Raw genomic sequence first — 121,896 nt, forward strand, 5'->3', positions numbered from 1 at the left:
TGACAACCTCGCTTGAAAGATTAAATGGCCAATGAAAGCTTCTCAGGGAACTCTCCTGAAGCCAACATTCCTTGCTCAGATCAGCCAGTTCAAGCTGGAGACACAGTATGGTACACGTGTGGTACATGTGTATGAACCAGGAACTCCCCTGTGGAATGTCTCTCAGCCCCTTGCTGCTTGCCTGCATTCTCTTTCTCATTCTGTACCTTATCCTTTGCCTCTAAACAGTACCCTCAAATATGTGTGCTCTGTGGAGTCTGGTGAATGCTTTCAAATATCAATAATGATAAAAATCTTTGCAATCTGTTAAATGGCATCTACAAAAAACTAACAGCTTATACTTAATGGTGAAAGACTAAATATTTTCCTCTAAAGTTAGGAACAATGCAAGGTGGTAATAATTTTCATTATTTCTGTTCAACATTACACTGGAGATTCTAGCCTGTGCATTCAGGTAGAAGAAGAACTAAAAGGCAATCGTCTATGTACAAAATCCTACAAAATTTACAAAACAAGCTATCAGAACTAGTAAATGAGTTTAACAAGATTGCAAGGATACAAGATCAATTTACAAAATTAATCACAGTTCTATTATATTATCAGTGAATAATTGGAAACTGAAATTATGAAAATAATGCCACATAATAATATCAAATATATGAAATATTTAGGTATAAATTTGAAAGAACTGGTGCAAGACCTATACACTAAAAATTACAAAACATTCCTGGGATAAAATAAAGACCTAAGTAGATGCAGAAATATCTTGAATCCATAATTTGGATGACTCAATATTGTTAAGACATTAATTCTTTGCAAATTTATCTTCCTTTTTTTTTTTTTTTGGTTGCACCATGCAGCTTGCAGGATCTTAGTTCCCCGACCAAGGGTTAAATCTGGGCCACCATAGTGAAGGTGCCGAGTCCTAAACACTAGACCGCCAGGGAATTTCTCTTTAGATTCAATGCAGTCCCAATCAAAATCCCTGTAGGCTTTATTTTACAAATCAACAATTTGTTTCTCAAATTTATGTGGAAATACTAAACGTTTGCCTTTCAAAGACACTGTTATTAAAACAAAAAGGCAAGAAAAGGACTGGGATAAAATATGCCTAAGACATGTATCTGAGAAAGAACTTATGTCTCGAATATATAAAGAATTCCTCTAAATCAATAATTAGAAAATTACACAACTTAAAAATGGGTAAAATATTTTAAGACACTCCTATTTTGATGTTTATCTTTTTATGTGGGTAAGCCTGGCATAGCCTACATTTCTTTAGGCTACCAACACCAATCACAATTAACAAAGATGTTTTAAATACGTCCAAACCTATAAAGAAGGATTTAAATGAAATCTGCTGCCATAAAATCTGTATTTTTTCCTAGAGTCTTTATGAAAGTTATAAATGGAATAAACTACTGTGAATATTCAAACTACTGAATACAGCAGTTCAGCAATGCTATAACACTCTTCCTGTTCAATTTTGGTGCCTTGTTTTGTTTGGTAGTCTAGACATAGCCTGTTTCTTAGACATGTTTATAAATGGATTGGAAAGGTGGTCTAAATAAAGGCATTACTGAAATACAAAGCATCTTTTTGTTATACATTGTTGTTATTAAGAAAAGATTCCAAAAGAGGGCTTCTGGCAATGAGTCATATATTCTGACAGATGTTTTCTACAGATGAGAGTTCAGCTCCACCCTTCCCAACAATGTAAGTTTTAGAAGGAGAGGTCTGTCTTTTGGAGCCCTTGGGAAATAAGTTGTAGTGTAGACTGTGTTTCTTAAAACCACTCCTATCATTGTTTGAAATCCAACGGCAAAGGTCTTTTCTGGTAAATAAATGATTTTGAAACTTTAAAACTTTTAACGTGCTTTGTTCCTTGATTCAAAACTACAGTCTTGCAAGAGAACTTGAAAAACAAAGGAATGGAGAAACACTAGGAAAGCTAATTTTACTTCATGAATGTGAAATTAAGTGTGAAGACAAAGATTCCTTGCAGCCTAAAATATGGAAGAAGCTTAAGAAATTGCCTGACCCAATTTCCTTCTTTCACAGATAAGGAAACTGAGGCCCAGAGTGAGTAGGAGTAAGGAGGCAGGAGTGGAAACCAACAAGCCAAGATCCTACTTCTAGTTCAGTGTTCTTCCCATTACACCTTCTAGAATGACAGGAGGAAATAATCTCTGACAAAATAATTAAAAACACTTAGAGGGGTCAAATAAATTGCCCAAGGTCATAAAGCTAGTAAGTGGCAATGCTAGGACAATAATCTATATATCTGAGACCCCAAAGACCATGATTTATACTATACCACTATATTCTTTATATAGTATTATAAAACTAATTAAAATATATTTTTGTTAAAATATATTTGAGTTCCATGAATGAAACTTTCTGGTTTGACTCAACATTGTATTCTTTACCATATCACAAATACACAATAAATGTTGGATATTCATTCACCAATTCACAAATATTGAATGATTTTAATGTATATAATGTTTAACCTGACGCATACCAACTACATACTTAGGAGACAATGGACGTTTGTGCTGGTTATAATTTTTTCTCCTCTGAAACTCTCTTAGAGATGTCTTTTCATGACCCAAGATGATCTGGAGCAGTGAAGAAAGTTTCTAGTTGATTTAATTTACTCATAGGGAAAAAAATAATAAAGGAATTATATAGATTTCTATTGATATATAGGCATAGACATATGCAATTCTACCATTAATTTCATTTTCCTAGAGGAATTAAGAGAAATTGGACTGAAAGAAAGGTGAGAAAATACTCCAATATAAAATTAAAAGTTAGGGACTTTCCTGGTGGCGTAGTGGTTAAGACTCCACCTGCCAATGCAGGGGACATGGGTTCAAGCCCTGGTCCTGGAAGATCCCACATGCCGCGGAGCAACTAAGTTGAGCCGATGCACTGCAACTACTGAAGCCCATGTGCCTAGAGCCCATGCTCCGCAACAAGAGAAGCCATTGCAATGAGAAGCCCGCATACCACAACAAAGAGTAGCCCCTGCTCGCTGCAACTAGAGGAAAGCCCACCCACAGCAATGAAGACCCAACGCAGCCAAAAATAAATTTAAATTTAAAATAAAAATTAGAAGTTAAAAAGAAAGGTGAAAAAATGAACAAAGGAAAATTTCCCTAGTATAAATGTATTTATCTTGATTCCCCTAGTAATCTGGGATTTGCTCCTGGCACATCTCTCTCTAGCTATAATTTCTCATTTTCTATTTCTCTTTCAGTGTCTCAATCTTCCATCTTTTAAAACACATTCACTGAAATATGATTACTGCCTGTAAATCTAGCCCTATACTACCACTGTAATCACTGTTATATTGAAAATCAGTATGAAGTTACGAAACAATATTTTGTAGGGAAATAACATCGTAAACTTGTTTATACATGCCTCTCACAAATATGCTAAAAATTGGCTGTGCCTTAAAAATATAGCATATGAAGTACTGTGCAAAACATACTACTTCTGGCAAGCATAATCTCAATTCTTTTATTCTTTGTAAATACTTCAATTATGTCTGCTAAGTAGTTTTAAAATTTCCTTTAACATACTGCCATGATTAAGAGCAGACTGTACAAGGCTGATATATTTTACATGTTTTTAAAGTGCATGTGCATGTGGTGAGTTTTCTGTAGTTATATGTGCATTCAGATAAATGAAGTCTTTTTCTCCATGTATTCCTTGCTTAACGTAAAATCCAAAAAAAAAATGAATTGTGGTTAGTTTAATGTATTTTTAATCATTCTGAGTACAACTGTTTAAAGTATAAAGTTTAAAATACTATATTCAAACAGAAGAATACATTTAATCTTAATAAACTACACCAAAGTAAAGATGTAAATAGCATATTAATAAAGAACAACTCTTACATATAAAGTTTAATAAAATCTGAGAAACAGAACTTAGTAAATAATTTCCAAAACAATTTAGTAAGATGTAGTAAATAAGAAAATGAATAAAAGTAATGAAGATGCAAATTAATACCTCGGCAAACATAAAAAGATCCTCATCTTCATTAATTTAATATAACTAAAATGATATTATACTTTTTACACAGCTACTTAACTAAATCAAAACTGATAGAATACAATGTTGTCAAGGATGTGGTAAAAGGGCACTCAAATATTTGGTGTGAGTAGATATGAGTTTTGAAGCGTAGTCTGGGAATATGTATATAATTTTAAAATTTGTCTACTCTTTGGCTCAATGATTCAGCCTTTAAGAATCTACTTTTCGAGGGACTTCAAGACGGCGGAGGAATTAAGACGTGGAGATCACCTTCCTCCCCACAAATACATCAAAAATACATCTGCATGTGGAACAACTCCTACAGAACACCTACTGAACGCTGGCAGAAGACCTCAGACTTCCCAAAAGGCAAGAAAATCCCCACGAACCTGGGTAGAACAAAAAACAAAGAAAAAATGAGAAAAAAGAATTGGGATGGGACCTGCACCTCGGGAGGGAGCTGTGAAGGAGGAAAAGTTTCCACACACTAGGAAGAAACTGCACTGGCGGAGACGGTGAGTGGGTTGGGGGGAAGCTTCGGAGCCACGGAGGAGAACGCAGCAACAGGGGTGCAGAGGGCAAAGTGGAGAGATTCCTGTACAGAGGATGGGTGCTGACCAGCACTCACCAGCCTGAGAGGCTTGTCTGCTCACCTGCCAGGGCGGGTGGGGGCTGGGAGCTGAGGTTTGGGCTTCAGAGGTCAGACCCCAGGGAGAGGACTGGGGTTGTCTGCGTGAACACAGCCTGAAGGGGGCTAGTGCACGACAGCTAGCCGGGAGGGAGTCCAGGAAAAAGTCTGGACCTGCCTAAGAGGCAAGGGACCATTGTTTCAGGGTTCATGAGGAGAGGGGATTCCTTCCCTGTCTGCCCAAAGAAGGCAGAGCACCGCCTAAACGACCTCCAGAGACAGGTGTGAGCTGCGGCTATCAGCTCGGACCCCAGAGATGGGCATGAAACGTTAATGCTGCTGCTGCAGCCACCAAGAATCCTGTGTGCAAGTACAGGTCACTATTCATACCCCCTGGGAACCTGTGGAGCACAGCACTGCCAGGGTCCCGTGATCCAGTGACAACTTCCGCGGGAGAACACACAGTACACCTCAGGCTGTTGCAATGTCACACCAGCCTCTACTGCGGCAGAATCGCCCTGCATTCCAATTATAACTACCACACACCGCCCTCTCCCCGGCCTGAATGAGCAAGAGTCCCCTAATCAGCTCCTGCTTTAACCCCATCCTGTCTGGGTGAAGAACAGATGCCCTCAGGCAACCTACACAGAGAGGAGGGGCCAAAACAAAACTGAACACCAGGAGCTGTGTGAAAAAAGAAGAGAAAGGGAAATTTCTCCCAGTAGCCTCAGGAGCAGCAGATTAAATACCCACAATCAACTTGATGTACCCTGCATCTGTGGAATACCTGAATAGACAACGAATCATCCCAAAATTGAGGCAGTGGATTTTGGGAGGATTTGTAGATTTGGGGTTTGCTGTCTGCAACTGATTTGTTTCTGATTTTCTATGTTTATCTTAGTTTAGCTTTTAGTGCTTGTTATCATTGGTGGATTTATTTATTGGTTTGGTTGCTCTCTTCTTTTTTTATTCTTATTATTATTATTTACTTTAATAATTTTTAAAAATGTATTTATTTATATATTTTTTCTTTCTTTTTTTCTCCATTTTCTTCTAAGCCACGTGGCTGACAGGGGCTTGGTGTTCCAGCCTGGTGTCAGGTCTGAGCCTCTGAGGTGGGAGGGCCTAGTTCAGGACATTGGACCACCAGAAACCTCCCAGCCCCATGTAATATCAATCAGCGAGAGCTCTCCCAGAGATCTCCGTCTCAATGCTAAGACTCAGCTTCACACAAAGGCCAGCAAGCTCTCTGCTGGACACCCCATGCCAAACAATTAGCAAGACAGGAACACAACCCCACTCATTAGCAGACAGGCTGCATAAAATCATACTAAGTTCACAAACACCCCAAAACACACCACCGGATGTGGACCTGTCACCTAGAAAGACAAGATCCAGGCCCACCCACCAGGAAATAGGCACCAGTCCCCTACACCACGAAGCTACACAAGCCACTGAACCAACCTCACCCACTGGGGGCAGACACCAAAAACAATGGGAACTATGAACCTGCAGCCTGCGAAAAATAGACCCCAAACACAGTAGGTTAAACAAAATGAGAAGACAGAGAAACACGCAGTAGATAAAGGAGCAAGGTAAAAACCCACCAAAACGAACAAATGAGGAGGAAATAGGCAGTCTACCTGAAAAAGAATTCAGAGTAATGGTAGTAAAGGTGATCCAAATGCTTGGAAATAGAATGGAGAAAACACAAGAAACGCTTAACTAGACCTAGAAGAATTAAAGAGCAAACAAACAATGATGAACAGCACAATAAATGAAATAAAAAATGCTAGAAGGAATAATAATAGCTGAGCATAATAGCTGAGGCAGAAGAACGGATAAGGGACCTGGAAGATAAAATAGTGGAAATAACTACCACAGAGCAGAATAGAGAAAAAAAGAATGAAAAGAATTGAGGACAGTCTCAGAGACCTCAGGACAACATTAAACGCACCAACATTCGAATTATAGGGGTCCTAGAAGAAGAAGAGAAAAAGGAAGGGTCTGAGAAACTATTTGAAGAGATTATAGTTGAAAACTTCCCTAACATGAGAAAGGAAATAGTCAAACAACTCCAGGAAGCGCAGAGAGTCCCATACAGGATAAACCCAAGGAGAAACACGCCAAGACACATATTAATCAAACTATCAAAAATTAAATACAAAGAAAAAATATTAAAAACATCAAGGGGGGGCTTCCCTGGTGGCGCAGTGGTTGAGAGTCCACCTGCCAAAGCAGGGGACACAGGTTCGTGCCCTGGTCCAGGAAGATCCCACATGCTGCAGAGCAGCCGGGTCTGTGAGCCATAGCTGCTGAGCCTGTGCATCCGCAATGGAGAGGTCACAACAGTGAGAGGCCCACGTACCACACACAAAAAAATAAAAACAGCAAGGGAAAACAACAAATGAAATACAAGGGAATTCCCATAAGGTCAACAGCTGATCTTTCAGCAGAAACTCTGCAAGACAGAAGGGAGTGGCAGGACATTTTTAAAGTGATGAAAGGTAACAATCTACAAGCAAGATTACTCTACCCAGCAAGGATCTCACTCACATTCAACGGAGAAATTAAGACAAGCAAAAGCTAAGAGAATTCATCATCACCAAACCAGCTTTACAACAAATGCTAAAGGAACTTCTCTAGGCAGGAAATACAAGAGAAGGAAAAGACCTACAAAAACAAACCCAAAACAATTAAGAAAATGGTAATAGGAACACACACACTGACAATATCTCAAATGTAAATGGATTAAATTCTCCAACCAAAAGACACAGACTGGCTGAATGGATACATAAACAAGACCCGTATATATGCTGTCTACAAGAGACCCACTTCTGACCTAGGGACACATACAGACTGAAAGTGAAGGGACGGAAAAAGATATTCCATGCAAATGGAAAACAAAAGAAAGCTAGAGTAGCAATTCTCATATCAGACAAAATAGACTTTAAAATAAAGACTATTATAAGAGACAAACAAGGACACTACATAATGATCAAGGGATCAATCCAAGAAGAAGATATAACAATTTTAAATACTTATGCACCAAACATAGGAGCACCTCAATACATAAGGCAAATGCTAACAGCCATAAAACAGGAAATCGACAGTAAGACAATAGTAAGCGACTTTAACACCCCACTTTCACCAATGGAAAGATCATTCCAAAATGAAAATAAGTAAGGAAACACAAGCTTTAAATGATACATTAAACAAAATGGACTTAATTGATATTTATAGGACATTCCATCCAAAAACAACAGAATACACATTCTTCTCAAGTGCTCATGGAACATTCTCCAGGACAGACCATATCTTGGGTCACAAATCACACCTTGGTAAATTTAAGAAAACTGAAATCATATCAAGTATCTTTTCTGACCATAACACTATGAGACTACACATCAATTACAGGAAAAAAATCTATAAAAGATACAAACACATGGAGGCTAAACAACACACTACTAAATAACAAAGAGATCACTGAAGAAGTCAAAGAGAAAATCAAAAAAAACCTAGAAACAAATGACAATGAAAACATGATGACCCAAAACCTATGGGATGTAGCAAAAGCAGTTCTAAGAGGGAAGTTTATAGCATACAATCCTACCTCAAGAAACAAGAAACATCTCAACTAAACAACCTAACCTTACACCTAAAGCAATTAGAGAAAGAACAAAAAAACCCCAAAGTTATCAGAAGGAAAGAAATCGTAAAGATCACATCAGAAATAAATGAAAAAGAAATGAAGGAAACAATAGCAAAGATCAATAAAACTAAAAGCTGGTTTTCTGAGAAGATAAACAAAATTGGTAAACCATTAGCCAGACTCATCAAGAAAAAAAGGGAGAAGACTCAAATCAATAGAATTAGAAATGAAAAAGGAGAAGTAACAACTGACACTGCAGAAATACAAAAGATCATGAGAGATTATTACAAGCAAGTATATGCCAAAAATATGGACAACCTGGAAGAAATGGACAAATTCTTAAAATCACAACCTTCTGAGACTGAACCAGGAAGAAAAAGAAAACATAAACAGACAAATCAGAAGCACTGAAATTGAAACTGTGGTTAAAAATCTTCCAACAAACAAAAGTCCAGGACAAGATGGCTTCACAGGCGAATTCTATCAAACATTTGGGGAAGAGCTAACATCTATCCTTCTCAAACTCTTCTAAAATATAGCAGAGGGAGTAAAATGCCCAAACTCATTCTACAAGGCCACCATCACCCTGATACCAAAACCAGACAAAGATGTCACAAAGAAAGAATACTACAGGCCAATATCACTGATGAACATGATATAAAAATCCTCAACAAAATACTAGCAAACAGAATCCAATAGTACATTGAAAGGATCATACACCATGATCAAGTGGGGTTTATCCCAGAAATGCAAGGATTCTTCAATATACACAAATCAATCAATGTGATATACCATATTAACAAACTGAAGAATAAAAACCATATGATCATCTCAATAGATGCAGAAAAAGCTTTTGACAAAATTCAACACCCATTTATAATAAAAACTCTCCAGAAAGTAGGCAGAGAGGGAACCTACCTCAACATAATAAAGGCCATATATGACAAGCCCCAACCAACATCGTTCTCAATGGTGAAAAACTGAAATCATTTCCTGTAAGATCAGGAACAAGACAAGGTTGCCTACTCTCACTGCTATTATTCAACATAGTTTTGGAAGTTTTAGCTACAGCAATCAGAGAAGAAAAAGAAATAAAAGGAATCCAAATTGGAAAAGAAGAAGTAGAACTGTCACTGCAGATGACATGACACTATACATAGAGAATCCTAAAGATGCTACCAGAAAACTACTAGAGCTAATCAGTGAATGTGGTAAATTTGCAGGATACAAAATTAGTGCACGGAAATCTCTTGCATTCCTATACACTAATGATGAAAAATCTGAAAGAGAAATTAAGGAAACACTCCCATTTACCACTGCAACAAAAAGAATTAAATACCTAGGAATAAACCTACCTAAGGAAACAAAAGACCTGTATGCAGAAAACTATAAGACACTGATGAAAGAAACTAAAGATGATACAAACAGATGGAGAGACATACCATGTTCTTGGATTGGAAGAATCAACATTGTGAAAATGACCATACTACCCAAAGCAATCCACAGATTCAGTGCAATCCCTATCAAACTACCAACAGCATTTTTCACAGAACTAGAACAAAAATTTCACAATTTGTATGGAAACACAAAAGACCCCGAATAGTCAAAGCAATCATGAAAAAGAAAAACAGAGTTGGAGGAATCAGGCTCCCTGACTTTAGATTATACTACAATGCTACAGTAATCAAGACAGCATGGTACTGGTACAAAAACAGAAATATAGATCAATGGAACAGGACAGAAAGCCCAGCAATAAACCCACACACATATGGTCACCTTATCTTTGCTAAAGGAGGCAAGAATATACAATGGAGAAAAGACAGCCTCTTCAATAAATGGTGCTGGGAAAGCTGGACAGCTACATGTAAAAGAATGAAATTAGAATACTCCCTAGCACCGTATACAAAAATAAACTCAAAATGGATTAAAGACCTAAATGTAAGGCCAAACGCTATAAAACTCTCAGAGGAAAGCAGGCAGAACAGTCTATGACATAAATCATAGCAAGATCCTTTTGGACCCACCTCCTAGAGAAATGGAAATAAAAACAAAAATAAACAAATGAGACCTAATGAAACTTAAAAGCTTTTGCACAGCAAGGGAAACCATAAACAAGATGAAAAGACAGCCCTCAGAATGGGAGAAAATATTTGCAAATGAAGCAACTGACAAAGGATTAATCTCCAAAATATACAAGCAGCTCATGCAGCTGAATACCAAAAAAACAAACAACCCAATCCCAAAATGGGCAGAAGAGCTAAATAGACATTTGTCCAAAGCAGATATACAGATTGCCAACACATGAAAAGGATGCTCAATAACACTAATCATTAGAGAAATGCAAATCAAAACTACAATGAGGTATCACCTCACACTGGTCAGAATGGCCATTATCAAAAGGTCTACAAACAGGGGCTTCCCTGGTGGCGCAGTGGTTGGGAGTCTGCCTGCCGATGCATGGGACGCGGGTTCATGCCCCGGTCTGGGAAGGTCCCACATGCCGCAGAGCGGCTGGGCCCGTGAGCCATGGCCGCTGAGCCTGCGCGTCCGGAGCCTGTGCTCCGCAACGGGAGAGGCCATAACAGTGAGAGGTCTGCGTACCGCAAAAAAACAAACAAACAAACAACAAAAAAGGTCTACAAACAATAAATGCTGGAGAGGTTGTGGAGAAAAGGGAACCCTCTTGCACTGTTGGTGGAATGTAAATTGATACAGCCACTATGGAGAACAGTATGAAGGTTCCTTAAAACACTAAAAATAGAACTACCATATGACCCAGCAATCCCACCACTGGGCACAGATCCTGAGAAAACCATAATTCAAAAAGAGTCATGTACCACAATGTTCACTGCAGAACTGTTTACAATAGCTAGGACATGGAAGCAACCTAAGTGTCCACCAACAGAAGAATGGATAAAGAAGATGTGGCACATATATACAATGGAATATTACTCAGCCATAAAAAGAAACGAAATTGTTATTTATAGTGAGGTGGATGGACCTAGAGTCTGTCATATAGAGTGAAGTTAGAAAGAGAAAAACAAATACCTATGCTAACACATACATATGGAATCTAAAAAAGAAAAAAAAAAGGTTCTGAAGAATCTTAGGGACAGGACAGGAATAAAGATGCAGACGTAGAGAATGGACTTGAGGACACGGGGCGGGGGAATGGTAAGGTGGGATGAAGTCAGAGAGTAGCACTGACATATATACACTACCAAATGTAAAACAGATAGCTAGTAGGAAGCAGCTGCATCGCACAGGGAGATCAGCTCGGTGCTTTGTGACCACCTAGAGGGGTGGAATAGGGAGGGTAGGAGGGAGACACAAGAGGGTGGGGATATATGTATATGTATAGCTGATTCACTTTGTTATAAAGCAGAAACTAACACAATATTTTAAAGCAATTATACTCCAATAAAGATGTTAAAAAAAAAAGTGAGATCCTCAGTATAATTTGAGCTCCAGTATGGATTAAGGCCACAAAGATTTGCCAACCTGTGTATTTCAGCAGACATTAAAGTTAATTCGGAACCTATGCGGTAGAGGTGCAAAACCAATCCACATCCCTTTATATCTTTTTTTTTTTTTTATTTTTTAAACATTTTTTTTTAAATTTATTTATTTATTTTTAGCTGTGTTGGGTCTTCGTTTCTGTGCGAGGGCTTTCTCTAGTTGTGGCAAGTGGGGACCACTCTTCATCGCGGTGCACAGGCCTCTCACTGTCGCGGCCTCTCTTGTTGCGGAGCACAGGCTCCAGACGTGCAGGCTCAGCAGTTGTGGATCACGGGCCCAGCTGCTCCACGGCATGTGGGATCTTCCCAGACCAGGGCTCGAACCCGTGTCCCCTGCATTGGCAGGCAGATTCTCAACCATTGCGCCACCAGGGAAGCCCCCCTTTATATCTTTTTGATGTATAAATTTTTTCTGTAAATTTTGGATTTAAAAAAAATAAAAAAAGAATGTATTTTTCAGTTATACTGGCCTAACCATGGTAGCACACACACACACATGCACACACATATTCACACTCTCACAGAGAGCAATACTGGTTGCAAATACTACATGCAGTTTCAATGTCAGTAAAGTTACATAAGAGAAAAAATACAGTACCTTTATTCAAAGATTACTATGAAACTATTAAATGGAATGAGATATTGACCTGTAAACCTACATATGATAATATATTAAGTGGATAAAAATGCCAAAACCAATATATGTAGCATGATTCCAGTTTTGTAAACAGGAAACTAATTAATGAATGTAATAAATGTATCAGAGTACATATGCAGATATGTACAAATGTGTGGAAATCAGAAAAAATACATTTAGCAAATTCTGTAGTGGTTACATTTGGGAGATGGAAGTGACCAAGCAAACATAAGAATGACTTTCACTGTGTAAGGTAAAAAAGTAAAGAATTTGGGGTTATTGGTGGTTTCTCTTTTTTTGTGACTACAAGTTTAAAAAGAGGAAGGAAAGATAATGGCACACTGGCTACTAAACTATAGATTTATTGCAACACATTGTATCTGATCTATTAAATGAAATCAAGGAATTCTGCATCAATAGGAGAACCAAAAAATTTGGACTGTGGCCCAGGTAGAATTAGCCCCACTGGAAATAGCTGGTCTCTGGAAACTAGATAGATATCTATGATATTCAGGTTTATGTAGGAACAGTTACCAAGGTGATATAGTGGATGGTAAGCAAAATACAACACCATGAGAACTGGGCCTATCAGTCAATAAGCAAAGATCCAAGTAGTATATATAAAGTTAGCACCAAAGAGCTACTGCTAGTTAGAAACTCCAACCACTGGGTTAAGTTACAGGTCTCCATAACCTTGGATCCTTGTGGGAAACACAACAGGATATCAGGGCATACAGTTGTGTACTATCTAGCTACTTACATATGGATAAGGGATGAAAAATCACTGTCCCAAAGTACAAGACAAAGACCACATTTAAGACCAGCTAAAATATTAATCTGAAGTTGAAATACTGAGCTACACACTCAAGAGACCTATCTAGAACAGAAAAGGAAGACAATTCACCTGAACAAAAAAAGATCTATCTCAAAAAATGATCTATCTCACATCTCTGCTCGCAATTTGGCTGAACCACCAGTAAAACACATATTATTGATATTTTTCCTTCCCTCATAAAAAAATTGACAGTTTCAAATTTTCCTATTGCTCCCCATGGCACAATATTTTAGTCCACTAGACTCAAAATTTAGAATTGTCTGTAACTCTTTTTCTCCTTTACCAACATCCACAAATCTCGACAACCATAACCCAAGTCCACATATCTTTGTTTCGTTCTAATTACTTAAATAGTCTTTTGACTTATGTTTCTTTTTCTGATCAACCCTCCTGAGAAGTGTCAAGATAATCTTTTTCAAATTAAATCTTACAAAGTCTCTATTCATCCCAAGGACGTCAGCTATAATGAAATGTTGTCTCTCAGACAGCCATACTCCTAGACTCTCCCTTCTCAGATGGTCTGCATTGCTACGACCCTGGGTAATTTTCCAACTCTAGAAATTGAGAAAAGTTTCCCTCTAAGTATAATAGAGTGGAGTAGTTAAGATAATGGTCTCTAAAACAAGACTCGATTCGTTCTGAATCTGCATAACCACATTCCAGCGATACAACTTTTAGACATATGATTTAATCACTTTAAGCTTAAGTTTACTTATCCATAAAATAGGCATAATATTTCATAAAATTTTTACTTAATACAATTGTTGTTAGAATTCAATGTTCCCTTCCATATAAAGTTTGTTGTTATTGTTTTGGCACAGAGGCTGACACATAATTAACAATTATCATCATCATCATAGTCAGCATTCCTTCAAAAGATAGCATTTTTCTTTCTTTATGTATTTCTTACCAGTGTACCCATGTAGCCTTTTAAAAGTATACAAAATATTTTTGTTCCTGCAAAGAATATTATGAGGTTTTAGATAAGAAAAAATAACTTACTGATATGATGCTTTCCTCATCTTTCAAGTTCTCTTGCTTTTTCTTCCATAGCACAAGCCTGTGGTTCTTTCCACTCTAATCTTTTGGTGAAAAGCCTTCCTTGGAAATTTGTCAATCCAAAACCAAACCTCTTTTTGCTAAAGAAAATCCAGGTCCAGATTAATCCAGGTATCTATGTTCTTGAACTCATTATTTTCCTAGTGAAGGGCGGTGTTATTTTAATGAACCAAAAGTAGCTGAGGAAATAAATGAATGCCTCGGATGAGTACACGGGGAAACTCCTGAACTAATTCAAAGGAAATGTAGTAATGATTCCCCGGAACCAAAAAGTCATCAGGAATCCCAGGGGCGGCTCCATCCGCTTCTGGCCATTGAGGCTGGCTCATCAAACTGGATTTCTTTATTAAGTGCCAAGGGTCCAGGCGGACCCCTCTACTATGGCCTGTGCTTGGTGAGGTTCCGGGAGCAAGAATCCCCAGCAGCCAGGGCCCTGGGGGTTGTCCCGTCTCTGCAAGCCTACAGGCAAGCCGGTCCTGCTGCTGGAGAAAGAAGTGGGGCGTGTAAAGCGGGCACCACTCCATCCTATCGTGCCTAGCTCGCTTCACGTGCGCCGCACTTGCGAGGACCAGTAATACTTCTCATGGGTGACGACGGTGGACCGGCTGCTGAAACTGATGTTGCACAGACAGCAGTACCTGTGGTTGCCGGGGCTCTGGAATGTCCTAGTCCGTCTGAGTGAGAAAGGGACGTGGCGGGAAGCCAGCACAGCTTCCAGCGCCGGTGAAGGGCTGTGGGCTGGCGTGGTGGCGCGGAACCGGGCCAGACTGGGGCGGCTCCTTCAGCTCCGTGGAGTACGTCCGGGGAGGGGAGGCTGTCCGGGGAGGGGAGGCGAGGGGCCGAGGCTATGAGGAGGTGGTGAGCGGAGGTGGTGAGCCAAGGCGGCGAGAGTTAGGCCGGTGACCAGGCGCCCGCCCGGAAGCTGCATGAGGCTCGCCCCCCAGCAGGCAGCGCGCCAGGCGGAAGTGCTCCAGACCGCCTCCCGGGACCACGCAGTCCGGGTGCGTAGGGACGCACGACGGCAGCCCGGGCGCTGGCGAAGGTGTGCAGGAGCAGAGGCAGCAGCGCTTCTTGTGTGCCAGGTGGGGCTCGAGGCTGTGCAAGCTCACGTGGCGGGGTGTGCGCTTGTGGTTGTTGGCCAGGGGGTTCGGGGAAAGCGCGTCGCGGGGGGCGGGGGGGCCTGGCGCCCTGGCTTGCTCAGGTCGATGGGAGTCTTTGGGGGACTGCACTGGGTCAGCAAGCCAGTCCCCTTCCCCTTTCGCTCTCGCTCCTGGCTTGGCGACGCAGAGTTACCCTGGTGATTTTCTGCCACTCGTTAAGCCAAATACCCAATACATTGAATTTGCAACTATAGTTTTCTGTTTAATGATCAACTTACACATTGCTGAACTTGGCCACGGGCCCACAGAATGTATAACCTTAAGGTTTCAGTGTCCAAAACGCTCCTAATATCTCTGACACCATTAGTAGGAGTGTTGGGAAGAGAATCAGATTGGTCACTGGCCAACCAAGAAACTGAATAGCTTTAAATCAAATGTCTATTCTTGTCCAGTCAGAAATGGCCAGAGATGGAGCTTTCTCTAGACCCACTGCTCAGTCGACAGATACTATGAGCCAAAGCAACGTCTCTGAAAAGGAAGCATAGAAAAGACAGGTGAATTGGCTGACACATTAGCTGCAGTGTCCTTTGCCTAAACCTCCAGCAACACCAAATTTAATGTCTCAAGAGAATCATCACTGATTAGACAGTCATAAGGCACTAGCGTCTTCTATCTCTTCTGTTTTTTATGCTAAGTATAGCTCATTGTTCATTTTTCATTAATCTTCTGTGTTAATACTAGCAATATCTTTTTTGAGATTGATGGAGGACCTATTCATACCACATATTCGATGCAAGGGGGAGTTGAGTTTAGTGGAATGGGAATTGAGTTAAAAATATGCAGGAATTGAAGAAAAATTAAGGGAAATGGTTCTTTGTTCTGTACTCAGACTCTTCTACCACATGCCTCAACTTCCAGGGGGAATGAGGGGCTTTCCAAAACCAAATCTATATAGGTTTCCAGTATATTCTTTCCAAAACAAGGTCAGACGTTGATGGTAGGGAATCCAGTGTTTCCTTCTCTTCCTATTGGCTGTCATAGGCATTATTGACCAGCAACATTCCCAAGCTATAACACAAGGAAAGAACAGTCTTTTCAAATGCATCATTCTTTCCACATTTGAATAGTCATTATATATTGGTATGCAGGGTCTTCTGCCCCGGAAGTTGTGTGCAGAAATGTTGTACAAATCGAATAAAAGGTCAGGCCATTCTAGTATTCCACCTGAAAAAGTCTAGAGTGGACTTGGCCAGGTCCAACCACACACTGGAATCAGATGGGAGTTTTGATAACCTACTATTGTCCAAGATCCACCCCTGAACAATTTAATCAATCAGTATGTTTAGTTATAGGGTTTGGTTGGTATTATATATGTTTTATATATATATATATATATATATATATATATATATATGTTGGTATTATATATGTTATATATGTTTGGTTATAGGGTTACCCGTTGGGATTTCTTTAAAGTTACCCTGGTGATTCTCACGTGTAGTCAGGTTTGAGAAGCATAGGCAAGGTCTTAGGGGAATAAAAATTACTAAAAACGCATGGAAGCAGATTCTAGCCAGCTGGCTGTACTTCTCCAAACTTAAAAAACAACAATAGGGCTTCCCTGGTGGCGCAGTGGTTGAGAGTCCGCCTGCCGATGCAGGGGACACAGGTTCGTGCCCCGGTCCGGGAGGATCCCACATGCCGCGGAGCGGCTGGGCCCATGAGCCATGACCACTGGGCCTGCGCGTCTGGAGCCTGTGCTCCGCAATGGGAGAGGACGCTGTGGTGAGAGGCCCGCGTACCGCAAAAAAGAAAAAACAACAACAACAACAACAACAGCAACAATAACAAAAAACCACCACTGGAGGAAGTCAGGAAAACCCAAGCATTCAGGAAACTGTGGGCAACCTAGATGCTTCATAGAAAGGGCTGTCACTCAATCATAGCTCCCAAAACTGTGTTCTCCACCTCAGGCATGGGGCAGAGGCCACTAGATTCAAATTGCGGTATTCCAGATTACGTACTCTAAATACAAAGAAAAAAGCATAGCATGTTATTCTTACTGGGCCGTTGTAGCCAAGATTTATTCATAAACTAATGATATTGATCCTAAGATTTTTCTGGGACTACTATCAAGATATAAGAAGGGGAGGAACACTGAATGATGAATAATAATAATTGTCATCTGGTAAGTTATAGTGCAGTTTTTTCAAAGAGTGGCCTTAGACAAGTCTCTTAATCAAGCTGCCTCTCAATTTCCTTGTTTCTAATGTTACTAAGTTGATCTGTTTGTTTACTGAATCATCCATTCATTTATGCAGGGAACTTACACTGGTTATCTGTAGTCAGGCCTTGTCCAGTTTTAGGATTACTAAATGGATCAAGCATGCTTTCTGCCTTTAAAATCTTGACTTCCAAGTAAGTGGTTACAGTGCAATGTGAGTAGGAAGCCTGGGTAGATAAATAGAGGGATTGAAGAGGTCAGGAAAGATTACTCACAGGAGTGCCCTTTTTGTAGATAGAATTAGTAGGGAACTCCCTGGCTGTCCAGTGGTTAGGACTCCATGCTTTCACTGCCAAGGGCTAGGGTTCTATCCCTGGGAACTAAGATCCAGCAAACCGCATGGTGCGGCCAAAAAAGAAAAAAAAGTAGTTAGAATTAGTAAACATTTAGTAGAATGCCATCATTAAATGAATGAATATGTCCTAAATATATGATATTGGGGTTAGGAGTGGGTGATTGAGAGAGAAAGCACATGGCCTTTAAAATAACTGTCACCAGTTCGGTGTGGGTGAATTTCAGGTTTCAGATAGAGAAGTGAGGAGACAAAATCTTAACATGAGGGACTGATGTTGAGTACCAGTGTGTATTTTTATGTAGTGATGGTGGGATAATCACATTAGGAAAATCAGTGTGAGAACTGTGGAAAGGATAAATTGAAGAATGGTGTGATTGAGGTTAGGAACACAGGGACTGAAGCAGTAGTTCAGAGGAGAAGTTATGATGGCCTGAAGTAAGAGCTTTTCTGGTAATACAATTTTCATTTCTGTATTAGAGAGAATGAAAAAATGAATTCATAACCTCCAAAAAATAGCACCTACAAAGTATATTTAATGGCATTTTCACAGTACAAATAATGTATGTGTATATATTTAGAACTTGGAGGCCAAGTTTTCATTATCTTCTAATTACCAGTTAACAAGATTATATTACTGTGAGAATGAATACATCTAGAGGGATGTTGAGTAGTAGTACTGGGTTTGAAGATAGCCCCAGATTTCTAAACAGCTCTATACATCTTTACTTATCTCATCTCTCATATAGCCCTGGGGATTTTCAGAAAAATAGCATGTAATGTCAACTCTGTAGTTAAACTATATGAAACAAACCCTTGGGAACTATCGAGTTATCAGTCTTCACTACTGAAAACATAACACGGTTTAAGTAGAGCTACTCTAAATGGTTCAGCTTACATTTAGGTAATATTTTGAGTGAGATGAAGACAGAGAGATTTTCACCCAAACAACTAGTTTAAATTGCCTACATTTGCATCACAGATTGTTTTTGGTGAAGTGAACCAAGTGTATAAAAAAGCTTCCTTTCCAAAAAGGAAAAGGCCTTTATATTTCTGAGGTCTGGACAAATGCAAACTGAGTACTCTTTCTTCCTAAAAGTGAAACAATCAGAACATTATTTGTGGCCCTTTAAAATTCTTCATAAAGTTTTTAACGAAGTCAACCAAATAGAGCTTTATGATCCAGCAAATGTTCTTTTCATTCATTTCATTTATAATGCATAATGGAGATTATGTATGAGAGAAGAAATGCCTTGAGGTAAATAATATGTACAACTTTTTATTGTTTATGCTTATAAGCAAATTATCTTTTTGAATCTTTAGTGTAGATTCAAGTACCAAAGCCAATTCAGTTACCCGTGGAAGCATTTATGTTTCATCTTGGAAACTTGCTTACCCTTTGGCCTCCCAGTTTGGAGCAGTCCTCCTCTTCTGCTTTTCTAATTGTGTAGTGAAAAGAGAGACATGTTGGGCCCCAAAAGGACATTTATTTCAAAATGCTCAAATAACTTCTCTGCTTCTGTCAGAAGAGGAGGAGAAAGAGGAAGAGGAAGAAAGGGAGGGTAGGAAATGAGAATAAGCCAATTGACTGTTAGTTTTGGAAAGAAAAACCTATACCACATGCCCATGAGAGACTTTAATGTCTTTAACTAAAGCAGTGTTCCAAGGCAAAATTTAGAATAGTGTGCCTCCCATTCAGCAGGCTCTAAACCAAATGACTATACAAAAACGTCTCGTGATAACACTTTAATGATTTAGTAATACGTTTCATTTCAATTATTTTCAAGTACCACAAGAGAAAAATAAAGACTAACGGGCCTTTAAATGTAAAGCTCAAATCTGTATTAGGATAAAAGGTAGGATTTTTTTGTACCCTAAAATACCATGAGAAGGCCAGTGATACAGAAAGTCATGGAAGTATTCTCTGCATAACACACCATCACAGTTAAAAAGACATGGACAAAGTATGGACACTATATTGTCCTGGAGAAAATATTGGTCCTGATTAAAGTTAATTGAATTTTCCCATAGTAATTAGCTTAGGAAGCTGTGTTTTTGTGTGACCCGTGGATCTATATATAGTGATCCATGAACTATGTGACTACATACTTATGGCTAGCTGGAAACCACCTACATCATTTATTATGAGGCCATATAAAAATGAAAAAATGATGAGTTCAAAATAAAATGTTTTATGTTAGACACAACTGTATATTGGCTTAAGAAAGTATCTGAGTTATTTACAGTCAGAGTCCTTGTTTTAGAATCTTTTCTTCCATTGCATTTTGAACTGCAACTGGTAGATGGCGCTGACAGGGTGTGATTCACTGTCAGGGATGAAAACACTCTTCCAGTCTTTTCTTAGAATTTCAAAAGCAAGTTCCATATTTGCAGAATCTGTTGAGGGAATGTTCATCAGTGTTACATACACTGAGAATTGCTTTTCCAAGTAATTCTTAGAATTGTCATTGTATTTTGTGAAGTGCTTTTGGTTGGCTGTTGTTCCAGATAATTAAGATGTCTAAATCTAGTGTTCCTGACAGACTTCTACTTCTCCAACACTTAAGCATATTTTCCAGTTTTTCTTAAGTTGGTTTTTGTTTTTGTGATGTTTTTCCCCACATCTGGGTGCCAGTGATGGATCATATAGGTATAGGAAGTAGAGGCTTTTTGGGATATAAGACCTTTCTTGTCGGTTGCTATAACTATATCCTGTTCCAATTCAACTCTTTAATTCCATAACATCTAAACCTTTAAAATCATGCAGGGCTGGTACAACATTTGTCTTTATCACCTTTCAGCTACATAACAGATTAAGACTATCTTGTTCACTTGCTTGCGAGTTTAATGGATAATTTTAAAATATAAGAAAGGGGATTGTGAAGTTTGTAGGAAAAGCAAATAATTCACAGGGGAAAAGAAAGAAGAGGAACAAAACAAGGAAATATATCTTTCAGGTTTAATTTCCTTAGAGGTAGAGTGGTGGAGTTAGCCATTTTCGTGGTTCAGTCAACACAAGTTCAAAACATCTGACCACTGGAAAAATAGGGATTTTCCACATCTGCATATTATGGGTCATTTCATAACAACAACAACAATAACAGAACACTTTTAGAAGTTTTTTTCTTAGATTTACTCTGTTACTAGAAATTAAAATGTAATTATGTGGAGGAGTTATCTGCTATTGGTTTAGAGTCTACATTTAAAATATAAATTTTAAAATAAATACATATACAATAATTGGCAAATGTCTTTGTTCAAAGGATTACAAAGTTAACAGGGCTCACCTGTCACCTAAGGATGTCCATTTTCTAATAGTTATAGCTAAAGAATTCCATAAAGACCATCTTAAATGTATAGTTTTTAGATTGGCATTCCATATTAAAAGCAGATAAGGGATATTCTTTTTTTTTTTTTAGTTTTGTCTTGAAAGATTTTATGTTTTGTTTTTTGGGGGTTTTTTGAAATTTATTTTATTTTATTAAAATTGAAGTACAGTTGATTTACAATGTTGTGTTAGTTTCAGGTGTACACCACAGTGATTCAGTTCATATATATATTCTTTTCCCTTATAGGTTATTACAAAATATTGAGTATAGTTCCCTGTGCTCTACAGTAGGTCCTTGTTGGTTACCTATTTTACATAGATAAGGAATATTCTTAAAGATAATGTCTTCTCTTTTCTCTATGAAGATCATGGTATTTAGTATAGGCCATGTATAAATTGGGCACTCAAGAAGCCTTCTAAATTTGAGGCATTAAAATCTATACATTTTAATACAACATTTTAACATTCTTAAATTTTTAAAGTATAGAGTTTGACTTTTTAATTTTAAAGTTCAATTCTGGGTGATCTCTAAGTATTTATTTCTTGCCAAAAATATGAAAATAGAAAAAGCGGTAATGTAAAAAAAGTACTTTTATCATCTAAATTAAATATGTTATTACAATATTTTCTTTTCCTTTATAGATTACTTTTATTTCCAACTATAACCCAAATGCTCAAAATTCATTATACCATGTATAGGTGTGACTCAGTTAATTATGCCTTCTTGAGCATCTGCTATATTGAAAGAAATGTTATACAGTGTGAAATAATGGTTCATATTCACTGCTGAGAATCATAGGGAAATGAAAATTCTCCTAGGGTGTCAAGAATTTGGGAACCCAAATGTATATCCTCCTGATATCAGGACACAAGTGTGGAAAGAATGAGACAGTAGTCATACAACCTGTGCTTCTTTGTTTGCATAGAACCATGATCTTTTTGACTGGATTTTAAACCAAGTTAATGGCTTTTAGTCACCCATTGGGTTTTTACTTTTTTCTTTTTTTCTGTTATAATTGTGTTTATTTGGGAAAAATATGCACATGTGTGTATTAATTGAACATATATATATACTTATATATGTATTTAGGATACATATTTAGAGTTCTAGAATATCAGAGGTCTAAATTATCCCAAGACTATTTGAAGATTTGTCATCATGGTAATGGCAATCATAAATCATGAACATTGAGAATGTCCTAACTACATCAGTCCCCAAACCACAACCCTTAATGAGCTTTTCTCACCCAATTATAAGCACTTTGAAAACTCCCCAAGATTGGATCTGTTTAACATAATTTGTCTTTTTAAAAACAAACACTTTTAAAACAATAGGTAACTTATGGAAAAGATAACTGGAAATATGTCACTGAATAAATGAAATTAGATGGGAAAATGCAATCATTTAGAAACTCCAATTATCATTTTCAAGAAAAGAGCCTATTATTACTATATGAACATAGTTACAATTAGATTATAGCCAGATTGTTACTTTGCAGATCACAGGCTGGTATTGTATTGTTAAATACCTCCAACTTAGATGATAATCTTGTAGATAGAGGTTATTAAAATAAAAGCCTTTTATTTTCACCTAAATTGGTTGAAAATAAAAGAAAATCTTTTTTTGTGGTTCAATGTATGAAGCACAGTATTACAAATATAAAAATTTTAAGATGTTATGAGAAACGCCAAAATGTCTTTAAAACAAACCCTTTCATACTAAGGTATTGTATATTCAGATATTCAGATATTGAAAATTTAAAATCAAAACTGTTGATTAGAATTGGACAAGAAGTCAGAAATTCTGCTTAGTGCTTCTAACTGCCTACCTGTATTTCTTCAACTATATCAGTATTATTTTGCCTCAATCCATTAATTTCGCCTTAAAATCAACTGAACCTTTATGAGTGTCTTAATTTAAAATATACATTGATAAAATTAACTATTAAATTAATATTAAATAACATTAAATAACTATTTTAGTATTCTATTTCTGTGATAATATAGAGATTTAAAAATATCATGTAGTAGTTATTATAGATGTGAAATTTTAATTTCTATGATTAGCAATAAAATGTCTCTTAACATTTCTCTGTACCTGAGTCTGGATTCAGAAATAGATTTTTTGGTGTAGTGTCTTTTTCACATACAGGCTTGCTTTCTTCAGATTGGGAAGAAGTGTTATTAATTTAAAATAAGTCTTATGAAAATTACATAGGAAGAAAATATCTTTTCAGATCATGTCACTTTATTATTTTTATGGCAGAAATACATAGTACTTTACCAGTTTATGTTCCACTTTAATGTGGTAGGTATGTATGTATACATATATATATCCGAATTATTAACACAAATGAAAGGTTCTCTGTCTCTCTAGGTAGATAGATATATCTACAAAGAAGATATGACATATATTAGGTATTAGATAAATATTAGGTATAAGATATAAGTATAGATATCTATATTTCGATATACATTTCTCTCTATATATAGAGAAATACATATATCTAAGTATATATATCTATAGAGAGATCTCTGTATATATATATCTATCTATATAGATAGGTAGAAGGAGGGAGAGTCAGACAGTCTTTCATTTGTTTTAAAAATTAGGACATATGTTTTCTATGTTTTGAAAGTAAGAAAACCTTACACTAGCACCTCTAACTGGAGAAATCATATTAAATCTCTAGTGGTGATTAAATAATTAAAATTTATTCTTAAACATCTTCTGGAAGAGGACAAGAAGAATAATTTCAACATACACATTTTAATCCCAGATAATTTCCAGTTTAAAAAATGTATGGTCTTTATATTCTCATTTGCTTGCAATTTGAATAAATCCTTATAGTGCTTAGGATATTTGTTGAGCAAAGGAATAAAAATCAGTGTTGTTAATGGTGGTTGCGTTTCCAACCTGACCCACAATGTTTAGCCTACATATTGTGCATAAAGGGTAATTCTGTACTAGTATTGCAAAAAGTATTAAACATAAGAAAAATTCAGTCAGAATCCTATCCTGAGATGCCACAATCACACCCCAGCTCTGACACTGGAATAGGAAGACCCTAGCAGGTTTGAGTATTTGGCATTTCATGAACTGTAAGCTACCATTTGTGGTGCCATGTCTGGCACAAGTGGTCTGATAGGACCAGGGAAGAAGTGGAAATGCGGGTTGGAAGGAAAGCTCTGTTAGGGGGCTCTGTAAAAAGGGCTCCATTTTTATCTCCTTGTGATTTTTTTTTTTTTGTCTTCCCCATTAAGAATGTACAGAGGGCTTCCCTGGTGGCGCAGTGGTTGAGAGTCTACCTGCTGATGCAGGGGACACAGGTTCGTGCCCCGGTCCGGGAAGATCCCACATGCCGTGGAGCGGCTGGGCCCATGAGCCATGGCCACTGGGCCTGTGCGTCCGGAGCCTGTGCTCCTCAACGGGAGAGGCCACAACAGTGAGAGGCCCACATACCACAAAAAAAAAAAAAAGAATGTACAGACATACAAGCACAGAGGAATAATAATTATAAAAGGTGCAGAAGACTTCAGATGAGGTTCCCGTAAAGGGTCCTGTGTACTCAGAGCCACTCTAACAGGCTGTGAATCTCATCACTTCTTTATATCTCTTGGAAGGTCACCTCTGAAAGGAGAATGACAGGATGAGATCTGTATTCTCAGGAGAGGTGGGGTGGACACAATGGGAAGCAAGGGTGTGCTCTCCTCACCTTCATCATCCTCTTTTCACTATCAGTCCTGACATGATAAATCCTGCCCTTGCTCAGAATTGAGGTGAAGAAATGTGACCATCCCAGAAATTAGACGAAGTGAGAAATGTGACTAGCCCAGAATTAAATGAAGTAGGAAACATGACTAGGTCTAAAGGGAAAACAATATAGTTATTGTAGTTAATGTGCATGTGTATGTTTGTGTGTAATTGTGTAGATATTCTAGGAAACATCAGATTTTGAGGTGATGAGATAGCAAGCGATCAAGTGTAATAGGGAAGAAAGATCTGGAAATCCCTTGGAATATCATTTTTGGAAGGGGAAAAGATTTACCAAATCCCTAGGCTGGAAGGAAGACTGTTAATTCTAAGTGACATTTAGATTTAAGGGACATTTAAATTGGATTGGGGCAAATTGAGAATGTATCTCTACTTTTAATTGTGCACTGATTTCCTTAAAAAAAGTACATTTCTTTGTTTTCAGGCACATTAGATCCTCTCCCAGTATGTTCACAGAAAGTTTCAAAAGTGAGCTTCCAAAAATAACACAAAAATTATAGCACAACATGTCATCATAAAACGATGAATCTGCACATTGGCAGAACCATGATATAACAATAGTCAAACATTCTTACCTGAAAAGTTAATGATTTTCCCCATGTGACACATTTCAGTTTTACTTCTAAAAATTTTTATTTCCATCTTCACTTTTCCACACTTTCAGCCCTAGATTTGATACCAAATTCCAAAGTGACTTTAGTGAAAGAAATTTGTCAAATTAATTCTTATAGTTAATCTCAGAAATACAGAATGTATGCACTGAAAGTATGAAATTTTTCCCCCTTAAATAAGTTCTGGAATTTAGTTTAAGGAACACATATCCCATATTACCAACTTTTCCATCCATGTTGATTTATATCTAAGAAGTAATATCAGCCCATTCTTGTTTTGGAATTAACTGCAATCCAGATCATTGTCAGTGTTACAAGAGTAATAAATGAAATTATTTTTAATAAGCTATCACCATGGTACAATGTAAATGAAAGGAGTATTAAGATAACGTTATGTGACTTAAAGTGGAAATTTTTGCAGATCAATAGTCATATTCTTACCATAGTTAATACCATACACAGGACGGTAAGTGTGTGTGTGTCTGTGTGTATGTAAAATAAAGGCTGGTTCACTGCCCTAAATTTCTCTCATAGTACAATGGCTCCCCTAAGAGGGGTATAATATTCCATTGACTGGTTTGTGGATTCATTTGCTGTGAGTTATTTCTGGTCAGTGGAAAGCACGCAGTTAACTTTTGGGTATTTTTTAAGCAGACGCTCTATGATTTTACCAGAGATTGTTTCTGTAGAAATAAATCTGTGTACTATTTGTGTCGTCAAAAACAGACCATGCTGACATGGAATCAGTGGGGGATTGGAAAATGGATCAGAGGTTGCGAGGAAAGAGAAAGGGGAAATCTGCTTATGTTAATAATATATATAGGATAGAAAAAACAAAATATGTTCTTTTATACCCCCAAAAAGGACAAGTTATTGAAATAGTGTGTGCATAGAGCTATATCCAGGAAAACCTTAATTGATTTAACTTCTCTACACACATATTTAGCTCTCTTCTCTATGTTACATACGTTTTTTGTCAGTGATTTCTGCTTCCCTCATTTCTGGGTATATTTCATCATTTTTACACCATCTTGTTATACTTGTTTTAGGGAGCGACATAAATATGTAATTCTCAAAGTCCTGAAAAAAGAAAGTTCTCTTACCTTCTCATCCTATACATGAAAGAAGAGCATGTATATGCACGCAGGCACATATATACACATACATACCATCGCTTTTGACTTTTCATCCTAACAATGCACAGTGAAAAGGATATTACTTGTCTATTGAGGAAAAGACATTTAATATATCACAATAACAGACAATGACTTTTAAAAATCCTTTAAACTACACATCTTTTTATAGTAACTGCATTTTTCACATTTAAAGCATGGATAGTTACCTTCTAAAGCAAGCTCCTAGACTTAGAATGTTTTTTAGCTGTAAAACTTGAAGTGGGTATATAGTGATTGCCATGTAAATTGTTAAAATTAGAGGCTGAATGAACATGCTAGATATTTATCTTCTTTGCTTTTCCTTTCTCCCATCATTTCTGTAAAGCAGTGGCTTGGGTTTTTAAAATAGGAGCTATGCCCGTCCTATTTACAGACAGCATTTCTTTTGGTTTAGGTTTAGGTATGAATTTGTCTAATAAATGATTACTAATACTACCCAAGTAAATAGTGAAATCACTGTTCGCTATTTCTTCAGGAAGATATAATTCAGCAAGATTTAATTTAAAATATAATAGGGAAATATTTTCAATGTTTCTGCTGATTTCTGTAGAAGTGTTGTGTTACATATTTGTCCGATGCTTTTATAAAGGGCATTCTTTTCATAAACGTTGTGGTTATAATTCTTGATTGTTTGGCCTTGATAGTTACTCCTAAGGCTAATTTTTACAATGTATTTTTAAAACAAATGTAATGAAATTTTAAAAGACATTTTCACAAAACACAGGTCACAAGACAAATATTAAAACCTTAATACAACTGAACATCCACATGCAAAAAAATGAGTCTAGACACAGACCTTACCTGCTGCACAAAAATTAACTCAAAATGGATTACAGACGTAAATATATAAAATGTGAATTCATAAAACTCCTACAAGATAACAGGAGAATATCTAGATGGCCTTAAGTATGGTGATGACTTTTTAGATTCAGTTCCAAAGGCATGATTCATGAAAGAAAGACTTGAGAAGTTGGACTTCATTAAGATTAAAAAAAAAAACCTTCTGCTCTGTGAATGACAATGTCAAAAGAATGAGCAGACAAGCCACAGAGTGAGAGAAAATATTTGCAAAAGACATATCTGATAAAGTACTATTATCCAAACTATACAAAAAACACTTAAAACTCAACAATAAGAAAGTAAACAAACCAACTAAAAAATAGGCCAAAAAGCTGAGCAGACACCTCACTATAGAAGATATACAGATGGCAAATAAGCATGTGAAAAGACCCTCCACATCATATATTATTTGGGAACTGAAAATTAGAACAACAATAAATTACCACTGCACACCAATTAGAATGGCAAAATCCAAACACGGCCAACACCAAATGCTGACAGGAATGTGAAGCAACAGGAGCTGTCATTCACTGCAAAATGGCACAGCCATTTTGGAAGACAGTTTTGCAGTTTCTTACAAAACTAAACATAGTACCATACGATCCAGCAATCACAGTCCTTGGTATTTACAGAAATGAGTTGAAATCTTATGTCTACACAAAAACCTGCACACAGATGTTTATAGCATTTTACTTTTAATTGCCAAAACTTGGAGGCAACCAACATATCATTCATTGGTGAATGGATACATAAACTGTGATATGTCCAGACAATGGAATATTGTTCAGTACTAAAAAGAAATGAGCTATCAAAACATGAAAAAACATGGAAGAAATTTACATGTATATTAAGTGGAAGAAGCCAATCCGAAAAGATTCCATGCCGTGTAATTCCAACTATATGACATTCTAGAAAGGACAAAACTATGAAGACAGTAAAAAGATTGGTGGTTAATTGCTAGGGGTTATGTGAAGGGAGGGATGAGGAGGCAGAGCACAGAGGATTTTTAGGGCAGTGAAACTATTCTATATGATACTGTAATCGTGTACAGATGTCCTTACACATTGTCAAAGCCCATAGAATGTACAGCGCCAAGAGTGAACGCTAAGGTAAATTATGGACTTTGGGTGATAATGATGTGTCACTGTAGGTTCACCAGTTGTAACAAATGTACCACTCTGGTGGGGCGTGTTGATAGTAGGGGAAGCTCTGTGCGTGTGGAGGCAGGGGTTAGACGGGAACTCTCTAATTTTCTGCTTAATTTTGCGGTGAACCTAAAAAATAAAGTCCATTTAAAAACTAAAATAGGGCTTCCCTGGTGGCGCAGTGGTTGGGAGTCTGCCTGCCAATGCAGGGGACACGGGTTCGTGCCCCGGTCCGGGAGGATCCCGCGTGCCACGGAGCGACTGGGCCCGTGGGCCATGGCCGCTGAGCCTGCGTGTCTGGAGCCTGTGCTCTGCAACGGGAGAGGCCACAACAGTGAGAGACCCGCATACCGCAAAAACAAAAACAAACAAACAAACAAAAAACCAAAATAAAAGTTTAGTAGTATGTTTCCTTTAAGTAAATTGAAATTATGTCAAAAAATAAATGTAACTATAAATTAGCTTCCTTTCCAGATCTCAAAGTACTTTAAAGACATCACCTCATAACTATTTTGTCCTTGAAAATCTCTCAGTACTTCACAGGAATTTTTATTAGTTATCAGCATACAGTTATTGAAGTAGATTTTAATGTTTAATTTCATATTATAGATGAGAATCAGGGTAAATTTCAAAACAAATAATTACCTGGTAGAACTAATTCCTGATTTGGGCCAATGGTGAAGAAAATGGATAAAAGAGATCTTGGAAATACACATATTATCTGAAATTTTAATTTTATCCACTAATTTTAACCTTCTACTAAAACTATCTTCAGAGTTAATATCCAAGATAGGGCAAATTCTGTTTGATTTGTAATGCTTTCTTTCTTTGTCCCTTTTCATTTTGGAAACTACTAATCAAGAAAAACCCAAAAGTAGATAGAAAAATAGGCATAAAAGAAAATCAGTTAGTTTGGATTTCTCAAAGCTAGGCAATTTACATTTAGCTGAAACTAGCACAAATTAAAAGCTGAAAGTTTATAGGCCTCAAAACTGTCTAGTACTGAGATATATGAGATGAATCTGATTTCTAAATGTGGTTAAGTCTATTTAGCTTTTCATAACAATTTTCCATAACAGATGTTGAATTTTTAAATTTAATTTACTATTTGATTTATTTCCTTATTTTACTTGTTTTTACAGAAGGGGTAGAGGGTTATTCAACATATAAATCTTTTGAAGCAACCAATCCTGTTTCAGCAACCTATAATCACTAATTAGTCTGTATCTACTCATAGATTTCCCAAATAGAATTCAGAATCTACGACTAATATTAATGGAAGTTGGACAGATGACTAGGCAAACCGTATCTACTGTGAGAAACAGTAACAAGTGCTCAGTATAATTCAATTAAATTAATGTGTGAATATCCTCGTGGAATTATGAATGGGGATTTCCAGAGGGTAACCCATAAATTAACCTGAGAATCTTCATTTAATGTGAGCAATCATTTTAATCCGCGGGATGGAAAAATAATATTTTTTCCTTCTTACCAATGATGAATTTTATAATGGTAAAATTTTTATTAATAATACCCAATGTGTAATATTCTAGGAACCATTCCATTTGTAATTCTTTAAGAATCCTGTTGCTGAATGAAATGGGAACTGTTATAACCACAGTTTTCCTTCAGCACAGCAGTATGAATGGTCTTTTTCTAAGTGGCATTTCCATCACATGGATTGAACTTTAAACTATTTTTTTCAGTGACCAATCAGACATTATAAAATAGTTATGCTACTGACTTGGTATGTGTTCAATGTCAAGCCACTTTTTTCCATTTACAGCTTGAGAAGATTGTAAAACCATTAAAAATTTTAAACTTGTGGCTCAAAAGGACTTTCTGCAGTTAGACTGCTTTTAATTTTCACATTCTGTTTAGTGAACACCTGCCTTTGCTTGAATAGTGAACCAAACAAAGTAAGACTTATTAGGTTTTCTTTTTTCTGGTGTTTTTATTTTGGAGCTCAGATAAAAATAGATGCTCTTTTATATATTAAATATTTAAATAAAGAAAAAAGCAAAAGGGAACTGTTTATAGTTAGTCTTTACATATTCATAAATATATACTTGTAAGACCCTATTTTTTAAAACTTTGCCTTCAGTTACTTACAGTAATGGAGTATGATTGAAGGAAAGAATGACTCGTTCTGTTCAATTGAGAATGTTGGTGGTTCTTGACCAATAATTTAAGATGTAGTGGACTGATGCTACTATCAGTATGCTCATTTCTGAGCACCCCATTGAATAATGATTTCGCTAAAGGCTGACATTGTATTGTTTACCTTTGGACACCAAATCTCCAATAGAGTCCGGCACACAGTAAGCAATTAATAGCTGCTAAGTTGAATTGAAATGACCATCTTTCAAAACTCAGCCTTTTTTTCATCAACTAATTTTGAGTACTAACTTTGTACCAGACACTCTTTCAGGTGCTTGGGTTACAAAGGTGAAAAACTAGTCCCGTCCTCAAAAACTCACAGCCAAGTAAAGAAAAACAAATTTGTGGTAATAATCGGATGTGGCAAGTGATGTGCTAGAGCAGGATTCTCAACCTTAACTTCACATTAGGATCACTTGAGAAGTTTAAAAAAAAAAATCCCCATGTCCAGGCTCCCTCCCAAACCAATTGAATCAGAATATTTGAGAGTGGTTTCAAGCCACCAGTATTTTGAAATGATCCATGAAGTAAACTCAGCATGCAGGAGGTTGAGAAATACTGTGCTGAGGCAAGCAAGGTCGTAAGAAAGGTGTTCTTAATTCAACTTGGTAGAATCAGGGAAATGTATCCAGAGAAGTTGGAACTTAAGCTAACCTTTGAAGAATGCAAAAGGGAAAGGTGGCTAATGGGAAGGAAGAGCATGATTTTTAGGAACCAGAGGTAGTTTGTTGTGATTAGCATTTAGAGTATATATAGGCAAAATTAAGGCTATAACATGTAAAAATTAGATATGTTACATAAAGGGAATACATGATTGACTCTTCAATATTCATTATACTCCAGATAATTATTCTCCAGATAGTGATATACCTATCATAGTAATTTGGTTCTTTCTCTAATAATTGGCTCAGTAAACAGGAAATAAAAGAGAAAAACTTCCTTGCTCCATGGAAAAGAGAAACAACTTTTTCTCCAAGCAGGGTGAGAATTATGTTCCATAGGTACTGCTGGAATCCCTCTTGCAAACATGAAAGAAGCCAGATTGAGAATAATTAACTGACACAAGGCAGAGCCAAAAAACCTGAGAAGCAGGGCTTGAACTCTGAGGGACCTAGCCCAGAGCCCAATCTCTCTCTAAACTCCATGTTGTGTGAAATTCAAAATAGCCTTCTTGTTAAGCCACTTTGAGTCTGGCTTTCTTGCAGCAAACTCATTGAATCAGTCCATCAAGGCAAAAGATTTTTACTTTGACTGCAAGCAGGATGTATTGTGGCAATTTAGGAAGGGGATTTTAAAGAGGAAAATAACACTGTTCTACCTTCAAATGGGATCTTTCTATATATGAGGCATTCTGTGTGTGTGCTTTATATTTGTATAAAAAATCTTATAAGCAAATCTGGGTTTTATTCTCCAGGCAATAGTATGTAGGTTGGTTTGATGAGGCCTAAAGTAGAAGCAAAAGAACATGGAAGTTATTTTTACAAACTGTGCAATAAAGATGATTATGGAGAAAAAGAGAAAGAGGCAAAACATATTTAGGACATAGAATTTAGGATTGATAAGGTTTGACAACTGGTAGAGTTTGATGGCAAAGAGAAATGGAAGGTTCTAGAATAAACTATTCCTTAGAAATATTTGACTGTGTCTAACTGAGAAGGGCTTGAGATGAATATGAAACACTGGCTAGTTGGTCCTGGTTTTTGTCATGAACTTAACTTGGACAGAGAAAGTAGTACAGGAATAAAGTTACTCAAGTTTTCTTGTTACTCTGTGCATAAAATAAGGATCAACAATTATAAATTGTAAGTCAGAAGATTTCATGCAACAAAGAAAATGCATTGTATAAATCTCATTGGAATTTCAAGAAGACTAGACCCTGAAGTTTTCATGTTGAGCAGGTATGGTAAGTAAAACTGAAATGACTTTTATGTATTTTTACTTGCTGTGAGTGTGTGAACGCTGACAGAGAATCTAATTATATAGTGTATTTTAGGTAAATTTTTATTTCAAAGGGTGTAAAAATATTGTTTATATTTTTCAGTAACCTCAGTCTCCAGCGTTTATTTCTCATGCAATTTTCCTTTAGATAGGAATTCTCCTTCCATAGGAATTTTCATTACCTTTAGTTAATGAAGTACAGATAGTATTACTTCATTGGTATAATATTTCTTCTCATATATTAGTTATAGTTTTATATTCTATACCTTTATATTGCACGGATCACACATGATTAAATATTGACTTTTATTTAGCATTACCAACACAGTGGAATTAGAATGGTGTTTTTGTAATCCAGGCCATGACCTTGTATCTATCATATTACTATACTTTTGAATTTAATACAGTTTGAGTAGCAGAGCTAAAACAGGTACATCTGAAAGAATGTGCCTAAAAGCCAAATTATTTTTTTTCAAGTTAGAGCAATCTTATAATTTATTGTCTAAACTAAGACACTTCTTTTTTTTTAATATATTTTTTAACTCTTTATTGGAGTATAATTGCTTTACAATGGTGTGTTAGTTTCTGCTTTATAACAAAGTGAATCAGCTATATGTATACAAAAATCCCCATATCCCCTCCCTCTTGCATCTCCCTCCCACCCTCCCTATCCCACCCCTCTAGGTGGTCACAAAGCACCGAGCTGATCTCCCTGTGCTATGCGGCTGCTTCCCACTAGACATCTATTTTACATTTGGTAGTGTATATATGTCCTTGCCACTCTCTCACTTCGTCCCAGCTTACCCTTCCCCTTCCCCATGTCCTCAAAAATATTTTAAATTATGTGTATTTTCATCTCTTCAAGAGCTGTTAATCAGAGACTTCAAATTTACTAAAATAACACTTGGAATATAATGTTTCAATTAATTTTCAAGTTAAATTATATATGACTCAACACTAAGGCAGCCTTTAAATCAGATCAGATATTTCAAAGAACTGTTAAAAATGAGAAAGTATGCAAATGGTGCTATTGCATGCTTAATGCTTGAGGGGCAACAGGAGGTACAGAACAATGGCTAACGGTTATTGAGCACTTACTGTCTGCCCAGTACTGCTCCATTTACCTGACATAGAATACTTCGTTAAATCCTCACTCCAGTAATACTTCTGATATTTTTTCACTTTCATATGAAGACACTGAAGTGCAAAGAGATTAAATATCGTGCCCAAGGTCATGGAACAGAATTTAGTAAAGCCAGGATACAGATCTAGACTCTTAAACCCTGGGGTCCCAAATGTATTAATCTGCTGCTTCCCATAGGAATCTATGGAGATAAGTAAGCTTAACTGAAACAGCTAGGGTGAAACACTTTTCAGCCCTGTAATATCAATTATAAAAGCTGTAAGTGCTTAGAGAAAGTAGAAAATCAACAAAGACTTTATGTCATAAATACATGGATTGCAATTTGAAAGTATTGGACATTAGTGTAGTCCTTGCCTTCAAGAGCTCTGCAAACTTGGGCAAAGTATTAACCTCTCTGGTAAATTGATTGAGAATAAATACAGGCATACTTTATTGTACTTTGCAGATATTGTGCTTTTTTACAAATTGAAAATTTGTGGCAACCCTACATCAAGTAAATCTGTTGGTGCCATTTTTCCAACAGCATTTGGTCACTTTGTGTCACATTTTGGTAATTCTCCTAATATTTCAAGCTTTTTCATTATTATTATATTTGTTATGGTGATCTGTCACCAGTGATCTTTGATGTTACTGTTAGAATTTTTTGGGGGTGCCATGAACCATGACCATATAAGACTACAAACTTAATCAGTAAATATAGATGTTCTGACTGCTCCACCAACTGGCAGTTCCCCATCTCTGTCCCTCTCCTTGGGCCTCCCTATTCCCAGAGACACAACAATATTGAAATTAGGCCAATTAATAACCCTACAATGGCCTGTAAATGTTCAAGTGAAAGGAAGAATCACATCTCTCACTTTAAGTCAAAAGCTAGAAATGATTAAGCTTAGTGAGGGAGGCATGTCGAAAGTCAAGATAGGTTGAAAGCTAGGCCTCTTGCAATAAACAGTTAGCCAGGTTGCAAATGCAAAGGGAAAGTCATTGAAAGAAATTACTCCAGTGAACACATGATGATAGGAAAGTGAAACAGCCTTATTGCTGATATAGAGGAAGTTTTAGTGGTCTGGATAGAAAATCAAACCAGCCACAGCATTCCCTTAAGCCAAAGCCTGATCCAGAGAAAGACCCTAACTCTCTTCAGTTATGTGAAGGCTGAGAGAGGTGAGGAAGCTTCCGAAGAAAAGTGTGAAGCTAGCAGAGGTTCGTTCATGAGGTTTAAGGAAAGAAGCCACCTCCGTAACATCAAAGTGTAAGATGGGGCTTCCCTGGTGGCGCAGTGGTTGGGAGCCCGCCTGCCAATTCAGGGGACACGGGTTCGTGCCCTGGTCTGGGAAGATCCCACATGCCGCGGAGCGCCTGGGCCCGTGAGTCATGGCTGCTGAGCCTGCGCGTCGGGAGCCTGTGCTCTGCAACGGGAGAGGCCACAACAGTGAGAGGCCCGCGTACCGCAAAAAAAAAAAAAAAAAAAAAAAAAAGTGTAAGATGAAGCAGCAGGTGCTGATATAGAAGCTGCAGCAAGTTATCCAGAAGATCTAGCTAAGATAGTTAATGAAGGTGACCACACTAAAGAACAGATTTTCAAAGTAGACTAAACAGCCCTTCATTGGAAGAAGATGCCCTCTGGCACTTTCATAGCTAGAGAGGAGAAGTCAATGCCTGACTTCAAAGTTTCAAAGAGCAAGCTGACTTTCTTGTTAGGGCCTAATGCAGCTGGTGACTTTAAGATGAAACCAGTGCACATTTACCATTCTGAAAATCCTAGGACTCTTAAGAATTATGCTAACTCTATTCTACCTGTGCTCTATAAATGGACCAACAAAGCTTGGATGACAGCACATCTGTTTACAACATGGTTTACTGAATATTTTTAAGCCCACTGCTGAGGCCTACTGCTCAGAAAAAAATATTTCTTTCAGAATATTGTCAATATTGTCAATGCACCTGGTCACCCAAGAGCTCTGATGGAGATATAAAATGAGATTAATGTTTTCATGCCTGTTAACACAACATCCATTCTGCAACCCATGGATCAAGGAGTAATTTTGACTTTGAAGTTTTATTATTTAAGAAATACATTTTGTAAGGAATTTCATACATAATTCCTTTCCTCTGATGGATCTGGGCAGAGTAAAGTAAATTGAAAACCTTCTGGAAAGCATTCACCATTCTAAATGTCATTAAGACCATTCATAATTCATGTGAAGAGGTCAAAATATCAACATTAACAGGAGTTTAAAAGAAGTTGATTCCGGCCCTCATGGATGACTTTGAATTCAAGACTTCAGTGGAGGAAGTAACTGCAGGTGTTGTGGAAATAACAAGAGGACTTGAATTAGAAGTGGAGCCTGAAGATGGAACTGAATTGCTGCAATCTCATGATAAAACTTAAATAGATAAGGAGTTGCTTCTTATGGATGAGCAAAGAAAGTGGTTTCTTAAGGTGGAATCTAATTCTGATGAAGATTCTGTGAAGACTGTTGAAATGACAACAAACGATTTAGAACATTACATAAACTTAAATGATAAAACTGCAGGGTTTGAGAAGATTGATTCTGATTTTGGAACAAGTTTTACTGTGAATAAAATGCTTTCAAACAGTATTGCATGCTACAGAGAAATCATTTGTGAAAGAAAGAGGCAGTCAATGTGGCAGACTTCTGTTGTCTCTTTTAGGTTTGTATTGCCACCCCATCCTTCATCAACCACCACTCTGATCGGTCAGCAGCCATCAACATCCAGGCAAGACCTTCCACCAGCAAATAGCTTACAACTTGCTGAAGGCTCAGATGATGATTAACAGTTTTTAAAGATAAAGCCTTTTTGAATTAAGGTATGTACATTGTTTCTTAAAGACAATGCTATCACACACTTATAGACTATAGTGTAAACATAATTTTTATATGCACTATAAAACCAAAAAATTCATGGGACTCGCTTTATTGTGGTATTCACTTTATTGTGGTATTCTGAAACAAACCTGCAATGTCTCTGAGGTATGCCTGCATACTCCAAGTAAGAGTATTGTTTGTTCTGTTTGCTTTTTGAGAAGCAATAGATGATATATGTAGAAGATTAAGTAAATAAAGTATATAGTTTATTACTGGCAAAAGTGAGTCTTGGACTGGGCCTTTAAGCATTTAGCAGAAAAAAAAAGAGAGTAAAAAAATAAAGGAAGGCATGTATTGCTATATCTTTGACTCATATCCATCTAGTGATGGATATACTCCTGTCTTTAAACAGGAAAGACACAAAAACTTTAATGAAACGCCACTTAAAAAGATTTAAGTGGATCAGATTAGATTTGCATTTTCCATTTGAGGAAGGAATATTTATTTTGTCTTTCCATTGCAAAGCATGCCAGGTATAATTACTTGCTTAACGTTTAAGATCAACTTTATTTCCATTGTGTTGAAAAGGGTATTTATCAGACTACAATTTGTGCCTGACTGTAAGGTGATTTTTTTTTTTTCCCTAGGAAGATGCAAAAGAGAGATCTTGGCCATCATGGATTTATGAACTTTGAGGAATGTAGGTAAATAGCCATATGTCTATTTATATTATTTAACCTATCAATTTTCAAAAACATACTTAAATTAAACCCTATGTAAAATAATATAGTATTTAGAAATGTTGCTAATTTCCACTCTCCACTTTTATGGAATGTTTTCATTCCCTATATTAGATTGATTAGTGTTCTTCCAAAATTCATCTCTACCTGGTACCTCAGAATATGATCTTATTTGGAAATAGAGTATTTACAGATGTTACTGGTTAAGATGCAGTCATACTATTTAGATTAGACTGAGTTCTAAATCCAATATGACTGGTGTACTTAAAAGAAAAAAAAGAGACACAGTGAACAAGGCCACATAACGATGGAGGCATGAGTGATGTATCTACAGCCAAAGAACATCAGAGACTGCTGCCTCCCACCAGAAGGTAGGAAGAAGCAACAAAGGATCCTTCTCTAGTGTTTTCAGAGGGACCATGGCCCTGCTAACACCTTGATTTCAGACTACTAGTCTCCAGAAGTATAAATTTCTCCTGTTTTATACTACTCTATTTCTGGTAATTTGTCATAGCAGCCCTAGGAATACATTTACACTAATATATTTACATTTTTAATATACATTTCAACACCAGGGCATTCATACACACAGGAGTCACTTTTTGAATCTTCCAAGGCAGTTTTCAAGAGTACGTAATCCTCACCTTCTTCTATACTTTTGAGGCACAGAACTTTTAAAAACTTCATAATTCTTTCACATGAAATTTTATCTCACTTTTTACGTACTGGTTGCACAATATTAAGACATTATTTTAATTTTCCTAGAAGTGTATCTGCTTGACCTCACAACTTAATCATTCCCTATTTTTAAGTAATTTTAAAAGACTTCTTTACAGGACTCCAAACTAATTAGATATCTAACACTTGTAATTCTGAGAATATTTCCTAGGAAAAAAAATTAAATCTGTGTTAAATTTCTTTTCCTTCTTTTTTAAACACCCTATTATGGGTGATTTCTATAAGCATTAAAATTATTATTATCATCATTTACTTTATTATTGATTGAAGTTACTTCAGATTAAATGTCTTTCCAAAGGGTGGTTTGTAGTTCAAAATAAAGTGAGTGAGAGAGTGACCCATATGTGACTATGCAAGGATTCAAAGATCCAAAATGTGGCTTCCTGTTTCCTCTAAGATAATATTGGGAAAACATGCTACCTTAAGTTTAAGCAAACAGGAGAATTGCTTGATTGAACTTAATGGTCAATTCTTGATCATTTCATAGAATGATGAAGTGTGATTTAACGTTGACAAAGCAAGTTATAAATTTGCATGAAAGAGTGAGTCTTTAAAATTCTGATCTGAAGTCCAAAGTACTTTCTTCTTATACGTGTCTAAAAATTGCATGTTTAACAACTTTCTGACGTCTTAATGAGAGAGTTGTTTAGTTGATTTTCTTTACCAAGTTCTTATTGGTCAGAATGTTGATACACATATTTTGATTACATTATTACATATTATAAAATTTAGTAATTGTATTATGTATTACTTATGTATTATAGAATTGATTACAGATACATAAGGAGAATATTGTATATCAAACTCCAGCATCCTTAAACAGTAAGGTTGAAAGAAAAATGTACATGGAAAAGATAAACCAAGACCTCCAAGCAATATTCCTTATTATTATTTACAAATTCTTATTATTCTTTAATAATTATTCTTTAATATCAAAGTGTTAATTTATTAAAACTCCACAATCCCATCCCAATGTATAGAAAAGATATGATGACTTTTAAAATATGTTTTACAAGTAGCATACTTCTCTCTCTCTCTTCCTTTAAACAAACTCCTTACTTATAGTAACCCTCTCTGACTTCCAAGAAGTATTATTTTTTCCTTATTTTTTGCCTTTTCCAACTAGTTCTCAATTATCCACTCAATAAATATTGACATGTATTAAGTAATGAGAACATAATCAGTTTCTTTCCTTCAACATTAACTTCTCAAAAGTTGCTTCTTCCTTAGGAAAAAAACAAACAAAAGCATTTCCACTATCTTTGCCTCTCCTGTAGATAACTGCACTATTTTCTTTTTTCTGGCTGTTGTACAAATTTTTGAAAAATGATGCATTCCCTTCTTTCCTTTGCATTCCGGATCCAAGAATACTCTGCTGAAACATTCTGTATGCTGTTAACTATGTCCTTTTCTGAGTCTTTTCTCAAATATTATCTTCCACAATAGTTCTACTCTACTTGAAACTATTCGTCACCCATTTATAAAATTTTTCTCTTCTCTTGGCTTTCAGAATAGTGTGCTGTGTCTGCCACTTGCTTCTCTAATATTTCATCTGACAAGCCTTCCTTTTGGTTTTCAATTCTTTTCTTTCTTTCTGTGAGGCTACCAACGCTGAACTCTTATTTTTATATTGTTACCTTTTATACTCTCAGAAAGCTCATTCATCATCATAACTTCAATGATCACTTGGCAACCAAGTCTTACTTTTATCCTTACTTCTAATGCATGCTCCAGTTCATCTAATAAAGGGATCTATTCAATAAGCAAACATCAGCTCAAATTCCATGTATTTAATATAAAACTCACCACCTTCCTCTCTAGATGAAATCCCTTTTTGATGTTTCCAATTCTGTCAACTACAACAACGTTCTCCTAGTCCCAAAAGGATGGACACCATGACCATTAATAACTACTTTTCTGATCCTAAAATATAATCAGTTGACAATTCCTATTTATCTAACTTGCTGCCCAAACAATGCCTAAGCACTCCCTCTAAATGAAATTTCAAACTTCCTTCAAATTTATGCTGTTTTATCTTCCTACAGAAGCTTTGCAATTCTCTCTAATACGTAAAACCTTTTTTTTACATTCATAAACTACAGAAGAATGTCTGTTTTAATATATCTAGCTTCTTCATGTATATAAATCTTCTCTTACTAAAAATACAGCAAGTTTCCTTAGGACAGGAATCTGACTAGTCTTTTAAAATATTACCTTTATGATGTGCACTTCTTTGGAGCTCTTTGGTCTTGTATCATGTCTGAATTAGTTGAATTATTGGATTATTAACAATTTTCTAGCAAAGCTGGGTAAGTGTTTAATAATTAAAACCCAAAGTGTTTTAGTACATAATGAGCAATTATTTACATATAACATATTAAAAATAAAAAATGAGTTCCAATGGGAAAAGATAAAGCAGAAGAAAAATCTGTAACTTTTTTTTTTTTTTTTGCGGTACACGGGCCTCTCACTGTTGTGGCCTCTCCCGTTGCGGAGCACAGGCTCCGGACACGCAGGCTCAGTGGCCATGGCTCACGGGCCCAGCCGCTCCGTGGCATGTGGGATCCTCCTGGACTGGGGCACGAACCCGTGTCCCCTGCATCAGCAGGTGGACTCTCAACCACTGCGCCATCAGGGAAGTCCTGTAACATTTTTTTTTTAAACCTAACTGGTTGTCACTTATTTCAAACCAGAATCAATATAACCAAATGCTGGCAAACGTAGGGATCTATATATCCTTTAGTGCCTATTGAAGTAAGCATTGATTTATGTTTTTAAATGATAGAAATTTATTTTTATTTTAAGGTATATTTTTGACCTGTATTTTTCCACTATAGAACCAAATTATTAAAATTAACTTGAAGGTTTTCATTTTCACTAAATATAATGGTGGAATATTCATGCTTTATATGTACATTCTCTCTCAGTTAAATCAGTAGTGCTTGTCTTCATAAATATAGAAAATGGTTTTCATTTTATTTTGATTAACAATTCTTGCTCAATATTGACATGTTTTGATTAAAAGTGTAATTTGAAAAAAAAAGTGTAATTTGCTTTTATGGCACATGGTTAATATTATTTACCGGTTATACAATTGTCAAAATCTATGATGTTAAGGAAACAATCGTGGACATTTGTAACATAGACTTCTAAAAACGCTAACATCAGTCTAATCTGAATTTTGTAGCTCATCCTGTGAATGTTCATATTAACATGACTAAAATAGAGAAAAAATATTTTTATTAGGAAACACTTTGGGACTTCCCTCGTGGCACAGTGGTTAAGAATCCACCTGCCAATGCAGGGGACACGGGTTCAAGCCCTGATCTGGAAAGATCCCACATGCCGTGCAGCAACTAAGCCCTTGCACTGCAACTACTGAACCTGAGCTCTAGAGCCCATGAGCCACAACTACTGAGCCTGCGTGCCGCAACTACTGAAGCCCACGAACCTAGAGCCCGTGCTCCGCAATAAGAGAAGCCACCGCAGTGAGAAGCCCACGCACTGCAATGAAGAGTAGCCCCTACTCACTGCAACTAAAGAAAAGCCCACTCATAGCAATGAAGACCCAACGCAGCCAAAAATAAATAAATAAATTTATTTTAAAAAAAGAAACACTTTGAAAATCTTGGGTATACACACACATGCATGTACACACACACACTTTTAAGAATGGGAGTCCTGAAAAATGAGATTTTAAATTAGGTAATTAGATACACCTGTAAAAATACTAACTGAATACATGTGAGTATATATGTAACACATCAGGTAAGAATCACCATTTTCATTGCCGTTATTTTGATGACTAAATATAGCTTGTAATGATAATATTAAAATAAAGGAGGAGAACTAAAATTTCATGACTGACTAATAAAGTCCAAATACTGTATAATATAAATCCTAATACTGTTTCAGTAGTATATATTTTGCAAGGAGACTTTTATGGACAGTTATTTTTAGTTAGAGTTGGTTACACAAAATAAAAGAATAATCTTTAAAAATTTAAGAGGATAATAAAATAATAATATTTCACACATATATTTTGATATGAATTAGGGCAGTCCACTTTTCTCAATCATCAGATTAGTTCTTTCAAGATGTAAGTTTGTATTAACTGAGAAATGCTGGGTCAAATTACTAATAGCCAAATTAACTTTGTAATTTAACCAAAACAAAATTTTGACCCAGCAATCCCACTACTGGGTATATACCCTGAGAAAACCATAATTCAAAAAGACACATGTACCCCAATGTTCATTGCAGCACTATTTACAATAGCCAGGTCATGGAAGCATCCTAAGTGCCCATCGACAGATGAATGGATGAAGAAGATGTGGTACATATATACACATGGAATATTACTCAGCCATAAAAAGGAACAAATTGGGTCATTTGTAGAGACGTGGGTGGATCTAGAGACTGTCATACAGAGTGAATGAAGTAAGTCAGAAAGAGAAAAACAGATATTGTATATTAGCACATATATGTGGAATCTAGAAAAATGGTACACATGAACCTGTTTGCAAGGCAGAAATAGACACACAGATGTAGAGAACAAACATATGGACACCAAGGGGGGGAAAGGAGGGGTGGGATGAATTGGGAGATTGGGATTGATATATATACACTAATATGTATAAAAGAGATAACTAATGAGAACCTGCTGTATAGCACAGGGAATTCTACTCAGTGCTCTGTGGTGACCTAAATGGGAAGGAAATCCAAAAAAGAGGGGATATATGTATACATATAGCTGATTCACTTTGCTGTACAGCAGAAACTAACACAACATTGTAAAGCAACTATACCCCAATTTAAAAAAGAAAACACATTTTGCTTTGAATTTTTCTCTGACTGAAAAGCATGCTTGTTAAATATTAGCATTTTAGAAATAAAATATGTATGCAGTAATAGCAATAGGGAAGAAGTCAATTAGGTATGCTTGTACCAATGGTAATTAAGTGATATGTTACAAGTGCTTCAGTAATACACTTTCATTATTCCCAGGTAAAATTCCTTTTATACACACATTATATAGCTCATGTTGTTGTATACATGTGCCCTTGTAAATGAGCTTGGCTACTATGGCAATGTTAAGTGATGTCACAGTTCTTTGGGGGCCATTGTTATGTTAAAGTCCCCAGCAAAAGCAAGTACCAGATGAGAAGTCAATGCTACTTTGACTGTCATTTGTGGCCTGGCTGGATGCAGCTCTCATGAGGTGTGGAGAGAAAGTCATGATGAATAATGAACATATCAATTGGTAAATTTCTTGTTTTTGCATCTGTACCTTTAAGGCTAAAGAACTGTATTGGGTTTATTATCTTAAGGAAATTCTTAGAACAATTTTCTCATTAAAATAGAACCATGCCCACTTTCTTCATATATGTTATACTTCAAAAAAATTTTTGGAAAATATAAAAGTATGCCATCATTTGTAAGGGACGTACATCTAGAATTTGGAAATTCCTATGTTCGTTAATATCAGGTATATTCATGTTTCTTCCTCCCCAGTTAAACAAAATATAACTAAATATGAGAAAGACCTCTTCAGATCCTTAGTGAGAGCTTCAAGAAGATAATAAGCAAATAATAGTAAACGTCAGTGCTGCTTTGAAATGCAGTATTAGGTTTGTTGATCAGCTATCTGAGATTTAAATTTTGTCACAGCCCATAAACACATTACAACGAATTTAACTTAGGACCTTATGGGTCATTCACAAGTCATCAATAGCCTTTGTATTCTTTTTTAAGTAAAGAGTGTTGAACTAGATGAGCTCTAAATCCTCTTCCAGCCCTAAGATTTGTTGTTGCACTTGCCTGGTGGTACAGTGGTTAAGAATTCGCCTGCCAATGCAGGGGACGTGAGTTCGAGCCCTGGTCCAGGAAGATCCCACATGCTGCAGAGCAACGAAGCCTGTGCACCGCAACTACTGAGCCTGCATGCCACAACTACTGAAGCCCACACGCCTGGAGCCCGTGATCCGCAACAAGAAAAGCCACCGCAATGAGAAGGCTGTGCACCACAACGAAGAGTAGCCCCCGCTCGCTGCGACTAGAGAAAGCCTGTGCACAGCAACAGAGACCCAAATCAGCCAAAAATAAATAAATAAATTTATTTTAAAAAAAGATTCGTTGTTAATTTCACATTTCAATGAATTTCCAGCCTGATTTAAACTCTGATGATGCCAAGGGTATTTTAATATTAAAGATATCAATAACATTATCTAAGTCATATACTAGAGATGGAGGAGGTAGGGAGAGAGAGGAGAGGGAAAGGGAGAGAGGAAGAGGATGTTTCTTTACTGCACATGGATGTTAAACTGTATTTTCTTGTGCAACACATTCACTATCAAGTAAGGAAAGGAAACTTCTTTGGTTATGTGTTAGAAATTTGAATGTGCTATTTTTGCATTGTTAGTTAATGTATTTCCCAAAATGATATCAACTGGAAGGAAAGGGTAATATTTTGAGCTCTGCAGTGTGTGTGAAAATCTCAAGATGCTGGAACTCTGTGAACTTCTGCTTTAACACTGTAGCAACTCATGCTTTTTTTTTCTTTTGTAGTTAATTTATTTTGATCAACATTGTATTTATGAAATTTATTCATAATTTTTTTTTTTTTTTTTTTTGCGGTACGCGGGCCTCTCACTGTTGTGGCCTCTCCCGTTGCAGAGCACAGGCTCCGGACATGCAGGCTCAGCGGCCATGGCTCACGGGCCCAGCTGCTCCGCGGCATGTGGGATCCTCCCGGACCGGGGCACGAACCCACGTCCCCTGCATCGGCAGGCGGACTCCCAACCACTGCCCCACCAGAGAAGCCCTATTCATAATTTTATGTATATTTTATTTACTCATTCTTATTGCTGTATACATTGCATTTTGTGAACACATCAATTATTTTATCCATTCTACTGCTGATGGACATTTGGGAGATTTCCAGTTTGAGGCCATTATGAATAATGCTATTATGAACATATGTATGAGTTTTTGTTGGTTATATATCTGGAAGTGGAATTACTGAATCCTAAGGTATGCACATATTTTCGGGGGGTAGATTTTGCCAAGCAGTTTTCCAAAATGTTTGTATTAATGTTTGATATATATATATATATTTTTTACAACCTTATTGGAGTATAATTGCTTCACAATGGTGTGTTAGTTTCTGCTTTATAACAAAGTGAATCAGTTATACATTCTTAAACAATGGAAGGCATCATGTGATACTCTGAACTTTTCCTTGTCATACATTATTATGAGAACACGTTCTACTGTTCTGACCCCCACTAAATATTAAACCTTGCCATTGCCAAAAAAAAAAAAAAAATCCCTTGCTCAATCTCTACTACTTTCACACATGGGAGAATTGGTTTCAAATTTACTGTAACTCAAACCATTAAGGACTATATTTGTCCAAGACAATACCTTAGTTTATACTCCAGACACTGCCATGCAGCCAGTGTAAACTCTCAGTCTTAGGTGTAGTGCACTCCATATGCTTCACCATACTGTACAGGCAGATAACTGAATCTTTTCACATTTGAGTCAATTCAGATTAGTAGTTCTAAATTGGATATAGCATAATAATACAGTTTTAGACTGATGGATGTTATTTAGAAAGAGGAACAATAGTTCTAAGGGAAAGGTATAACAAAGATAATCACTGTATTTGACACAAGCTGCTAGTCAGTCAATAATTATATGATGATTATTTCTATACATGATGGAACTATTTAACATGTAAAAAGTTTATGCAAACCACAAAGACTTTGTCTACTTCACAGGACATCTTTTAATTGTATAGAAATAATAATGTTGTTTTCTTGATTATAAAAGTGACATAGCTTCATTATAAAATTAGAAAACAACTTTGAAACATCTGAAGAAATAATACAAATATCTACTAATCTCACCAACCAGAGATAACGTTCATTAAACTGTCATTTTGAGTATATCAATTGATATCATATATTTGTGTATATATAATATACATAACAAATATATAATATATACAAACCAAAGATGTATGATGTGGTTGTTTTTGGATCATCTTTTACATATGTTTGTAGCCTGCTTTTTTTTCTTAGAATTATATCATAATTCTATATTCTTATTAGTTTAGAACATGATTTTTAATAGTTGCACTATATCATAATTTATCATAAAGCATTTAATCAATTTTACTTTTAGATGTACATTTTCAATACAATGAATATCACTTCAGACAATTGATTATATACAAACTTTTTGATATATCTGATTATTTCCTTTGAATATATTCATCTGAAATTATTGAATCAAAAGTTAACATTTACTGCTGATTTTGTCTTGGTAATCTGTTTTAACTACACTCTTACCAGTAGTGTATGAGATTTATTATTTTCCTAAATCCTTGTCATGATAACTTGTTTTTTAAACTTTGTCATTTGGTAGAAGGAAAATGCTATCATCTTTAACTTGCTTTTTCATTACAAGTAGCTTGCAATATTTTTATATTTCTTGATCATATGTATTTTTTCTTTGATAATTTAGAAGTTTGTGTCATTTGCCCTCTTTTCTGCCTGGCAGTCTGGTTTTTTGGCACTGAATTCTGTACGGATTAGATCCTTTTTGGATTCTGTTAAGTAACACTGCGCTGTTCAGATCTTATGAAGATGTTCCTCATATAGATTTTTTTTCTCTGATTTTGACTCTTGATAAATATAGGGTTATTACATTAAAAATTTCTCCACTAAAAGTATTTCTACAGTCATAAAGTTTGACAATCTAACTTTATATATTTTTTTAAAACAGAAAATCTGAAGGAACTGATGACTAGACACTTGAAGACAGAAATAAAAGAAAATAATGTGGTTCAAATATTTACCCCAGGAGTGTGCCTATCAAATAAATCAGTGGACCAGGAAAACACAGGTATGGCATTTCAGGGGCCATTTTACTGGGTGGATTGTATATATTAGTGAGATTAGTGGTTTTCAGGTTGTGTCCCTAGCTCCTTTGTTTCTTTGTAGGCACTACCTACAAACCTGTGGTAGGTGAGAAGACAAAACACTAGGCATGTGCTACCAGATTCCCTTTACCTGAGTCCATCATAACTGCTCTGCTTCTCTCTGTTAACTTCACATAGTTGGTTCTATAATGAATTTTTTTTGTAAAAGAAAAAAGAGGGTCCTTCTGATAATTAGTGTTCTGAAATGACTGCTCTAGGAGGTTTTCCTTTCTTTGTGTTAAATTATTTTGTTATATCAAGTTCTACTGTAAATCACCAGAAAAACTTTCTGGAACTAGGAAGAGTTTCAATTCTAAAATAATAGAAATTTTAATTGGCATAATAAAATGTAGGTTCATGTTTATCTAATATAGCTATCTCAGATTATTCAGGCATAGATGATATAGCGAGTTCTGAATATTACCTATGTAACAATTAGCTTACTTTTAGCGTAATTCATATACACAATATATAAATGAAGCAAAAGTTATATACATAGATGTTAAATCTTAAGTTCTACAATGTTACTTGTTTGGGGGTATTTTGTTTCACCGTTAAAATGTCTTAATTGTCTGGAATTCAAGGGGTTGCATATTTCAACAGAATGGAAGGTAGGATTAGTCCATTTGTTATCCCACTAAACATCTGCTATTAAAAAATGTTCATTACCTTTAAACCAAAGCCTAGATCCAGTAAAACCTAAAATAAAATGTGCCAAATGCTGCTATAAATTTATTCCAAAGTACTATAGTTAAGCAATGTTAGATAGCTTCTTCCTTAGAACTTAATAGTCCTTTTGGCTATACTGAAGAGTTTTTGTCACTCACCCCAATTTCTAGGTTTTATATGCTGAGAGGTTTTTTACAATCATATTTTGAAGCAAGTAAAAAAGTCAAGTGAAATGTGTGTAACCTGAATGTATGATCATTATGTACAAAATGCTGAGAATAGAGTTACATTTATCGTTAGTGTATCATTTACTCATTCAACAAACATTTATGGAATCTTGTCTTAGGACAAGACGTTTTAAGATATTAGAGTGTTAATTGGGGAAATAGTGGATTGAATAAACATATATAAGTGAATACTTCCAAAAATTTTTTACAGGGACTTCTTTTTAGATGGAATAAGATCTTTAGGATAGATGATAATGAAAATTATCATTATGATAAGAATATCTATCACTGATATACACACACACTAGACTTAGATCGACTTGCTAGTTTGTCAACATGAAATTATAGAAATAAACATTTTTATTTAGAAATGAGAAAACCTAGACACAAAAAGTTAATTAACCTGGCCACAAAGCGCTAGTAAGTGACAAATACAAGACACAGCCCAAAATGTCATCTTCAAGTCTATGCAGTGAACCATTACAGAATGGACAGTATTGATTGAAAATAAAATACAACATCTGAAAGGGAATGAACCTAATTTACACATAGAGACCGGTGTCCCAACCTGGCTTCAGATACTTGAAGACAAATTCCCCAAAGAATTTGAACCACTCTCATTGTGTGTGGACCCAACTATTGTTCTAAGTCCAGTGACAATGAGGTATGAACTTCTGCTCTGGAGCAAAGAAACAAAGGAAAAACTACAAAAATCAAAAACAAAACAAAACAAAATTGAAGCTGGGCTGAGCATTTTATCTGTTAATTTTCATTGCAGTTAGAGTTGCAGTTACACTTTCCTGATATGATACAGCAGCTACATGGGTTCTGAAGTTCAAAGACAAAGTGAAACTTACGGATCTAAGTGTTCTGTTGAGTATGTTTATTGAATACTTTGTGCCAGACACTGTGCTAGAAAAACATTAACAAAATATTCCAGGAAGACTCAAGGGATATACAGTTAGTGGTGTAAATTAGGCCTATTAGGAACAAATTTGAAGTCTGCCAAAGCCTGGTGTGGCAGAAATATTTACTGCTCACCAAACAGCTATGTGCTTCAGAATATTTTCCAGACCCCTTGCAGGTATATTAGGCTTTGTTCTGGCCTACAAGCTGTAAGTAAAAATGACATGTATCACCTTTGCATCAAAGTATATAAGACCAGGTGTGTGACCCTCCACTTCCATCTTCCCCTGCTGTGGAGTTTTGTTATGGAGGAACATGTTGAGGTGACTATTTCACAAGGTCAGTATCTACCTGGAGAGCCAACCATCTTGCATCAAAATTTGCAAGAGTAAGAACTAAACCTTTGCCAAGGGAATAAGATGTAGAAGTTAACTCATTGTGGCAGCATTGTGTAGTTCATCATAAATAACACACAGCTCTTTTTTTTTCTGCAAGGGCTATTGCTAAACAAACTCTTTCAAGCATATCAATAGTTAATTAACAGTGATGCTCCTGATGCACAGAGAAATAATTGAATGTCTTCAAATCAGATGTTTTGCCACTCCAGGGATTTCCTGTGTTTCCTTGAGGTCTTGTTCTGGAGATTTCCAGGTGTGGTACCACAGTGTGAAGCTCCTAATCATGGGGTCAAGAGGATCAACTTACAGAGAGATTTCAGGTCTTACATCATTCTGACAGATCTATATGTAATTTGGTACCTATTTGTGAGGGAGAGAATAAAACAGAGAAAAAGTTAAATTACATCCTCTAGATCAGCACTGTCCAAGAGAAATATTATATAAGCCACATTTGTAATTTTAAATATTCTAGTAGCTATATTAAAAAAAGGAAAAAGAAAATTGATTTTTAATAATGTACTTTATCTAGGCCAGTATATCCGTCAAATATCATTTTAACGTGTAATCAGTATAAAAGTTTATTAATTTCCCTTGAAGTCTTTGAAATCTGATGTGCATTTTAATCTTAAAGCATATCTTAATTTAGACTGGTCGCATTTCAAATGCTCAGTAACCACATGAGGCTGTATTTAACAGCACAGCTCTAGATTTAACTTAAATGTATTCCACGTTTATTAAATTTATGTTAGGCATTGTATTAGGCACACTCACAACATTGTTGAATTTATTCATTGTAATATTCTTTTGAGTTAACAAATGAATGCACTCACAGAGTCAGAAAATGATAGAGCTAAGATTCAAAACCATTCTCCCTCCTGCTTCTGGAGATGGGGTGATGCTCTAGGCAAGTAGATTGCAATGGAGAGTCCCGTGTCATCCAACTAAGAACAGTGAGGCCCCCCAATAAGGTAATGGCATTGGTGATGGAGGGAAGGATGAAGTTAATGAACATTAAAGCGGTATAGTCGGAACTACTCTACCTAATGACTGATTGCATACTGGATGGTGAGAATGGAGGGGCTTGTCGAGGGTGAGTTCCTACTTCTGACTGGAGAAACTGGATTGGCAATGATGCAGTTCAGAGAGAGAATGACATGCGACTTGTTAAGCTGAAGTTGAGATTTAGCAATTTTGGATCACTGGAATTGCTACTACAGTGCAAGGAACCTAACCCATTTTTTGTTTGTTTGTTTTAGCCATGACTAGGTTATATTTGGTCACAAATGCCACATGATAATGATTTAACACCTGCTAACAATTTAAGAAAAATAATATCTGCATAACAGAACTACACGTGGATTGGCAAGTCTTTAGTATTATTACAGAAAGAGGAACACCAACATCTAATTCAACAACCTCAGATTTACAGCATGTAGAAGCTTCTATGTGCTTCTTTATATCTTTTTAAAAGATACCCATTTAGCTTTGTCACCACACATGCAACAGTGACAATTTTTGCGGGGTTTCATAGTTATGTGCTTATCTTTGGACCCGGAAGAACAATTCCAAGTGATGCCACCTGGGCCTGAGCCATCTGCCTTGGCAGGGTCTATCAGATGGTGGTAGGCCATGTACTTTGGAAAATCTGATCTTAATAATGCAAAGCGACTCAGCTTTTTACTCTGATCAAATCACATCATTAACTGCATAATGCAGGTTACAAGAGGTGACTAAAAACAAAACTTGGAGGAATCCAAGCATCTCATAAGCAATTGACAGGGACTACTGGCCCACAGATGGTAACTTGTTATGAAAAAAAAAAGTAACAGTTATCCTAGAAAGTCATAATTGAACTATTTTTATTTCTCTATATTTACTATAAATATTCTTAAAGCTGTTTGCAGTAAGTGGAGGTGTTATTGTATTCGATAATGGGTAAAATTTATTTAAATTGACTTTGAGTATGTCTTCACAGACACCTACTGAATCCAGCACATGTAGTCATCTTAAATAAGGTATGTGCAGAAATGCTGCTGCAGATTGCTACAGGTGCTCTAGATTAAAGAAAAGAACTGTTAGGTTTCCCACTACTCATGCAGCCCGCTTTCAAGATCAGTAGTAAGATTTACTGTATTTTATTGTAAAGTATTCCAAGATTGTTTGGACTTTTTCAATCATGACTGTTTTCCTGTCCATTAGTTATTTATGCCCTCAAGAATTAGTCTTTAGAAATATGAAATTTGACAAAAGTGATAACTGCAATTCTGAGGTAATAAGGCAAGTTTCATGCAGAATGAATTTGCCAAGCAGTGGGTATCTTTTATAGCCACTCTGTGTTGAAGAGGTTTCAACTGGTACTCATACAGTCATGTAGCATGGAGAAAGCTTTACTTTGATCACAGGTCTCCTTGTTAGTAAAAACAAAAACTGTTAGCTGATGGTAGGAGGAATTGCCTCATCCTGAGCCCTTGGGCTCACAGCTGATATTCCTTCTGAGTTCTGGTTAGTGATTTATTCTGCTGGGATTCCCTTGTACTTTGAAGTGCTCTAGGATGCGGTTAGCCCAATACTTTTCTTTAATCCCCCTCAGTCACTGAAAGCTGTTGAAAACCAGCTATTCCCTTCCCAAATACTAGTACCCCAACTTAGCAAAAATCATCCTTTAAAAATAAATAAAATTTAGAAAAACAATTGACTACATTGAGTATCAGGTTACAGATTTGTAAGCCAAGAAGGCAACAATTATTCAGAACCTCATTCAGTAGCTTGCACATTTCTAGGCATTGACCACATCTGTACCTACATTTCACATTATGCACATGTGATTACTTGAAACTGTTTCTCAAATAGTATTTTGTTTTTATTACTTTTGTCAAAAATATAAATGCCATATATATGTTTAAACATAAACCTTTCTGATTACTTATTTTTAAAATTCCAGTTAAACTAAAACATGTTTCTGGGATCCTTTTACCATTATTATAAGTGTACATGGCTTATGAATTACAAATATAGAATTATTTTCTGCATATTTAAGCTTATCTTATTTCTCTGCCTTTCCCCCTGTTAAATACTTTCTTCTGGTTTTCCCTTGACCTAATCTGTCCTTTGATCATCCTTCTAATTTCTTAGGTCAACTGAGGCATAAGCAGATATTTGTCATTTAGTCATTTTCATTCTTGTTTTGATCCATTTTCGTATGTCTATTACCTTGTATAAAATTACTCCAGATCGTTTCTCAAAATCTTTTACAAATCTGAGCTGAATCAAAGTACTAATATTAAACTCTTAAAAATATTTTGTTATAAGACATCTTGAATTTGGCCTTCACTTTCCATTTTATTTGGTAAGCAAAAAATTTTCCCTTTATTCCTATAAACAAAGATGTTGATATCAAAGGCAGCTGGTCTTTCTTTGCCGAGTCTGAATTATATAAATTGTAGTGTGCAGTTAAATATTTTGGGGAAGCTATACCAACACAACTAAAACACAGAGGTTTTTAGTGATACAAATCATAAACCCAGGCTCACAATGAAAGAGATACTTTAAGAATAAAACATGCTACAAATTGATGAAGCATGAAAAATAAAAACACATAAGAAAAACCTACCATAGTGTCAAAATTACATTAGTCATGTTAAACTCTTCACGTTGGAAAACTTAAAACAGAAGACTAAGGTTTTACCTAAAATTCCCCTCTTTAGTTTTGATTGAATTTTTCTTCCCCAAGATTTATGAACTTGTTCTAAATTCAATCTGCTTAAAAGTATAACATTGCTTTTTATGACATGGGAGAAGTGGTTTATTTCCCATAAAATATGGATAGAAATTTAATGCTTATGTGTTTGATGGTATAGAATATATAATGTAATAAATAGCATTTCATTATGGAACTGTCTTGCTTTAGTGTGCCTCTACATCTTATAGTTAGATATATAAAGGAGGCAATTTTCAACTATAAAAATTTAAGATTCATACTTTATCAATAAAAATAACATACAAGTTGAGTGCAAATGAAGATGTAGGAATCGAATGTAATTATTCCTCATATGCATCATTTTAAAGTAACTTTGTTGAATAATTCTGGATTTAAGACATGTGGACAAAAGGAAGTTCAGTTAGAAGTTTTTGAAATTTGAGAGGTAGTCATTGTCTTCCTAATTTGAACACCCCCGCAAAAACAAAATATAATTAGAACTTCATGACATGTATGTGGAAAGCAACTGGAATTAGGGAAGATTGCATATATTTTGAATTTTTATTAAATCATAAATTTAATATTATCAGTCATAATCTATATTTCATGCTAGTTTTCAGCACATTATTTACTATATGGCACTTGAAGAAAACCACTAATTTCTAAAAGAAATCATAAATCTAAATGTAGGAAGAGATACAAATTAGAAAAACAAAATATGCTGAATAGTATTTTATACTTTTCAGAGTAATGAATAGGTATTCATATCTTCTAGTATATGTAGAAGGATAACAGATTTTATTGTGAAAGCACCAATTATTATGTAAAAATAGTAATTTATTTAAAAAATCAGTAAAATATATAGAATCACTAAATAACATGCAATAGCCAAATTTTTCCTTAAATTTTGTAGTTCATAATTCCTGGAGAAAGGCAATTCTTAAGTTTTGTAAAATGGAGCGCGTCATAAATCACATAAATTACCATTGAGTATTTAGCATCTTTTAATATATTTTCAATATTCTTTATTTCAAAAGAACTGACTTTATTTCTTGGAGAAGTGTAGCAGAAATAATATTTATATTCTCAAGAAAACTTTCAGAGACAAATTCTGGTTTCAACATAATCTTCTGTACTTAAATTCATATATCATGACTATATGTTACCAAGGCAATTTTATCTAGCAGGTAAAATTCAAAATAAAGTTGTATAATATCTGTAGCTAAAGATCATTTTTAATTTAAAATATTTTTATTCCCATCATATCTCATGTCACAAACTTACAGAAGAATGGCAACAAGAGAATCGTCATGAGTCTTAGAATTTAAACATAAATTTTTCAGGTTGCTTAATTTAAGTTCCTTTCCCCTTAAAATATTCTTAATTTAAAAATACCTCTGCCTTTACTATTGAATATCATTTCATTAAGCAGAAAGAATCATAGATATACACATTTATCAAGTTTAAAGAGCTTAGCACATGTTTAAAATAATTTTGATCATGTTTTCTACAAAAGATGAGCAGCTTACATTTTTCATATATTCAGCCTCTTGTTATAATGTGCTACTTGATATCAAAATCTTGCATAAAATATTATTAATGAAACATTTTTCACAGAAATTCAAGTATATTGTAAATACACGGTAAATACTATGCTATATATAGTTTAAAATGAATGCTATAGAAATTCTCTAATAAATTTGGTAAGTTTTACCATTCTCCATGAAATTAGCCATTTGAGGTAAAAAGGCATCTTTCATCATTGGGTTTTATAGATGTAGACATTGATGTAGCTATTATAGAAAATGCTAGGGATTTTGCCTGTTATTATTGCATTTAAAAAAATTCTCTATGGCCTAGAAAATAAAAGTTAATATTTTATGTTTTTCCAAATATTCTAAGAAATGAAACTTTTGAAAAAAACTTTATGGAATAATTAGTATATATTTAGAAATTCAGAGAAAACAAACCAGTCATATTTAATTCTGGAATGCATCAAGACCTCCTTTTTTTACATTTTTTCCCTTTGAATCACACTTTTTCTCTTCCAAGTAACATTTTCCTTATATTATACTTTCTATTAGACATCAAGTTTCCTGATATATGTTTTGGGTCTACATTTAAAAAGACCTTTTCTGCTAGCTTTCTTTTAACTGTGCCTTTCAAAGAGACTCCTTTCTTTTTTTTTTATTTTTTTTATTTTTATTTTTTTTTATTAGTTTCTGCTTTATAACAAAGTGAATCAGTCATACATATACATCTGTTCCCACATCCCCTCCCTCATGCATCTCCCTCCCTCCCACCCTCCCCATCCCACCCCTCCAGGCGGTCACAAAGCACCGAGCTGATCTCCCTGTGCCAAAGAGACTCCTTTCTTTTCTAATCTTTTCTAATTTTTCTTTACCAGACTTTTAGCCCCACACTCAGCTGACTGACTGAGACAGGTTGTAGAGAAATTTCTGGACATGTTGTTAACATCTGACACAGTGAGAAAAAAAGCCAGCACAGTCACAAGGCAGGTTCAAGGAGAAGTGGCAGCTCCCGGAGAGGAAAACTTCTATGTGTTTGCTAGTTGCTGGTTACCTGCAATACACTGGTTAAATTCAAATCCATTCATTTCTCGTGTCTCTCCCTCTAAACCACTGTAATGCAAACCAAAAGGACCTTTATGGATGTTTTTTTATTGATGTGTGCAAATCAAGTGTATCTTTAATTAGTCTTGACTGACATTTTCCACAATACTTTTAGTAGACAGTATTATATAAATATTTCTGGTGACTTTATGGAGGTGGTTGCCTAAATTTTTCTTTGGATAAAGCCTTTAATGCTTTCACCCAGGATCCATAGAGGAGCTACCCGAGTTTGGGAAGTTTAGTGCTGCTCTTTGTACTTTAACTTTTAATATCAGAGCACATATTGAAGCCATAAACACAATGAAAATTCAAAAAATATTCCGACTATATTAGAAGAATATATCCCCTCCTTTTTTATCCTTAAAGAGCCAAGGGCGTGGGGAGTGGCAGGAAGAAACATTCTTAAGATCTAAGCCCTGGACGCCATCCTGCGAGCACTTAAAACCCTTAGAAGCGTGCAACGTGAAGAACACCCCCTTTCGAAATCTAAAACAATATTAGATTCCCAAAACATATCGGCAAAGAAAGCCTTACCGTCAAACGCTTGCAGCAGGTTCCAGCTCAGACCCAGACTGAAAAGTTGAGCAGCTGGTGAACAAAAGTTTTAGCTTTTTTTTTTTTTTTTTTAAACGAAGTCTGCAAAACTAATTTCCCTCAAAATAGGGCTCAATTTCCGTTAAAGAAAGCAGCGCTTACAAATCTCAGAATTCCTGATCACCCCCACCCTACCCCACCTCTGAGCACTGGAAAACAATTCGAACTTTCACACGGATGTAAAGGTTTATTGCAAAGCCACTATTCTACAGGACAACTTAAAAGAAAAGGGAGATGGTCAGGCTGAAGCCTGAGGGACGGGGCTAGGGAAAAGGTTCTGCCTTGGTGACATTTCTCAAAGATTAATCAATACTTTTTCCTAATTCAAACCAGATGTCTGGCCCAGTTTGCTGTACCCATTAATCCCATTAACAACTTCAAAGACCTGGTCCCCGTCCTCTGGACACCTGAGACAATGAAAATAACAGGGCGACGCTGCTGGTGGCACATTTGGGGTCCCGGGCGGGATAGGTGAGCGGCGATATTCTCCTGATGCGACACGTCCCAGGAAGGACGCGACTGTTCCTGCAGCTCATTATGAGTGGGCGGCGTGCTTACCTTGTGTAAACGACTTGGCCCTCAGCAGACGGTGTCGTCCCTCAAACATGTGACGGTATCAAAGCCCAGCCGCCGCTCGCATTAATTTACTGGTGGCAAGTTTTCTAATTCATTTTCTATGATGCAAGATTGTAACCAGGGAGACCCGAACTTTAAGGGATACCGAAGTGCAATATTTTTTCAGTAAATGGAACCATGGCGGGGGGGCGGGAGGGGTGCGATTAGCTGATTTATCTTTGAGCAGAAGAGAGATGGGTTTCTGGAGGAAAACAAGGGGACATGGGCTGGCTCCTGAGGGAAAAGACTGGAAATGTGCGTGCAATATACACTTCACTTGTGACCGGGATGTAATCTCTTCGGAATACTCCCGATCCAGGAAAAGTTCTTCTTGGTGGACAAGTGGCTAGGAAATGGAGTGGGACCAGGAAATCGGGAGGGAGGACGTTTGCGGAAAGCAGAGGAAAAGACCCCACCTGGCACCGCAGGTGAGGATGCCAGACTCAGGACATCTGCAACTGTCACCGCCCCATGCTTTCTACCACCCCACCAGGTCTCGTTCCTTGCAGCACCGAAAATGGCCCTTTCTTTGCTCGTGGGTCACTTCCCTGCATCCTCGGATCTGACGTCCCAGCCCATTAACAACCCACCCACAGACACCGGCTGTAAAAAGCTAGGAGTGCCGCTGCGCCCAGGGCACGAGTTGATGTGAAGTTTGAGAAACTTATCTGAGCGCGCGCCAAACTAGCTCTGGTCTTTTCCCTTAATCTTAGTGCTCCTTTCGTGCTCCTCCACAGTTAGGCTCAGCCCAAGCTTTCCTGCAGGTGACAGTGCCCAAGGGGCACGGACAAGACACCTTTCATGAGAGCAGTGAGCAGGTCGGACCCTGGGTGCGGGGTTGGGGCTGGCGGGCGCTGCGGCGCGGCCTGGCCGACGGAGTGGGAAGGGGAGCCGCTGCCCGCCGGGGCTCGGGTTTAGGCGCCAGGCGCGCCGCTTGCAGTCCCTGCTGCTGGCAGGGGCGGGCGGGCGTGGGCGCGCTGCGTGCGTCCAGCCGGCGATAGGAAGTGGAACTGCGAGCGCATGGCGCGGACTGAGCCGGAGTTTTGGAGGGAGTTCGCATGTGGTCAGCACTGGGCTCCTAAGCCAGCCCCCAGCTCACGTTACACTCTATTTATAACCTCTCAGAGCCGTTTCCCCTTGAAAGCAGTTCTCTGGGACCACCTTCTTTTGGCTTCAACCTCTCCTACTCTTAACATCTGAGTAGCTCGGAGGGAAGCTCCTCCAGGTCCGAGTGTTTATATGTAAAGGAGACTGGCCGCTAGGGCTCAGGACCGGGATTATCCGAGCTCTGCTGAAACGCGGGCGGCTATTGCTTTGGGAGGGGGAAAAGTCACACGGTTTCCAGGGAAAAGTAACAGAGGGTGGTGGCGTTTGGAACCGTCGTGAAGTCTTCTGCCTGGAACCCGAGACTTGCATGCTATGGAACACCCGCTCTTTGGCTGCCTGCGCAGCCCTCACGCCACCGCGCAAGGCTTGCACCCGTTCTCCCAGTCCTCTCTCGCCCTCCATGGAAGATCTGACCATATGTCCTATCCCGAGCTCTCCACTTCTTCCTCGTCTTGCATAATCGCGGGATACCCCAACGAGGAGGGCATGTTTGCCAGCCAGCATCACAGGGGGCACCACCACCACCACCACCATCACCACCACCACCACCAGCAGCAGCAGCACCAGGCTCTGCAAACCAACTGGCACCTCCCGCAGATGTCCTCCCCGCCAAGCGCGGCTCGGCACAGCCTCTGCCTCCAGCCGGACTCGGGAGGGCCCCCGGAGCTGGGAAGCAGCCCGCCGGTCCTGTGTTCCAACTCTTCCAGCTTGGGCTCCAGCACCCCGACCGGGGCCGCGTGCCCGCCAGGGGACTACGGCCGCCAGGCGCTGTCACCCGCGGAGGCGGAGAAGAGAAGTGGCGGCAAGAGAAAAAGCGATAGCTCAGGTAAGGGCGCGCCGGGCACCCTCGGCGAAAGGGGGCGGAGAGATGACTGGGAAGATTCTCGCACTAGAGTGAGGCGGCGGGCGTTATGGTACAGGTCTTTCCTCCCTGGCTCCTCGCCGCCAAATTCGGCGAGGCTGCTTTGGTCCTTTTATTTTGGGGGCACGTGTTTCTCCAAGCGCAACACTCAGCCAACTGCGTTAAGCTCTCCAAGATTCAAACTAGTTTACCAGAGCGCTGAGAAAAAAGGACAAGTGACAAGTATGTGAAATCGATTGCGAAGCGTGACCTTCCATCTGAGCGATGGGGAGAGGATTGCACCCTGGGATGCAGCGTCCGCTGGCCGTGCGTGCGGGTGCCGTTCCTTGACTTTTCCATTGCAAGTTCCCGACTGAGTGGCTAGATTTTTCCCATCGTTAACTGGATTTCCAAATTATTGCACAATAGTTGGAACTTGCAATGGAACTTGGCAGAGCATATGAGAAAAAAGTTTTCTTTTTTTTTTTTTTAAATTCTGATTTCAGAGTTCTTTAAATAGCACCCTATTCCAAATGGTAAAAATTTCCCTTTCTTGGGGAAGAAGACAGTCTAGGAATTCAGAGGATTTTAAGGAATGTCAGAGAATTGTAACTAAATACATGCTCAGACCCTTGAAGAAAGACGATTCTTAATAGTAGTTGTATTTATGTGATGCTAACCAAAAAGAAAATCTAAGTTTTTAAAGTGGAAAGTAAAATTCTCCTCCAGGTGAGCATTATCGGAAACAAGTACTGGGAAACAAACAGCAACCCGGGTAGCGCTGGTACTGGAGGGTGTGCGCAGGAGGCGCAGACCTACGTGGGGATAACTTGAGCCGCCACGCAAAAGGGGAACCTTACTGAATGCGGATGCCTGAAGGCACAGGCTGCCAACTAAATTTTAGCAATCCAGAGAAACAAGTTTTGCAGGCAACTCATCAAAGCCCTGACCTATCTGTATCCTTATGAAATTGTTAAAAGATGCTTTATAATTAAGGAGGTTGTGAGTTTTCTTCTGTAGCTATAGTGCAGCCTGCGTTCCGTCTTTTCGTAAGCTGTCGTTTGTTTAATATAATATTTACATATTTTCTTTCTTTGCGGAATTGGTTTAACAGTCCTGGAAGATAATTCCAGATATTGGTTTGAAAGATTGAAAAGTGTCTATCCTTTATAATGCTTTAGGTAAGATCCCACATGAATGACAATGAATGAGCCGCATATTTCATGTTCTTTTGCAGCAATGGTATCAGTTATTCTTAAGCGTTAGTATGGGATGGATTCTTCTATCACAAACTTAAAATCTGACTTTTACATTCCAAGGTCGGGTGAACTTCTAATGCCCCATCACAAATTAGTTTATATCCAAGAAAGTTGCCAGCAGTATCACTCATTTTAATGGTTTTTACTAACCATAAGTGAAACACTCTTCAGACAGAGAGTTAAAAGGTTAATCATAGCAAGGTTTCCATCTTCATTAGAAAAAAAAAGTCAATCTTAAAATGAGATCATTTTATAGAGTTAGCATTTGATATCAATGTAACTTTTCTGGGATAAGAGGATCCGAGGTCAGTTTGGTCAGCGGCACTTTAGCAATTACCAGAAGCTCTTACTGTTCATTTTACTTTCTGCAGTGAGAAACCTATGTGATGGATTGTTTCATATGCTTCCTCAACTGAACCAATGCACCTAAGTTTCATAGGGCAAATTGAATTTTCATATAGGCATATGTTATTTTGGTTGAGGAGAAATAAGAGAAGTGGGATCTAAGAACTGGTCCCCTTCAATTATTTTAATAACAACTTTCTTAAGAATATTGGTTATATTAACAGTGCTACCCTCCTTTGGTGGGAAATAACCATATAGCCAAATACGTTTATTTTTTCATGTTGAAGCTGGTAATTAAAGTCCTGGAAAAACAAACAAAAGTTTTCATCAGCTACATAAAGTATTAATAGATTACATCTTGAGCGGGAAATACAATTAGCCATCACCAAGGGTAGAATCACTGGGGAGTTAGAATGAACATTTTCTTTCATGGGATATTTTGAAAGAACTCTTGGCTATCTAAAAAGAAATATAACAATAGTTTCTGGTTAAATATCTGTATACTCTTTGAAAATAAAATTTAATTAGCCAAATTCAATATTTTAGTTAATTAATATTTGTTAGGTCTTTAGCTAGATTTAAATTCAAGGTAGCTTTTTCCTGAAATGATATTGTATTTGGTCTTCTACAATTTATGTTCACAGTTATTTCATTTCATATTATTATAAGGGCATCTTAAGCTAGCAGAAACTAAAGCAAAGTACAAAGTCAGTGTAATTTTGGTATATTGTTAACACATATATCTCTCATTACTTATAGCATAGTTTTAATGTTTCAGTATTTCCAAAAAATTATATTAAAGTAATTTCTGCACTCTTGAAATTTTAAAATTGTGTTAGACAAAACTCACATCATGTGTTATAGAGACCATTTATATTTTGTAAGGCAGTTTATAATTTCTGTGTATTTCTAGTTGAGAGTAAATATAATACATAAACCCAGGGCAAAGTTGGAACCAAAATTCTGTATCCTTGCATCTCATACCCAGATTGTATGAATATGTGTATGTGTGTATGACTGTGTGAAATTCTAATGGAATTTTAAGCCCTGGAAAATACTGGAAAACAACCCCAATATTTATCCATGGTACTGATGCTAAAACTATAATATGTAACATTTTCCAGTGTGCATTTACATGTGTTCCCCTTCCCAAACACACATGAACACACGCATATACAAACTCAAGAAGTTTAAGGGTCTAGAAGCAAATATTTATGGACTTTAGGCTTCCACTATAGTTTACTGACAATTGAAAACAACGAAGTTTAATAGAAAATCACACTATTTTTTTAATATGTGTTAAGCATATTTGCAACTTTGAACCTGCTGTGCTTTCCAGCATTATTAGCAAAACCAACATCTGCCATGCCTTCAAAGGAACTCTTAAAAATCAAAACTTTACAACTGTACTTAAAACAATCTATACAAAACAGGTGATTCTGAAAAAATGTCTATAAATAGTGTGAATTACTTAGCTTCAGTTACTTTTGATTGTTCACCAAGCAATGTAGTAATAAGTAAGTAATAAGTATAATACTGCCTGCTTTCAGTTAATATCACCAAAATAGATTAATCAATCTAACTTTAGTTTTTATGCAGGTAATATACAGTATAAATATGTAAGTATTTTATATTCAAAGTAATTAATTTTATAAAAAATCAAAATTGTATCAGAAACGAAGGGAGTGATTCGGGGGTAGTGATTTTACAAGGTTTTGAATCATATTAGATTCTTGTAAAATTGTAAATATTTTATTATAGCTACAAGATCATAAAATACCTGTTGTCAAATTATGTCTGTCTGTATGCCTGGCTCTGCAGAATAATACACAAGTATTATGTTAATATGCTAGAAATTAAAATACAGAGTAATGTCGTACCTACCCTAACCCTAGAATTATATTACACTTTTTTCTTGATATTTCTATCGTCATGTTTTCTGAAAGAAAAAAAGTTACTTTATTATTCATCTCTGTGTTGCTGGATGATGACTTTTTAGCATTTGCTTTAGAATTTAAAATACAGTCTTTTGGATATAGATGATTATAGGACAGTACTGAAGAAATTAAGGGCCTCGAATCTATGGAATTTAAAAAGTACCATTTTCAGTCTTTTTCTTGGAATGGTAGATTAATTTTAGGTGTGAACATTTTTAAATGATGACCTGAGATAAAATAAACTGCTAAGTACCATTGACCTACATGAGTGTTCTCAAATGATTACGCTCAAAAGTCAAGAGCAGCAACTCATTTAGAATCAAGGCACTTTATTGTGGAAAGTCAGCAATGGATGGAAGGAAGAATGCAAATAAATACTGAAATAGTTTCCATTTCTCCGTAAATATCTTTATTTATAGTTGATTTGAAAAGGAAAAGCATCAAATGTAATACATGACACTGCTAAAACTTTCATTTGGGTTAAAAAGCCTTTACCAAGTATTTAAAATTTTAATCTTTTTTACAGTAATTATCAATGGAAACCATTATGTTGGCACACAGTAAGCTGATCGCCACTAATAAACTGAAAAACATATTTTCAACATTACCTTGTTTGTCTGTGTTTGAAAACATAGACCCTTCATCACAGCGTTGGAATTTATAATAACATAATTTTTATTATAAGACCTAAACAGTCTTAAGAAATTAATTTTAAACAAAAATAAAATAACAGTAGGGACAACCCATCCCCTTAGAATCAGAGAAACTTGAGAGACTAATTCTATATTTAGTAGAAGAATTAACTGTTTTTTTAAGAAATAACCTATGTGTGAATTAATAGCTGATTTATGTAAAAAAAAAATCCCCACATATAAACCTATTACATGTATTTAGCCTAGTAATGGTGCCAGTTTTATCCATTTACTATATTAAAATATATATATGCTGGGAAATTTCATTATTTACTGTATTAAAAATGGCAGCCAGAAACACACAAAAAATGTGATGGCTTTTTAGATTTTCATTTCAAATGAAAATAAACAATATAATACAATAATATATTTTAGTTTAAGGCTGTGTTATAATATATTTTAGTTTTAGACTGTGTTCACTTCAGTAACTTATTTTTAAAATTTCAGAGTGAGGTTTTTTTCCCCAAGAATTGCTATAATTAGTACAAACATTTACGAGTGATAAATGATAAGGGTGAAAAGATATTAGCAAATAAAATACACACAGGAATTCCTTAACTAGTATTTGTTGACTTAAGAGTTACGGATGATTTATCTCTCATTCTTTTTGTATTTTTGCCATGTTGTTTTTTATAATAATAAAAAATTTTGTGAGGAAAATACATTAGCACGTGAAGTAAGACTATCAGGAGTAGAATTCTTTCCCACTTGATTGTAATCATAAAATAAGAAGGATTAATTATTGAGTGGCCAGCTAAATTACATTTCCTGGATTATTGTACTGGTGACTGATTTCAATGGTTTCATTAAAAAAAAAAAGATAAAACACTCACAACTTATTTCTCTCGTGTGTTTTAGTCATTAATATGGTTTAGTTATCAATAATAAGCTTTTTGTAAAGTTTATAAAGAAAATCAAACACTAACATTTTTCCTATTTTTGTTATGATACCTTTATGATTATTTATTGGAATAGCTGTATCAAACTGAAACCCCCAAGTAGAGATGGAGTAACACAATAAAGAAAAATGAGTTACAACACTCTCTCATTCTCCACACTACTTCTAAATCATAGTCATCGGTGAGGTTCAAAATTCAACTGAAGGAAACCTTGTAGAATATTTTATTACTCTCGTGAAGTAAAACTTAAAATAGTAAAGGTCATTTTACATCCCAGGCTTCAATTTGCATTACCTATATAGAGGCAGAAGTAACTTAACTTGGATCCCCTTTTCTCTAATGATTTTCTACTTACATTACAAAAATGTAAGGAATTTATTTTCCCTTTAAGGAATTGTGTTAGATAGAATTTTATGATACAAAGTAATAAATAATATATCTATTAATCCATTTGTATAAATTTCAGATGTTTTTTCATACTTCAGAATAATATTTCTTTTTAAAACCTTTTGAAATACTTCTTACTAAATTAACTGAGAATTACTTGGTAAAAATTTACCTTCATTTGGAATTGATTGGGTCAATTATTAATATTCCTTTATATTTGGAATTTTAAATATACAATTAAAGTCCCCTTATCCATGAAACCTTTATTTATAATGTCACATTTTCCACAGCAATATAATATTTCTGAATTTAACGTGTTACTGCCTGCAAATTTGGTACTTTTTTGGTACCAAATTTGGTACTTTGGGTACTTTTTGGTACAAATTTGGAATATTGATTTTCATAAGGCTCTGAAATTATTTTATGATATGCTTTTTGATCTCTTCCATGTGCATATGAATAAGAAAAATCAGGTGAAATCTATATTAATAAGTACACATTTTTGGAAGGGGTTTGTATGGCGAAAATTCTTTCAAAAATAATTACTTTGCTCTCTATACTATATAGATTTAAAAATTAATAAATTTAATCTTCAGTTTATCTGATATTATACCTATGTTACTTTTCAAAGTTAGCATTTCCTTAAAAGTTTAATACTTCTAAAATATTTGTGTATTTTGGTGACAATTCTTACATCCTTGGAGTTTTTAGTTCTATTGCAAATATAAGTTTGGTAGGTAATAACTCGTAGTAGCGAAAATGTTAGGGTTTTGTTTAAAGATTTAAATTCAGAAATCGTTGCTCTTCAAAATTTCATAGAATCAATTCGATTAGAATGTTTCAAATGTATTGGGCTGGGCAAAAAGTTCGTTTGGATTTTTTCCGTAAGATGTTACAGAAAAACCCAAATGAACTTTTTGGCCAAGCCAACATTTAAATATCCTAGTGTTTGTTTTCATAAGCCTTCTTTCTAAGATGTTATAGGTATGTTTCTTGAAGCTAGATAGGCTGTATTGGTTGAAATTGTGAATATAAGGTGTTTATTTTTTATAGTTTTTAGTCCCTACTGTATTTTAATAGAAAGGTTAATGGTATAAAAAAACAGTGAAGGTGCTGAAGTAACTAGGACATGGCAGCTACACTTAAAGCACACTGTATACATATAGCTGATTCACTTTGTTATGCAGTAGAAACTAACACAACATTGTAAAGCAATTATACTCCAATAAAGGTATTAAAAAAATAAAATACAATAAACATTAAAAAATAATTATTTATATTAATGTATATATACACTAATAGAATTTCAAATTTAATTTCTTCGTAACAGATCATCTGAACTAAATTATCCACATTAGAGACGATAATATGATGTTAAATGTTCTAGTTACAAAATAAAACATTAAGTTTGAAGCATATACGGCTGTGTGGAGAGTCCAACAGGCTGAAGCTGATAATCAGTGCTAGTCATAAAATCAAATCTGCCAACTCCCTGCAGTTTCTGTTTTCTTTTGTTTTTCTCTCCACACATTTCAAGAGATTTTATAATGCTGCAAGAAAAAAAAAAAATCCCAGTTATCTTACATGACTGTGGGCAAGAAAATGATTAAGATGAAGTCATCTCTCTCTCAGGCTCTGTGGAAACCTAGAGGAGAGTCCAGCTTGGGTTGGTGGATGCCAGTAGAATTTTAAAGGCCTAGAGTTTTGCTCTTTGAAAATATAGCCTTAAAGCTTTGCCAGAAATAACACCCAAATAAAAACTTATTTTTGCAAATGATAGTTATTTGCAAGTGTAGTGGTGAAATATATTCGGTGTCTGTATAGGCGGCTTCTTACAACTTTCTGGACTGCACAGGAAACTTTTGGATGAGTATTCTTAGCCTCCTGAAAAACTAACAAACTAAACTGAGGTGTATGCTTATTAGTTTAAAAAAATGTATAAAATGGCCAATGACTCCTATCAAATAAACAATGAATACCAAGTAAATTTCACAAAAGATTGATTTTATTTTGTTAGTTAAAATACACAGCTCAGGAAAATAGAATTGTGCCGTAAAAAACTTACTGGGAACTAAATTGATAAATAGTAGCTTCGATTTTGTAGGATGCCAGTAATTTAGCAAATGGCTTTCACATTTTAAGAACCATCCAAAGAGAGCTTTACTCCCAACTGGATACATTGACTTTTAAGTGATATCTCTCTTATTTAATATTTTCAAAAGTAAAATGAGCTTTCAGTATTTTTAATGTCTTTAACAATGAAAATCTCCCCAACTACAGGCTACATTTACTTTGGGTTTTTTTTTCCTTATTTGTAGTATAAATGGGTCTGGATGCATTAAACTAGAGAATATCTACATGTAAACTACTAAGAAAGACTGAAATGACAGGAAAACCAGAGGTTAGGCACCCAAATTTAGGGGCCTGCTGCCACACACATTTCCAGGATTACTATCTTTTGAACATTTACCTTTAAAATTCAGGGACTTGTGGAGGCCTTTTCTTCCAGAACTATTCTTTGTTCCTAGAAGTAGAGCACCCCATTTTTTCTTGGATACCCAGATGTTTGGGAAAATAAGAAGAAACAGCAATGCTATTTTTTAAATTTTTTGCGTTTTTAGTCAGTAGTTCATAGATCACAAAGGATTTATCTTATTTCTTTGTTATCCTATTAGACAAGAAAATAGGTGGCACACCCATAGCGATAACTGAAGAGAGGTTGATGGTGACTATTTAATGGTGGGCAGTGTGTCGGGAAGCAACAGGATGGGGCATCACTCAGGGTCTGCCCACAATTGGAAGACGTTAGCGCCTGTAAACCTGACAAAATAGAGGGAGCTTTTACACGAATCTGGAATCCAGTAAGAGCAGCAGGACAGAAGCCTTCCAGCAAAGTTGGGACTTCAGGTGGAAGATTGCAGCTAATCTCAAATATCATGCAGTAGCCTCTCTTCATGCCTTCCCATCTCCTGTTGCCTCCCACTGCCCAGATATAATCAGAATATAGGGAAGCAGATCGCAGAGGTCTCGGTAGATAAAATCCATAGAAGTCAACCTAAAGGAATGCAGGCCATAGAAGAGAAATGTCAAAAGTTGATCTGGGAGAACACAACAGATCCTCTGTCTCTTCTAACTATGATTTAACTTCTCTGTAGGTAGTTTCCTAAAAATTAAAGTGAGTCAGTAAACATAAAGCACTTAAAACAATGTCTGGCTCAGTAAGTGTTGTTATTTTTATCTTCTATCAATGTAGGTGCAATTATGTTGTGGGTATACACCATCTGGAAACAATCTCTGTCTTATGTTGCCTGTTTATTTGTATTTTACTGCTAATATTACTGTAGGAAATGTTGCTTGCCTGAGATTGCTATTTAAAATAATCTGCAACTGTCCCTAGAATTATGTCGCATGCCATTTTCCTGAAATGTAGGATGAGTTTTAGACCAAGCTGTGTAAGAGACTCAAGTTCCTTCACTTAATAACCCTTAAGATTCCCATTCTTTACCCTTTTTGTTTGGACATCTCCTAACCTTTCTCAAATGTCTCCTACCACTTCTCCATCAAACACCTGTTTTCAAGAGGAATGTACAAAGGGGTATTTAGTCAAGAGGGAACAGAACTTAAACCAAAGGGTTTTAAATATGATAATAAAATATCAGGTCTCTCTTGCCGTTGCTAACTAGGAAGTTGGACTTGACATTTTTCTGCTGTATTATGAAGTTCATTGCTGAGAGAATTTACATATTATAGCCCTTTGTTATTTTTGATGGTTCCATTTGGAGACCTTCATGAATGGTAAATATGCAAATGCTACAAAAAACTAAAAATGTATTATATCTCACGTAAAATGCATAAAAACAGTTTTATAATGGTGATAAGTTGTTTTTTCAAAGGAAATGATTATTTGTTTGTGTATTTATTTATATTTAATAAATTCCTGAGAATTATTGCTTAGGTCGAGGCAATAGAGAACAAAACCCACCCAAGTTGTAAGTCCTGAGTGATTGGCTAGTTTCGTTCTATTCAGCTTACTCACCTCTCCTATGCCCACAGTTTAATGTGGTGAATTCAGAAATGTATTTCAGAGAATTTTTAGATTATTATATGTGATAGTCTGTGGCAGTTGCTTTTGAATAAATAGTAGAATCAAATACTATATTAAAATTCTAAATGTCAAGAGCTAACTCTTTCAAAGCTCTTAGACTGACAGCAATTTAATCCCTAAAATGAGAGAGTTTTAAAGGACTATTGATTACTTCTCTGCTAGATAATGGGAGGGCTGAGAGGTGGTAGGGACAGGGGTACAGGAAGAAAACAAAACATTACATGTTCAGTAGTACACAGAAGTGACAAGAAAGAGCCAACTTCATCAACTATTTCGTTCCTCTTGGGTTTCAAGGGTAGGCTTCATTTGTCAGTTTTCTAAATGATTTATAATCGATAATGTTTCAACAGATGATTAGAATCAGAATTATCAAGACACTAGAAGAGACCCAAGGCATCACGCAGTTCAATTAATATATTTTCTAGATGAGAGACTGCACCCAGAGAAGTTGAGTAATGTCTGTGCACTCAGCCAAGTAGTACCAACTGAACTTCCCTATCTTAACTTCAGCCTAGTGCCCTTAAAAGGAAAATCTCATATCATATTTTGAAACTTTAAGTTCTTAGTCTTCCCAATGAAAGTAAATTTCAGCTCATTTAAAATGTTGGCTACTGCTTTTGAGTGAATAAAAATTTGGCAAAATGCTTTACCTGAGTGTAAACTACCTCTCTCTAAACCTGAATTTATGATGACCTCAGTCATTTTTCATTCTTGTTTTATAAATACGAACACTGTTATTCTTTCTCAGCTTCAGTTTTCTGATGACGTAGTTCTTGCTATGGGTTACCATTGTGCCTGCATATTTTTGACACCTTGTACAATAAACCATAGCATTTGAAAGTTTAATATATGGTAATGTGCAGATGGACTTTGCTATATGATATCTATAAGTAATAGGTATTTATATAAAGGGTATCATATTTTGGGTAGCCATTTGTGAACTGAAGAATCTGTCTCCTGTTTTAAAATGTTTAATGCAATACTGGTAGATTTTATTTAATTGGGCTTTACCTATAACATATTTGCATTTTGTGTGCAATGTAATAAATAGCTACAAGTAGACACCAAGCAACTTCCCCTTGTCTCAAGTCTTTAACTCCATTTTAAAATAATTATTGATCTTATTTTTTAATTGAATACAATCTTTTTTTTGCCCAGAAGATACTAAAAAATGTTAATGATTGACCATTTTTTGCCTTTGCTAACCAGATGTGCCTTCCTTGTTTCTCCTCCTGTTCTGCTGACACCTATCTTCCCCATCATCTGTAAACACCAGACCCATGTGCTTCTCCCCAATACAGTGAACCACATAACCTCTGGAACACTCTAACACCTACCTCTCATGGTAATTCCAGATCCTTAGTTCTTACTAGACCCTCGAAAACAAAATTGAACATAAAATATACAGTTGGTTTTTCCAAGAATTTTTTTCCTCTTTTGTCTTAACACAACTCTATTTCCAAAGTGATAAAAAATAATTCCTCTTCTACCTAGTTCATTTTAATTTACAGTCAAAATCCTTTCATGTTAATGGTCTCAATTGATGATTTTCCACTCCTTTTCCACTAGACTTAAATTCAAAGTCAGTCATGCCGCCTTTTCCTACACAGCTCAGGCCAAATCCATTCTATTGCGTATGATTCTATATTATTTTTCGTATTCCTACTTTGATGTTTCTTGCACTTAATTTTGTTCTCTCTCCAGGATTTCTGATGTAGCTCTCTCTTCCAAATATCTTTACTTCTGCTCATTCTTCCCTAATGAAATCCTACATTCTACATACAGTAATATTTCGACTTTGTCATTCCTCTTCTTGGAATTCTGCATTAAACTGAAAGTATTCTACACTGACAATATGAATGTTTAATTATAGGCTTTGATGCATATGCATGGAGTGGCTAATGGTCGTCAATGATATACCACTAGGTTTTACTTGTGCTGCTTTTTGTGTGCAATTACTTTTTGTTTAATATCATTTATATCTAATTGTATGTTATATATTACATATAATTAAATATATAATATAATCTCATACATATTACATATATAATCTGATAGATATATTTAGAGCAGTTTTTTTCTGGCAAAGTCATCTTTCATTTAGTCTTTGGAGTACAATGTGAAATGTTACTTTAAAACTGTGTTCTGATAATTCCTAATGTGGGTACCTAAATATATATAGTCATAATTGCATTCAAGAATTTTTCCCACAAGATTTTCTGCATCTTCCATTTGACAAGACATGCTACATATTACTTACTATCCAATTTCTTTTGCTAAAATTTAGGGATATATATTAATGGGATTCCATCTACAATATCCCAACTCAGTCATTAAAGGCTTTGTTGACCAGCTGGGCCAGTTTTGTTGATATTGATTTTGCTTTTTTTTTTAACCAATATTTCCTCAATAAACTTGTTTATGTCTAACCCTTTTTAAAAAGTATATTATTTTGAGAAAATTGTATAATCACATATAGTTGTAAGAAATAATACAGAGGGATCTCGATACCCTTTATTTAGTTTTCCCCAGTGTTAATAGTGTAATACAGTTATATAACCAGGAACCGACATTGATAAAATCCATTAATCTTATTCAGATTTCACTAGCTCTATTGCACTCTTGTGTGTATGTGTGTATGTGTGTGTGTATTTAGCTCTATGCTGCCTGCCAGATTTATTTTGTATTTTGATTCTGAAGCCTGTAATATCTTTTTCCAATATGTATTTATTATTTTCATTTATATACAGCTTGTGACACCTTCTCAGGTCAATACCACCCTAAGCTAATGACTGCATTTCTCTTACCACATTGATGTCTGTATTCTGCATAACAACACAGTTAAATTTGCTGTTTTATTTCACGTCTCTAGTCTTTGATTTGAATTACATGTATTCCCAAAGAAAAAGTCTATCTTCTTTTTCTTTTAATGTGGTATCCAGCATTAGGATAGGTGCATAGAAGTGCTTGGTAAATCCCATTTGTAGCATAGAAAATGCTTCACTAATGTTGAATGAATTGTTTGTATCAGGGGTTTTCTGAGACTCTTGGTTCCAGGATTCTAGTAGTTGGGCAAATTCAGAAGATTGTTGGTCAGTCCATAAGGGAGTTTAATGAATATTGACTTAAGTAATTATCTGTATTTGTTTCTGAATGATTTTTATGGATGCTTTCTAAAGTGAAATACCTTTGATTACATGGCATATATTTACCATTTGTGAATTAATCGAGACAAAAATAAATACTCATTTATTAGAAACTTTATTATAAATCAGCAAAAATCATCTACATTTTAAAAGGTAAGGTGCATATGCTTTCAACAATTTAGTGATTGTTAAGCCCAGTTTCCCATTAACTAACGTATAGAAATGTCTCATTCCATTATTTTGGGGTGAGGTGAGATTCTATGAAAATTCTGTGCAGTTATGCTGTGAATTGTTGAGCTTTTGCACATTACATACAACCAAGTAATCATAGTACTTAAAATGTCTGTCTAACAAAGCCAAAAAATTAAATTAAACTTGAAATTATCAGGCATTTGGGGAAAATGTGGAGTATTGATCAATCAGTATTGTAGTGTTGGATAGTGGCACAAATGGTGATTTGAAAAAGAAGATAGATAATTTTCAAATTTTTCAAGTAAGCTGAATTTTAAAAAAGAAATGAAAAATCCCTTTTCTGAGTGCCTTGATACAGTGATGCTGATTCAATCCATGATGCCTCAGCCTGTACCATTCTGCTTTAAGTATGACTGGTTAACCAGATTCAAACAATGGTATGTGATTAGAGAATGTGGATCCAAGACACTGACAAGTGACCACACGTGAGGTGGTCTGGATAGTAAGGAAAGAGCAATGACAGTGAGAAGTGGGCAGGCTAAAAAAAATCATCTCACTTGTGGTTTTGAGCTTAGTCACACATCACATGAACTGTCTCATGAAAAGAAAGTTTGCAGTAAGTCTACTTATGCAAGTAAGTTAGCATTTATTTCTGTAAAAGAGGTAAAATTAATCCATATTGCAAAACATTTTGACAATTTTTAAAAAAACCTGTTGTCCATGACTCTGATACTGATTCTATTTTAACAACTCCTTCAGCTCATAAAGAAAAATAACTTTCAGATTTTCCATGCTTCTGGACCTTTTCATTAACATGGTATCATGAGATTACTTTATTCAGACCAGTAACTCTCAACACTGATGTTACCTTGGAATGATTTGGGCACTCTTACAAAATTCTCGTGCCTCATAGAGTATGCTTAAGTTAATCTAGAGCAGAGCTGGAACTTTTAAAATTTTATAATGGAAAATTACATCATTAAAAGAATAGAGATAATAGTATAATGAACCCTCAGGTGCCCATCATGTTCAATATAGATCAACACGTGGCAAATCTTAACTCATTTATACCATTCCATTCCTCCCTTACCTTGTCCCAATTACTTTGAAACAAATCTCAGATTTCTTGTTATTTCATCTGAACACTGATACTTTTAAAAAGCTCTCAAATGATTCTAATGTATAGCCAAGACAGAGAACTACCAATGGAATACTCTTGTTTCTAGGTTAAAAAGCTATGAGGGGCAGGGACTCTGTATTCTAAATCTTACCCTTTTCTGCCCATGGAGAGCAATGTTAGACATGGTTGCTCAATAAAATATTACACACTTCCTAGAAATGGCCATTTGTATATCTCTGTTTATCACCAATAATCATAATACTCTCCTATGCCGTGTAGTATGGTAGCCACTAGCCATATATGACTATTTAAATTTTAATTAATTAAAGTTAATTAAATTTAAAAACCAGTTCCTTTGTATCAGTAAACACATTCCGAATACTCACTAGCCATGTGTGGCTTATTGGCTAATGTATTGAACAGTGCAGATATAGAACATTTCAATCTGTTAGAAAGTCCACTTGAACAAGTGCTTCTAGACAAAAGGACAAGCTTTCTGACTCTTTGGCTATTGAAAGAGTCATCAAGGATGGGAACCTTCTCAAGTAGAGAAAGAGATAATGAGAATTCAAATACCACACAAAGCCAAATTCAGTTAAAAGTATAGCTGTAAAAGTTGAAAAATATCTGAAATGAAAATGCAAGGAGCATTACTTTGCTAAAAGATTTCTTGGATAAATGCTTGCTTTACTCAACCACATGTTTACTAAAATAAAATACATTCATGGTTTTGAAAAGGCCAAAGTGTACCTTAAAATAATGGTTAATTAAACATAATGTGTAATGTGGGATTTGGGCACTTACCAAAATAAAAGCAAAATGAGAGATGTTAAATTGTTGAATTATAAATGCAGAATTAAAATGAAGTAAATCACAGCATATCGATGAATGTGAATGTAAAAAATAATAGAATTTTGGAAGTGGGAAGGCAAACAATGAAAGCATATTCAAAAATGTAAGGTCAACTAGGGAGATTCTTCCAGGCCTCTTGAGGAATAGGGAGGAGAACATTTTTCTGGGAACGGGTGGGGAACATGCCAGGAATTAGGCTAGATTTTCCAGGGGGAAAGTATGAAAACTTAATAGAATCAGACAGTGGCAATTAATGACAAAGAATTATTAACTTTTAAAGCCTCTCAAAAGATTTGGTCTTTTATAGTCCCTGGTATGAATTCCAGAATTGCAAGTCAGGTAGCTGACAAACAGAAGAGTGTATTAGAGAAGATTTTTAACTTTGGGGGAAGAAAATGAGGATAAAATATTCATCTTGGCATTAGCAAAGAGCAAATGCAAGGAAAAGTGAAGTATAGGGAGTCTCACATCTGTCCTGTGAACCATCTGGGCCTGTTTGGCTGCAGCCATACATTACACAATTAAGCTGCCAACCGCAGAGTTTTGAATATGTGGGAAGCAGGACTATTCATCAGTGGATTCATCTTTAATAGAGATTAATTGGTAACTAACTGATGATTGAACTGCTGGCGATTTATGGGAGAAAAGGCAATATTAATACTACATATTAAACAACGATCTCACTGGATACTTTCATGTTAGAATTCATGAGTTGAGAGTGTATATTCATGTAGGAAAATGTAGGGAAAATGTTAATGATTGTGTTCAGACTATCTTAGGAATACACAAAAAAAACAAACATATATACTATAGCACTGGGCCAAGCATACGTAAGTGTCCAGGCAACTCTCACTGTTTTTTGAGAGGTTTTGGAATAGAATCAGGGCAGACCAAATGTAATTGGTAATAAAGTGTTATTGGCAGTGTAGAAGAAGAGTAAAGAAAACATTTTAGTAGTTTTCAGTGAGCGAAATTTTGTATTGAAAATTTGCTCATAAGAGGTTGGTGGCCATTGGTGTGTAAATGTGTGAATGTGGTCATCTCTGTTACTAATGGCAATTGGATTTTTCCTTTAGATGAATAAATCTTAGTTTTTCCCAGTTAAAAAAAATAGATGCTTTTTCCATGGACCCAGTAATAGAGATAAGGGGTTATATTTTTATGAAAACCAGATAGAAGAAAGAGTCTGCATTGGCAAAGCATCTCTATTTTAAAAAGAGCATTGCTAATTAAAGAAAGTTAGCTAAATGCAATAGAGTTGAATGGATGTTAGTACACAGTAGAAATAGGTGACTTCCAGATTGAATGGTTTTACCTTGACAACTCAGGTTGTGAAAAAGCCAAACTAAACCAATAGGAAATTTAAATGTGTTATTCAAAGTGGGTGGAATAAAGAGGTTCCACAATTTAACTGTGTCCTGAAGAGGTGCTGAATGAGGGAGGGGCTGCTTCACACAAGAGTCACAAGCAGAACTATTATTAAGGGATGTTCTTCATGAGGTAGTTGTGCTATTCTCAGTTCAGCTATAAATACCCTCAAATTTTCTCTACCCTTCTCCTAATATTAGAAACAAAAACTGAAACACAGAAAGTTCTCATTTTACATTTTCTGATAGAATTATACTTCTTTTTGAACCACCTGTTAACCTTAGGAAGCAGCATTAGTATTTTAGATAAAGCTGAAATCTTACAAACAAGTAACTCAGAGAAAGACTATCTAGATAAATGGTAATTAGTATCAAATTGTAGCCTATCCTCCCCCGCCCCCAGAAACACACAGGACACACACACCTATGCCATAGGTATTTCAGTAGCCTCACAATTCACAAACTCAGACATAACTCATTAAATGAGTACTCTGCGCGAGGGACTTGGTTCCATGATGTGGGTACACTGATACGAATAAAACACCTTGAGGTTTCTGGAGGGGTCCATAGCATAGTAGGGAAGGCAAAGATGGAAACAACTAAATGCAGCAATATAATAGAAGAAATAATAATGTAGCAAAGGTGATGAAAACATCCTGAGAAATCCAGGAAGGTTTCAGAAAGTGCATGACACCTCCCTCAATTCCTCTCATTTCTTACTTCTCCCTTCTGAAGCCATGAGTACCTAAAAATCTATTAAACTGTGGCCTGGATCAGATCACCCTTGGAGAAAAATATGAGTATCCTAGTTGAATATTGTAGATATGAAATGCAAAGTAGGTTTTGGGCTCCTGCACAAAATCATGCACAGGAGTCCCTCGGACACTCAAATCCATATCTTTAATCGTTATGATTTAAGCATTCATTTGTCTTATGCACCAATGTTTGTGGGGCAGTAATTGATTGTACATAGCTAAACTTTGTAATTCAAAAATTTTATCCCCAGGTTATTATTTGCTAAAATCACAACGGAAGGTAAAAGATGCTAGCTGGTTAAATATATATGCTGTATTATACTTGGCATGATATTGATGTTATTTTTTTATTTTTATTTTTTTGCGGTACGCGGGCCTCTCACTGTTGTGGCCTCTCCTGTTGCGGAGCACAGGCTTCGCCGGACGCGCAGGCTCAGCGGCCATGGCTCACGGGCCCAGCCGCTCCGCAGCATGTGGGATCTTCCTGGACCGGGGCACGAACCCACATCCCCTGCATCGGCAGGCGGACTCCCAACCACTGCGTCACCAGGGAAGCCCCTTGATGTTATCTTGATAAAGCAGGAGAGGATTAGGCCCATGGAGGACGTTGTGGAGCACATTTATAGGCATGACTGTGATGTTATTAGCTCTCCCATATTTCAAGGGCTGACTTTACTAGAATATTGTAAAACAAGTGAAATGACTTTTAGTCCTTCCTAGGTTTCCCTTCTTTAGTCTTCTTGGCATTTCTCTCCATCTTTATCTTGAGAGCTGTTAAGACTTTCCTGCAGACTATATTTAAGCACCTTCACAGAATGTTAGAACTGGAAGGGATTCTAGAATTTATCAAAACCACCCTGTCAGTCTTAAAGATGAGAAAATTGAGGCTCAGAGAGTGGCATCCCTAAAATAATGTATGCAGAGATGGGGCTAATAACTTCCAATTCAGTAAATTTCTCTTATTTCTATAATCTGCTGTTTGAAAATTTCACCCCATTTATTTAATATTAAGACGTCAAATAGCTACACTCTTTCTTGCTCAACTGTTCACTTTCTACAGTAAGGGTATTGAAAGCATATAAATCTACTTTTCTAGACTAGCAATATTATCATTTCATTACCACTGCCCACTTGGTTTGAATGAATACTAAGTGTTAGTTAGCTGATTTCCTTTATTTGAATCTGGGAGGGATAGAATTTCCTTTGATGGGATCTCAGTGTCTGCCTTGCTTAACATTTACTTCCTGGTAAAACTGGTCATTCGTTGAGGAATAATTTGGGCCATTCTGGAGTTGATGTCTATTCTTCATATTTACTCTGAAAATTTAAACATTAACATATATTTTATCAGTGATTAATATAAAAATTAAATCTATAGTGTTGTTATACTTGAAATTACTTCATGATCTGGCATTTGAGGGTTCCCCAGTATTGCAAGTGCTCTTTCTCAATTCCAGACATCTTACTTGAATTTTTTTGTTTCATCACTTTTTGCTTTTAATATTCCTTCAGTTATCTTCCAAAACATATTCAGTGTTACCAGTTCATCAGGGTACTTTTTTTCCTCTTAGTTTAGGGTAATAGTAGCTTTCTTTGCTCATTTTCTTTTCTCTAAGTTATTCTGGAAATGTATGTGGAAGAAGTTGTATCAGTTCACACATTTGACTATATTGAATCACATGGGTTTGATTTGCCAAAATGTATAACATTGTCTTGAACATTTAGAGTGTGCTTAGAAGAAAGCCTGAACTGTAAGAAAAGGTTTTTTTGTGGGTGATGTCCACTTAACTAATAAATCTGTCATCACTGACTGGTCTCCATTTCCTCGGAAATAAACAAATTACTATTAAGTTCTTTGAAGCAGGAGACTGCCAGGAAACACGAAAGTCACTTTTGCTTCATCCTCCAAGATAAAGTATTTAATAAGTGGAAATGAGATGCAACAGAAGGAGCCATGGGGTCTTCACACCTGCTAGAGAGTCCAGCAGATCTCGACAGAGCAGGAATTCAAACAAACCTCAGACCTTGACGTTCAGCAAAAGTGCAGAGACGAAGCCAAGAATAAACTTTGGAAGGCCCTTGGAAACTTCTTAAGTTGAAAGCCTGAATTATGGAAACCTAGGAAATTTGAAGAGGAAAGGCCAGGAATCTGGAGGCCTGTGGCCCCCAACTGAATTAGGCATATAGTTGTTTTATCTTTAGGGTATTTCATTTTTTACTTTAAATCAAATGGCGATTGATCCTTATATAAGAACATTTATTAGAAAAGCAGGGTCTTGGTTAAGGAGTAAACGTCAAGCATCCTTCACTGAGGGCTTTTTGTTTGTTTGTTTGCTTGCTTATTTAATTTCAGAGAATTCCAGACCTACCTATGTTTTATTTTTGTTTATCTCAGTCAAAATAAATGGGTTTCTTTAAAGTAAATGCACATGTATTCTAGCCAGAAATTCACTAGGGAAATACAAAGTCAAGTAAGAAGCAGAACAAAAAAAGAAGCCAAATGTTAAAGCTCCTAGAAAGACCAAAAAGCAAATAAGATACAAAGGAAATAAAAAAAGAAAACTCAAGTGTATCTCCAAATTAAATTTAAAAGGGTGATACATTGCTATTTTCTTTAAATTTTGTGTTCATCCTTTATTTTTAATTAAGGAATTTATTTGTCTCAGTAACAGAGCAAATTTCTCTTAACGCATTTCCTTTACATGTAGTTCTTAGGTCTGTGAGCACAAGTTACTGTGACTGATATTTGTTTTAACATCATAATGCTGAAAAAAAAAAAAAGCAAAACACACGATCCAAATTACAATTTTTGTTTGAACTAAAAACTTTTTTCATCTCAAGGTTCATAAACCCCTTAACTCAGGTGATAGACCGATACGTACACACATACATACGTAGATTTCAAATAGATGATGTAGAAAGGACCAAGAGCGTAACTGGGGAGATCAAGACAGTAAGTTGTTTTGTGTCTGCCAATAGCCCAGTGACTGGAATAATGCCATTACTGTACTCAGGCTTCTCACTGCCTGCCTTATACTAATCTGTCACTACTTTAAGGATGCCTGCACTGTGCAATTATTTATAATGGTTCTGCCTTTAAGAAACTTGCACATTTACTTTTTCTTTTAAAAATAAATTTTTAAAATAAATCTGATGCTATGCAATCAGATATTTTAAAAATGATTATAGAAATTTCTCTTGCTTGACATGAACAGATTTGGTGCCAAGATGAGAGTTCTTATTTCATTCCATCGTTTTAAAATGGAATCTGTTTATCACCTTATCATCAATAAATTTATAATTATATTGGTTTTCAGAGATTCCTGGTACTTTTAAACAAAATACAGTTTGTAGCTATGAAAGAGTGTCATACCAGTATGCTCTGTGCAGCCTCAGTCATTGGGAACTGCAATAAGAAAGTTGATTTTCTATCCACAGATTTGGCTTTGGTTATTTACAGATGTGGAAATGACCACTGTGTTAGTATATTTGAGTCTTGAGTAATTTACATCTCTCAATTATTTGATAAAAAGGTATAGAGGCCTTTTAATTCTAGGGCAGTATTGATAATACCTTAGACTTTGACCTCCAGAACATGAAGAATTTATTGTCTGTTAGGCTATTACTTTCTAATTATGGGAAACATAGATTGGTTTAATGGAACTGTGTTTTTACATTTTCATATGTAGGACATTAAATCATAAATCTCTTAGAATAGTTTCATTCTTTATAAATCTCAGGATGAAATACAAATAAATTACCAAAAATACTCAGTCACTGCACTGTGTGGATATTAAAGAGGATGTGGAAAAATGTTGAAGGAATGGGGGCCTGCTCCATTGTTCTAAGCCAAAAATATCAAAATTTGGCTTATAAGACTATGGAAACTAAAAGTCTGCTTATTCCTATAGGGGATTAATGCGTTACTCAACCTTGAAAATTTATATTGCCTGGCAACTACAAAATATGTTTAATTTCCAATCCTATCTTTATTCCTTTATTTTGAATCCAGTATCATTCTCAAGTTCGATCTGCTGACAGTTAAAATCTCTTCGGAATATTGTACAGCTGATATTCTCCTCACGCTACAGGAGCCATTTGATATATCCACTTTATTGATTATAGAGTTGGTTCAAGATTTCTTTCTATATCTGCTTAATTGCTTTTAGTTTAAGAAAATGGAGAACTGAAAAACACTAAAAGTCAAACCTTTCCCTAAAGAACAAGTATTATGTATTTCATTAATATGGCACCGTTCCTTGTAGACCTCAAAGTTGATAAATATAGAATTCTCTAAATAATAGTCTTTGGTTGATTTTATTTTTCATTTTCAAAGATAATCCAGAAGGCAAATAGCAGTAGTGGTGTTGATTTTCCACTCTAGATTTCCTTAGTCAACACCAGGAAAGAGAATAAAGTTTAGTGGGGGGGAGCAGTGAGTGGTCTTGTCCTTTTTAATTCCAGGGTGTAAGGATGATCTTGCCTAAAATAAATATGAAATGGTTAACTGCGCAAAGTTCTAACTACAAAATTATGTTCTTTTACCCTGTTGAACTTGACTCTTCCCATTGCATAATGCTATCTCGTATTATGTGATTAAATATAATTATGGTGGTAGTAGCACCTATATCTGCTACCCCAGCCAGTCATTATCTTTTACTGGAAAATTTGTCAATTAGCTCAAGTGGATAGAGTGCTAATAATGCCAAAACCACAAGCTCAGGTTTTGTGACATTAGCTTCTTTTAGAGAATGACTTTCTTTCGTGGCTATAGAGCACTGCCCTAATCATCACCAGCCATATAATAAATGCATTCTCTGTTACACAGGGAACTGTGTGTGTTTGCTCAGCCATAAGTGGAAAACCCATTCAAGAAGGCCACTTTGAAACGGTTGATCATATTTTTAGGATGATTGATTTATCACCCCAACTTGTTCAGCCATTCAGTCATTTATAATGTGCATATTGAGTGCCTCCTATTGGCAAAGTGCTGTACTTCTAAAAAAAAAAAACAATGTGTGATTGATTTAAAAAGCAAAAAGTGTCTAAAACTCAGGCCCCATACATTATGTAGATGCCTATTTGACCAAGTCAATTTAATGAATGTGTTAATGTACTCATCAATTAAGAGCAGAATTGAAATAATTTGGATATTCTCTCAAATCATGCTAATTTGCTTGGCTCTAAGATCTCAGCTGTAAGTTTGATAAGGAAAGAAAATAAACCACTTACCAATAGGAAAGTTATTTATGTATTTAGTTATCAAAGGCTATCAATTTTACATTCTGAACAACTGTTTAATATTTCCCTTAATCTAATTTCTTAGTTTAGAAATGCTATTTTTCACCTGTGTCATTACAAGAATACCTCTCCAGTTTATCCCAATGCTTCCTTCCTCATTTTTTAAATGCAAGTATGAACATTGATTTAAACATCCTTCAGTGACCACTGACTATGTGTCAGCACAGTGCTAGAACTTTAAAATGGGATTGGCTGTTTTCGAGCTAGGGTGATTTCATCTCCAAGGTGACAGTTGGCAATATATAGAGACAGATACTTGTCACAACTTGAATGTAGCTGAAATGCTATTGGAGTCTACTGGTTGGTGGCCAAGGATCCTACTAAACATCTTCCAATGCACAGGACAGTGCCCACAACAAAGAATTATCTGGTCCAAAGGTCAGTAGTGCCTAAAATGAGAAATCCTTGGGGTGAGGGTGGGGAGGGAGGGATGGAGAGACTGTAAAGAATAAGGTCAGTTTCTTGCTCTGAAGGCACAACCATCTAATCCTACCCCGATTAAAGCCCTCAGATTAATAATATACTCTGTGTTGTTCACAGCCCACACTTTCTTACCCATGTTTTTTTCACCAATACTCTAGCATTCTCCATATGGGATCTTCAATCCCAGGAGAGCATTACTGTCCAAAGGCAAGGGCATTTTGTGCTAATTTGTGTTTGTAAAACTTTGTTCTTGCTATTTCCTTTGTATGGAATACTCTTATTTCTACATCTACAGAAATTCCTCTCATTCTTTAAGCCCCACCCCAGACGTCACTTCCTCCTTAAAGTCATCCTTAACTCACCCTGGAAAAGGTATTTACTCCCTCCCTCTCAATAGTCTTGTAGCTTATTGTGCATACTTTATTTTTGAATGAGTCATCTGCATTAAAATTTTGTATTAACCTATATCTCCTAACCTTGATAGCAGAGATTGAGCCTTTACCTCCAAGTTCATAGGACAGTGTCTGACACAGAGTTGCTGTCTTAAGTATCTGATAAAAGAATAAAATAAATACCTGAATCAACTGTAGAAAGAGAATGAGGGACCTAAATTGCACAAAACTTTTAAATATAAATACACTTGATTCGCTTTACTCTCAAGTTTTAAAAATTCTGAGTTTAGACATTAGTCATCCTTTGACATCTAACAGACATAAATGTGAAATTTGCATTCCACACAGGAGAGTAAAAGCTCATTTCCTTTTCTTTTACTACTAATCCCTATACTTGAAAATAAGCACATGGAAATTGCTTGCAAAAAAGACGTAACTTTATGTTTTCTACACCACTCATATTTTAAAATAACATTGCATAGTTTATAAGTTTATACATTAAAAGTAAATTTGGGGGCTTCTTTTTCCAGGAAGATAGAATAAATGTACTTTTGTGGATTTCTTCCATTAAGTACCACTGAAAATACTGGACACTGTAGTAAGACAAACCTAAGATGATTCTGAAAGGTAGAGAAGGGAAGGCAGAATGGCTAGGGAATTTGACACGAGAAATGACATGGTGGTCAGGTCCCTGAGTTGGCTTTTGCCTTCTATGTCCCAGACTTGGAGCTGAAGAAGACAGCAACCTCAAAACTCCAACAAACACAAAAAAAGCTCTGACAAAGGTCTGCTGTCTTTGGTCCAAAAAAGGGATAGCCTCACAGAGCAAAATACTTCATTCAAGACAACAACTGCTCTACTCAAGCAAAACAACTTTTGCTCTATGAAAGCCCCTATTCAGAGGGTCAGGAATTAAAGAGGAGTTAACTATTGATGAATCTCACCAAGTTGGATAATCTCCAGAGAGTGATGGTGAGAAAAAAGTCAATCCCAAAGGTTATAAATATGTTGTATTATTCCATTTATATAACATACTTGAAAGGAAAATTTACAGAAATATAACAGATTAGCAGTTGCTAGAAATAAAGGGATGGAGCCCAGGGAGCACTGGCCTATAAAACAGTAGTATGAGGGATCTTTATGGTGATGGAAATGTTCTGAATCTTGACTGTTTCAATGCCAACATCCTGACTGTGATATTGTGCTCTACTTTTGCAAGATTACCATTGGGTAAAACTCGTCAAAGAGTACCTGGAATTTCCTTGTGTTATTTATGGCTGCATGTGAGTCAACAATCATCTCAAAATTTAAAAGTTAATTTAATAAAAAAATTATGATGGCTTAGTAGTTCTTTAGCATATCTTTATATAAAATAATATATATTTATTTAACTTTTTATATGGGCCATTATATAGTTTATACTCATAGTGTATATTTTCTCTTCCAAAGAGAAGGTGTTAGTGCTGCCTTTCAAATAGGAACTACTTCTTTTGGCTGAGAATAGAAGATCTGCTTACATGACTGATGTTTACAGAAGATGTCACAACATATGTTCCATGCTTTTATGCCACATACATTTTGTTGAAAATATTGTAAATTACTTAGAGTATTCAGGGAACATGAGTAATTACAAAGGAGTTTTACACTTAGTGAAAAGCTTCTATAGGGGTATCCTAAGAATACCCTGTTACAGCTAGTTCACCTACCATAGTTTCTTTTGAGCAGTAAAAAAAAAAAAAAAAAAAAAAGCATAACTGCATTTGAAAATGAACTTTCAGAAAAAGTCAAAAGAAAATGAATTAAATGCTGAGATGCCTCTATGTTCAAAGCAGTCGAAGAATAACACCCTATCATTACACCTAATAGTAAGTATCACACTATTAAACATGGTATTTTGCAAGCTGTTTAGATCCCTTTTTAGAAGAATATAAGGCTGAGAAGCCAATGAGTTTATCATTGGATGGGTTCTAGATCATTCCTTCTTCCCAGGATGTGTTTGTTAAGGTTCAGTGGCCTTATGTTGGTGCAGCAAAATTAACTAGTAATCATGTCAGTTTATTAATAATGTGGTCCCCTACGTAATTAAAGACCTTGAGAATTTTGAAACGATATGGCTTTGAAGTTTTTATATTGGGAAGGTTCAAGCCATTAAATGTTGCTCATGTGGTTTTTTCTCCTTATTTTGCATTTCTTTCATTCTTTGCATTTCTTTTGATATGGGTTCAAAATGAAGTACTTGGACAAGATTGTTGTGTTCAATGGCTAAATGCACAGATTCTGGAGGAAGAATCCTCAGGATTAAACCCTAGTTTTGGCCTTGCTGGCCACATGACCTTGCATGTGTTATTGGACCTCTCTGTGCCTCAGTTTCCTTATTCCTGAAATGAGGGATTGAGTCAATAAATGTAGGTGCTTAGAATACAGCCTGGTACATAATAAGCACAACTTAGGTGGTAGCCATTACTATTATGTGAACATCAAGAATGCTGTAAAATTCAACTATATTCTTAAAGAATTTCTCTTTTTTAGTGATTAGAAATGGTATTGTATTGGAATTTTACCAGAGGCAATAGCTTACCATCTTTGACCATCAAGCTTATGCTAGAATTAATTGATTAGTTTTTGTTCAGTGCCTACCATGCACTACTGTTAGTGATGATACATTAAATCATCCCTGCTTTTATTTACTCTGGACAGGAGAATGAAGATTTCCATAGCAGTATAGAGGAAGTATATATCATATTTCATTTATAAATACCAAAATTAGACATTCAGAACGAATCTTTTATTTCCCCTGTTTTAAAACCATCAATGGCTTTTAAAAAAAAATAATTTATTTATTTATTTATTTATCTTTTATTTTAGGCTGCATTGGGTCTTTGTTGCTGTGTGCAGGCTTTCTCTAGTTGCAGCGAGCCGGGGCTACTGTTGGTTGCTGTGCGCGGGCTTCTCATTGTCGTGGCTTCTCTTGTTGCAGAGCACGGGCTCTAGGTGCGTGGGCTTCAGTAGTTGTGGCACTCGGGCTCAGTAGTCGTGGCTCACGGGCTTTAGAGTGCAGGCTCAGTAGTTGTGGCACACGGGCTTAGTTGCTCTGCAGCATGTGGGATCTTCCCGGACCAGAGATCGAACCTGTGTCCCCTGCATTGGCAGGCAGATTCTTAACCACTGCGCCACCAGGGAAGTCCCCATCAATGGCTTTTATTATGAGAAATCACTCAGCATGGAAATTAAAGGCTCTCACAGGCTGACCCTGGTCTTAAACCGCCTCTTTCCCCACATCCTCATTTCTAGCACTTTGAGGTAGTTAGTGTTCCTGGCATATTCAAGGTGCTCCATCTCAGTCCTCTGTTTGCTCTGATTCTAATGCAATTCTGGGTTCCTCTTTTAGGCAAACTCTTCTCCATTTCCAAATTCTGGCTCACATTTGCCTTCTATGGGTTCCATCTTAACTAAAATCAAGCAAACTGAGTGCTTCTCTCTCTTTTCAAACCACTATGGAAATACCTCTACCCTACCCCCTTCATTGTATTGACTTATTTCTTTTCAGTCTAATTGATTTTATATTTCAAAGTTTATAACTACAGGAAGGTACAATGAAGAGTATAATTGGCATCCATGGTTTTTTTTCCCTCTCTCTTTCCTTCTCTCCCTGCCTCTCTCTCTCTCTCTCTTTTTCTCCCTCTCTTTCTGCCCCCCACTCTCTCCTCTCTAATACTGTGAGCTCCTCAGGGGCAGGAAGAATTTTTTGCTCACCTTCGTGTCCTCTGCTGTGCCCAGCACAGTTATTGGCCCATAGGAAGCATTCAGTAATGCGATTCATTTTATGAATAATTGCACCCACAGGAGATGGACTTAGTTTAAAATGTTCTTGGGATAGAGTACTGAGACCAGCGTCATTTGAACATATGATACCTACCTTGATAAAATAAGAACATAGTTTCTTAGGCAGAGTAAAAGCAAATTCAAATGTCTAGTGTGAATCGGGCTGATTGGTTATTGTGGTAATCTTAGCACGAAATGCTGAACCTGACTCAGGTGTTGTTTACCTTCGCAAAGGAAAATTACACAAAACATTGCGACTAATAGGTGGTGGGGGGATGGGAAAAAGTGGAAGGAATCAAAATGCTTTAAGGATTTTGAGCCTGGAATTGAGAAAACTGTTACGCCACTGATAGGGAGTTTGGAAAAGGTAGCTAGTTTAGTTTTGAGGAGGAAGACACGAAATCTGTTGACTTGTAGGGGGTGGCAAGACAACCAAGAGGGAATGCCAGGAGGCAGTCAGAAGTGGGACTGAGAGAGCTCTCCTGACATCCACCCTACTTAGTTGTTGATCCCCAAAACCTTTGATCTGTAGTCCTGTCTGGTCACCAACTTTGAGAGTTTAGAATTAATTGTTTTGCAACACACACAAGTCCATCTTAGGCTTAATCTCTATAGTGTTGTCTAAATTTGAAAGTCTTCTGTTTTACTTTTCCGTGAGGTGTCAGGCTCTCTGCTGAACTAGAACCCTGCCCTGAATTTCAGATGGTTTGTCAGCAGCATGGTGTCCTGATCTACCCTTCCTTGTTCCATGAGCCTGTACGCTGGGCACCTGTACCTTTGCCATATCCCCTTCCTTACCACTGTAATAGAACATTTTTTTTTCCCTTTGGTCAGAAATGTGTTACTTCCTTAGCCTGTCACTCAAGGCACCAGATGGCCTCAGCCTATTTTCTGGGGTGATTCTGCCATCTATTCCATGTGTACTGTATAATCTAGGTACTTGCTATTTTCTGCACTCACTAGTTGGTTTCTAACCTTACTTTTTTTTTTTTTTTTTGTGCGGTACGCGGGCCTCTCACCGTCATGGCCTCTCCCGCTGCGGAGCACAGGCTCCAGACGCGCAGGCTCAGCGGCCATGGCTCACGGGCCCAGCTGCTCTGTGGCATGTGGAATCTTCCCGGACCGGGGCACGAACCCGTGTCCCCTGCATCGGCAGGCGGACTCTCAACCACTGCGCCACCAGAGAATCCCCTCTAACCTCACTTTTTACTCTTACTTTCCCTGTTACCTGGAAAGGTATCTCTGCCATCTCCCATTGTAGAAGCACTGCCTTTTTTTAAGTACCATCATAAATGTAATTTTTTCATGAAACTTTTCATGATTCCTCAATTTCATGTGATTTTTTTTCTTCTTCTTTGATTATCCATGGGCGTTTGTATCTCTATTCTGGCACCAGGCCTGTTCCTCGAAGTTTTGAATTATTTTTGAACTTAAAAAATATCCCTTTTCCTGATATCTCCACCCAACACACACACACACACACACACACACACACACACCACTCCTTCCCCCCCACACTTTTTTTTAACTTAATGAAGTTACATGATATATGACTTACCAGTTTGTACGTATTCAATAAATATTAGTTGAGTGGAATTCATATGGTAATTGACACCTTGAAGATGGAGAACTGTTAAGATATGACAATTTGTAATGGAAGATAGTAGATTAAGCATAGCCCTTTGGAGAATTCCCCATTTTGAGAGAAAAGAATACGGGGAACAGAGATGAGGAAGCCCAGACAGGGTGACTTGCTTTGGTTATTCAGGGAGTTGTGGAAGGCTCTCCCTAGAACGCAGGTCAACTGCGGCTTAGCTAGAGAACAACTCAATTTCATGGAAATCAGATATTATTAATCCTTTACAGAGTGAGACATTTCTGCTCCTATTTTATAGTTGTACTGGGAAGTGGGTGCCAGAGGAAAAGGGTATTCCCTGGCTAACTGGACTGCAACCTCATACCTCTTTACATCCTCTGAATGATCAATTATGTTGCAAGGTTCTTAACAAAGGACCCTTGATTCAGATCCTGAAGCGCTAGGGTATTAATACTGCAGCACTTTCTTTGCATACTAGTTCAGTTAAATTTTTCTCAAAGCTGGTTCCTATTTCTGGCAGTAACTCTTCAGTTCTGGAACTTTAGTTCCAGCCAAAATAAACTATTGTCTCAGGTCTGTATTTTTCCTGAAGCACCATGGCATTTTTATGGAATGCGGAGACAGTTTTATGTATGACTTTAATGGTAACAATAAAGGACCCAGATCAGCTTCTCTGGCCCGCTATCCTTACCTCTCTAGTCCAGCAATGATTATACAGACTCCAGAAAGAGGGCCATCTTAAACCTTCCAAACGAAATCTGTCATTTATTTACTGTGTGATGAGATATTCACTTTCCTGGTTTTATTTTTTTCCTCATCCACAGCAGCATCAAATTTTTTTTTTATGTGTAGTTGGTTACATTTTTAAAGAGAAAAAAGAAGTCCCCTACTACATGATTGTATGGTTCGAAATTGTCTTGCTATTCAATTAACTAGTGCTATTTAAGTCAACTTTTAAAGTAGCTGTGCTTTATCTGTAAACATTTATTATTCATACTGCTAATGACAATTCAGAGAAGAAAATATTACATTAAATCTTGAAGACTTTTTAAATATGTAAGAGACAAAGCTTGCCTATTCTTGATATTTCTTCCAATATGTATTAATTTAATTAAAAAACACATGTCATAGGGATGAATTTGAATACTTTGGGAATATCTCTAGCATGATAGGATATTCAGCATTTTGAAGACCAGATTTTCCCACTTTAATGAGTGGATAAAGGAAATCCTTCTGAGATTATTATGTTTCCATTATTTGAGTTTGTCTTGTGAACCCTCCAAAACATGGTTTGTAAATTGAGGCATTTAAAAATAAAAAGAGTTCTGAAGTCAAGTCTTTGTAAGAAGATGAGCTAATGCATACATGCTAATCCTAGAAAAAGTGACTGTTCTTTTCAAAGTTAATTAAATTTTAAAAGTCCTATTGTTTTGTTAATGGTCATCTTTTAAAATGAGAAATTATGTTCTACCAATTTCAGGAAAATTGCAATAATAAACATTCCAGGATTCGTAGTTGTTATTGGCTATTAAAAGCAATTATAAAGTTTAAATCTTGTAGCATTGCCACTAGAATGTAATAACTGTTCACAGCAGCTTTAGTTTCATGTTCCATAAAATTGAGCTTCCTGTCTTTACATTTTAGAACCTAGATCATGATCCTTGAGATTTTGCTATGTTAATGCATACAATTGCTAAGGAAAGGAAATAGTGTAATATGAGAAGACAAAGAAATTGAACCATCAAAGTAGACTTTTGCATAATAAGCAGAATCTTGGTGCTTGTTGAACTTAGCTATAGAATTTACTAAAACATATCTTTGAGCCATATGTCTGAAAATGTCTTAACCATTTTAATGTGGAAAGCACAGATACCTCGCCGAGATACTGTTATGATGAGTTCATGAGGCAAACCTGGATTATTGGTAAAAATGAGCAATGAAAATATTCTTCCAACATTCATTTTATGTATATTCAAGTATCACAGGTTTGTGGGAATTGCATGATGGTTTATTTTTCTCAACAGAAACCTTAATTCATATTTTTAGAGCATAATCATTATCAGAAAAGACCTTACTTAAGCTAATAAAAACTTTCTTCCTAGAGAACTATTGAAATACCTAAAATAAGAACTTTTTCTACTACTAGTCTTATTTGTGAACATTAGATAAATTTTAGCTTTAGCTATGGGTTGTTTAACATAATAAATATATTTGTTATATTTTTTTCTTGGTGTGTATACCATTCTCTATAACACGGAGAATGTGCGGATAATACTGTATATAAATTGCATTTAGTGTGGCAAATATATTTTGAAATATACACATCACGTTCAATATAGTTCCTTGAGGATAATGAGCTATCATTAAAGAGAAAATACTTGTTAAAATCAATTATTATCTTAGAGAGGAAGAGTTAATACAGGTTCACTAAAGCATTACCAAACCACTAATCTGGATATTAATTTTATGTCAGTGTGATTTATTTAAGTGAAAAATGCTGGAGCTCTTCTCAAATTCGTGATGAAATATAATTATGAATTATGGAGCTTTCTCTTTTCATTATAAAAAACTTCTTAGGTTCCATGGAGTACTTTCTTTTAATAAGTCATTGCTTTATAGCTAACTAAATGCATGAAGAGCTCTGTTTGTAATATAATGAGCAATTAAATTATAATCACTTGAGTACAGTATTTCCAATATCCTAGATCTTTAATACCATGGATTTTACTGAGTTTGACATACTTCAAACTCAAGTTCAAAACTTTTCTATGTTGCAAAGATATTCTCTTCTTCAGTTGAGAAATAGTATATTCCAGAGTTGAAGGAAGGAAATGTGTAGGTATTTGAAGGAGACAATAATAGAAAACCAGTATCACTTTATTTGATGTCTGGGGAGAAAAAAAATACAATTACATTGTAAAAATATATTTTCAAAGTGCTATAGAAACTTTGTCCCAGGTAAAATGTTCTATTTATATATGGGGACGTTTATAAAGTACTTTCACGTATATTATCTCATTTGTTCATTTAAGAAACCTGAGGCTGGCAGTAAACTGAGAACAAAAGGATTACAACTATTAAATAAATGAACAAGGTTTCACACCACTGAGGTTTTTACAAGCATGTTGCCATTTTCATTTCCATAGCTGTTGCCAGAAAACTTGGTGTTTTAGTGTAGATTAATTGACATTTCTTGTGTGGCTACTAACATGGAGCTTAATTATAAACACATTCTTTTTAATTTCCAATATTTCATAGTAAGTGCTCATTATGGAAGATTCCCTTTGATGCTGCAATTAAATATAAGCTTAAAAATAGGAAAATTTTCCCTTAGTACTGCCACAAGTACATACCCGTAAGCACACACTTAAATGTGTCTGAAACAAAATGCACATGCCACAAAAATACTCATACACATTTCTCAGAATGCTACGAGGCTTATATATGTAGTAGTTTTCCATTTGTTTACTATTTGAAAGCCAACTCTTTCTATAGACTAGGTACTTGGTATAGTTTACTTACATTGTCTGGTACTTAAAATAGCATGATAACCAAGAGAGCATCTAAGAAATACTTTTATCTTTGTTGACAGTCCTGATAATTCAGGTACTCTGTTGTCTTCCAAACAATTATTCATCTTTTTCTTTGTTTCAATTTGCTAGTTCCTTAAGTAATTTCAACGTGGAAACATCTTCAAGAGAAAATAACACCAGTATCCATCTTAAGAGAAAAATATTATTGTAATGGTGGGAAATTTGGAGATTTTTTCCACTCTTATTCGACTGTGTCTGTGCTTTTAGTTTCCAATACTTGGATATTGAAGGGTGGTCTTTTTCTTCTTGACATATTTTATTCTGTGCTTTAGGTTTGCACAGCTATTACTTCATTTAAACAACAAAACACTCAGATGCAGTGATCATTGCTGGATACCCCAATAATCTATGATTAGCAACAGCTCCCTGTGTGTTGAACAGAATTAAAAAGAAATATTTTTCACTTACTTATAGAAACTTCTAACCTTTTCTTTGTTCACAGTGACATGAGCATAGCCTCTGTGATTTACCCATTTTGATGAATTGATTGTCAGATCAGCACAGCAGGAAGGGGTTTTAGTGAATCATAGATAAATGTCATCAATTCTATAGATAAACTTTAGAATACTGCTCTGAATACTATTGTCTAATCATTGAGATCATTCCCAGGTTAGCTAATCATACCCTCTTAGCCTAATCTATCTTTCTTTTCTAGAAGGTTCTAACTATAGATTGTTATCCATGATGTTATGATAGTTTCTGAATCCCAGTATTCAGCTTTGTGAAATAGTAAGGTGTTACAGCAGTGTGCTAGGGCCAGTTAGTAGTGGCTCTAGAGAGCATTTCCCCCCACCTTCCAGCACAGAACTGGATAAAATTCATTTGTAGTCATTCAAAAAGAGGATTCATATATTGCATGTGGTTGAAAGTGTAAAAATCTAGAAGTGCTTTATATATGTACCAAAATTGCCTGAATTTGACTAAATGCCTATGTGACCAATGATGACTAAATAAAACAAAATATTTTAAATATTCAGAGTATAAATATATATGTACTCACACACATACAAACATATATACACTTTTTATTTTGGCTTACTTTGAAAATAAAAGACAATGACATTTAATTACACTCAGGAAAAATGTATGCTTTAATTTTGGCTACACTTTTTAGTAGCAAAGCTGTAAAAAGAAAGTATGAAAGAAATAAAATCATACAGACTTGCAACACCCATTTATTTTTTAAAAGGAAACATAATTAAACCTTGCTGATTGGCCAAAGAAATTATGAGCACAGCTGGGTCTTTTAACATGTGTGTTGGTAGAAAGAGCTAGAAAATATAATCACCTCCTTTTGAAATCAATATCATTTTTAAAAAAACAAATCAACATGTATTTAACTCAATGCTAGGTGAGAAATGACAACTAAGCAATTCAAATAAAATTAAAAGACTAATAAATGTGATTTAGTAACAATTTCAGTTAGTTAAATCTTACTAATGATACGTTTTAAGTTTAATAATATTATTAATAATAGGTGTATATTATTGGATTCATAATACATCTTGGATATACACACTGTAAATTTGCTCATTTTCCTCTGTATAGCAATCATGTGTGGATTCTGTACATGCGGAATCTGAATTTCGAAAGACTTAAGACCACACAGGTTGTAAGTAACTACAGTGGACTTCTAACTGAGATTGGCTGGCTTCAAAGCTCCTGCTAATTTCTCTAAGTCATTCTTCCCTTCTAAATACATAAAAGTTGTAAATAATATGTAAAGCTGTAAAATGTATATAGCTTTAATTGTAACCACAATTCTGTTTAATCAAGGCAAAACTTTTAAAAATGTATACTATTCAGATTTTTTTCCACCTATTGAAAATTATTGCAAGAGAGCAGAGGATACGCTTTGCGTGCGTGCGTGTGTGTGTGTGTGTGTTGGAAAATTACATTTTAGAAATAAATTTTATACTCCTTTTGTACAACACGGGTGTTGACCCACAGGTGTTAAGTAAAACATAATGTTGATACTTCAAGCCCCTTTCCCTCCACAGTGAAGTGGAATACTGAATGCTATTCAATACCTAACCTTCATTTCAAAAGGTACAGGCTGTGATCTGTGACATGTGAAAAAATTATTAAACTGTGAGTTTTGACAGAATGCCTTAGTTTGATGTAAAATTACAAGCCATGAATTGTCAGGAGGACCTAGATGAAAGCTTTACTTTGTCATAGACTTAACTCTGTACCATTTATATGTTATCTTGGTAGAGATTCAAAATAAGTGTAGATTTTTCAAATCTAATATAAAAGTAATTATGATCATTTTTATTTTTTACACTTCAGTGAAGAGCGAATTTCCTAGTGAAATTCTTACAGTGCTACATTCAAGTTAGTCTCAAAAATATTGTGAAGGCATAGATAATAATTGCATTTAAGTTCTTAAGTTTCTATGTAAGGGTAATTGCATTTAAGACTTCCAAAAAGTATTTTAGAAGCTCCCTATATAGTTAGCAATTCTTAAGGCTTTGCAGAACATTTTATGCCATATGTGGGATTAAAGGAAGGCTTCATGGTTAGCATATGTTATATATGCAAATATACACATGTATCTTTCTAAAATTGCTCCCCCCCATGAAATGGACTAATAATGATATTATCCAAGTATTTCCCATAAAATGCTCTTAACAAAAACACAGGTTATGCATGCCAAAACATCAAATTTTGACAATTAAACATCAGACTGTCAAGATAGTATACCCAAAATGATTATTTGTAATTATTTGTGGATTTATCTTAAGTGGCTTCCATCCCCAACTTGATTGTAAGCTACCTTAAGATAGGTACTATGTCATATTGATCCATTTCCTAGCACTTTACACAATAAACTATTCATGTTTGTGTCTAACACACAACACTCTCAACATAGAGTATTAGGCTATGGATGCCTGATTCAAAGATGGATTATAGCATAAACTGCTATGCAAATGCCACTTTATTATTGAGCCTCAGAGTTCAACAAGATTGTCAGATCCCAACCTTTCTCCACAAACAGGCAGATCCCAGACTCAACCATCGTTCCTACCTTCTTTTGTCCAAGAAGTGTAACTCTAGAATCAGTCTTTCTGATCTCAACCTCTTCCTTCATCTCTCAGAATAATATATATATACTAAATGGAGGCTTATCTTTTCCTCTTATTCATTGCAACCATTCTGGCTTCACTGGTCTCTGTCATCAACCACCTTTGCTTCCGTATTCTTTATCGCATAGCCCGGTAGTTCTTAACATTTTACTGTCAAAAATTCTTTTAAATTATCATTTCATCTCTTCAGTCAGATCTTATGTTTCAGGTGTTTTTCAAAGTAAATTTCACTGCAGTTTTTCCCAACTCAAATATATATAAGTAGTAAGTAGTAGTAATAATTATGAGGAGAAAGAGGATGGTATGACTTGTACACTTTGAGAACCATCATCAACACTTTTGTCATTTTAATATTATTATGCTCAAACATTTACATCAGACTTTTTTATTTTGTAAAATTATTGAATCACAAGTTGATTTAATCATAGAGCACTGATTTTATTTTTATTGGTTTTTATTTTTTATAAAGCATGTACTGCTTAGTGAATGTAAACAGAATTCTATTTGTGGAGAGTACCTAAGTAATGTTCCATGAATGTAAGTCATAAATTCTTAGACTTCTCCCAATTGCAAAAAATGTCATGAAGAACCTAGGGGTAAGACAGGAATAAATACACAGACCTACTAGAGAATGGACTTGAGGATATGGGGGGGGGGAGGGTAAGCTGGGACAAAGTGAGAGAGTGGCATGGACATATATACACTACCAAATGTAAAATAGATAGCTAGTGGGAAGCAGCCACATAGCACAGGGAGATCAGCTCGGTGCTTTGTGACCACCTATAGGGGTGGGATAGGAAGGTTGGGAAGGAGGGAGACGCAAGAGGGGAGAGATATGGGAACAGATGTGTATGTATAACTGATTCACTTTGTTATAAAGCAGAAACACACCATTGTAAAGCAATTATACTCCAATAAAGATGGAAAAAAAAAAGAAAGCAGCTAAGAACTCAAAAAAAAAAAAAAATCCCTTTTAGAAAACAATCACAAATTGACTTAATGCAGATTGGTCACCCTGAGCCTGTTCTCCTTCTTGCCAGTACAGCTGCAGCAGAGAAATGGATCACAAAGCATTGAATTCTACCAGCAGCAGTCAAAACGAAACCAGTTGCTGCTTGGTGCATGGGCCAGAATCCCGAGTTGGCTGGGATTTTCCAATTATTTTTATTGTATTACTTTTATCTATTAATTATGTTTATAACTTATCTTTTATTAGTGTGAAATTAAAGAAAAATCAATTTATGAGTCATTTGCTATTAATCTTCCCGTATAGTTATTTCTGAGGTTAAAAAATACCTATGTGATTAACTTCTCAAACCCTCTATGTGAAGAAAGTTGTAAGTAGACTATATATGGGTTCATAATGCTGTTTAGTAAATACTTCTGATTTTATTTTTTAATCAATTTAAGAATGTTAGTTAAACATTTTGTATACTCTAATATCAAGGCAGAATATGACTCTTCTCTACCTAAAACCATATACCTGGCTGCTAGGATTCTTTGCAGGAGAATAAACACATGCAGGTAGGCACATACACACACACAAGCACACTATCTGACTCCAGGTTTGGTTAAATTTCATCAAATATCCCAATAAAACTTTCAGAGGAAACAAGAATTCATACATTGATCCCACTGGGCCTTGTAAAATGTCACCTCAACAGTTTCATTGGAAAAATCATAATTAAACCCTAAGCTTCATTTGTAGACTAGCCAAAAATAATACACAGATCCTTTTAGAGATTTGTGCATTTTTCAATGTAAAATAAAGCTCTGCTAGTTACTGTGTAAATTCTAAACTTCCTAGATTTTAGGTTGACTTCTGTTTTCAGAACAAAATTTTCATATGCTTAAAAAAAAAACTTTCTAACTCCCGATTCTATCAAATCTATCATTTTCAATTACTGAGGTCCTTAGAGCCTAGTCCTCCCCTAATAATGGCTAGAGCTTGCAGTTGATTACTGAGTGCCCACAGTATGCAAGTACTATGCTAAATAATTTACTTAATTTTATCTCCTTCACTTTAATTCTATGTTAAATATGCAGAAAAGGAAGTTTAATGGTTGAATATTCAGATAAGTGGCAGAGACTGTGGTCTTAAAATCTGCTCATTTGGCATTTTGGATAATAAAGATTCTATTTGTGTAGCTTTCATAGCCATATTTAGTATCACAATTAAATAGTGATGTTTCTGAAGTCCTTGTTCTTGAGAAGACACCATGCAATAGGTAAGGATATTTAAGGAGTTGGAAAAATGCTTTTATGTCTCTTTCTATAACTGAATGACACTTGAGGCCTATAAACATGACCTGATAGTATGTGATCTCTGATGAGCACTTTAGTCACTCTGAGTCTCTTTATTTCTTATCTATAAATGTAGCAGGTGGAACTAGATGATTTGTAAGAATCTGTTCAAGTTCTAAAATTCATGCATATTAAGTCAAGATTTATTAATTAAACCAAGATTTACTAATTAAATGATATATATTTAATAAAATAATGGATTTTTTATAGCTCTTACGTGATTTGACATATTGTAGAAACATAGCATTGACAAAAAAACTTCATGAGCAATTTTAATCTGCAGACAATCTAGTCATTGACTTGGAGGAGGTAAGGCTTGGCTGTGGAATAAAAGTGGTGGTATTTGCACATAAGACATTTACTTCTGAATCAAGTTGGTCATTCCTAGAAAGAGTTGTGTAACTTGGAGTTATTGATTTTTTTTTTTAAAGAAGATGTTGGGGGTAGGAGTTTATTAATTAATTAATTTATTTTTGCTGTTAGGTCTTCATTTCTGTGCGAGGGCGTTCTCTAGTTGTGGCAAGCAGGGGCCACTCTTCATCGCGGTGCGCGGGCCTCCCACTATCACGGCCTTTCGTTGCGGAGCACAGGCTCCAGACGCGCAGGCTCAGTAGTTGTGGCTCACGGGCCTAGTTGCTCCGCAGCATCTGGGGTCCTCCCAGACCAGAGCTCGAACCCGTATCCCCTGCATTAGCAGGCAGATTCTCAACCACTGTGCCACCAGGGAAGCCCTGATGTTTTGTCTCAAATATTATCTGTACTCAGTGGTTCTCAACTGGGAGTAATTTTGCCCCTTGGGGGCACTGAAAATAATTGGAGACATTTTGAGTGTCACGACTGGGGTAGGGTTGCCAGATTTCACCAATATAAATACACAATTCCAAGTTAAATTTGAATTTTCGATCAAAGATCAATTTTTTTGTTTGTTTGTTTGTTTGTTTTGCTGTACGCGGACCTCTCACTGTTGTGGCCTCTCCGGTTGCGGAGCACAGGCTCCGGACGCACAGGCTCAGCGGCCATGGCTTATGGCCCCAGGGATCTTCCCAGACCGGGGCACGAACCTGTGTCCCCTGCATAGGCAGGTGGACTCTCAACCACTGCGCCACCAGGGAAACCCCAAAGGTCAATATTTTTAATATAAGTATGTCCCAAGCAATATTTGGGGTATACTTAACTAAAATGCTGTTGATTGTCTATCTGGATTTTAAATTGAACTGGAAGTCCTGTGTAGTATCTGACAACACTGAAGTGGAGATGGGAGTTGCTGCAGGCATCTAGGGAGTAGAAGCCAGGGATGCTGCTAAATGTCTTACAATGCCCAGGACAGCCATCACCCATTTATCTTGAATATGCTCATATTTCACTGCATATAAATGTTATAAGAATTATCCAGTCCAAAATGTCAATAGTGCTGAGGGTGGGAATTATGAACTATGTGTAATCAGTTCCTTCACTTGGTATAACATTTAATCTCTTGGGTTTTAAATTTTATAATCGTGACACTGCTTTGGCACTTTTCTATCTGAATATGTCTGCATATTCAGATAGACTATGGACCTGTCTCCATCTGCCATCAATTATATGAAAGATGTGTGCTTTGAAAAGTTAATACAAAGCAATATTGAGTGATGCTTTCTCTTTTTTTAAGTTGAAGGTCATTCAAATTTTTATAACAGAAGAAAGCCCCTTAGGATTGTCACTGAAATCATAACTCATGACCACAGCATGGAAATCAAAGATCCAGAACAGATTCAGAATTAGGTGCTTAGCATTGGGAATATGAACATGAATAAGGCAAATTTCTTAATATTAAATTACCTAAAGTCTAGAATCCAGAGAAACAAAGCAGACATGAAGATAAATGAAAAGCTCAGTAATTTATAAGAGTTACTGCTATAAAAATATATTAAAGTCACTTGCCAAAAAGTATGTATGGTGAATTGCCAAAAAAGGCTGAGAACAATGGCATAAATGCAAGCCCTCACACTCTTAGAAGACGTAGACTTGTCTTCCAGTATATAAAAGAAAACTATGGAAGCTCTGCTCTTCCATGTCCAAGGGATTTATCAAGCTGTTAGCAGAATTGGTGCTGAATTTTCTAAGACCTCACTGCAAAAGCTATATGGTGCTGTCTGACGTCAAAAGGGATCTCAGTCCCTTTTGACCTGTTGACAGATGTAAATTAGAAATGTCACAATTCTTCTGGCCACTGCCAAGTGACGTAGATCCCTGACTTCTGAAAGAGTTTCTTTCCCTCATTCTCTCAGGGACACTGTAACACCATGTAACCCCATGCCATTTGCTGACATAGAGCTGAATAGAAGGTGAATGAGAAATGGATTGGAGGTTTGCATCCTCTTCATGTCCTTGACTATTGCTTATGTGTGTATTAAAATGTAAATATGAATGCCCGTATTCATCCCCAATTACTGAATAAATGAGAACAATAGTTGACATCAAATATTTATGTTCTAGTAGGGGAAGTAAAGGATCTATACTGTGGCAGAATGTGGTAAGCATTGTAAAAAGGAAACCCGACCATTTCATGGGATCCCAGAGGAGAGGTGCACTTTTAAACTAATATGATCAGGGAAAATATAATGGAATGCTGTATGTCAAAAGCTCTTCACTAGGGGTTCCTCGTCCCATTGGAGGTGGAAATGGTGATCCTTGTGAAAGCCTTCGCTATCAGGCACAATCCAAGCAGGTACATGTGCCTTGTTCTGTTGCATCCCCTTGTCCTGGGGATATAGCTAGAGGCACAAAGTCAATTCTGGGCTTCTGTAATGAGTTTCTGAGCCTAGAAGTGTGTAGCAAGATTGGAGACGTTGGGCCTCCCTGGTGCTGCAGTGGTTGAGAGTCCGCCTGCCGATGCAGGGGACATGGGTTCGTGCCCCGGTCCGGGAAGATCCCACATGCTGTGGAGTGGCTAGGCACGTGAGCCATGGCCGCTGAGCCTGCGCGTCCAGACCCTGTGCTCCGCAACAGGAGAGGCCGCAACAGTGAGAGGCCCACGTAACGCAAAAAAAAAAAAAAAAAGAATATTAGCAAACCAAATCTAAGGATACATTAATGTATTAACAATACATTAATATGATCAAGTGGAATTTTTCAAGGATGGTTTAACATTTGCACATCAATCAACGTGATAGGCCACATTGTCAAAATGAAAGATAAAAATCATATGATGTTCTCAATAGATGCAAAAAAAGCATTTGACAAAATTCAACTTCCATTTACGGTTAAAAAATAACCTCTCAGCAAAGTGGTATAAAGGAAATGCATCTCAACATAATAAAGGCCATGTATGACAAAGCTACAGCTAATATACTCAATAGTAAAAGGCTGAAAACTTTTCCTCTAAGATCAGGAACAAGACAGGGATGTCCATTATTGCCACTTTTATTCAACATAGTATTGGAAGTCTAAGCCACAGCAATTAGGAAAGAAAAAGCAGTAAAAGACATAAATTGGAAAAAAAGAAGTAAAACCCGTCACTACTTGCAGCTGACATAACACTATATATAGAAAACCCTAAATACGCCACCAAAAAAACTGTTAGAACTAATAAATGAATTCAGTAAAGTTGCAGGACACAAAATTAATATACAAAAATCTGTTGCATTTCTATACACTAGAAATGAACTATCAGAAAGATAACTCAAGAAAACAGTCTCATTTACAATCACATCAAAAAGAAGAAAATATCAATACCTAGGAGTAAATTTAACCAAAGAGGTGAAAGACCTATACATTAAAAAATATAAGACATTGATGAAAGAAAGTGAAGAAGACACAAAAAATGGAAAGATATCCTGTACTCCTGGATTGGAAGAATTAATATTGTTAAAATGCCCGTATCTACTTTAAATTGGCTAAAATTCCTATAACTGCTATCATCTTAAAATTATAGAGAAGGGAGGAAGCAAAGAGAAGGACTTTGTTATAATATTTGGCAGTTTACCCTAGGAATGCAATGCAATGCCAAGGTAAGATTATTACCTACTGTGGGGAAACATCTATGTATAAGGTGTGGGTGACTTTAAGAGACCCAAATATTTTATTTTTATGTATATTCTGAGGTATTTGTTTTCAAATTATTTATATCCAGATTCATAGCAAGTTATTAAATTGGTACTAGTTTAAGAACAATCTTGTTCTATTATGTCTCTCTCTTTCGCTCTCATTCTAAAATGTGACCTAAAAATACATAGATTTTATAAAGTATCTCAAGTCTTCATACTCTTTTCCTCTGTGTAATTACATCATGTGGTATGATTCTGTAATGTTACCAATTATAATATTTGCTTATGTAGGTAGCTACTGCTAAGTACTGACACAGTCATGTACACTGAATTTTGATTTTTCTCACTTTAAGAATTAGTTGTATAAAATTATGCCCAAGTGTATTGGGAAAAAGTCAAATCTAAAAAAGTCAAAATCTAAAAAGTCAAAACTAAAATTTACTCTGACATAATAGTAACTATTCTATTACATATAAGTTTTAGCTATACACAGTTAATCTTTCAATATCTCCCACCAAGTAAGAACCTAAATGCCTTTAACAGAAGTAAATAGGGTATCCTTTATAAATTATTTGTTCAAAACATACAATTGGCAACACAAATGTAATAAAAATAAATATATCTTCAGTTTCACTAATGTGAGATTTATCTGACTTATTTCATTCCTGAAAGCATACTAGACAATCCCATGAGTAATCAAGGAGGCAGTGAAGAGGGAGGCTGGATGGTAAAAGAGTACATTCACCAATTGATAATCACTGGTCCAGCCCATAGAATGACTTTTGCATGTTGAATACAACTGTTACTATTACTACACTGTTACTAAAAATAGAAATTTCTTTTTTTTTTTGTTCTTTGAAATTTGGGTTTGCTTTATAAGAGAAACTGTTATAGTAGCTCTACATTTTTCACATCAATGGTATAAGAAACGGTGGATATTTTCAATGCTAATTTCTATTCTAGGTTTAGCATAGTAGTTTTCAATCCTTTTTTCCCCTTACATACCTCAGTGTATAATAGCCACATTCATTAGTAATAGTAGCTCACTATGATTGTGGTTCTCAAATCTGGAGAGTGGATCATCTAGAGGATTTAAGAACCCCTGGGGAAGATTATTTACTCTGAAAAAAAAAAAATCTGGAAAGGCTGAAATGCCCACTCATTAAGAAGCTGGAGTAGCAAGTTGGATAAGTTTCCCATAAGGAAGGCAATTTCCCGTTTAAATGTGACAATTACTAGCATCAATAGGATTATTCTATAAATTACCCTACATCTATCCACAATCTCTATGCCTATATAAATATAATTATTAGCTTCCTATATCTACTATTTGCAGAGCTTTGTTAATAATAACAGAATATCTTTCATTTTGAATAGCTTACAAAACGTTAATACAAGAAGTTGCAAAGCACTAGAATAGACTGTGGCTTAGTATTCATTTTTTTCTTCAGAATATGAAATAAGTATTCATTTTAGTCTAAGCTATGGAGACCTTCCTTTACATTTTGATATTTTACAGACATTGGTAAATTATGTTCTTCATTTAAACAAGTTAATAAGTTTACTCAGGGTAGCCAAAAATATACTCAATCATACTTTATTATTTCTCTTTTGCTAAAAGGTATTCTGTGCCACTAGTGAACAGACCAAGCCCTCACATTACTTTTCGTCAGTAAAACATTATTATCTTTGGGCATCCTCTTGCACTAGGGGAAATAAAAAGTCACATGTGGAGAAGTTCTAAATGCTAGACAGAAACGATCCTCAGAGGGCAATTTTTATCCTCCACGGAAGTATTGCAGACTTCTTCCATTAGCATAGTCCCAGGGAGCAAAAGGTTAGGGAACTGGGACTGCTAACTATACCTGAACACATAAGTCAACATTTCCTCCAAGCGGTGAGGGAGAGTGAGAGCGCACCCACATGTGCATTAAAGTATCTGAGACGAGAAACAACAATTGTACTATTTTACATTGCAATGTACTGTACAGATGGTGACATTTTGTTTGCGGTTGTAGGCAAGAAAGGAGGGCAGTTTCCAGACTCCCCCCTCAACACCTACCATTTGGCATAGGATATGGGAGGTTGAAGAAAACGGAGGGAGTTTTGCCTCAGTTGAAACAGCTGGGAAACAGATGGAAGCTAATGTGCAGTTTGCCAAAAGCCTCGTCCAAGGCTGTCACCCGTTTTCCACCAAAGAAAAGCTAGTCAGGTGATAGTAGTAGAAGCTTCAGGGTCAGCAAACGATGGACTTTGCAAAATACAGGGGAAAAAAGTCAAAAACTGTTTAAAATCCAAGATTATAGAAAATATAAGTCCAGAAATGCAATCCCAAGGAGCATGTTTTTCACAGGAAAGAAAAAGTGGGAGCATCATGGGTGGAAACCACAACAGAATCACAGACCCAAGGATAAAAGTGTCCACATAATTAATTGACATTGGTGCTACCTCAGCTACATTGACATTCTCTTTTAGGTAATGAAATCAAGAAGCACATACCCACTCTTTGTCACGTTAATTCCAATATAACTATTCCATTTGTGCTTATTGTAAGTGTGCACAATTCACATCATTTTAGTCACTGGATTTCACTTTGTGAGCTACTTTGGTTTGGAATTCAGGCGCTTGGTAAGTTGCTTTTGGATATAAATGTTGAATTATAGCCAGACTTTTGTTCAAATTCAGTCACTGGATGTATAAACCTTCTCTTGTATATTTCTAGTTTCATTGGGCATGCGTATAGATCCACTGCATGTAACCCTTCTTCCAAGAACTGGCCCAAGTTTTGTATGTTTGTGTGTGTCTGTGGCATTTTTGAAGTACTGCTGAATACTGCGAAAGTTCAAAGAAATCGGTTTCAAAAATAAATACAACTTAATAGGACTTTCCTCAATGTGAATTTGTTCATTCATGCTTATATAAGGGAATGTGTTAACCATGAATCATTCCAATTGAATTGCTTATGAGAAAAAACGCCCTGGCTTTGCTTTCAGTTTCCAGAGTTGCATTACTGAAGGGAAAAGAGCATTGTCCCCACATAAAGAATAATCAGCCACAGATTTCAGACTAAACATGGCTCCAAACTGGCAAAAATATACTTTTGATTCACGTGAGAACATGAGTCCTTGTGAGAGGGACTTATCTGAATATTCTGGGCTGTGACTGAGTTTGCCTCTGCCAGTACAGCTGATGGAAAAGTTAAAAAAAAAAAAAAAAGAAAGAAATCAATCATTGGAAAGTTTTGTTCACATAATACCAGAATAGCAAAATGCACCAAAGATGTGGAGGTCGGCAAATCTGTGGCTTAAAAAAGTGGATAATGCACGTTCCACTTAGAGCCAGGTAAGTTCACATGGTGTAAACACAGCCTAGCTGAGAACTCACACATCTAATCCGTAACTCATCTGGTCCCAGTGGCTTACAATTAGATACAGTCATCCTGTGTCTAACATATCACAAACCACTTTTTGCACTGGATAAAGCCCTGACTGCCCTGTCAAGGTGGGGAGGCAGTCAACACGGGGCTATGTGTCAAGCCCAGAAATGTGGTCTGTGAATTCTAAAGAATTTATGACAGTGCCAGTGCACCAGTCAGTGAAACATGCCCTGTGATCCCTCACAGAAAATTAATGGCCAAGTATGCCAAAATTTTGATGCAAACCTATTGCCACTGCTGCTACTAGACCTAGAAAACTTTACATTTGGCCAGCATAGATTCTGGTAAGAGTCAAATCAAAACTGTTTACATTAGAGCACCTTGTCTAGAGGATTTCCATTATGTAGACCCCTCTTGACTTTAGTTAGACTTCCCTCAGCCAGACAGAAAGGAAAAGAACACTAAAAAAACAACAATATTTTGTACATAGCATATTTAAGCATCATTGGATGAAGAAACAAATACTGCTTTAAAAGGTCCTTCATAAAGCTGTACCATACTATATTTGTCAATTAAAAAAATGTCACACTTCGTAATCTGATTGACCGTCATTTTTCCTATATCATTTCTCTCATTTGGCTTCATAGAAGAGTTCATTGTATCACTACCTGGTAAAGGCATCACTGTTTGTGTGTACAAGCTCAAAATTAATTAGAAAACTGAAATAATTTTTGAGAGAGTACAGACATGCCACTTTATCTTGATTATGTTGATATTTCACTGAGGTAAATTTGACATGAATTGTTAGATCTGGTATGATTATCTATTACTTTGTATATGTAGAATTTTTTTCCATTATAGGCACACGTTCTGTTCTTCAGTATGTTAAGAATGTCTTCTAACCTACGTCTCAGGGATATTATGAAGATAAGTTAAATAACTCTATGTTAATTATGTCTTGAACTCTTAGAAGAAAAGATGGCATGATATGCTTGCTGTAAATTATGATTTTTTCTACAGGACATTATAAGATTTGGTGTTTGGGTACCTAATTTTAGGTGTTGTGCATCTTATGTTTATCTCATATGTAAGGAAAAGACATTTAAAACTCTGTTCATATTTTGAGTTAAATGAACAAAATTGTATTTATAGATTCCACATTGCACTAAGTATTATTCAAAATAAAAAGAGCATTGCTATTGCCTTCAAGGAGACTGCACTTAAATTGAAATTAAAAAACCAATAAATAAACACACACACACACACACACACACACACACACACTTACGTATGCTTACTCTGAGCTTGAACTGACTTTTATGGTCCAGTTGCTAGATATTTGAATTGCTCAGATAGTCATATACTGAGTCACCACTGTTTCTTAGGATCACTCTGTTTAGTCATACTTAGACCTCAAGAATTTATGTTGAAAAACTTATTAGAAGAAATTTTATATCTGAATAGTTTCAGATATAAAATTGTTTTCTAGAGGGGCTTTGTTTTATCTTGTTATTATAACAGCATGTTAAGAGCAGTTAAGTTTTTTGTTCCTATTTCAAAAGAAGAAAACTAGACACTTCCCCAATTAGGCTGTGAGTCACTTGGGGGCACACTGGGAAAAAAAAGAAATTTATCTCACCCTGTTGAGATAAGTCTTACTGTCTTTGGTCTCTGTCTATTTTTACCATGTCTAATGCTACCTGGAAAAGTAGTTACTCAGTAAATATTTCTGGTATGAATGATATGATTGAACATGTTTAAATGAATGAACTAAATCTAATTCTCTCTTTTATTTTCAGACTCCCAGGAAGGAAATTACAAGTCAGAAGTCAATAGCAAACCCAGGAAGGAAAGGACAGCTTTTACCAAAGAGCAAATCAGAGAACTTGAAGCAGAATTTGCCCATCATAATTATCTGACCAGACTGAGGCGATATGAGATAGCAGTGAATCTGGATCTCACTGAAAGACAGGTAATGTCGGATATTGAGATTATATGATATTTTTAATTGCTTTGGATCAACAATCTTCTCCCGCCATTTTTGAAATATCTAGATCTGTGGTTCTTAAATATCATTGGGAAGACAGATTTTCTCTTTCATGATGAAGTTTTTGCCCAGCAAAATGACAAAATTAAGAAAGAATAAGATAGTCATGTTTTATAGAAAACTGCATTTATTCAGTTTAAGGAATCATCCTTTGTTCTGTGATTGTACCTTTCTTACATTTTTTTATTTTAAAATATTATTTATTTTATATAATGACGGCATATGGAGAGGAATTTTATTTGCTTATATTTTAAAATCTCCTTATTTTGAATAATAGAAAGTTGGCAATCCCATGTTAGTTTCCTCTCTTGCTCAGGATAGGGTTTATGTTGCACATTAACCCCCAAACCTCAGTGACATAAGAAAAAAGTTCATTGTTTGTTCACTCTCCATACTAACTTTACAAGTCCAGCACTCCAAATAATCACTCAGGGACCCAATCTGACCCTCTGGCATCCTGACATGTGGTGTCCTTGGTAACCACAGGAGGTAAGAAAGAGTTGGAGGTTCATGCATTGACCTTTAAATGTTTTCACCTGGAAATGACCCATGTCACTTCCATTTACACTCTAATGTCCGGAAATAGTCAATAGTACCACTTAAATTCAAGGGAGCTGGGAAATTATGGGAGCAAGGCTACATAGATCATTGGTAAACATTTCTACCCCATTACTTCAAATATTTTTGAAATTGTATTGGTCTCAGAAATTCAAAATTCTGGTACCCACTCATTTAGAGAACACTTTGAAATTATTAGTGACCTGTGGGCACCAGTTAATAAGACCTAAATAATATTTTTAATTAATTACTTTTTAGGCCTTTCTTGTATTTTAATTGAATGGCAAATGATTTGCTCCAGTAGTGTTCCCAGAGCACTCCTTATATGGATTCTGATTTTCCCTAGGAGAATCTACCCTACTGATGGTTAATAGTTGCTAATCTTTAGGAAAACATTCCTGAAAGGCAAATGCAAACATCTTTATGGACAGTGCAGTTTTGATTGGCACTCTTAGGAGTAGAGTCTCATTTCCTCTTCCACTGTATGCACCTCCTCCAGGGATCCCACTGGAAGCAAAGAAATATCAACATGGTGTGGACAGATGAATACTGTCTTAGGAAAGCAAGTTATTTTATCCAACTTCTTCAATCATCTGCTTTCCTTCTGTTAATTTCTGTATTTCAGTTTTTAGTAGGATAATTCTGGGTAGTGAAAATATACAGAGGAACACTTTTATGTGGTTTTATTTATTGGCAGTTTATATTTTATTAAATATTACGACTAGTACCGAAGTTATGGAGCACAACATTTTCCTTCCCTTGAATTTCACATACAAAGTTCTCTCCATAAGTGTACAACATTTGGCATGCTGGAAAGCAGGATCCAAAATCTACATTGTCAGACATCTGTTTTTTTGCTTTTTTTTTTTTTAACTGGAAACAGAAAAAAAGGAGGGTGGAATTATACATTAATGTTTTTGTATAGAGACAGTGAATTCTAGGAAATGAAACTATATTTTAAATGATACATAAAGGAAATAAGAAACTAGGGTTTGCTTGTAATCTACAGAAATATGGGATGCATTACTGTGTTTAGTCTAGAGAAAAGTCAAGATCCGTGCTTTCTTTTCTGGGAATGTCCTATGGTTACCTGTCATTATCTGATCATAGAGCAGAGGTCTCACTTTTGGCTAAGAATAATGTCTTTTTAGGAGAAATTCTGTAAATTTGGTTTGGGAATTTTGAAGGTATTTTGGGTATTTCTTCTTTTTTCCTAACTGACTTGCCATTCTTGGAAAAGAATCAGAAGCCATTATGTGAAAAACTTATGTACATATATATACATACCCACACACACACTGTATACACACACATGCACAATTTTAATCTTTGTTTTTTAAAAAGGGTCCCTTTAAAATTTGTATCACGTAGCCTTTGCTGTGTAACAAGACACTGAAAAGTCTTAATGGCTTTAAATAATAACCAACATTTAATTTGTTCAAAATTTTGAGGATCAAAGATTTTGACTGGGATCAATTGGCCTACTTCTGGCCTTACCTGGAGCCCTCATGGAACTGTAGTCAGCTGGTGGGTAACTAAGAATTGGTTGGTGTAGGCAGCCTCACCTGGGACATCTTGTCCCTGTTGCATATGTGGTTTCATCTTCTAATAGGCTCCCTGGGATTCACAAATGGTGGTAGAAGCATTCCCAGGAGTATTCAGAGGAAAAACGCCAATGTACAAGGGCTTTCAAAGCCTCTGCTTGCATCATATTTACTAATGTCCCATTGTCTAAAGTGAATCATATGACCAAGTTCGGTGTCATTGTAAGAGGGGACTGCCTATGGGAGTAGACACATGGAAGGAAGGCAAAATTTTTTGGAGGTCATTAGGGAAACAATCTAACTATAGCCTCATAAAGGGAAAAAATAACAACAACAACAAACACTAAGAGTTAATTAGGTTTTCAAAGAATTGAAAATTTGGTATTGTGTAGAAGAGTTTTTTTATCCTATAAATCTCTATTAACGGTTTTGCAAGTTAATAAGAAAATATGATGGGTGCATGTGGAATCTAAATTCCCAATCAAAATTATGTCTTTAGTTTTTGCTAGTCAGAAAAAAATTTAATTGTTATGAGAAAAATCTGAACAAAAATCCTAGATTTGCCAATTGGAATTGGGTATTCTTAGGCAAGTAACAATCTCCCCAAGGCATAAAATGGAAATTAAAACTACCTTCTCTTTCTTCTACTCAGATTTATATGTCACAATGCATGTCAAAGAAATTTTAGCATAAACTATAAAACAAATCTATCACCCAGAGGGGGAAAACTTCTTTGCTATGCAAGGCATAGTGAGTTAATCCTTTTGTAACACAAATATTTGTTGAGCTAGATGATAGAAATAAAATCTTATTAAAATAAGCTGGACAAGTCTGGTAGAACTCATGGAAGAAGCAAAAATTGAACAAGTGTTCACTATTGTGATGAGCGTTGAATATCAAAAGAGAGGAATGACAGGGTCATCTGAGAGAATGTTTCTGGTTATGCCAAATGTTTATGTCTTTTTCCTCTACTTCAGTGCACATTCAGTATCTTAAATTAAGAATCCGAAGGCTTTTTTTCTGGTCTGAATTTTACTATGCTAAATTCATCAGAAAAATATTGTATGCTGTCAATCAGTTTTGCTATTCTTAAAGGTCTGAAAGCATATTCCTCCAAGATGCCAGAGTGCTCATCCCAGTGAGACATTTTCAGTTTATTTTCTCATGGTTGGGCTTTAAAAATTATAAACATAGAGTTATAAACTGAACCCTTTGCATTCATCTTCTTTTAATTGAGATACAGCTATTCCATTACTTTGATTTTGCATTAATGTCATACATACTCACCTATGTAATCTATATCTTGACATATAAAATCTTAAATAACTCCCCTTAAAGGATTTCCACATGTAAAATATTCTAATTATAAATGTACAATTTTCCAGTTCCATTCTGCTGCAAGATTTTTTCCACACTTTAAAATAACATGAGATTTATTAAAGTAACTTAAATGTATACACCAAAGAATATTATATCTAACTCCATTTTGTTCAGTGTTTTCCTTAACTTTAATAGAATGTTTAATCTCCTAAAATTTTTTTTATTGATTTTTTAAAAGCCTTTCAAGATTCAAATATAGAAAAAGAACTTGTATGTTCTAATAATGTAAAGGGAAAAAACAACAAATATTGAATCATTTCCATTAATAGCAGAATTGTTTCACAAGAAATAACTTTCTCCTAAATGAAAACTTACTTTATAACCAGAAACAGTTTTTAGATGTAATTTTATTTAGAAAATTTACATAATTGCCTTTAAAATATGTATATGTATAATTGATATGTTATTTGTAGATACTGCTCCCTTGTTTATATCACCCAATCAATATACTTGCCACAATGCTCTGATGGGCCACATACATGTGATTATAAATATTTGCAATAATGATTAGGTTTCCTTTTAGAGAAAAGTAAGGTACACTAAATCCTTAAATATCACTCGGGACTCAAATTTTCAAATCTGAAGAATAGTTCTGAAATCTCCAAAGAAATAGGACTTTTATGTTTGTGTCTCCCATAATGCAGTGCCTATACAGGTAGGGGAAGTCTGTAATCCCCTTTGAACTCCATCTGGCCGAAGAGGAAAAAGAAAGAAGGAGAAAAAGAGGCTTATCCTGCAAAGGAATTCCATGTTAGCACTTAGGTGTTAAAGAAAATTGATTTATGTTAAATAAAAATGAATACACTGGAACAAAGTTGAGCTTTAAATATTTTAATTATATAGTGTTTTTTTGTGGAATAGTTACCACTCTAGTAACCTTCCAGTTTCTAATTTACAGCCTCAAGTGTACAACATATTCTCATATACCCTTCTCAGTCAACATCTAATAATCCTCAGTTGGCAGAGCCACTTGGAATACTTTGAAGAGCCAGTCAGTCTAAAGACCCTCCTGTCCCAAGATTTTTTTTAAGTTTGACAAGCTTATTCTGGCTTTTTCATCCATCCAGATACACTTGGAAAAAGCTCATGCCAAATTTTTAATGTCTCACAATGGGAAGAAGAGGGAAGGCAGCTGCATAAAACTATGAGTGACAAAATGGACATATTTATAGAGTTAAGGCTGCCAAATATAGAAAGAATGGGAGATCCTTCCTTTTCACAAAATCATTTCACAGAGCTAATCAAAGGTGCAATGTTGCAGATTTGTAAGCTAAGATTACCAGGATAAACAGCCTGAATTCATGTTACCTCTGCCAAGATAAATGGAAAATCCCACCTAGTTGGATCATATTACATTAGTGGGAATGAGAGGGATTATGTTTTGTTTGTTACTCATAAATCATTAAATGGCTCAATGCCAAGTATTTTCCAAATAGATATCCATTTTTTGGATGACTGTGAAGGAGAATTTTTCCTGTGCCAAATAAACAGTGGTTTTGTGTTTTACTCAGAATTTTGCACAATCCCTCCCCTTTGCAGGTTTATTTCTATACATATCTATGAATACTTTCAGTTACTTAGGTAATAAATTATGTCTCCAAGATCAGACATATTGTCTATTCAAGGTAATCCAAGAATACCTGTGTAGCCAGTGATTTTAGATATTTCCTCATTTCTTTAGAGTAGTATTTAACAGTCACGTAGAGTAACGGTTAGATATTTCTTTTGCTTAAATCATGGTGTGCCTGCTAATTTGAGAGATTAAATATAATTTGACTCTGATGGGAAAAATGGGGTAGGATAGGGTGGACAATTTGATGGTGGAATATACAATGGAATCTTAGTTCAAAATAAAAAGAGATATTTCCTGAATAATGCTGTTTGTTTGGTTTTTTAAAGAAATGCATATCGACAATGTGTGGTGAGCTCTAAAAGCCACATTCAGAACTGCCTTAGGTTCCACAAAACAAAGGCTATGATGTAAAATTTAAGAATATCAATAATAAAGCAAAATCTATAAAGAGAAGATTAACAATTCCACCCTCTCCTAAATTAATTTTCAGAGACATTAGCTGTATAAAGTAGAAGGCTGAGAAATAAACAGTTGAACCCTAACCTTTTACCAATGTAAATATCCAAGTTTGAAATAATATAGAAAAAAATCAGAAAAATAAGACTCCACCCTTATTGAACCAGCCTTGAGAGTATGTAAGGAATCTATTTTTTAAAACGTTCTTAGGTAGATGAATAGAGAGATAGACATAGAGATATACAGATACATCGCTATCTACCTGTATGTATATACACACACATATAAAATGAGCCTTAATTTTAGGTATTTCCTCAATAAGGAAACAAGTAATTAACTTATATTTAATCAATAAATTGACAGTAACATTCTGAAACATATGCGTTGCAACACAGATCATCATTTAAACTGTAATGTTAAAGAAAAAATCTTCTGTAATGAAAGATTACTCCTTTTCCACAGTATCCTTGCGATCATGTAAGTTTTTTTCATGTAATTTAAAATGAATTCTAAAACTAAGAAGCTTCTGGAAATTTTGAGAAGCCAGTTCAAGTTTTATGTTGATATCTTCAACTTTAAAGAGATGTTCTGTTATCTAAAAATGTATATAGAGCATTGCATATGTTCTATGACATCTATAAAATAGTAAATACAGGTCTAATAATGGACAATTTCTAGAGAATTTGGCTATAAAAGACTTTCTACCAATTAACTCCCTATTTCCATGACTCCTCATGAAAACCTGAGACGTATTTAACTTAGGATGGATTTTAACTTCATTTCTCTTTATCACTTCTAATTCTTATGCTGAACAGTTTTTTTTCAATTTTTTGAAATTTTCCCAGTTATTGAAATTACTGAATACTTTTGTGGTCAGTGTATATTCTATGATAGTAATAATTGCCATTATAAGTTCTTAGAATAATTTTGGAGACAGTCCCAAAATCTAATAAAAGTGTGGTGAAAGTTCACATGTATTCTGATATTGAAATTAGTTGTCAAGAAATAATCTGAATATTTAATTAGATTGAATCATAAGAATTGCCAATATTCTGCTCTTGTAAGAATGGTGAGTTTCTGTGTTTCAATCAAATATTTACATTTGATAGATTTCACTTAATTAGACAGTGGCTAGGATAAAGTTCATTTCTTAAAATTGTATATACTGATTGTGATATATTGCTAACTATTGTTAAACATTATCCCAGAGATTAGGCAAGATGTTGCGAGCAAAGGTCATCATTCTAGTTGATCTTAGTAGTTTAAACAAGATAAATACCAGCTGTGGGTCAGAATACACAATTTCCATGTATTCAAGAATTGCTATTCAGGAATTTGTTAACACAGTAATGGAGAAAAATGCCTTATTTAGTTTTGATATTTTCACTCAGATTTGCTGAAGTCATTTACTCATGATATACTGAGCTAAACAATATTTCACTTAGAATAACTAAAAGATGTATCTGTTTTTTTAAAATCTTGTATAGAATTAGTGTAGTGAATTTTCACTGTAAATTAATATTAATAAAGTAGGTCATTTGAATTGAATTTCATCAGGTATGACAAAAGGTATAATTGTTAGCATTTACTACTACTATGACATTTCTAAAGGGTCAAATTTAAAAGTGGTCAGTCCTCTAAGAATTTTGCTCGTCATGTGAATGATTACTCTGGCTGCATTTTTGTTAAGGAGAATATAATACATATGATTGGCTTGTAATAGTCCCCATTGCATTACCATTTATAATGGAGAATTTCATTTGTTGCCTAGGAAAGAGTTTATTTCTTGTTCAACATGTTATTTGCCCACGGCTGCCAATGGCTAATGCGTATTCAGTTTGTTCAAAGACATGTGAAACAGTAAATGTTTTATGACTACATTTTTTTTTAGTGAGCCTGGTTCTCAAGCATTCTAAGTACAAAAAGAAAAAAAGAGACTTTGAAAATTATAGAGGCCAGAAAATGATTTCCTGGTCTTAAACATTGTGTTAAAATAGAGGAGAAAGGTGAGTGGCAGTCCTCTACGCAGGGATTCAGGCTTTAGTCATGGAATATGTCCTAACCCCCTTCACCCCACAACACACACACACACACACACACACACACACACACCCCACGTCCCAACCCCATGTTGCACTGCTATAGAAACAGCAGTCAACCGGTAGCTCCCACGTGCTTCTTGGAAATAGCTGAGGGATTCCTTCTCTTAATCAGATATAAATCTATTCAGACAGGAAGAGTAAAGAAGCTTTCTTTTCCTCCATTTTTCATCCTTAGCTTATAGAGCATTCTTGGTTCTAATTCTTCAGTTTAACCGCTGACTTTGCCACTGAATTACTTGGATAAGTCTTACTGGGATCCATTTATTGATACAGTAGGTTTACTAGATCAGCCGCCATGATCAAATTTAATCACACCTGTGATAAAATTATGTTCACACAATTACTCCTTTGCATGTTTTCACATGTTAAAGATGTGAATAAATATTTGTTAGTGTTTACAGTATTTCAAGTGTTCATATACAAATAGAAACAGTTGAAATATTAAATCTACAAACTCCAGATGTTTAGAGACATCTAGGTATGTCACTGAAGTATTTAGTTTTCATCCAGATGTTATGTGTTATGATTGCTTCTTCAAAAGACACATTTATGGTAGTCTATAAATATGGGTTATAGCATTATATAGATTCTACTTTCTATCAACCAGTTTGCCTCTGGCCATTTTAGAAAATTGTATGACAATACAACTACATATTTCATTTGTGTTCTCCTGATATATTGTGAACCCTCAAGGACAGGTATTATGAACTTATACATAGAAGGCCATATGTGAATGACTAAATAAATTAAAGAGATAAAATGAATGTTTAGCATATAGTAACAATGATTCTCAGTTACAGTATTTTTATTAAAGAGAAAAATTAGATTTCTAGATTCTGAAATATCATTTAAACAAATTAACTACAGTAAGATTCTCTTAGCTGCTTTCTTCAGTAACGAGAGTCAAGATGTGAATAAATGTTTTCCTATTTATTTAAATAGTAGTTTGATTATCCAGGCAATGTGAATACTAAATACTTGTAAACTAGGGGATTAAAAAGTGAGGCTTCATAATAATCAGATGTTCTGAAAAGTAAGGTTTATAACTGATCACTTTAAGTATTTACTACTAATACTGCAGGCTATTATTTCCTTTGTTATTTTTTTATTTTGAAGATTTTGTTGAAAAATATTACCTTCGTGCAGAAATATTAAGAGCCTATAAGTTTGGTTCATATTGCTTTGGTTTCATGAACAATGGTATTTTTTCATTACTCAGATTCTTGTGGGAGAAATAATTTATTTTTATCTGAATTATTAATCATACTATGTAACAAAACATACTTCATATGGAATCTTGCCCTAGATCCAATCTTAAAAAAAGGAAATACTAAAAAAAAAAACAAAACAAAACAAAAAAAACCGTTAACCAGCATTTCCAGAGAAATTGCCAATAAGAGATAAATTGACTTTAAGCCCAAATAAAATAATAAAATTTCACAAAATTTATATATCATACTCCAAGATGGACAGATTTGTTTTAGTTGCATGCAAAATATTTGATGATCCAATTTCCTAGCACCTAAGGTACTACCCTAGGTTACTAGAACAAAAAATTCAGAGACACACAGGATGCCAGTAACAACAAGAGCATGAGACTCCCAGAGGAAAGAAATCATTTGCTATAATAATTGTGTGGCAGCAAAACAGTGTGGGACATTGAATGTAGGGGTAGAGTTCATGCCATCTCATGGACCATTGAGGGAACCTCTTATTAGGGGATTAGCAATGACACCAACTACAACAACAAGCAGTTTAAGGATATTCTGTAAAAGATGAAGCTAATCTTTACTCACCTCAGTATATGCCAAAGGCCTCATATACAGTCAGTAAACTGCCCTTGAGGGCAGGAACTATTTCTTATTTATTTGTACACATTCCTCAATCTAACCCCTCTTACCTGTTAATAAACATTCAGTAATATTGAGTGTATGAATGAATGACTAGAGATTCCAAGTCACCAAGGAAACACAAGATTAGTTTTACTCTACTTAGTTTATAAGTGCAGATTATTATATGAAACACACTTGCAAATTTTAATCAAAATAATTTGCATATTTTAAAAATTGTCAAGCATTTGAATGATTATTCTTTAGCTATCTTACAAAAGTATTTTTTCAATCCAGCCAACGAAGCTGGATTATTAAGTGATAATAAATTAAACTATAAAGTTTCTTTATTTATAAAACCATGGAGTTATTATTCTAATGGCAATATTGACATAATCCAGAATTACTTTTATAGATTTGTTTTTAATATTGTGATGGTTGTAGAAAAACATATGCTTTTCCCCAAAATCTTCCTCTCCTTATTTCAATTCATCCCAATATTTTATAGTATATTTGAAAATACAACTGGACACACTGACTTTTGAAGTTCTGTACTCTTCCTTCCCATTTTTATATGGTGTACTCATCATGCATCTGTTTCTGTGTTTTGTTCCATTACTAAATTCATGGAGTTCCTGTATCAAATATGTAGCTTGAAATAAGAAAATACCTCAAGGTATTTCAAGAAATACCTCAAGAAAATACCTAAAGGTATTAGAATTTTTAAATTTATTATATAATCATCAAATGCTTTCACATATACATGCATATATCTATATATCCATATATATGTATTGTTACATAGCTGCTATTGAAAACTCTGAAGTATTTCATTTGTCTGTTTAATAAAATGAAATGGCAAAATTTCACATGGTAGACATAGGAAACAACACAAAATAACCTATACTGTTTCTAAAATCAATACCATATTCTTACATTTTTCTCATTTAGAATTGCACATAACAGGTTTTATACTGGTATTATAGAATTAATGCACCCCTCCTCCCAGAAAAGGAAATAAGTATAGATTTAAAGAAATCTATTCCTCCCATTTTCTGCCAAGATTATTTTGGCTGGATATTTCACTCTTTGGTGACAATGATGATGATGTGTTTCTTCCATCTGGAATTGTCCATGGAGAAAATGTCCCTATGGAGAATCTTGAAAGGCTCATTATTCCAATATTACAAATATGAAAATTGAGGCAGAGAGAAGTATAATTTTCTCAAATTCACACAGAAACTCAGAAGTGAAGCCAGGAGTAGAGCCCAACTCATGTGGAAAAGATCTAATGAAACATGCAATGTCAAACTTGCAAAGGTAATTAAATTGAGTAGTATAATTACCCAAATTACAGTACAGGAAAATAGTGTCATATTTACAAACCTAATTATATTGAGTAGGAGAATTACCTGAATGATAGTAATCATATGGATGGAGTTCACATACTTTATATTCTTTACTTTTCTAACCTCAAGGCTTAAAAAGCAGGAGTTTGAAATATAATAGGAACAAAACCAAAAAAAAAAAAAATCAATTTGGAGCCAAACAAACCGCCAGGTTTAAATTCTGGCACCACATTTTCGCATTTGTGTACTCTTAGACAAGTCACTTAACCTTTGAGTCTCAACTGCCTCATCTATAAAATACGAATCATATAGAAAAAATTTTGAGTATTTGAAAAATGCATATATAGCACCTATCAGTATAGGGGCTTAGCGCTAAGTAGATATATGATTAAAAATCACAGCTTGTCATTTGGCTATTAAGTAATAATAATATAAGAACACCAGGGCTTCCCTGGTGGCGCAGTGCTTGAGAGTCCACCTGCCGATGCAGGGGACACGGGTTCGTGCCCCGGTCCGGGAAGATCCCACGTGCCGCGGAGCGGCTGGGCCCATGATCCATGGCCGCTGAGCCTGCGAGTCCGGAGCCTGTGCTCCGCAACGGGAGAGGTCACAACAGTGAGAGGCCCGCGTACCGCAAAAAAAATACAAAAAAACCAAAAAAACCCCACCAATCAGCTTGTTTTTAATCAGTCTATTTTACTACATATTCTGCGTTTCTAAGCAGTCTTTTCCTACATTTTCTTATTTTTGATTGTAAATGGTTTAATATATGTATGGATAATGTATGATACAAGATTTTAATTATGGTCTGATAGAACAATGAATATCCAGAGTTGAGAAATGACTTGGTTTAAATATTTTTTGGTGCCAGCAGCTGAGAAAACTGTACAAATTTTGATGGAGTATTGTGATTTGAAGACCACTAAAATAAGTACATCTTTAGAAATGTAATATGTTTCTCTTTACTTTCTCTTTAGCACTCTGCATTTACAGAAATTGAGATTGTTTCTAAAATGAAAATGGAGAATATTCAAAATATTCCTGGAGTAGAATAAAACAGAACTATCTCTGCCAGATATAAAGACTTACTATGAAATTATAATAAGACTGCGGTTTTGTCAAAAGGATATAACAAATGAGTGCATCAATAAAGCTATGTGTAAATGGAAACTTGATGTATAACAAAGTTGAAAACAGTAATTTCTGGAAAAAGGGTGGACTATTCATTAAATGGTCTTGGAATAACTTATTATACATGTGGAATAAAGTAAATTTAGAAATTTTCTTTGCAGTATATGCTAAAGTCAGTACGTCATGGATTGAGCACTTCAATTTGAAATGCAAGCCTTAAAACTTTTAGAAGGCAAAGAAGAATATCTTAATAGTCTCAGAAGAAAGAAGATTTTTAGAGACGACATGAAAAAGATAGCCATAAGAGAAACAATTGATAAATTTGAATATAGTAAATTTTAGAGTTTCTGATCATCAAAAGATACTCTAAGGAAAGGAAATGGACACACTATAAATTGAGAGACTACAGTAACAGCCATATAACCACAAAGCATTAAATTAGCATTCAGAACATATTTTAAGAGTCCATAAGGAATGAAATTAAATCCAAAAACAACTCAGTGCAACCCAAAGATATGGAGGCATTTCACAAAAGAAGAGATACAACTGGGCCATAAACACTTAAAGATGCTGTATTTTATAGTAATCAGGAAATGCAAACTAAGAACATGGTGCAATAACATTTATAGTCATTATATTGGAAAAAACTGACTGATAACTCCAAATATTGACAAAGATGTGGACTGATAAGAACTCTTACACCCCGGACTGTGGGTGGTTAAATTGATGAAGCTTTGGAAAATAATTTATCTGTATTATCATGTTAAATTCAACATTCATACACCCTGTGTATGATGGCAACTCCTGGATGTATACTCAGAGAAGTTCTATCACATGTTTAGCACAACACAAATGCAAGAATATTTATAACAGCATCATTTATAATGGAAAAAAACAAGTTTTTCAAGTGTCCATGAACAGGAGAATGGGTACACTGTGATATATTCACACAATGAAATCGTATACAGTCATGAAAAATGAATGAATGCAGTCCCTTGAATCAACATGGATAAGGCAAGAAGGCTATAGTTAAAAACATTCCATTTTGATAAATCTAAAAGACAGGCAAAATTAGTACTCTTTAGGGTCACATGTAGTGAAAAAAGCTGTTGTCTCTGTTTATATCTTTGTTTCAAATAAGGGCTTGGGAATGATAAACACAAAAGTCAGGCTTGTGGTAACTTTGAGTGGGGTAGACAGAGAAATGCAATGTAAAAGGAATAGTTAGCCTAATAAGAATATACAGTGATGAGAAGTGCAGCAGGAAAGGAAGTGAGTTCCTCCTAAACAAGAAAATGAAATGATGCCATTGTTATTATGGTTGTGGTCATGGATGGTCATTTAATGCATGTCTCTACAAAGCGGTTGAGACTACCATAATATACAATCTCAGTATTAGGAATTAACAAGTATCAGTGAAAATTTCGGATCTCGATCTTGTTTTGAGGAAATCATTGGAATCACATACATGTAAAGTAAAATAAAAGTACTAAGGGCAGAAAAAAAAGCATAGTTCAAAAGAAGATGGACTCACTCTGAGGTGGAATGGTCAAGTAAAGCTTTGGGAACGCAGCCGTGGACTGCAGTGGCACAGAATGACCTTCCAGATGTAGCTTCATCAGTAGCTCCCTGAGCATTTTTTAAATGGGCTCAGGAATTGACAGCCCGGGGCGGGAGGAGGGCTGTTGTTTGACCCAGACAATTATTAAATGTTAGTTCTAATTCACAGAAACTCTTTATAAAGCTAAATACCTTTGAACAGCCTAAAATGATAGAGTATTTTCCCATCTATTTTTTATACTGTATGTCATAAAATGTGAAATATAGTACTTGGTACCTTCTGAAAGTTTTAAAATTATTCTCATGAACATGGGACATGATTACATTCAATGTTGATTTATTTTCATATTCACTCTTTCATAGTGTGTTTGTATAAGCCTTTGAAAAGCTATTTTTTTCACTGATGACCAAAAAGGACGAAAAAAATGGTCCATTTAACTTTCTTTCGTGCTTTCTTTTGTTTGCTCCCTTTCTTCGTTAAAGGTGAAAGTCTGGTTCCAGAACAGGCGAATGAAGTGGAAGAGAGTAAAAGGAGGACAGCAAGGAGCTGCTGCTCGAGAAAAGGAACTGGTGAATGTGAAAAAAGGAACACTTCTCCCTTCAGAGCTTTCGGGAATCGGTGCAGCCACTCTCCAACAAACAGGGGACTCTCTAGCGAATGAAGACAGCCACGACAGTGACCACAGCTCAGAGCATGCACACTTATGATATACACGGAGGGGATCAGCTCCATTCTCAGGAAAGAAATGTTGTGATGGCAAGCCTTCTTCAAACATCGTTTACACAGAGAGATGACTAGGACCATGATTTTTAATATTATTAAATTCAGGCATCTCGAGTCTGTTTCTCATGATATATAGAGGGTTTACACTAAGTACCACTTATTAAAGATTCTTCTACAGTGAAGATGGAGGTGAACTTGCTTTGAATATTACAGATGTGTTGGTCGTGTGTATGACAGTGAGCAGCTTTGTGTTTGCTTTTGCTTGCACTGAAAATTAAATTGCTATCAAGAGCAAACTATGAGACATGTGCATTGAAGGTGCCTCCAGAGTGAAGATGCAGAAGGTGAATTTGCTCTGAACATTCCAGATGTCCGAGGTCATGTGTGTGACAGTGGGCAGGTATTTGCTCTTGCTTGCACTGACAGTTACACTACTATCAAGAATAAACCATGAGACATTTTATCCTGAACAGCCACAGTGCCTGAAATCACTCTTAAGTGGATTAAAAAATGTATTTTAACTCTGTATATATTACCCTTAAGTCATTTTACTGTCTTCACTAAGTTTAGCAATGCATTCGTATTAGCTGATGAAAATAGGCACTCACGATGACAACCAGAACCAGCTTCTTGTCTTTTTATACATTTTGTCATCCCAGAAACAATCAGCACATGCTTACTTATGTTTGAGTAGAGAAAAATACATTAGAGTCTGATAGGACATATTCTTGTACCACAGACAAAACAAATCTTATGTTGCATTTTCTATCAACTGCTGCTAATACATTATTATAAAACTTACCTAGCTCCTCAATTCTTCCTATCTTCTAGCTTGGAAAAAAATTTAGGATCATAGGCAAATCAGTTACTTGCAGAAAGAGCTTTGTATGACAGACATTGTCTGATTTTATTTCTATAAAATGTTAGCTGTTGTGAATATGATTTAATTAACAAGAAAAAGGGTTCCCCTCCTGATTGGCCATGGTGTTAAGACAAGTTGCAAAACAAAATTGATTCCTCAAGTTGGTAGAATGTAAAATTCTGAATGTTTTCAAATTAAATTCAGTAAAAACACATTATTTTTTCATATATGATGTATTCATGCAGAACAACAATCTTTGTATTTTGTAAAAAAAGTGTTTAATAAATGATCCTTTGTAAATAATTTTGGTCTCCCTACAGTGATTTCCTAAATGTTTACAGGTTTTCATGATAATGCTTAAGTGCCAATTCGTCTGCACTTGTGTAAATCCAGATGATCATAATTAGTGAATCATCTACATTTTTTTTATTTCTGAACTTTTTTATTACTGAAAAAAATCCTTGTGTAATAAAAAACCATCTGAGAATAGGCATGTGGTAAGCCATTTGCCTGATTTGAAGAATATGCCAAATAGATTTCTTTGTATGTTTTATGAAATCAAAGACAAAAGTAATATTATTCACCACAATGTGAGAAACAACACAGTCATACGTTTTTAAGGTTATGTATAAATAGAGATGAATTATCCAATG

General features: G+C 35.6%; 1 protein-coding gene across 1 annotated transcript; it reads left to right on the forward strand.

The window, feature by feature from the left end:
* Positions 1-58,621: 58,621 nt before the first annotated feature.
* On the forward strand, positions 58,622-120,365 carry MEOX2 (mesenchyme homeobox 2; the record flags this gene model as incomplete). Its single annotated transcript, XM_079711801.1, has 3 exons — positions 58,622-59,135; positions 105,928-106,100; positions 120,141-120,365. 3 exons carry the CDS (start codon positions 58,622-58,624, stop codon positions 120,363-120,365), a joined length of 912 nt encoding a protein of 303 aa, XP_079567927.1.
* Between the last annotated feature and the right edge of the window lie 1,531 nt (positions 120,366-121,896).

This window comes from Hyperoodon ampullatus (genome assembly GCF_949752795.1).
Source record: "Hyperoodon ampullatus genome assembly, chromosome: 9".
Lineage (NCBI taxonomy): Eukaryota > Metazoa > Chordata > Mammalia > Artiodactyla > Ziphiidae > Hyperoodon > Hyperoodon ampullatus.